Source organism: Coptis chinensis, chromosome 9 (assembly GCF_015680905.1).
Source record: "Coptis chinensis isolate HL-2020 chromosome 9, ASM1568090v1, whole genome shotgun sequence".
NCBI classification, from domain to species: Eukaryota; Viridiplantae; Streptophyta; class Magnoliopsida; order Ranunculales; family Ranunculaceae; genus Coptis; species Coptis chinensis.
In genome coordinates, this window is record NC_141464.1 from 17,723,604 (window position 1) to 17,867,782 (window position 144,179).

Here is a 144,179-nt window from a genome sequence, read left to right on the forward strand (position 1 = left end):
TCTGTCTCTGGCAAAGTGTTCGTACTGAGGTATCTTTGTTCGTACCACCTACTTGTAAGGAGTCGCTCGCAGATCGGTCTTGGAGGTCGATGCGTTGAGGTCGCTTATGCTTCGTCTGCAATGTTCGTACCACCTACTTGTAAGGAGTCGCTCGCAGATCGGTCTTGGAGGTCGATGCGTTGAGGTCGCTTATGCTTCGTCTGCAATGTTCCTTAGTGGGGATATTGCTCCCCTACAAATACTTGGCGAGGTCGACCAAGTATTTGTCGAGGTCGACAAAGCTTCACACATGAAATTTTCTCCAGTAATAGTTAGAATGCTATTTGCAGAACTAGATTTTAGGATACTGCATAGACACTCTGTTAAGCACAACAAAATATTGCAACGAACAAAAGCAGCACGTAAGGCATGTATGGTTGCGAGTTGCATGTAACGGAAACCAAAAACTAAGTATAGTGAGACTTTATGGCAACGGTTTCGGTCAAGCTTCATTGTAAGTATTAATATCAATGATGCCATGAGAAATAATTACAAATTGAAATGGTTCAAATCTTAACGCACAAAAGTGATACTTGTAAATGACAATCTTCTATTAAGCAAAGCATAGGCCACTGAAGGCACTGATCATGCATGTGCATGAGATCCAAGTTTTGAAAGATCGACATGATTAAGTCGATAGATCGACCCATAAAAATAAATAGAATTTTAACTATGCCGAGGTTTTCATTACCAGATCGGGCATATTGTTTATTGTTCATGGTCATCTCTAGCACAACGCATAGAGAGGACTAACTTGGCATCTTCAACTGTCTATATCAAATGCCAAATGGTATTGGATGCAAGTATGTAATTACTGAAGATACAAATAAATGATTGTATGATATTGGTTCCTCTAGAACGTTAGAGCATCATCAACGCATTGCAAAATCTTATTTCTAATGTGACAGATGGAAATGAATTTGGCAATTTTGACTCCCAACCCGCTGCCAAAACACGATTTGGATTATAACAATTGTCAAATTCCAAACCAAAATATTGAGAAAAATATAAATGAGTCGCACGGGACAAGTTGTCCCGTCCAAGAGTGGGACGGGACAAGTTTTGCGGTCCAGCATTTTTATCTTTTTTTTTAATAAAAAATTATAAAGGCTCAATTTTGTACTGTTGGGCCTGAACATATATATTTAGGTTCGTTGGCCTTGTGGCCTATATATATTGTTTCACTACTTCACTTATTTTTCACCAATTCACTCAGCTTTCTCTCATCTTTCACTCATCTTTCTCTAATCTTTCTCTCGCCAATTCACAAAATATGGAGAGTCATTGATAAGTGCCTAAAATTATATATTTTATATATAGTTTTATAAGCACTTTATAATATTATTTATGCTTAATTACGTATTTTTAACGTAAAACCATACATTTGCTTTATTCCATGACATTATGCACATTTTTTGGTCATAAAGGGATTATTTGCATATATGTGCATGTCTTTGGAAAAGTCCAATACAAAATATGTTTTATTAATTTGGTTTAATATCTTTTGTAGGAAATAAAAATGTTGGTCAAAGCCCAATCAAAGCCTGAGCCCATAAGCCAAAGTAGATCATTTAGAGAATCAATAAGTGAGAGCTCATGGAATAAATTGTGCTATAAAAAAATGGAAGGAAATGTTAGAGTATTGATAATTATGGAAGGAAATCAAGAAAGGATAATTGCAACTACCACCATATATTTTTACCATTTTCACCACATTAAATATCTCAATTCCCATTAATTACTTATTCCCTAGATTTCATTATATCAAATCATTCCATAATACCTTATATCCTAGCCACCATATATTCTCACATATCCTCACCATATTCTTGCCAATTACTCCATTCCTAATTCAAAACCATATCATTCCATTTTATCCTTTATTTTATTTTCAATTTATATTTCCTTCTTTCCTCATGCCTTGATAATATCTCTTCCGTATTCCATTTCCTAAATTCTTTTATCTTATATTTTCTTCCTATATCCCAAAGATTATTTCTATTTTGTGTGAAGATATTATATGCACAAAGATCTTGTTGGTGGAAGCTATAAATAGAGAAAAGAATTGGCATTGAGGGGACACCCATTCTACACCCATTATATCTCCATTCCAGTAGAAATTTTGCTTTGTAGTTTTAGTTCATTCAATTAGTGAGAGAGAGATATTAGAGTGTGTACGTACTATTTTTCCGACGAGCAATAAAGTGATTTCAAAGTTGAATAAAATGGTGGTATTCTTTTACTCTTTTGATTACTCTGTTAGCATAATATGGTAAAATCTTTACCTTAATGGGTGGAAGATGAATCCCATATCATGAAGATATAGATTTAGTTTTATATTTCGAAGTTTTAATTTCACATATCTTGTTGTTTTAATTATGTCCAATGATATTCTTCCAAAATAACGTAGAGAAAAATAGTCATGGATTCTATCACCATTCGGGGTATTTTCCATTGTTTGTTCTTATCTAAGTCTATTTTAAAGTTTGGTTTTGATGTTTAATTATTTATCGTGGATGGTTTATGCTCCTCTATTATATGTGGTGATTTTCCATATTTAGATAAATAAACATAAATGCTTGAAGAAATGGAGGATTCATTTATTGAGATATTCTTTTAAATGTAGCTAAGCGTCCACAAAATGCTTACACTTGAAAAATCATCCATTAAATTTACAACTAGCGTTGGAGTTTATTTGATGAAATTTATAAAATAAAGGGGAATAAATATTTGGAAATACTGAAATAATCTATTCTTTAAAAATAGGGGTGAAGTCATTCACCATTAGGATTTCTCATTAATTGAATTCATGAAAACCGGCAAAAATTTAGTTTAATTAGTTGATAAAATAGAAGCAAATTTTCATTCTTAGATTAAATTAGTTTGATAAAATCAAAAATCCAAAAATTGTTTTAAATATCACGTACTTAGTTATTGATTCATTAATTCTCTTCGCTCTAATTTCTCCATTTCAAGGTGTGGTTCGACTCTAACTTGTCACTAGCTATTCTTTTTTAATTGTTACAGGTTTGAAAATTATATTTATTGATTTGCAGGTTCTAAACGACAAGAATTTGTGCAATTCAGTCATCCTCGTCCAAGATGTAATTTGGAATTCATCCCTGCTGATGATGAATTATTATGTCGAGCACATATGGTTGCACTTGAAGGAATGTAGCGTAATATTGCGTTGTCAAATTATGGACCTAGGCGAGTTATTTGGGATAGAACTTGTGAAATATTCAGACATAACGACAATCGTGGAGGTAAAACCAATAAAGTCTTATTGGAACGATTTGAGAGGATTTGCAAAAATTGTAAGAAATATCTTACCTTGCAGCGTGCACTTAGGATTGTTGGTGCTTTCAATAGCGATGAAGATGGAAAAACTGCGGTGAAATGTATGTTTCTAGAAATCAAAGGGGTTGAATTTGTTCATGAACATTGTTTGAATATTCTTGGACATGTACTTGAGTGGTATTAGATTATGTTTTAGCGTACTAATTTATTTAAGTTTTATGTTGTAATCTGTTTTTATCGTTTACGTGTATGTTTTTTTTTTAAATAAAATTGTATTTTGTTTTAATGAAAGTATATTTTCTTGAAAAAATGTGTTTGTTTATAAGTTAAAATTAAAAACAAATCAACTCAACTAGAAATGAAAAACATTACAACTTAATTTGAAATAAAAACACAAAACATCTTATAAAATTCTACGGAATTAAAAACACAAAACAATTAAAGACAATACACTACGGAATTAAACAACGTACAATATTACATATCCTACACTTAAATTCTAAAAGGTACGACTTGTTTCTCCACCACACATTGAAGGATTGCATTGATCGCACAAGCCACACCTAGGGCAGAAATTTATTGCTTCCTTGCAAAAATGACATCACGGTATGTCAACTTTTTGAATGATAGATGTTGATATTTGAGGGACAATCATCAACATCACACTTTAGAAGTTTGTCTTCCAATGTTCCATCATCATTGCTAGCTATGACCACTATCATCATGCCGTTGCATTCAGATTTTGGGCATTTGATGTTAATGTATGGACATGAAGTAACGTAATGACCAACTTTCTTACACCACTGACAAATCTTATGTGTAGAAATGTGGACAATATTTGATCCGCCCATATTGGTAGTTGAAGTTGAGATAGAAATTAAAGTTGAGAAAGATTAGAGAATGAAAATGAGAAGCTGAAGTGAGGAATGAAAATGACTTTGAATATATAGGCAAAGGCCCAACGGATAGAAATATATCCGTTGGGAATAAATGCCAACGGATATAAATTGAACCCTCTTGGGAATAATGCCAACGGATATAAATTGATCCCCCCTTGGAAATAATGCCAACGGATATAAATTTATCCCCCCTTGGGAATAATGCCAATGTATAACGTATAAATTTGATCCCTTTGTTTTAGTGTATTTTTCCTTTATTATGCAATGAAGTTTTGGCTTGGAGGCCCATGGGCTTATTAATCACGTTCACATGGGCTTGATTGTTCACCTAAGAATTTCTTTGTCTACATAACAAAAAACATGTATAGATTCTAAACTTGCTGTAATAATTAAAACAATGTAATAATTGACACAATATATAGATTCACTAGCCCCCAAATGTCTTGACTTTAAATTAACGCAATGTAATAATAATTAATTTAATGCATAAAAAAATTGGACATAGCCTCCTTTGTTTAATTAACATAATTCATATACCTAAACTTGTTAAGATTCTCAAAAACCTGTTCAAACCCTAAAAAACAACAACAACCAACAACAACAGCAATGACATCAATAAATTATTACAAAATAGTGCAATATAACACTATGGAGCATTGCCCTGACTGCTCTAGCCACCCCTCCATTTTAAGCCCTCTCTTAGGAGCCTTTGTTTTCTTTGCATGATATCGGTATCTACTCTCCAAAACATCAACACAATGCAATTAAAATCTAAAATTTGGTATATAAAAAAAAAATTTGAAAATGTAAAACATATAATAAATTTACCAAAGCTGCCAATTCGTTTGTCATCTCAGCCATCCTATGCTCAACGTTTGCTCTTTCCATTCGTTCTTCGTCTAAATAGCCATAATACTGTTGAGTGTGCTCAATTAAACTAGCTCGAAGCCCTTGGTTGACTTGCATTTCATCTGATAAGTGAGCACACACTGTTTCCTGCATTGTGTCAATATTGTATCTAAGTTAAATATACATAGTGTGTTTAAATTAACATAATGAAATATAAATATACCTCATTAAACTGTTGTAAGTCAGGTACAAGCATCGAACGGCTCCAAGTGAAATGTGCTCTCCATTCCCTAAGAACTAACAACACGACATGACAATGGGTCGTATGGATCATTAGGTGGGGGTGTATGATAACCATGATAGACTCGAGATGTTCTTGTGGAACTTGCAGGTTTTGGGAATTCGACGTCTCGTCTAAAACTCTGACTAGTTGCGACATCCATGTTTGCGTCTTTATAAAGTGGACCCGCAGATAGACTTCCCTTATAAAATTTCCGCCAATAAGTGTCATAATCAAGAGTGGAGTTCACATCAACATAATCAGTAAAACTTGGCCACACACTCTCAACACGATACCGTTCAATCAAATTCCCTGGTACATCCATAACACGCATATTTGTGGGTGGGGGAGCAGGAATATATCTATATCCAATGGTCTGCATAATCACCCTATCTCCAAGGAACCAAGCACATATATCAGGGGCTTGCAATATGAATATTTTTAACGACATTAGAGTACTATGCTGATAGATATGCATATTCTCAAATTGAGAACCTTGCCACGGACTCCAAACAATAGATTTCACACTTTTCGTCTCTATTTGGATCCTAGCAGCTGGAAGATCATTATGGACCTCATCCCTTAATCTAGCATGACCGAATGCAGCCCATCCCCTCGTGGCGAGGCCATAAGTCCTTATCCCAATCACTTTTCAAGATAAGGTTTAAACACGCCAAATACTCATACCACCAAGATCTTGAAATAATAAAATGAAAGTGTATCTAATTTAAATTATATAATATTTAACTAACAAAATAAAATCTTATATCTTAAAAGTTAAATCCTATATTGAATTACCTGTAGTATCCAAGTAATCCAAGTAATTCTGTTGTATTGCTTCCCCATTTCATTTGTTTGTACAAACAAATCAAGCCCTGTATATAGATGTACCATGAAACCACCTCCCCAGTCAAAATCATCCAAGTTATCAAGGTCGACTAAAGACGCTAACCAACCAGCCCAAATCCCAGATTTTCCTGCTATAAAACCCACTTGGCCCAAAAATATAACAAAAAAATCCTGATAAACTCATCCTCCTCCGCAGAGTTTGAGTCCAAGTATAGGGCGTAAACTTTATGTTCTAAAAAATATTCATAATCTAATCGGTGCATGAATATTTCTCTGATGGGCAGGTTCAAAATGTATCTACCATCCATATTCCCTGGAACAAGTTAGTCTACCTTCAAAATCAAACAATGAAGGCAGTAGAGTCTTCAAACTTTCAAAATCATCTTCGATACTTTAATCAAACAAAATTGGCTTCTTCTCGCCCACACTTAAACCCGTCAGCATTGTAAAGTCAAGTGGTGTGATACCAATCTCACCACATGGAAGGTGAAAAGTGTGTGTGGTGTGCCACCATCGTTCTGCCAATGCAAATATCAATGGACGATCAGTCTGAATGCTCGTACACGATATCAGTGAACCAAAAGGTGTTCCCAAAATTTGAGCTCTTACGTGCGCCATATCGTCCCCTCTTTCCACTAGGTGACTCCAGAAGTCTTTAATGCTCGGCATTGCGCATCTCCACTTCGTCGAACTCATTTTCTACACGTTGAGGCATTTAATCAAACAGTTAGTATACGATAAATTCTAAACACGATTTTAAATAAAAATCAATCGAACAACGTTCATAAACTCATACTTTATCCATCAGTGTTATATAAGCACGAAACATGCTTGTTTGGATCAGGAGCCAAGATCAGATGATTAACAATACTCAATCTCTGTGGAAAATTAAAATTATTTTCCGATACGAGTTCACTCTCGTTTTCCCGAGGATTTGAACTCCCCGACTCACGTAGAATACTCTTCTTACATCCAGCTCGACGACGTTAATCCATTGCAAAAAACATAAAGAAATTTGGTCGAAAACGAATATTGATTTGGTGATTGAAGGGAGGGGGCTTAAGTTTATCTTGCCTGTTTGTATGGGAAATGGTTACTTGAAGCTTGCATACGTGCGTTTTAAAAAAAAATTGTTTCAACTGGGACAAGACAACTTTTTCCGTTTAAAATAAATTTAATTTGGAACGGGACAACTATTCCCGTCCGAAATAAAAACCCCAAATTTTGTCCAAATATGTTGGTACTTGACTCGTTTTTAGGAATTTTGATTGACTAAAAACGCTGAAGTGTCACAAAAAAATATAGCAGCATGTTGATGATACTCTTATGCACTGATATAAGTCATTCAAGTCATAACTCTAAGGCATTAAGCGAAGAGAGTATACCGTTTTAGAATTTTGGTGATTCAATTCTCTTTAAGCCTTGACAGAGCACAATCATCATTTGAGCCTAGAGCCAAGGGAGGTCGCTTGCACTGTGGACTTATTTGCTAAACAAGCAGTGACTATACGTAGTGATTTTTTTTTATTATTTTATTATTTTATTTTATTATTATTTTTTAATTTTTTTTTAGCATATATAGATTAACTGTAGGATTTTTTCGATATCTCATGCATGATTCCTACGATATATACAATTACGTTATACCACATGCATAAAATAGCGCAGCGGAAACAGAAGATCGTACCTTGGTCACAGCTTTCAATTTGAAGTTCCAAGCTTTGATCTACATGAGAAGATGTTCTTGGCACACTCAAGATCTTCTTCTTCTTTACTTTGCTGGAGTCAAGTTCCAACCACGAACGGGAAGCAACCTTTTTTCACGAACCAAGAACCAAGAACTGACAATGGCTAGGGAGGATACCACCTATGGAATCTCCACAAATTACCGGGCTTCTACTTTAGAAAATGTTGGAGACTGCCATTAAAGGAGAGAGAGCTTTTCTTGTTGTTCGATGATTAATATGTGAGAGGTGGGGTCTATTTATAGAGGTTCCCCACCTCCTCAATATTAGATAGGATAGAGTCCTATACTCATCTAATATCGAGATAGGATAGAGTCATATACTCATCTAATATCGATAGGATAGAGTCCTATACTCATCTAGTATCCGGAGGGATAGAGTCCTATACTCATCTAATATCGATAGGATAGAGTCCTATACTCGGTTTATCCTTATCTTGGTGAAGCGTCTATCCAACCTTATTTCCAACATCTCCCACTTTCGCCCACAAACGGCGAAAAAAGTTTCTAAGAGAAGCATTTAAGTAGAATGCTTAGCCATTTGTGTGTCTCACACGCAAATGGTTCGTGTGACCTAGCACACGTTTCATGATATCCGTGAAGTAGCAAGTCGCGAATGAAAAGCCGCGACCGCGTTGATCTATCATGAAAGTGATCTTAAAGAAGATGAATCCAAAACCTAATATCCGGAGAGTGTGTGTATACCCCAAGATCTATTTGTTTCATCATCGTGACAAATAGCACTCATCCCTATGAGTCCACACCATAAAGTCAAAAAACGTATCACATGATTCACAATTATCATCAATTGTCCCGCGGGTAGAATCCCCAATGATTGTGTGATAAACCTTCAGTTTTTACCCTTTGCACGCCAGTCATTGTCGTCCGAGTTCTACCAACTTCCCAATACATCCAAATGACCTTTTTTAGTAAAAGCTTGTGGGAGCAAACCAAAGTTACGAGTAGTCCTCTTATTTTCTTGACAAGGTCAAAAGTTCAAGGAGGGTACCATTCGATATGTTTTAAACAAAAATATATCAATAGAGCTCACATAGCAAGAATTTTAGGGATATTTCTTTTCTTGCTCTCGGTGGTCAACTATACACATGTTGTGTGAAAACATGTCATGGCAAGAGTATCTAATTTGTTTACTCAACAATAGATATCTGTATGTCCACTCATACCATGCAAGTGTTGTCATCCCTAATGACAATTCCAAGGATACTATGCTCCCACTTGGCAACAACCGTTTGTAGGTTTAGGCGAATCTTCCCTATGAAGCCCCTGTTTCTTCTTATCCAATTATAAGAAGGGGGTGACTCGGCACTAGGTCCACCCTTCCTATAAGGTTTAGTGACTTGTCAAGCTAAACTCCCATCTGTTTTAAAATGGAAGTGACTGTTCATGTGAGTGAACCAAATAACCCTACCGACATACATATGAGATGATAAACGATTATAATGAGAATGCAATCGATCCGGAAAGAATGCACTTTTATTCATTAAACCATCAAAGTGTTCTTAACATAATCACATCCTCTTTAACCCAAGCGTTTTTTACATGTGCAAGAAAGAGTTCCTTTGGAATAGGTTTGGTCAGTGGATCCGCAACCATCATCCGATCGGTGGATATATGTTGTAGAACCACTTTCTTCTTTATCATTTTGTCGTGCGTGAGTGGTATTTTAACTCTATATGCTTGGTTCTTCCATGGTACTTTGGATCTTTAGCATATGCAAGAGCAGCCATCTTTGTCGATCCGGATGTGAACCGGTTCAAGACTCTTGAGAACACCGACAAGTGTTTGATGAATCGTCGAGCCACCACTGACCTCACATGTAGCAGAGCAACATGCAATATATATACTTCCATAGTTGAAAGTGCTATGGAAGTTTGCTTTTCTTTGCTCCAGGGATATAGCACCTCCATTCATTATGTAGGTATATCCCGAAGTTGACTTCCTCTCATCAAGGTCTCCAGCCCGGTCGGCATCGAGTACCCAATCGACTTAAGATCTTTCCCTTGGTAGACAAGTGAGTAGTCCACGGTGCCTTTTAGATACCACATTATCTTCTTGACCTTCTTCCATTAATGCGACCCCGTGGATTTGTTTGGAACCTTGATACTAACCCAACTGCATAGCGGATGTCCGGCCTTGTACACATTGCATACATAAGGCTTTTCATTTGGCTTGAGTATGGTACATTTTTCATAGCCCGAGTTTGATGGGATTCTTGGGAGACATTTTAGAACTCAAAAACTCTTCTAGACTTCTTGGGAGATCCACTTGCTTACAATCACCATGTTGAATCTTTCCAAAACCTTCTTGATATATGTCTCCCCGAGACAAAGATAACAAGCGTTTGGGCGATCACGAAGTTATTTTAACTCCTAAGACATAACTAGCTTCACCCATGTCCTTCATTTCGAAGTTTAATGACAACCACTCCTTAGTGGAATTTATCAATACCTTATTGTTACCTACTAACAAAATGTCATCCACATATAGAGATAGAATCACAAAACCATTTTTAGATGTCTTGACATATACGCAATGGTCCTCATTTACCATTTCGAATTTGTCTTGAAGCATTGCTTCATGGAATCTCAGATTCCACCGTCTATATAGGCCTGTTTTTAAACCATATATGGATCTGCTTCGGTTTTACACACTTTGTGTTCCCTGACCCTTGATTGAAAACCAAATGGGTTGATCCATATAGATTTCCTCTTGTAATTCTCCATTGAGAAAAGGTTTTGACATCCATCCGGTAAAGCTCTAAATCTAAATGGGCAACCATTGACAAGAGGAGACGATGGAGGCAAATCTCACTAATGGTGAGAAGGTGTACTCATAGTCTATTCCTTCTTTTTGGGTGTAACCTTTTTGCAACAAGCCTAGCTTTGAATTTGTCTATGTTCCCTTCCGCGTTTTTCTTGATCTTGAGAACCCACTTGTTCCCAATAGATCTCCCCGCTTTGGAGGTAGATCAACTAAGTCCCATACTTTGTTTTTCTTCATCGACTCCAATTCTTCCTTCATAGCTTCCATCCACTTACTTGTATTGGACCCGAAAATAGCCTCCTTGAACGCGTTTTAGGTTCATCGATATTTCTGTAAGTGCATTGGTCATATTTATCTCCCCTTCAATCTCAAACCGACGCGTTTGGGGATATGGCCTCTAACACTCTTACGAGGTTGGGATTGATCAATCATTTGACCAATGCCATTGTTACTAGAATCGGGGTTGATGAAAGTTTCATCTTCGCCTTGTTCATCGCCAGCTATAAGGTTATCAACTTCAGAAAGTTGTATATCCTATCAACCTCACCCCTCATTGGGTATTGATCCTCTAAGAATCGGCGTTACGTGCTTCTATTTACGGACATGCCCTCGAGTATCCTCCCCCAGGAAGACATACCCTTAGAAGTCTCAATTGTATCTTATAAAGATACACTTCTTTCCGGAGCACTCAACTTTCCAAATTCTCGATTTTGAGAAGTGACAAAGGCAAAGACACCCCCATGGTCTAAGGTAGTTTAGAACGGGTTGTCTACCGATCCATAGTTCATAGGGTGTTTTGTCAACAGTTTTTGAAGGAACTAGGTTAAGTATGTGCTAGCCGCTTAACAATGCATCACCCCAAAATGAGATAGGCAAGTTAGCCCGAGCCATCATAGATCTAACCATGTCCAGCAGGTTCTATTCCTTTTCTCGAGGGCACCATTCTCATTCACGGGGGTATAAGGAATAGTTAGTCGTCTAGCTATACCCTTATTTTCACAGTTCCTTAAACTCATCGAAAAGATATTCACGCCCTCATGTCGGGTTAAGGCCTTTATTGTCCCTATCAAGTTGATTCTCAACTAGGTTCTTGTACTTTTAAAACAGTCCAAAGGCGCCCGATTTGTGAGACATCAAGTACATGGTCCCATAACGTGTATAGTCATCCGTGAAGGTAATGAAATACAAAGCCCCATGCCTTGTCATTACATTCATTGGTCCACAAATGTCCGAGTGAATAAGTTGTAAAGGATAAGTTGCCGCTTTGGGCTTTCCCAAAAGGTTTCTTGGTGGCTTTTCCAAAGAAGACAACTTTCCGCAGTTTCCATTTTAACGAAGTTAAGTTACCTAACAACCCTCCCCTTGCTAAGCGGTCTATCCTCGTTTGTGTCCAATATGTCCTAGTCTAGCATGCCACAATTGGCAACCAACCATTTTAGACATAAAACTTCAAACTGTTATTTAATGTCATAAAAAGAATTCATTAAATAAGCATGACCTATCAAACTGTTATTTAAAGATATCTCAAAAGCGAGTTAAGGAAAAATTAAACACATAGGATTCTTGAAGTAATTTCAAAACTGATAAAAGATTTCTCCTAATTGAGGGGTACAAAGAGTACTTCTTCAATAAGGATGGATCTCCCACTCGCAAAATCCAACCTACAAGTGCACATTGCCTCAAAACATCAGCTACACTTTGGTTTCCCATGTGGACTCTCCGAAAGTTCCTTGTGGAAGTTTCCGAAATCTTCAAACGGGGACCTATCCCGCTTATGTGATGCAACCGTTTGAATCTACAATCCAATATTGTGATGAATCGGACGGCATGACAAGATTTATCACATTGATGATTTCTAAAGTAAAACTCACCTCGGAGAAGGACATGCCCCAGCATAGTGTCCCATCCGATGACAACGGAAGCATTCAATACTAGTCATGTCTATCGACTTCCCTAGGTTTCTTTTGTCGTGGGTTAGGCTTGGCCTTTTCCTTGCCTTTCCCTTTTCCACTTTTCTTGTTCCAAGGAGCCTTCCTCTTTTGGAGTTGACAACATTTGCTTCAGGTTTGAACAACGGGGCTTTTCATTGAGAAGCCTTTGTTCCTCAAGCTCACATTTCCTTTGCACCTGTGCAAAGTTTGTGATCTTGTCGTCATCGTCAAGATAAGAGGCGAAATTGTTCCCAAGTTTTAGGTAAAGACCTAATGACAGCTTGAATTTGTTGTTCATTTGACAGGACCTTTCCTCGCTTGGGCTAACTTCGGCAACCATGTTTCTCATCACCGCAATGTTGTGTCATAGAGGTATGGGGCGACTTGATAAATTTGTCAAAACTCATTTGTAGCCTCCTCACCTGTGCAAGAGTCGTTACCCCAAGGTCCCTTTTATCGCTTCCCATAGCTCTTTAGCCGATCCAAGGCCATCATACCGCATCATGAAGTCATTCCTCATGGTGCCAAGTATGGCAATTCGGGCAACATTATCTTTGCTTGTATACTCATTGTACTTTTTTAAGTACAAGAGTATAAGCAACTTGTGTTAATCCTTTAGCGGTAGTTTCGCTCTTGTCTCGGTTATTACATCAATGACCTTCCTATCGCGAATTAGCCTAACTTTCCTAGACCAAAGTTCGTAATTTTATCGTTTAACAAGTCCTTTTCGGTAGCATCGTAAACGGGGATTTTCCATCGGGTGCCATTCTATCAAGTTTGAATTCCAAAAATAAGATACTACTTAATAAGAATCATCTCTTAAATTAAATCTAAGTAATCCACATTTTCACATATGAGATGATCATGATAATCTACTAGCATGATTCTAGCCATTAAATAAAATCAATGCATTTGACTATCAATAACATAGAATATGCAAAAATCTACTACTTAAATTTCCATTTCATAAAATTGTTTCTACAAAAATAGTTTCCTATCTTTCAAAAACAATGTAGGACTAAACAGAGCTAGTCAACCATGAACATAGAAGCGTCACGGGTGCCCGGGAGTCATCCTCATCCTCCACAAATACTATCGACCATTTGAAAATTACTAGCCACTTCCTTGTTTCCCGTGAGGTGGGAAAATAAACCCCGATGACACATCATATGGATTTGGTTCCTTAGCATCGTCCCATAATCGATGTAGGAGAGATTTAAGTGGTCGAGCCTCATTCCTATCCTGAATAGGACCGGGGGCTCTTTGGTGTATATTTTGGTGATGGTGGCTCTGTCTCTATCTTATCGATTTCAAGACAAGACTCTTGAAAGTTCTCTATATTGCTTAGCGATCATGCGTTTCTTGGAAATCGTCTCCCAAGATTTGGTTCGGTTTTCCTACAAGTTTGGTCTATGTGACTTAGGCATTGTGCCTTAGTTTTCATATGACCGTTGATAGAAAACAAACAATTTTATATACATGCAATAGTAAAAATCCGTTCAAATAATTCTCGCATGGTAAAAATAAACATCCTAATGTCAATTTTTAATTGTGGAAAAATACATGTGGAAAAAAAAATCCTAAAATTTATAGAGAAATAATCTCGGAAATAAATTTCCATGTAAAAATTTCTAAGAAAAAAATTTCCTAGAAAAAAAATTTTCCACTAATTATTTCCCATAAATAATTTATTTTGCAAAAAATTAAGCAATCTCTAATTAATTTTAAACAACCTAATTATTTAAAAATTAATTAAAAGATTTTGAAAAAACGCAGATTTTTCAAAAAATTGTAGATCACAAGATCAAAACCCTTGAAACAAAAGCATGCAAACCATGGAAAACCGGCTCGATGCCAATGTAGGATTTTATCGATATCTCATGCATGATTCCTACGATATATACAATTACGTTATACCACATGCATAAAATAAGCAGCCGAAATGAAGATCGTACCTTGGTCACAACTTTCAATTTGAAGTTCCAAGCTTTGATCTACGGAGAAGATGTTCTTAGCACACTCAAGATCTTCTTCTTTTTTTTCTTTGGAGTCAAGTTCCAACCACTTAACGGAAGCAACCTTTTTCACGAACCAAGAACCAAGAACCCGACAATGGCTAGGGGAGGATACCACCTATGGAATCTCCACAAATTACCGCTTCTACTTTAGAAAATGTTGGAGGTGCCATTAAAGGAGAGAGAGCTTTTCTTGTTGTTCGGATGATTAATATGTGAGAGGTGGGGGTCTATTTATAGAGGTTCCCACCTCCTCAATATTGGATAGGATAGAGTCCTATACTCATCTAATATCGAGATAGGATAGAGTCATATACTCATCTAATATCGATAGGATAGTCCTATACTCATCTAATATCAGATAGGATAGAGTCATATACTCATCTAATATCAGATAGGATAGAGTCCTATACTCAGTGGTTTATCCTTATCTTGGTGAGCGTCTATCCAACCTTATTTCCAACAATAACCCATGTGATCATTTGGATAATGGGTCAGTTACGCAAATATATAGTATATCATACATGTTAGATAATGGGAAAACTTTATCTTTCATATGATAGCTAGCTGCTAACTCCATGAGTGAGCTTTTGTTTGATGACTGATCCTCATCGATCTCTTCGGAGCGACTATCACCACATTTCGTAGGCTTGGAAGTTAAAATATTGATTGAAAGAACTAAAAATTTAGTAGTTGAATAGTTGAATTTCCAAGAAATTCGACCCACGGACGGCGACAATGTAAATGTTCTAATTGGGCGAACCTTACGTGTATAGGAAATTTGGGGAGAATGATGTTGTGATTGAGTTCGAAGGATCGAATCGCCTACGATATCGGTTCTCGAATTTAACCGAATCAAGTCGAACGCAGTTCATTATTTGGATTCTATGATTGAATGATCGATGGCAAACGGAGAAGATGGAGAGTGGAGAAGAAGCATTGAATCCTCCCCCTTTGGTAGAGAGTGGAGAGTAAATATATAGAATTATCTCTCCCTTTGGTGCTCCATTGGTTAATGACATTTAGTATTGCATTGATAATTATTATTGCTCTATGCATGCATTCATGTTTATTTTGTAACCATTTGGTAACTCATGACTCTTGAGATGAACAATTGCAATGATCCAATAAATTAGTCTCAAGATATGATTAATTGCAATGACACGTATCGCAAATATATTGATGGCAATATATGTCCCTCACAACCTTGTCAAGAGTGTTTAAATTTTAAAAAGTTGGTAAGAGAACTTGGTGGGCAAGTGAAGACCCAAAAGAAATTAGTATGAGAAAACTATATCTCTATATATGCTTGGAGATGTTAGGACGAAATAACACCCAATAATGATGTGGCTGTGAGTGAGATGCCACAATCAATTAGCAACTTCTAGAATTTTAAAAAGAGATGACAGAGTGTATCAGTACCCTGGTTGTTTAAGACTTTAGTAAAGCATTTGAATACGTTACTGTATGTGATCAAATCTTTTATGCTATGGTCTGTACTCTGTACCATACATATTATTACTCCAACGACAAACTTTGAGCGTTGAGGAAGACAACCGACTTCAACAATAATGAATAGATCGGTGATGTGGTGTGCACACCAAAACATTAACCGAAAAAACAGTGACAAGTCTGAGGAAAGTAGGAAACCGACACCACGATGGTGACAAATTTAATTTAACCGCCAAAACTGTTGAAATTTTACTGGCAACGGCAGAGCACAACAGTTACTACTGTTAGAATGTAGTGAAAGTGTGAAACAACAGCTCAGAAAACATTACACGCTGGAAACGCAACGGTATAAGTTGAAGAGCACAACTTCGGTGCTGTAGAAAAAGATGGTGAAGAACAACCAATGAATATATATTAAATTTAAAATTCAGTAGAATGAAAGAACTCGTGGCTCTGATACTATGTCAAGATTTGCAAAGAAGCAAACTTGATATATAGATTACAATTTCATTAAATAATGTTCTAGCTATATTCCCATGATTCTGGAATATCTTCCTAATCTACAAATTAAGAAAAAAAACATACATTTACAAGGACAAAAAGGAATATTTGCTGTATTTTATTCAATCCATTTTATTGATGGTACAAAATCCCTACTGCATCAGATTCCTCATTACAAAACTATGCAATCGTATCCAGAGGTGATGATGGAAGGAATTGTGTTAAATACTTAAATAGTAACCTTTGTTTTTACGTAATATTTCCAAGGAAAACCTTCGGTAGTGTCTGTAATGGTAACTAGTAAGAAACGAGTTACTCTGACATATAGAAAAATGAGTATACACTGATGTTCATTTCCACAATTGAGTTAGAAATTATGTTGATCAATCTTACTCGGAATTGAACTAGGTATCTGACAGTAGCAGTCGAAAATCTCTGAAAAGGATGCGTTTCCATTTTATCTGGAAAAGAACCATGTACACTTTTAATAGGTCTCATTGGAGTTAAGAATTAGTTGGACATTGTAAAAGCATTAATTGTTCAGTGGGTGGTGTAAATTTTGGGTGTTTTGACTTTTGACAAAGAAGAAAGAACATAAAATTAAAACAGCTTCCAAAAAGATGCAACCAACAAGTGTGTATAGAGAAAGAGGCCCTTGGTGGACTTTGCCAAGAGCTTTTCATGTTCTTCATGGAAATTTAATTTTATTGATTTAACATAATGGCAGATATATAGATAGTGCTTTTCTTGGAGCTGCAAATGTATATGTATAGAGAGAGAGAAGAAAAAAGTGCCATGTGGTGAGTTCAGAGGTTTGCACATGGCTTCCCTCATTTCCAAGCGTTGAAGTTTCGAAGTAATACAGTAAAGACCAGGTTTCGGTTGTTTCAAGAGAATCAGTTGCAGAGCAAAACCAACCTGATTGGTGTTAACAGTAAATAAATAACAATACCTACCCGGTCTTTTAGGAGCAAAGGGAACCGCGAAGAGCTAGAGAAACACTGAAACAGCTCCGTAGTTTCATTCAGTGCAAATTCATTCATTTTTAAACCAATCCTTCTTTTACAGTTTTACTATTCTGGCCTAAACCTGCCATCTCTTTTTTGCAAGCCAGCCAGCCTGGCACTAAACTTATAAATTCAGCTTTAAATGACTTTCCACACTCTCTTCTTCATGTACACCAATATTTCTCTCTGAAAGTTTGTAGGTTTTTTATTTTCCATCTTTTAAAATAGGGGATTATAATAGATATCAGGTGCCCACTAAGTTTTTCTATCCTTCTTGTTTTTAGTTTTAGTTTTTTCAACTTTAATCCCCATCACTCCTTTTTGAGTTTCTCTTGAGATAGATGGTATATAAGTTATAGCTGAATCTGAAGCCGGCCTAGTCTCATTAGCTCTCCCATTAACTTTGTTTTCTCCTCAAACCCCATCCAACTTCCCAGCCAGGCCAGTTCATTTTATGTACGCTACACTGAAGATTATATTACTATCTTTCTTGCACTTGTCTCCGAGCTCTGTTGCTAGGTGAAACTAGATCGATCTATTAAGGGTGTTAAAGACTTAAAGCATGAAAAAAACAGCTATATGTCAAATGTGTTCTACTTTCTTCAGTCTTGGTACACACTACTGGGTACATGGTACAGTTGTTGCTCTTTTTCTAATCTTTGCTGTCTCCTTCACTTGTTTGCTCACTTCAATCCTCCTTTGTTTTCTTGCTATCTTTGCGGCATTCACTAAGCTAAAACCAGGAGTAAAATGTGAGAATATTAGTTCTAGCCTGAATACTTCAGTAGTGGAAGAGCTTGGTGAGCAGCAAAAACCAAAGGAGAAGGAAGTTACAGCAGATAAGTTATCTCAACAAGATGATGCTAGTAAGATTCATGACTATATCAGTAGATCCATTGATTTATCCTCAGAAAATGAAAGCATAGATCTTTCATCAACAAGTGAAGATTCTGATGGTTATTGGCAATCCGGAAGCAATATGGGTGGACTTCTTACTTGCTCTGATGATTCTATATCCGATGATGATAGTCTTATTGAAATTGCGCTCCCAGAGGGGCACTATATATGTCCAAAAGATGAAACCAAGTTTAAGTGGCAGCCAAGTTTCCCAGAATCAATTTTCCAGCAAGAAGGTCTTACGGAGCTCTTGGCAGAGTTAAATGAGATGAATGAAGAAGATAACTTGTTTGAGATTGACATTTCAATGGGCTCCATAAAATGTTCAAGGTTAGAGATTAAAGCATAAATTTATGTTCCTACTGGTCGACTGTTGTTTACTGTTTATGTTGTTTTTTGTCCCAATAGAGGATCTTGTTACAATAGTAAGCAAGGGTTAGGGCTCAACACAGTACATATGTGGTTTTAGCTTCTTTAAATAATTTTTTGGGTTAACTAGTATTACCCCCTACTAGATAAGCCAATTAGGATTTCCCTCAACTAGATGGAGAAATTAAGGAGGAAGACCCTAATTTCCCCATCTAGTTGGGGTAAATCCTAATTGACTCATCTAGTAGGGAGTAATACTAAAAGATCCTGATTTTTTTAGTGTTCCAGTGCTGTGAAGTTTCTTCTTTTTCAATGACCATACTCTCTTCACTTCTTAGGATTCCAAAGCATTTTTTCCGTGGCCTACTTTCAAAATATTTAACAAAGTATAAAGGCAAATACACCATACTCCTCTCCTTCGATTGTATAATACAACTAGCAGGACAAGGTATTAAAGTTAAGCTTTGCGAAAGATTATCTAAAGCAACTTCTCAATTCTCATCATCATTCTGGAACTTTTTTTTTTTTTAGGGTTAACTAAAAGATCCTTTTTTTTATACTGTCATTTCAAGTTCAATTCCTTGTATTAGTTTACTACTGATATAGGGTAAGGAGATCACTTTTTTCCTTTTCCTAGCAAACAAACACAAGAAAACCAATGACAAATTGGACAGAATATTAGAATGCGCACATCCAACAGCGTATGTGGCGCAGTGGTTGGTAAGCTAGCTAGCATTTATCCCCATCGAAATAGCCGAATTGATTTTTTTTTGCAATGATGGCCATGGATTCCTGGGCGAGTTGAACCCGCCTACGTCCAAACCCATCGAAAATAAATTATACAAAGGATTTTGAGGTCATGTGCGCCACAAATTGCGCAAGCCCCTTCTGATTAACAAATTGTATATTTTTTTCTTCAATACAAGTTAACCTATCAGGCAGTCTCTCACCTGTATATCAGTAACATTGATGCTTCCACAACAATGTATTCTTACCCTAAGGATCATCTAATAGAAATACCAGAATCCTAATGTCCATTTGCAGACGAATACATTACAAGGTGGGGCGTGGGGCCAAAATCCAACAAATTACAAAGTAAAGCTAAATAGTTTGTTGTCTAATTTGATTTGATGGCTACAAACATGATTAATCATACTCACTTGACTGATCACCATTTCAGTACTAATACAACAACGCCAGGGAGGAGCCTCGTCACCCTCTAAGATCATACTTTTACGCTGGGCCGGCCCTGAGATTATGGGGCGTAGGCCAACTCTTAAATCGGGGCTAGTAAAACCCAAAAAAGTCTAGAAGAAAATCATTATGCAGATTTAATTTAGACCAATAATTAATTTTATGGCTCTTCTACCGTCAGAACGCGGTGCTCCCATGCTGATAACCTTAAATTTTCATAGCTCTAGGCCAATTTCGATTCCCTCTGGGCCTAGTATGTATTGTAGGTCATCTTAGGGATTTTACATTGGTTAATTATGTGGGGGCCTTAGGCGGCTACCAATGCTGCCTACCCTCCGGCCCTGCTTTTAAGCATGGAGTCATACAGGGGGGCTAGGGTTGTAGCCCTCCAACTTTTGCATCGAAAAAAAAAATTATAGTTATAATTGTGTATAATTCACCCAAAAAAATGTTAGTAGTGTGTTAGCAACAGCCCCCCTCATGAGTGGCAATTTTGGATCCGCCCTAGAGTCAGACAATCGAAACCTAGATTGTCTTATCTGGGAAGCTTATGTTGGAGTTATCCCTCACATGAGGAGAAAAGGAGTTCTGTTTATGTACAGAAGCCCGAGCGCCTACCTTACCGGGAGAATAGGCTTGCCTTGCGGCGCCACCGCTCCATGCCTTGGTCCTCCTCCAAGTACTCTCGACCCGACCGGTGCTTCGACTTGGCCTTGCCCAAGGCACGACCCGCGCTCATGCCTATTTTCGGAGAATTCTATTTTTTTGTGGACCGCAAGTTTGCAAAATAAAGGTTGGGGTTTTTGGCAAAACCTAACACATCTTGAGACACCTAAAATACACGGCCTCTAGAGGAAACCCAATCTTGAAAGCAATCAAGATTGAGAGATAACCTTTACAGATATACAACCCTGTAAATAGAGAGGAGTGATCTAGTAAGGTGAGAGACTGCAAGGAGTGATTGTAATATTTCTTCCCACTTTATAAAATGACAAGCTCTTGTCGAAGTAGGCACCATTGGCCAAACTACGGTATATCTTTGTATTGTGGTTTGCTTTTACTGTTTTACATTATTATATGTTGTTAATAGTTGTTTAGCGAATTGGGCATGATAGTTTGGTTGTAGGGAATATTTAGATTGTTGATTGGAGTTGTTATTGTTCAAATACAAGTTATCTGTGTAGTGGGGAATCGATTGGGATTGGTGTTTAAACCCCAAGAAGTGGTATCAGAGCTTTGGTTAGATTCGCCTAGGGTGTTATCCAAATCTTGGTCGGAAGGTGTTTGACAAAATTTCTGAGAGAAGATTTGAGTTTAAATAACTTGTAGAGATGGACAATTCCATGAACACTCGCAAGACGAGTCTGAATAGGAAGAACTACACTATTTGGAAAGCCAAGATGGAAGACTTGCTTTATTGCAAGGACTTGGCACAACCCATTGAGAATAGAGGAGAAAGACCGAAATTGGTTGCTGCGGCTGAGTGGAGCAAGCTTGACAGAAAAACAATTTGGTACATTCGACAGTGGATTGACGACAGTGTCTTTCACCATGTATCCCAAGAGACTACAGCTTTTAACTTTTTGAAGAAACTCGAAGACTTCTATGAGAGGAAGTCGGGCGGAAACAAACTGCTGGTCGTTAAGAAGTTTGTCAACACGAAGTACCAAGAAGGTTCTTCAATGTCTGAGCATCTTAACGAAGTACAAAATACCATCAATCAGATGCATTTGATGAAGATTAATTTGGGAGACGAAGTTGAAGCTTTGTTCCTATTAGGCTCTCTACCCGAAAGTTGTGAGACATTAGCAGTTTCTCTACACGGAGCAGCCAAGGATGGAATCGTTTCCATGGAGATGGCTACTACGTCTATGTTGAATGAAGAGACTAGAAGGCAGCTCCTCTCACTCAGAGATCCTTGTCACAGAGAAACAAGGGAGAGGTAGAAACAGAAAACCATCTCGTTTTAGAGGTGATGACAGAAGTAAATCTAGGGGTGAAGATAGAACTCCTAAGGCAGAGAGGCAATGTTACTATTGTGCCACCAAGGGTCACTTCAGATATGAATCTGAGAACAATCAAGAGAGGGATGAGAAGAATAACCGTGGTACATGAAGACATGGTGCGGAGAGGAACGGAAACACAGCAGAGATACTACCACACTAGTCGGCGACCTACCTAGTGGGAATCATGTCGGTGGGTATGTCTTTGCCTTAGTACCTTAGGCGGAGGATCTGAGTGGGTGATAGATACAGGAGCATCCTATCACGTCACACCGCACAGGGGATTCTTCACTACCTATAGCTGTGGTGAATATGATGAAGTGAGGATGTGTAACAGTGGCGTCTCGAAGATTATAGGCATTGGAGATGTTCATGTAGAAACCAATGTCGGCTACACTTTGACACTCAAGGATGTAAGACATGTCCTTGACATTCGGCTAAGCCTAATTTCGGCTAGGAAGTTAGATGACGATGGCTTTGTAAACTCGTTTGGTAACGGGGTATGGAAACTGAGCAGAGGTTCCATTGTAGCAGCTAGAGGAAAGAAAACTTGCTTTCTTTACAAAACACAGGCCAGTTTGTGTAAAGCAGAAGTGAATGCGGCAGAAGAAGAAGCTTCCTCCAAACTGTGGCACAAGAGACTGTGTCATATGAGCGAAAAAGGGATGAAAGTTCTTGCTAAGCAAAAGGCCTTGCCAGACATCAAAGGTACACATTTAAATAGATATACTCACTGTTTGGTAGGAAAGCAACACATGGTGTCTTTTTAAAGATTCCCATCTCACAGAAAGGACAATGTCCTTGAACTAGTTCCACAAACTTATGTGGTCCTATAAAAGTAAAGTCCCATGGGGGAACTTTATACTTCGTGGCCTTCATTGATGATGCGTCAAGAAAGGTATGGACATATAGTCTGCAGACCAATGATGAAGTACTTGGCGTGTTTGAGAAATTCCATAGCATGGTGGAAAAAGAGACAGGAAAGTTGTTGAAGTGTATTCACTCAGATAATGGAGGTGATTACAATGGGCCGTTTGAAGGGTATTGCTAGAGTCATGGGATTCGTCATGAGCAGACCGTTCCCAAGACACCGCAACAGAATGGAATAGCAGAGAGAATTAACGGTACCATTATAGAGAGGATGAGATGCATGATGTTTCACTCTAAGCTACCTAGAACCTACTAGGTAGAAGCAATGCGTACAGCCGTGCATGTGATCAACCTATCGCCGTCAAAGCCTCTGAATAGTGACTATTCAGAGAGAGTATGGTCAGGCAGAGATGTTAATTATGGATACTTGAGGGTATTTGGGTGTAGGGCATTTGTGCATATTCCAAAGGATGAGAGATCCAAACTTGATGACAAAACCAAACAATGCATTTTTCTGGGTTATGGAGATGAAAAGTTTGGTTACAAACTCTATGATCCGATTAACAAGAAGGTAATCCGAAGTCGAGATATTGTGTTATTAGAAGACCAAACATAGCAGACTTTGAGGAGGGTGATAAGCTACAGGCTTTCACCAATGATCTTGTTGATTCAGAACCAGAAGTTCCTACCGTGGAACGGGCAGAAGGCATTGAGAATGCAGAGAACCTTGAATTTGAAGCTCATGATGAGAATCCTATTGCTCATGATGGGATAGAACCTATTAGTATTGAAAATGCAGATAAAGTGCATGAACCACCACTAGAGCAAGCAAAAGTGTATCCTCCTGAGGCACCAGCAGATGGGGCAAGAAAGTCAGATAGAGAGAGACTAGCTTCAACTAGGTATCCACCACATACGTACGTTCTACTATCAGATGGTGGAGAACCGATGTACTATCAAGAGGCTCTTGAAGGTACAAACAAAGAGAAGTGGCTGAAGGCCATGCATGATGAGATAGATTCTTTGCATAAGAATCATACTTATGAGTTAGTTGAGAAACCGACAAGAAGAAAAGTTTTCAAGAATAAGTAGATTTACAAAGTCAAGCATAAGGAGAACAATTCACACCCAAGGCACAAAGCTCGCCTTGTTGTGAAGAAATTCGGTCAAAGGAAAGGGATTGACTTTATGAGATTTTCTCTCCTGTAGTAAAGATAACTTCTATCCGGGTGGTATTGGGTATGACCGCAAGTATGAACCTAGAGGTTGAGCAGCTAGATGTTAAGACAACTTTTCTTCATGGAGACCTTGAAGAAGATGTCTACATGGACCAGCCAGAGGGGTTTGAGGTCAAAAGCAAGGAGCACCTAATATGCAAGCTGATAAAGAGTTTGTATGGGTTGAAACAAGCACCGAGACAGTGGTACATAAAGTTTGATTCTTTTATGGTGAAGTAAGGATACAATAAGTCTGCTTCCGATCATTATGTGTTAGTTCAGAGATTTTGAGACAGGGATTGCATAGTGCTTTTGCTGTATGTGGATGATATTTTGATAGTTTGCCCAAACATCAACAAGATATTCATGCTGAAGAGAGACTTGAGTAAGTCCTTTGAGATGAAGGATTTGGGTCAAACAAAACAGATATTTGGGATGCGGATCACTCGTGATAGAAAGAGTGGAAAGTTGTGGCTTTCTCAAGAAAGCTACATTGAAAAGGTGTTGAAGAGATTCAACATGGATTAAGCGAAGCCAGTCAGTTGTCCGCTTGGTGGCCAATTCCGCATGACCAAAGAGATGTCTCCAAAAGGTAAGCATGAGCAGAGTCAGATGGAAAAGATTCCTTATGCATCCACAGTGGGCAGCTTGATGTATACAATAGTGTGTACAAGACCGGATATTGCTTTCGCCGTTGGTGTTGTAAGGCGATTTATGTCAAATCCGGGGAAGGAACATTGGGAAGGTGTTTAGTGGATATTGAGATATCTCAAGGGCACTTCCAAATCGTGTTTGTGTTTTGGTGGAAGTAAGCTCTTACTTGAAGGCTACACTGATGTAGACATGGCAGGTGATGTTGACTCGATAAAGTCCACCTCCGGTTATCTGATTACTTTTGCAGGGGGAGAAGTTTTTGGCAATCTAAGTTGCAAAAGTGTGTTGCCCTCTCCACTATAGAAGTCGAGTATATTGCAGCCACTGAGTGTTGCAAAGAGATGCTATGGATGAAGAGGTTTTTCGACGAACTAGGGCTAAAGCAGAAACAGTTTGTAATTCTATATGATAGTTAGAGTGCCATCCATTTGAGCAAGAATCCGAGTTTTCATTCTAGATCCAAGCACATACATGTGCATTTGTGCATTATCATTGGATTAGAGAAGTACTCGAAGACAAGCATTTGTGTATCAAGAAGATCCATACCGATAAGAACGGGTCGGATATGATGACCAAAGTCTTACTGAAAGGTAAGTTTGATATTTGCTGTGCTACTGCCGGGATGGTAGCAGACTCCTCTTGTTGATTTAGAAATTGCATAGAGGTATCCCCCCTCACTGTTCGGGAGGGAGAGATTGTTAGAGTTATCCCTCACATGAGGAGAAAAGGAGTTCTATTTGCGTCTGCGAAGAAGGCGACCACGCTTCGAATAATAGGCTTTAAAGCGCGACCTGCCCATGCCTTAATCGACCTCCAAGATTCTCGGTAGCGACTTGGCCTTGCCCAAGGCACGACCCGCACTCATGCCTATTTTCGGAGAATTCAATTTTTTTGTGGACCGCGAGTTTGCAATAAAGGTTGGGATTTTTGGCAAAATCTAATACATGCTGAGACACGAAAATACACAACACACAGAGAGAAAACCCAATCTTGAAAGCAATCAAGATTGAGAGATAACCTTTACAGAGATATAATCCTGTAAAGAGAGAAGAGTGATCTAGTAAGGTGAGAGAGTGCAAGGAATGATTGTAATCTTCCTTCCCACTTTATAAAAGGACAAGTTCTTGTAGAAGTAGACACCATTGGTCAAACCACGATATATCTTTGTGTTGTGGTCTGCTTTTACTGCTTTACATTATTATCTGTTGTTAATAGTCGTTTAGCGAGTTGGGCATGTTAGTTTGGTTGTAGGAAATATTTAGATTGTTGATTGGAGTTGTTATTGTTCAAATAAAAATTATCTGTGTAGTGAAGAATCGATTGGTATTAGTGTTTAAACCCCAACAGCTTATACAACCTCATACAAATCCTGAAAGAGAACTTCTTTGTGGTTGCCGTCACCAGAGGAAGGAGACACCACTTTCCTGCTCATCTTAACTATTTGCATATATATCGTACCGCACTCCCATAGAAATCTGAACCAATAGTGTATACGCGTGGGGACCGTTCAATCAAACACAACATAAGATTATGATTTCCATGAAACTTTATTTATGACCTTTGAGAAGCTGGAAAGTGATATAGTAAAGCAGTAAGGAAAGATGTGGGTTTAAAATTGACAATTGGCAAGTGAACATCTATCACAACAACGTGATCCTAAATTTTATCTATTTTCACCTCGAAGCAATCTGAACCTAGTAGCTCCCTCTGTCCCTCACCTCTCTTTTAAAAATAACATAAAATCTAAATATGAAATAGCACGAAAGAAGACCTTTGTTTATCAGCATTTGTGAAAGTATGTGACTTACCGGTTCAAATTTCAAAAGCAATAGGAACAGCACGAACACAAAGTCCTGCCCTCATTTTCCAAGGCAACATTATATTATGTTAATGATGTATGTACCTTACATGTTTTAGGGGCTAGGGAAGAAAAACATTCTCCAACACAAAATCATGGTCCCCCCATCCATGAACCTGTTTTGAGAAGCAAAAACACTCCTAGGTAACAATCCCTGGGTCATGATCCCATGTATTCACTCAAGACAAGAACGAAAATAGCTGAGCACTTTTGCTATTTTGAATTGTTTTCAAGGAGTACTATGTAGTCAATATCTACAGCAAGATTGAAACCAGTTATGGATTCATGTGGCACGACTTTACTAGTGCAACTAGCAGACAAGTGGCGATCATCCTCACAAGTTCGATTTACAATCTTAATCCTTAACATTTGTAATTTTACACTACACTTGTAATGAACTAATGATCCTCTTTTCTCTTCTTTCTTTTTCCTTTTTCACTTCTCTTAAAAACAAAAGGTATCATTTTCATTCTAATAATAGTCTATTGATCCACTAGAAATGCAAAATAAATCTTTCTCTACTCAAAATGCATTAGATTTCTTTTCTTCCGGAGATCAGCGGCAATTATTTTGTATGATCGTTATTTTTCTAGATAATTTGGCTACCATCCCTAATTCCAGTTTTTGCTCCTGTGCAACCGACCCCATAATATCTAGTCCCTAGATACTTCTAGTGTTTCGCAAAGGAATGAAGGTTATTAATTCCTTAACCCCTTAATGGCTGTATGACTGAGGATGGTAAAGAGTTACCAAAAAAAAATGAGGATGGTAAAGAAACACTTGCTAGAGCATATCTCATGTTCACTTTCCCACAATTATAGAGTGAGAAAAACAAAATTCCAACACACACTAATATTAACTCGAATTTTAGCAGCTGACAAAATACCTTTAACTCTTACGTATAAGCCTAATTTGACAGTAACATCAAGCTAGATTTGTCCACAAGTCCTTGCATTATATATATATATAAGGAGATCTACAAAAATTACAAACAAATCGATGTAAGCACAACATCAGGATTTATCAGTAATCTTGACTCGGCTTCAGATGTAAAGTACTTGGCTACATCAGCACAGCAAGTGAATTTATCAGCTACCTCTTCAGGGGATCTCAATGGAAAATTCCTGCTCGAAAGTCATTACAAGTTTTACCCTATCTAAGCTGTCGAAAATCAGCTGTTTCAGTAACCCGTTAAAAGTTGAAGTGAAAATCGCAAGTGAATAAAGATTCTAGTTTACACGAGTTTTTTCAGATTTTATTTCTGATATTTCTTTGCCTTTGAGGCTAAGTCCAATGGTTTGGTGCGCCATCCCGCCAAACCACAATAGCATAGTGTATACAGTTAGCGGCTTAGCGTTTCCCAATCCAATGGTTTTTTTTTTTTGGACTTTTCAACCGCCATTCCTACAGGTGGAAAAAAAAAAATTTTTTTTTTTAGGACTCTCAACCGCCAGTGCCAATGGCGGGTAGGATTTTTTTTTTTTTTTAAAAAAAAAAAAATTAAGACTCTCAACCGCCAGTGCCTATGGCGGGTAGGATTTTTTTTTTTTTTTGAGACTCTCCAACCGCCATTCTCACAGGCGTGTTGGGAAAAAAAAATTAAAAAAAGATTTTTTTTTTTTTTTTTTTCTCTCTAGCCGCCATTCCCAAAGGCGTGTGGTTTAGATTTCTTTTACCCGCCATTTTGAGTGGCGTGTAGACTTGACGCTATCCCGTTAAAACTGACGCTATATATAAGTAAATTTATACCGATAGCGTTGGCGGGTTAGCGTTTTGACGCACCATTGGATCAAAATTTCCGTGATATTTGGTGTTTTGCCGCACCATTGGACTTAGCCTGAGGGGGGTCCAATTTTGTAAAAAAAACTTGCAGCATCAGTGACTGGACAGGATCTATACTGTTCACATAGGCTTTATCTGAGAACAAAATAACCAATTGAATACCATATTTCCATCAATACGATCAAAATACCCTATAACTCGTTCCTTTCGCATATTGGAGCTGTTACTCATTTTCCTTCCCAACCTTCTGATCGCAGCCACATCTTCAGTAAGCATTTGTGGCCATTTAGAATTCCCCACCTGTAAATGGCTCGAGATAGTATTTCTCATGATTTGCACGTTGCATCGAGCGGAAAGGTAGTGGAACAACATTTGGAGGAGGCCAAATATAAATAAGTAAATAAAAACAATATTATTGTGAAGGATATATTACGATTACATATATCTATCCTTCACAATTATCATCTTAATTTCAAATTGCATGAGAAAATGACATAATTTTAATATGTCCCAAATTCTCAATCTTGTTGCCCTTGTCTGTTATTTCAAATTACAAATACCAAAACCCGAAAACTTTTCATTCACAAGTAGTACATAGATATTTTTGGTAAGCACTATAGGGTCAAACATGAATTTCAAAGTTGGGTGACCTTAGTTTTTCAGAAAAAAAAATATAAATTGTTGGGGTTTATACCAATACCAATCGATTCCCCACTACACAAATAACTTGTACTAGGATCAATAACAATTCCAGACAACAATCTCAATATTCCCTACAACCAAACTAACATGCACAACTCGCTAAACAACAAATAATAATGTAAAGCAGAAAAAACATACCACAATACAAAAATATACTGTGGTTCGGCCAATGTTGTTTACTTCTACAAGAGCTAATCTTTTTATAAAGTGGGAAGAAAGATTACAATCACTCTTTTCAGTCTCTCACCTTACTAGATCACTCATCTCTTTTTACATAGTTGTTTATCTGTAAATGTTATCTCTCAATCTTGATTGCTTTCAAGATTGGCTTTCTTCTCTGTGTGCTGTGTATTTTCGTGTCTCAGCATGTGTTAGGTTTTACCAAAAACCCAAACCTTATATTGCAAACTCGCGGTTTCGCAAAAATAGAAATCCTGACGAAAATAGACAAGGCCAAGTCGAGCGCGCGCCATGGGCAAGGCCAAGTCGAGCGCGCGACGCCCTTAAAACACTAGAGGTCGTCGAGGCATAATGGCGCTCGCCGCTGAGCAAAGATAGATAGCGTCTTGCGCGCGGGCTTCTCCATGCATCTTTGAACTCCTTTTCTCATTATGTGAGGGATAACTCCAACAATCTCCCCTCTCGAGCGGTGAGAGGGATACCTCCATGCAATTTCCAAATCAACGGAGGAGTCTCTACCATTCCTACGCATTATCACAAAGAAATATCAAACTTATCTTTCGGTAAGACTTTGGTCATCATATCCCAGGCCGTTCTTGTCGGTATAGATCTTTTCGATACACAAATGCTTGTCTTCGAAGTACTTCTCTCATCGATAATAACAGCATGTATGTGCTTGGATCTAGAATGAAAATTCGGATTCTTGCTCAAATGGATGGCGCTCTGACTGTCACATAGAACTACAAACTGTGTCTACTTTAGTCCTAGTTTGTCGAAGAACCTCTTCATCCATAACATCTCTTTGCAACACTTTCGATTGGCTGCAATATACTTTCGGCCGAAGTGGAGAGGGCAACACACTTTTGCAACTTAGATTGTCAAGAAACTGCTCCCCCTACAAAAGTAACCAGATAACCGGAGGTAGACTTCATCGAATCAACATCACCTGCTATATCTGTATCAGTGTAGCTTTCAAGTAAGGGCTTACTGCCACCAAAACACAAACACGATTTGGAAGTGCCCTTGAGATATCTCAATATCCACTTAACACCTTCCCAATGCTCCTTCCCCGGATTTGATAGAAATCGGCTTACAACACCAATGGCGAAAGCAATATCCGGTCTTGTACATACCATTGCATACATCAAGATGCCCACTGCGGATGCATAAGGAATCTTTTCCATTTGACTCTGCCCATGCTCACTCTTTGGACACATCTCTTTGATTATGCAAAACTGGCCACCAAGCGGACAACTGACTGGCTTCGCTTTATCCATGTTGAATCTCTTCAACACTTTCTCAATATAGCTTTCTTGAGAAAGCCACAACTTCCCACTCTTTCCATCACGAGTGATCCGCATCCCAAGTATTTGCTTTGCTTGACCCAAATTCTTCATTTTAAAGGACTTACTCAAGTCTCTCTTCTGTTTGGATATCTTATTAATGTTTAGGCCAACTATCAACATATCATCCACATACAGCAAGAGCACTATAAAATCCCCATCTGAAAATTTCTGAACAAACACATAATGATCGAAAGTAGACTTCTTGTATTCTTGCTTCGCCATAAAGGAATCAAACTTTATGTACCACTGTCTCGGTGCCTGCTTCAACCCATATAAGCTTTTTATCAGCTTGCATACTAGGTGCTCCTTGCCTTTGACCTCAAACCCCTCTGGCTGGTCCATGTAGACATCTTCTTTAAGGTCTCCATGAAGAAAAGCTGTCTTAACATCTAGATGCTCAACCTCTAGGTTCATACTTGTGGTCATACCCAATACCACCCGAATAGAAGTCATCTTCACTACAGGAGAGAAAATCTCATCAAAGTCAATACCTTTCCTTTGACCAAATCTCTTCACTACAAGGCGAGCTTTATGCTTTGGGTGTGGATTGTTCTCCTCATGCTTGACTTTATAAATCCACTTATTCTTGAGAATTTTTCTTCCTTTTGGTTTCTCAACTAACTCATAAGTGTGATTCTTATGCAAAGAATCCATCTCATCATGCATGACCTTCAACCACTTCTCTTTGTCTGTACCTTCAAATAACTCCTGATAGTATATAGGTTCTCCACCATCTGATAGTAGAATGTACGTATGTGGAGGATACCTAGTTGAAATTTGTCTTTCTTTGTCGGACTTACTTGCCTCATTTGCTGGTGCCTTAGAATGATGCACTTCTGCTTGCTCAGGTGGTGGTTCATGCACTTCATCTGCATATTCTATAACAATAGGTTCTATCCCATCATGAGCAATATGATTCTCATCTTGAGCTTCAAACTCATGGTTCTCTGCATTCTCAATGCCTTCTGGACGTTCCACAGTAGGAACTTCTGGTTCTGAATCAACAAGATCATTAGTGAAAGCATATAGCTTCTCACCCTCCTCAAAGTCTGCTATAGTTTGGTCTTCCAAGAACATAACATCTCGACTTCGGATTAACTTCTTGTTAATCGGATCATAGAGTTTGTAGCCAAACTTCTCATCCCCATAACCCAGAAAAATGCATTGCTTGGCTTTGTCATCAAGCTTAAATCTCTCATCTTTCGGAATATGCACAAATGCCCTGCACCCAAATACCCTCAAGTATCCATAATCAACATCTCTGCATGACCATACTCTCTCTGGATAGTCACTATTCAGAGGCTTTGACGGCAATAGGTTGATCACATGCACGGCTATACGCATTGCTTCTACCTAGTAGGTTCTAGGTAGCTTAAAGTGAGACATCATACATCTCATCCTCTCTACAATGGTACGGTTCATTCTCTCTGCTATTCCATTCTGTTGCGGTGTCTTGGAAACGATTTTCTCATGACGAATCCCAGGACTCTGGCAATACTCTTCAAACGGCCCAATGTACTCACCTCCATTATCTGAGCAAATACACTTCAACAACTTCCCTGTCTCTCTTTCCACCATGCTATGAAATTTCTCAAACACGCCAAGTACTTCATCCTTGGTCTTCAGACTGTATGCCCGTACCTTTCTTGACGCATCATCAATGAAGGTCACGAAGTATAAAGCTCCCCCGTAGGACCTCACTTTTATAAGACCACATAAGTCTATGTGCACTAGTTCAAGGACATTTGTCCTTTCTGTGAGACGAGAATCTTTGGAAACACACCCTGTGTTACTTTCCTACCAAACAGTGAGTACATCTATTTAAATATGTACCTTTGATGTCTGGCAAGGCCTTTTGCTTAGCAAGAACTTCCATCCTTTTTTTGCCCATATGACACAGTCTCTCTTTGTGCCACGCGGTTAGGAGGAAGCTTCTTTGTCCGCGTTCACTACGTTTTACACAAACTAGCCTGTGTTTTGTAAAAAGAGCAAATTTTCTTCCTTCTAGCTACTACAATGGAACCTCTGCTTAGTTTCCATACCCCGTTACTAAACGAGTTTACAAAGCCATCGTCATCTAACTTCCCAAAATTTAAATTAGGCTTATTAATGTCGAAACATGTCTTACATCCTTGAGTGTCAAGGTGTAGCCGACATTGGTTTCTAAATGAACATCACCAATGCTTATAATCTTCGAGACGCCATTATTACCCATTTTCACTTCACCATATTCACCACAGCTATATGTAGTGAAGAATTCCCTGTGCGGTGTGATGTGATAGGATGCTCCTGTATCTATCACCCACTATGTATCCTGGCATGAGGTACTAAGACAAAGACACACCACATCGACCACAATTCCCACTAGATCGCCGACTAGTCGCGGTAAGATCTCTGCGCATTGCTTTTCGTTCCTCGCACCATGTCTTCATGTACCGCAGTTATTCTTCTCATCCCTCTTCGATTGTTCGCGACTCATACCGAAGTGGCCCTTGGTGGCACAATAGTAACATTGCCTCTCTGCCTTAGGAGTTATAGCTTCACTCCTAGATTTACTTCTGTCATCACCTTTAGAACGAGATGGTTTTCTGCTTCTACCTCTCCCCTGTTTATCTGTGACAAGGATCTCTGAGTGAGAGGAGCTGTTTTTTAAACTCCTTCTAGTCTCCTTATTCAACAAAGATGTGGTAGCCATCTCCATGGAAACGATTCCATCTTTGGGCGCTCCGTGTAGAGAAACTGCTAATGTCTTCCAACTTTCTGGTAGAGAGCCTAATAGAAACAAAGCCTCAACTTCGTCTCCCAAATTAATCTTCATCAAATGCATCTGATTGATAGTATTCTATACTTCGTTAAGATGCTTAGACATTGAAGAACCTTCTTGGTACTTCGTGTTGACAAACTTCTTAACGAGCAGTACTTTGTTTCCGCCCGACTTTCTCTCATAGAGGTCTTCGAGTTTCTTCCACAAGTCAAAAGCTGTAGTCTCTTGGGATACATGGTGAAAGACACTATCGAATGTACCAAATTGTTTTTTTGTCAATGTTGCTCCACTCAGCCGCAGCAACCGATTCCGGTCTTTCTCCTCCATTCTCAATGGATTGTGTTAAGTCCTTGCAATAAAATAAGTCTTCCATCTTGGCTTTCCAAATGGTGTAGTTCTTCCTATTCAGACTCGTCATGCGAGTGTTCACGGAATGGTCCATCTCTACAAATTATTTAAACTCAAATCTTCTCTTAGGAGTTTTGTCAAACACCTTCCGACCAAGATTGATAATACCCTAAGCTAATCTAACCAAGGTTCTAATACCACTTGTTGGGGTTTATACCAATATCAATCGATTCCCCACTACACAGATAACTTGTACTAGGATCAATAACAACTCCAGACAACAATCTCAATATTTCCTACAACCAAACTAACATGCCCAACTCGCTAAACAACTATTAACAACAGATAATAATGTAAAGCAGAAAAAACATACCACAACACAAAGACATACCGTGGTTCGGCCAATGGTGCCTACTTCCACAAGAGCTAGTCCTTTTATAAAGTGGGAAAAAAGATTACAATCACTCCTTTCAGTCTCTCACCTTACTAGATCACTCCTCTCTCTTTACAGGGTAGTTTATCTGTAAAGATTATCTCTCAATCTTGATTGCTTTCAAGATTGAGTTTCCTCTCTATGTGTTGTGTATTTTCGTGTCTCAGCCTGTGTTAGATTTTGCCAAAAACCCAAACTTTATATTGCAAACTCGCGGTTTCGCAAAAATAGAAATCCTGATAAAAATAGGCATGGGCGCGGGGCGCGCCTTGGGCAAGACCAAGTCGAGTGCGCGGTGCCCTTAAAACACTGGAGGTCATCCAAGGCATGGGCGCGGGTCGCGCCTTGAGCAAAACTGATAGGAGCGCGTGCACGCTCAGACTTCTCCATGCAGGCTTAACTCTTTTTTCTCCTCATGTGAGGGATAACTCCAACATAAACATTATGCGGAGAGAGTAAATGTTGTTTCAATTGTAACTTTTTCTATGCCATAAAAAGGGTCTACCTAACAGGAAATCTAAATAACTAACAAACTCAGTGGAGATGGACTCCAAGATCTGCCACAACCACCTTCCAATTGGCCGCATAATTAAGCATGAGTATGTAAGATTGCACAAGGTGTGACTTCCGTTTAATGACCAAAATGGCATGAATAAAACTCACCATACCTTAAAAGTACATCTTGAATGAACATCTCTAGAATAAGGAGTTGGACACTTGGATGGAAATTTGAAGCCCAACTCTGCCTCCATCAGTTTTTGGTGTTAAATAAGAATTACTTTGCTGAACCATAGCACCTGGTCAACATATTGATGACTTCAGGGTAAGTTCCGGAATAGATTTCTTCAATAGAAATGCATTAGTAGGTAGGGGAGTTGATTCCTCTCTACTTTGGGAAGCAACACCTACCTCTGATGTTCGAGTACACATGTAAGCTCTTGCAATATCTTGGTGAAGCGTCAACTAGATCTAGTGACTACAAAATCAGGAAAACAAAATAATCATAAGAAAAATAACAAGAACAAATGCTTCTAAGTATCAGGTTTGACATGTATAAACAGACAGGGCAAGTGGACATGCAGAAGAAGCGCTAGGTATGGAACATTGTACCATGAGTGAGGCCTTACTTACAGTTGATTGAGGAAAGAGTTTTGGAATTTCTCCTGCTTTTTTAGCATCATCAGGTCTATTTTTCTGGCTCAATGAAGCATCAATAGCTTCTGCGCCTCAGGTAGTATCCAGATTTCTAAGCACACAGTCATCGGCATCAGACTGAACAACAATCCTTGACTTTAATATCTCAGTCAAGCGCTTAAGGTTATCTCTGCATAAAATCTTAAGAACATCATAGTCAACAGAAGTGTTCAATAAAAAAGAGAAGAAACGCATAATGACGCAGTACTACTTGCCCAGAGAGAGTTTTGCCTTTCAACATCTGCTCGATCTCAAAAATCCCAGTAGCATCAGTTGGCCTGTGTAATGTGTTTCCAGCACGCACATCAGCATCCAAAGCAACTTCTCCACTTTCCGTTAACCTTGTTATCCGAGTCTGCAGGAGCAAGATTTCCATAAAGAAAACACTAGAAGGATGGAACTGTAAAACTCATATCACAACTGTAAGGGAAGAAAACAAAAATAAACTGTGGACCACTAATTCATTCACCTAATCTTCAGCAGAGGTCATAACTAGAAGCAAATAGAATTATCAGTGAATCAAATTTAAAATACAAACAAAACTTGACTAAAAAGAAGAAGAAAAAGAGGCACAATTCTAATCATTTAGATCTCAAGATGGAAAATTACCAGTTGCTTTATTATGTATGAGACAGATTAAATAAAATTCTAGAAACAAGGTGGAAAGTAAAAGTGGGTTTGGCGACTACTCACAACAAGAGCAATCACTAACATGCACTTTCAGTTTCAGTTCTCACTCTCACATCCAAGATTCCTAAACTAATAAGACCAGGACCATCATCAAATTCTGCTCCAATTTGGTTCTGGTTAAATTGGTAATCAGTGACACCTTTACCAAGGTTCTTAAGACGATTCTAAGCATATATCTTTGTCCAGTACTCAGGAGACCCAACTCGTACACAAATCCATAGTCCAGAGCTATAAACCAGATCACGGTACAGGCTACTGAAAGTCATGCGCTAAAAGACCAAGATCTAATCAATTATCATGGGTCAATATTATAGGCTTAACCACTCAACACCTTGGGCATATCTCATCTTGGAGCACTGAGGTCATACTCAACATATCATCGACACATAGCCCTCAACTACTCACTTTAGGAAGTTAATGAGAAGCTTACAAGAAGCCCGTTGAGCTCACCTTCTTTTATCAATAATATAGTTCCTCACCGACTAGTGTCCGATTTCCAATTTGAATGCAAATAGTTAGTTGGGAGCTTGTATTTGGGTCGTCATAGGGCCGCATCTTTATTAAAGGAGTTTTTTAGAACGGGCTTTAGAACTAGTGAGATGTCAGGTCCTCCAGTGTATAACTGGTTGCACCATGAAAGTGAGATTCTCTCTCACATTTGTATAGTCTTTACATCCTTTTATCCAAAAATAAAAATAACATGACAAACGACACTTACGCACCTAACAGATAAAAGATAGATTTACTCATAATAAACATGAACAGAGCCTTACATCACAATTAGAAGTTAATGAGAAGCTTATAAGAAGCCCGTTAAGCTCACCTTTATTTATTAACAATATAGTTCCTCACTGACTAGCGACCGATTTCCGATTTGACTGCAAATAGTTAGTTGGGAGTTTGTATTTGTGTCTTTATGGGCCGTATCTCAATTAAAGGAGTTTTTTAGAATGGGCTTTAGGACTAGTGAGGTGTTGGTCCTCCAGAGTATAACTGGTTGCACCAGGTAAGTGAGATTCTCTCTCACATTTGTATCGTCTTTACATCCTCCAATTAACAAATTTTACTAATCCAAAAAAAAAAACACATGACAAGCAATACCTACATAATAAAGATAGATTTACTCATAAGAAACATGAACAGAGCCTTACATCACAATTCTCCAGTCCTTCGTCGCTAGCATCTTGCTTCACTTCTACAAGAAATGCGATATTGTAGGCATAAGTGGGCAGGGAAGGAAAATAATATGGAAACCTAAGAGGTTAAACAGAGATTAACTGATTCATTCAGGCCAGAAAGAGTCAACTTCAAAATATGAAATAAAAATGGCATAAAAACAAAAATTACAAAATCTTTATCGTATACATAAAACGCTTACAATGCATAATCAACTTAACATTACATATGAATTGCTGAATATTTTGGAACTTAAATTTGAAAATCTTTTGTTTCCTATGAGCTAAATACAACAACAAGATAGACTGGAAGTTGATCTTTCGGAAAGTCAATCTGCATGAGTTAGAGCTCCATGGGGTTTGCATTTCATTCAGACCCATGTGATCATTAGTAAATGCATCTTAACATCAAAGGGAATACAGAAACCAACTCCACATTGCCTTAGCAACAACAAGTCGACAAACAGATGATGGATGTATTCTTCAGCTTTGGTACACACTAGATTTTTGGACCCGTTCAACGAACGGGGACCGTTTTTATAAATTTTATTATTATGTATTAAAAATATTATTTCCAAAGTATATTGAACTCATACAGTAAATTTATTGATCAAAAATATTATTTCCAAAGTATATTGAAACTCATACAGTAAATTTATTGACCATAGACTAAAAGACTGTTTTTTTTTATTCAATGGGAACGGAGTCCGTTAAATAAAATCAATTTTTGCATGAAGATACTAAAAGTGATATTAATTTATTTTTACTTTTACAATTTTTTTGAAATTTACCTCTTCATATTTTTTTGAAGTCTAATTTTTTGTATATTTTTTAAAAAAATCTATTAAACAAATAGTTTTTTTTTTTTTTTTTTTTTTTTTTTTTTTTTTTTTTTTCAATATTTTCTTTTCTTTTCTTTGCAGTTTATTTTTGTGAAGCCCAACTTCTACTTATACAACTAACTAAAGCCCATAGTTCATTTAAAGGCCAAATTTGATAAAATGCCCTACCTTTTGGATTTTCCATGGGAAGTAACGTCACTAATGTCCAACTCAAATAAAGCCTATTGAATTTTCATTTTGAAGTAAGTCCACTTCAAACAAAGCCCATACTGCATACTTACAAAATTAGTTCAAGTAATATCTCAGCCCAAAGTCCTTTGATTTACAAACTTAGCCCATATTGCATACTTACAAAATTTAGGTATTTGTTTTCAACCCAAGGAAATGTCTCCAAATATCACAATGTAATTATAGAGTAAGATCTTGTCAAAATATGAAGTAATCTTGGTGAGTTTTAATGTCCATTGATTCACAATATGCATATTATGTTTATTCAAGAACCCTTATATGAAGTAATCATGTTTGAATATAATGCCCGTTGATTCACAATATGCATATTATATTTATTCAAGAACCTTACTCGCACCAAAACAAAGGCTCTACTGATAACTATATAAATAACAAAAAAGACAAACACCATAATCATAGTTACCACTAAAATTTGTTAGCTAAGCCGAAGTATAAAGTTTGTTATTGTTTGGAAAGAATAACCTCAAAGTAAAATATTGGTTATTGCTTCGATAGAATAAACTCAAACACATCTAAGCATTATTGTTAATAGTCAGGATTACCATGAGGCATGAGCTAATTATGCAAGAGAAAAATGAATCGAAGGTAAGAAATAATAAAGTAATAAACAATAAAATAGCATACTAAGTAGTTGAAATATTATATATGAGATTTAAGTAATAATAACAAAAGGGATTAAAAATTGTTACTTATAACATCATTTTCAATATATTCATACATTTGTTAATTTGTTTTTCCAAATGATAGTACTTCTAGATGAACTTATGATGGGGACTTATAGCTAATGAAACTTGCCAAGCCACGTCGACCAATTTAAATCATAGTCGACTTAGATGGCATAGTTTCCACCCCATTCTATGATCATGGATCCATGGCCTGTTATGCAAAACCCTCAATCAAGCATCTATATTTCTACCAATTATGAATGTCTTTCATCAACCCCTCACTATTCAAAAAGTGTGCTCCATAGGTTGATCCTTGATCTAGAGGCATATATGGTAGCACCATATATATTTGGGAAGGGATTCTCTTCCAAAAATATTATTATACACAACCTGGAGAATTTATCATGTAACCTGCAAGAAAGGAATAAAATTGTGAATCCTCATACATGGAAGGGAGAATATTGGTTGTAATCACTAATCAGAATTTTGTGTATAGCTAACATTTCAGTGCTTCATTCTCAAATAAGAATACACATAACCAAAATATAGGCGCATTTTAATAGTTCCCAAGGGGTTAAATCACCTTCTCTAGGATATATGAACAATATGTTACATAGTATGTTACAATTGCTTTATATTTTTTTTTTCCAAAAAGAGATCTTGTATCAAGTGTTCCTCCAAACAAAAAGATGTGTATTGCTATTTTTCATCATACATTAGTTATAATGCTTGTTGCAACATTAACCTAATGTTTTCCCTCCTTTCTTTCTCTCGATGTTTTGGAAAAGCTCATAAGTGGTTCGTGGTTCAATAGGGCAAAAGAGACCTATCAGCAGATTCTACTCATTAAGACCCATAGTTTGTGTTAAAAAAAGGGTTGTTGAAATTTTTAAAAACTCAACTCACACAGTCTATTGTATATAACCATTGGCATGTTTTAATTCCAATCGACCATGTAGAGTTTATAGAGATGTTAATATAATCAAATGTTAGTATCTTGCTTTAAACTAATTACATAATACTTAATTATATCTGAAAACTTAATAATGTAAAGTCATATTATACTGAACCACATATTAGAAGTGCAAGGGAACAATATGCTCGATCTCCTTGGTGATACGATACATAAATCTTTCACTCTACATCCTATGATGCATTTGCCTTTGGTGCAAACATCTTTTCTTATCAATTAAACCCTGTCAATACTGATAATCAATCAATGGAGCTTATAATGCCAAATTGACAGTTTAAATTAACATTCTAACACGCAAAGCAAAACCAAAATAGATGTAGAAAACATATCAGCTATCATAGCAATGGTATGTATATATACCTCGAGCAGAAGAAAATATTTTAGCTAAACCCAAGCACTCCAAATACACTACCGGCTGATTCTTAAATTGAAATCCAAATGAAGAGAGCATTGTGTCGATCTATACCTTCCTAAACTTTTATGGGTAGAGCTACATAACTCGGAGGCTTCCAAACAGTGTGTCCATGGAACTATTGGGCACCATAGCCTTCTTTTTGTTCAATGCACAAAGGGTACCATTCTAAGTTCCTTTCCTTTTTGAACCCATTCAACGAACGGGGACCCTTTTTATATAATTTTTTTCATTTTATTATTATGTATAAAAAATCTTGCTACCAAACTATATTGAAACTCATACAGTAAATTAATTGATCAAAGTTCCTAGTGCCAATAATTTGTTATGGCTATTAAACAAAGTTACAAACATAGAACGTTGAGCAAAATCCATTAAAAAGTAAAACTTTGCGTTGTTGCTAGTCATTAGTGTGAAAGTGTGAAACAGTTTGCTGCGGTGTCTTTCACCCTCTGCCATGCTAACTCAAGCAAGCTCTCAATCTCTAGAGAAGCTGCAGCCTGCAGAAAATAACGCAAACAATCTTCCCAAGCTAGACCATAATAGTAACAAAACCAAGGAGAGAAGGAACAACATTATGAATATAGAATGGGCACTCAGCCAGAGTCCCTTGATCATACACACCCAATCGATCGGCATTGTGATTCCTGAAAATAAGTTTGACATACCTGACTTTCAGAGATTCCGGGAGATGCAAAAACCACTGTGAAGCTTTACATAGCAACAAAGTTAAAGAGGTACAATCATGGCCCTCTTCAAAGGGAAGAAATTTGCCAATCCCAAGAACGAAGTATCTATTGGCATATAATTTAAACAGGATTAGTTCACATAAAATAATTGGTATGATCTTCTAATTATCGATCAGTTGACATTATGCACAATTGGAAGAGGTGGGATCTTGGCTATTTGTTCCAATGGTTTATTAGCACATAAACTAATAATCTACTTAACTTTTAATTTTTGGATTAAGGAAGTAGTATTCATTAGTCTAGTGCACACACTTTCTCTCTCTTACGTAATATCTTGTCTCTCTCCTACTTTCTTCTGCTACTCTATCTTTCTCGTATTTTGCTCTCCCATTACTCTTCCAATTTGCTACTTTTTTTTTTTTTCTAAGCTAGTAAATATGTCAACCAAAATCTAAACTCCAATTGTGAAGAAGACAAACAATATTTACTAACATGTAAAAAATTAATTGATGACATTGTTCTACTTTTAAGGCTGTTTTGTTTCTTTTAGAACAAAGCATATTATTAGTTTATAATTGATGAGAGAAATATCTTTTTTATATGGTCTTAGCTGATTATCCAATTCGTCTTCGTATGTGGTAAGCAAGTTTGCATCTCAAGTTTTTAGGTTGAGGGTTTCAATTCTCAAATATACAATAATTCACATAAATCTGGGATCGTTACACTTTCTTCTTTTTTTTTGTGTAGCTTGTCCTAGTCCTTAGTGTTACTTTGGTTTCCATTCTTTTGATTATCAAATGTCAAGTCCTTCCCATCCTTCTTTTCCCTTTTCTTAAGGATTTTTTGTCATACACAAAGAAACCTCTATATTGTGAACTTATATATGTATGGATCCTATATGAGTTGAAGTCCTAAAAATTCTCCATTTTGATGATACTCAAACAACAAAAGCCACCACAAACATCATCATTAACTTCACCTCAATACTTGTACGAACCACATTCTAATTATATGCATTAATACACTTACACTAACGATGTGAAGTAACTTTTTGAAATGCAAACTATGAAAGTATGGGACAAATAAATATAGATGAGAAAGCTGATAATAGATTCAATAACCATAAGATACATAGGTAAAAGTTATAGATTTTACAGTTATTTACGTACTTGAATCATTGGTCCTTCTGCCATGTCCAAAGTCGTTGACCTGCATGATCTTGTACAATATGGTTTTGTCCAACTCATCTTCTCCATTCAGGGCAGAGAAGTCGTGTCAGCAGGTGCAGAACAATCATCTACATCTAACTGGAAGAAAGCAACTAACTTTGTGAAGTCTTCAAATATTCATAAACTACTGAACAACAATATAAGAATATAAGATTTATCAATGTAGATCAGTGATTACTACTCTGCATAACAAAATATAATAATGTTATACGTCTAAATACTGACACTCACTACGCAACATAAATTGATTTGCGTCCCATCTTCTCAAGCAACTTTACAATTGAGATTACTTGGTTACCGGTCTTAATAACTATGACATCCGTCAATTCTTAAATTCCAAATTGCAAAGCCAAACAAAGTCGAGCATGGACACAAAATTGTACTGTGAATTACCAAACTCTATGTTGTATTATTAGTAAATAATAGAAAAAAAAAATATGCATAGATGGGTAACAAACTATACACAAAATCAAACATTGGTATATAAACTTTTTTTTTTAGCAAATTTGGGTAACGAAGTGTACCACGTTTTGCAACGTTGGGTTCTGCTTCACTTCCGTCCAATTTTTTCACACGTGTCAAGTTTTTTTTTTTTTTTTTCTCTAATTATGTGTCACTTATTTTCCTATGTGGCTATCTAGTGGCAATTTGACACGTATGAAAAAACTTGACATGTGTGAAAAAACTTGACGGAAGTGAAACAGAACCCAACGTTGCAAAACATGGTACACTTCGTTACCCAAATTTGCTAAAAAAAAAGTTTATACACCAATGTTTGATTTCTTGTATAGTTTGTTACCCATCTATGCATTTTTTTTTATAAATAATAGGGCAAAGATTCAAATGAAGGGAAAAACTTAATATATATACAATTGTTAATTCATCATCGCTCTAAAGAGTTGAACATTGTCAAAGATTTGCAGCACATTGATTATAACTATTAGGGCGATCAAAACAGACCCAGTTAGGCATATTATGTTTGACCTGGAGGGAAAAAAAACAAAAAAAAAACATACCAGTTATACATTTAATACCATATTGAATGAACTATTAGCTAGTGAATGCGTGATCTTCAACAAAATTTTGAATGAGCTTTGGTTCTCCTGGATCACATTAGATTCAAAAGTCTCAAACATGCAATTTCTATAACACTATGATTCAATGCTAAATACATATCATAAGGAAACATTCTTTCCTTCTGTACACCTATATCAAAAAAAGTTAAATACGTGGTTCGAACTGGAGGCATCTTGCGTGTAAAGCAAGCATGATGACCACTACACTACAACAACTTCATCACATCTAATAAATTTTGTGTGGTAATATAGTACATAAATTATATATAAGGTGCAACCTCTAGAGTAAGTTATCCTAGTTCCATAATATAACAATGTTCCAAGTTATACATAGGTATCTAATGATAGTTCTTTGAAAGTGTGAATCTTAGATAGGAACCATAATTTTTAGCGGCCCTGATTTGTTTTTCTTGGGTGACCCTAGTGTATATGTATAACTTAGGAAAATGTGCAAATTTATTCTAAATCTTACGTGAAGAAAAACCTTTGAGTGGAGAGTTGTTATGGATTCATTCCCTTTGTGTTAGAGGTAGAGAGGCCAAGCACTAACCTGCAAAGCTCTTTGGTGCATTAGTGCTAAAATCCAAATCCATAATGAGCAAGAGCCAGTCCTATTATACACAATGCAACAATGACAATATATAGTTAGACAAACCCAATACATATACCAGTGTCATATCGAAAACAAAAGAGCAAGTAGAGAAAAAACACTTATTTTTTCATTACAAAAATTTGATAACAAATTATATAGATGTTATCTTTTGAGAAAGAAGCTTCTAAGAGTCCTAAGCATCTATAGAATTGTAAACAATTAGGTAGTGTCCAACACACTGAAGTAGATCCCTAACGAACTAAAAAACGTATTTGTTGCCTATGATAGCTTATATGTAAACCAAGTTGTTTGAGAGGTTATTTTGGGATAGATTCTTCAATGAAGGAAGCATATACTTTCTTTGTGTGAAAAATGAACAATATAATTTCTTTCTTCAATTTGTTCAATAAGAATTAGGGGGTGTTATACATTTACATCTATGAATAAAAAGAAGAGGTTTAAAGGTTGATCCTTATAAACCCTAGCCATCATTTCTTCCGGCAAGTTTTATCAAAAAGGAAAAACAAATGCTTCGATATAAATTTATCTTTCTATTAGGCTCCCAAACTTGGTCTTAATGTGTCAATGTCTAAATGCATGCTTAACTAACCTTTCAGCTCAAGAACCTTATACTAATGTTCTTTTCTTGTCCATCCTAAAACGTGTCAATGAACTTGAGCTGAGATCTTCGTACTGCCTTTCCAAGGGCAACATTTGAGTTAACTACCCAATACTGCATTTTAGTATTTCTTTATCTCTGTGCCTTGTTAATGAATTTGTGTTGTTGCTCACAACTGTCTTACCCACATGACAAATAGAACTCCAGTTAATGTTGAATATGAATCATAGACTATTTTAAATATTCTTTCCAGTTTAGTAATTATTTAAATTTGTACTAATAATCAAAAAAATTATGTTTTGTAATTCATTGAGAAAATGACAGCATATGGATATAAACTTTCACCTCATAATGTGTTTGTAGTACTTGTAGGATTCCAAATTCAATGATTTCAAAAAATTTGAAGACCACCATCCAAAATTTTGACAAATTACTAAAGAGATGGTAAACACTTTCGTGTATCTTTTGATCAGTTGTATAAAAGCAACAGTCTTCTCTCTTGAACTAATTACCTGTTATGATCTCGCGCATTTTCTCTCTTCTCACCATATGCCTCTATTTTCTTAACAGATAAATATTAGAGACTCCTAAAAAATATGGTGAGTTTGTAAATTAGAGAAACCTCTCCCCATTTGTTACTTTCTCCTTCATTTTAATCCAAATTATTAACACCTCCCCAAATTATGCATTTTGGTTTTTTCTATAATCTATATTAAACCTCCCCAAATTATGCATTTTGATTTTTTCTATAATCTATATAAATCCTCTTTCTTATTGGTATAGGATATTTGATCTATTGTACCTGCATTTGTATTAGGATATGGCACTTGGTTATTGTTTGGAAAGTGTGAGAAGTGGTGCGTCGATGGCAAAATGAACAAATACCCATTGTGATTAACTAAATTAAATGGTGCACACAATTTTAGTTTCAAAAGATATGCATACCTCTGAATATTCTTAATATTTTTCTCAGAAATGGGCTTGACAGCTATTGTAGTTTTCCTGATTTCAATTTTTGTGCACTTAAAGTAATAAAAATAAGGCGAGTTAGCAGGATAAACAACAAAGTGACTACTCTAAAAAGTTTAAAGAGAGATCAACTACTATATACCTACAACTACACTAAAAGGTTACTTGAACAATGCTTTCAGACTCAGAATCTTATCAAGAATGTAGCACCTAATTGTTTCACACAATCATTATCTTTTCAATTTGGCATCTACATTTGGCATCGAAGGTAAGCCTGAGGGCATTATAACTTGTAAGTTCGCATGTAAAATATATCCACTGGTTTCCTAAATCCTGCTAAATAAAAATTCGGATTTTCTACTAATATCTCAGAATTACCTAACATTTTTTCATTGAGTATTGCACCACTTGACATCTTGTCCACAGCTCTAACAGTAGTAGAATATTTTTTTTTACATGAACAAAAATACTATCTATGGTCACCAAACCCAGTTGAAAGAGTTGGAAGTCTTCAGAAATAGTTTCACTGCTTGTCGAGCATCCCCTTCGAAAGTAACAACTTCCATTCTACTTTGCCTGGCTACATTGACTGTTAGTCTCATTTTTTCCAATGAATTAAGTTGTGAGTAGAGACATTATGCAACTTGTAGTAGCTCTAACAGTAATATATCTTTAAGTTCCCTATCCGCTGAATAGAAGAGCTTTGCTTGTACGTTAGCACCTACAAAATTTGTGGGCATGCCTGTTTCTAAAGAGATTAGTAACTCGATAGAGTGCAAATGGGGTTTGAACCCCAGACCTCTGGTATTATCACCTAAAGGTTTTACCAACTAATCTAGGCTGACACTTACAACTGAAAAATGGGATACCATAAGTGAAAAGAACAATTGTAAACAAATGTAAAGCAGGAAATAAAAGACAATAATAAAAAAAGTAAACACCCTTATTAGATTTTACCAAGTGATACTATCAAACTTGAAAACTGGTTTGAAAGGGTCACCATGGTTTGAAAGAAAATTTTAAAAAATTAGGGGAAAAAAAAACAAAAGCTTACATCCTTAGAAAAAATTTAGTACTGTGTGTTGTGTCCATGCCATTACTATTACTCCAATGTTTCCAACGTGCATTTCTAATTAATCAATGTCCTTACCATGCATACTATGATAACTTAAGTTGTCAAGGCACCTACACTAACTTACAATCCCCTTGCAACTTATGTTGTTAAGGTACCTTCTAATAAATGAAAAACCAAACCAAGGCAACTTTCACAATAAGCATATTATCCAAAATAAGAACAAAATCTGTACAAAGCAAAAATCCATCCATCTACTAATAAATAAGGTATCTGTTTACGTGTTGTAAATCAATGCCCTGATGAAGAAGTAATACCTGCTACATGTGGTTTAAGGTTCATGCCAAACGTGGCAAGCTGCCGCCAATCAAATATCTCCTTGAGTCCCTTTACTACCACCACCCCCCGCGACATTAACAATTGAAATGATACTCCTAGGTCGAGAAATTGAACTTAATATAATAGGATCAAATTAAAATCTATCCACGTTAATGATAATCAATGGGAAGGAAAAATGTCGCTACCCCAATTAACAAAATCTCAAACCTCTACAAAGAAGTTTAAACTCCAAAACCCAAATACGAGTATTACCTTAATGCTAATTAGCAAAGCAGTCTCCTAGCTTCATGTCATTGGTTCTGCAATAAATATTGGGATGGGAGGATAAAAAATGTTCATGGAGGTCTTGGGAAATGGCGGGTATGAGGGACAAAGTTTGGGTTTCCCAATTCCATTTTTCAGTGCATTATTTAAATAGTAGACCTGAAAAGACTCATAAGAAGTGTTTAAGATGTTCTACTTTTTTAATGGGAGTTATAAGAGATCTGAAATGGTTTTTTGGTGTGTTTCACTTCTTTAAAGTTCAAAGTGGGGAATAGAAGGTTTAGAAGATGAATGCCTAACTTTTCGGTTACAATTATGAAAATTCATGAATGTATTATGAGATTTTATTATTCGACTTAATTGTGATCCCAATCCTTTGAATGTTATTGGAGAAAACAACAGTAATATCACTTTGAACGTACTCGGTTAAATTAATTTGTTCATGAAATATGACTACTCTTAGTTTATTACTATCAGTCCAATGAAATGATTTTCAAACTTAAATAGACATCAATGCCGTCAAAGATGGTTGCCACAGTACAAAACTTCCTATAAACAAAGAACCTTCCATTAGTACAATAATAGAATTACAAAGATGAAATGAAGTTCACTATGAAAGTTTCCCAAAATTTGATAGCACTCACGCGTACATACACAAACAAAATGATAAACAAAAGTAAAGACGAATACAAAATTTTTTTACAGCCACCATCATATCCTAATCACCAAGATTGCAATAACAGACGATGAAGATGTTATAAGAGGTCCAATATAATTGTGTGCAGAGGCACCAAATTATTTGAACTTAAGGACATCAGTTGAAATGTTGTAGCTATGAACACCGCTTTCTCTTAATTACTTTCTAAAGTGCAACTCCTAGACATTTAGCCATTGAGTCTTCCTTTATTGAGAACAATAACTTGAATTTATAAGTTGGTAGCATGCTTAGTTGTCTGCAACAAAAATTGCTTCAATCCACGAATTTTAGACACAACAGATGTTCAATCTTTGTTTGTAGGTCTTTCACCCAGGCTTAATGAACCATGGCAAGTATGAAGAACCGACTGCTACAACCGAATCTGATTCTACCCATAGCCTATCGAAGCCTTTATCCCCAAAGCAACTTCAACGACACTCTATTACTACCAACAATAGAGAATTGGGAATCACACTAGAGAACTTGTAGAATAACACATGATGAACTATGTCTGTATACCAAAGCCAGCTAACCCAAGTTTACTTTAAGCTAGGCTATCAATATTAACACATCTTTAATTTGATTGTTCAATCACTTTTATGCCAATCCTTTTCTGGGCACTACTATTTTTTTCTCTAAAAAATAGCCATCATATTAGTAGGATAGAAATAGGCAACATATTCAAATTTTATTTTCTTTGCAACCAATCCTAAATTCAAGTCCTTCATACCCTCTAATGGTATCATGTATGTCAGAGAGTTAGCTCAATAAGAATTCTTTATGTACAACAGACAAAGGCTTGGTCAGAATTATCAAGGCCGCCTCACTATGTAAGCTTTCAATTTGAAAGGAGCATTGAATTACATTGTTAAGGTATCATGAAGTATTTCTTGCGGTATCAAAACAATATATGAAGGTCTTTCATTGTCAGCCAACCTATATCATGAGGGCAAACTAAAGTGACCAATAACTTAAAAAAGACTACAAACCATTTGTTGGAGTGGACGTACTTCTACTAATTAACTCCCTATATCTGGCTCCCCACTCTCATTAAATAACACTCAACACATGAATCTGTGAAGGGATAATAAAACTGAAATGCACCTAATTGAAAGAAGGGTCCCCGTGACATATCTTTTCCCGCAACCACAAAATTAACAATACATGTTCCAGTAAGCATAAGAAATTTGCAAAGCCCTCAAAATTCAAGTAAAAGAATAATGTCCCAATCAACTCATAGGAAAGAAATTAAAAATTAAAATGGAAACAACCGGCAATGATTCAATTCACCCTTGTCCCCACTCAAAATTCTTGCTAATTCACAAATATGTGATGCAAACAATGAGTATCATTTCCGATGGAAGAATATAATTAGATAATCTATATTAGATGATTTCAAAACAGGAAAAAAGATCGAGTTTGGGATTCAAGACCTTTTCAAGGATAGTTTCATAAATACCTTTTTCAAGGGATCGGATTAGCTTCTCCCCATCGGGGAATAATAATAACTCGCAAAAACAATCCCTATAAAGTCGGAAGAATCAATGTTAAGTTAAGAAAAACAAACAGAATTTTAGGGCTACAAAAAAGAGAAGATAAATTTTCCAAAAGACAATTGATATTACTAAGTCGTTGCACACTCTTAGATACTTACCAGCAAAGAACTTTATGTATTAAGACTGAAAGGTCAAAGAGAACACGGGAGACTCACTTTTAAGAACTTAATCGCAAACAATGATGAATCCAACTATAATAATGAAATTAAAAAGAAATTAAAACTTACAGTGCATCGCGTGAATGCAAATGAAATAAAATGGAACAAATGCAAAGTACAATTATTGATTGTAATATAATCTTACAATAACTTCGAGAATAACTTATTTGGACATTGGTCATTGAATCAACTTTAGAATTTGCATACGTAAAAGCCCAAAACACAATTTCAAGCGAATTGGCAACCTGAAAACCAAAGTAAAAACTGACTTTTTAATCTTTGAGGAAGAGAATTTGCATGTGTAGTGTATTATTAGCACTAAGTACAGGGAAAGAGAGTCTATACTTGGGTCTCTGACCTTAAGATAGGAGCAACTTGACCAACCACGATGTTTGATACCCTCCACCTCCTGTCACGCACATACTCTTTCCCTCTCCATCATTATCTATTAATGGCACCAATCATTCAACTCACCTTTATGTTCTGTAGGGATATTCTCCAAAGCTTCTAATCTAGGTTCTTATAGTCATCAAGATTGTTTCCTTGTAAGTAAATTACAAAACTCAAAATCTCATTGAAAATTTAGAAAGAATGATTTGCAAGAAAAAAAAAAAATACCAAAGAACAATATCCTTGTCCCGCAATAAGGATCCAAGTGTTTTTTTTATCATAATTGTGATAAAAGGGTGTATATTTTCATAACGATTAAAAAGAAAACATAACACATATGCATGGTCTATTACATTGTCTAGCTAGTGAATTTGCCACTGACTTTCCTTCATCATAAGGCATGATATGCATTGTCTATTACATTGTCTATGTACCAAGTTCTATTTATTTTTTAACCATTTAAGAAAACAAAATGCATTCGATCAGCGGGTAAAAGAAAATTGACTCTCAAAATGAAATCTTATCAAAACTCACCAATGACCTAATTGAGACGCAATCAGGTATGTACGTGAGTTAATCTATGAACCCTTTTCAACTTTACAAACAAATCATGATGAACAAAGATGAGTCCAAGTAAGGAACAAACATTAGCACTTCACGTCCATGACACACTCATTTTGCTAGTATAGATACACATGTTAACAAATTATAGTGGTCAACATGAACTAACCCTCTTGTCTATATATTTGTGTAAATGGACTCTAGTCGTTTATTTTCAGTTCTATCCACTTTATGTACTTGCGTAAAGGGATTGAAGTAAGACAGAAAATGCCAATTATGAAAATAATAATTAATTTGACATTACAACATATCTATCTCTTTAGTCAAGACCGATACATACCATGCATAGTTCCAACTTAGAGAACTCAGCTATGATAAAATCACTATTGCTTAATGATTAGCACTCACACCACAAATGAAAGCTATAAAGTTTAAGTATCTATGGTGCAACCACATTATTATGATTATAGTAACTATAACATAAAAATTGTACCAGATTAGAGTGAAGTGCATAGGAGCACTGCTTGCAAACCTATATACAAACAACTACCATAGCAAGAGTTGCAAACCTGCATATATTAATAGTTGTTTCATATAAAAATTACAAATGAGTAAATGCTGACGAAAAAGAAGATGAGAAACCAAACTGATAGTGAGACAAAAGAAAAATTGCCCTTACCTGTGATGACTGTGATGTCAGTGCTTTGTCTCGTATGTCTTTGATTGATTTTGCTATTACTTTGAATCCTGATTTATTTGACAGATCAATAGGAGTTTTTTATAAATTAAATCCTGGAGGATCAATTAGAAAACAGACCATTTAATTTGAATCTAACTTATACTAAACCCATCCTAAGAACGGAAATCCCAATTATGCTAAATCGTTTTTTATATAACGTTTTTTTTAACTGGTTCAAATTTTGTTGACAACATCTTGTATAGATGAAAAAAATACTTGAAAATAGTCTGTCATGAACAAATTAAGAAAATATGTATAATCACGCAACAAATTAGCTGAAAGTATGGACAAAAATGAAAGTAGTACCATATTAGGTGTATGTACGTGAGTTAAACAACATATATGTTCATGCAACCTCACTACTCTGACCTCAATTCCTATTTTATTGACTACCTTAAACATTGCAGCACCTCCAAGAGAGCTGACGTAAAAATGCAAAGGTGGAAGATATATATTGTTTAATTTCAAGTATAGTCAATCTCTCACAATCTAGCTTATAACAACCGATTTTCTCCAATATCCTACAGCCTGAAAAACTCGAGCTGACGGTGAGCATGTCTTTGGTTTTACCCGAACCGTGAGCTGTAGATCGAAGAGAAAATGTTTTAGCACTCCGGTGGTGCATTGGATGTTCGTTGTACAATGTTACTCGCTCACCGAGGAAGACATGCATTTCTTATCCGATAATATTGCCGGAGACCCAAAATAGATACTTGGGCACTTGGCAATCAAGAACTTTTTCCCCGGTTTCAACCGTCGTGGTAATGCGATTGATTCCTCCCACTTTTTCCATTCGGCAGATCTATATATAATGAAGATTGCTATGAGTTTTGACTGGCTTTGACGCTGTGGGTCAATGATGGATATATAACATATCTATGATAGGTATTGCGAGACACTACATTACCTTCAACCCTCTAAGAACCATCATTGTCGCGTAAAATATCACATGGACAATTTCCAACACGAAGATGAAAATGTGTAGCTGATGCAAAGGTTTCTTCAGCGATAGCAATTGAACAGATCCCCGAAGATTAATGTAGTACCTTCTTTGCACGATTACTGACCAAGACCCGAATATAAAAGTCATTTGCTCATTCCATAAGGTGTAGCTTTTTTAGTATATGTTAAAAAATATATAGTAAATTTCGAGAGAAAGGAACAACAACAAATCTTTTTATGTTCTTTGAACATGAAGAAGTGCTTGATTACAACTAATACATGTATTTTAGTAAAGATGATATTACATACTTTTCCGAGGTGATGAAGCAAGCGTTCGCACCAAAAAGAAATGAAAACTCCAAAGAACTATCCATGTAGGAGTGTATACCAAAGATTGTGCATCTTCTGCCATTTGAAATCGATGATGTAAGCCGCCAAGGGTTGGAAATGCTACCGTGAGATGATAAAAGGGCCGGAACTTGACTTGAGCTTTTCCATAATCTAAAACTTGAAGCAAATAGTGCAAATCTTGAAACTAAGAAACATAACTCCCTTCGGATATTTACCCGGATGAACGCCAAATTCTCTTCTGTACCAATTCCTTTTCTTTTTTATATTATTTTTCAACAAAAACAGCAAAAGTTGGACACGCCTGGAAGCTCTATTGCCATAATCCTCTTTCTTCTCATCCTCACTTGGGTGGTTTGCTAGATCATCTTCTTGTACTTGATGATTCTGTTGTTCCACATCATATTGCAATTCTACATCTATGACAGTGTTGTCTTCAATGTCAAGTATAGTAGTTTCCAAGGGTTCACCTTGTTCAAGGGTACCGAGCGATTGAAAAGAAAGGGCTTTGTGGGTTTTTTATTTTTTTCAAAGTTTCTGTATTTGGCGTTGGATTTGTTGGTTTAGGTTTTTTTGGTTATTTTGTTTTGTTTTTTTTTCATTATTATTTGTTTATAAAATTAGAATTTGAAGAGGTCATAATAATATAAAAATATATTAGGGAGATTTAAACAAATTTGGGGAGGTATCACTAATTATTATTACATCCGATTTTGTAGGAGCCAATCATATTGCTCGGGGTACAAAATAGAGCGATATGGTGAGGAGAGAGAATGTGCGCGAGCTTTTATATATATATATATATATATACTAGCGGGCACTACTAAGAACCAAACCTTTGTGCCCCATGTAAGAGCACAATGTGCCCCATGTAAGAGCCAAACCAGAAGACCAAACCTTTGTGGGCACTACTAAGAACCACTTGCTTTAAAAGCTCGAAGTTGTAGAGGGAGGCTTCGACATTCTAAACAAAGCGATTAACTGAGCGGACTAGTTAACACTCCCACAAGAGGACAAGAGGAACGCAAGTCACGCATACGAGTATACGACACCCCAAAAAAACCGCGAAAAAGTTAATAACTGATCTTTCATACCTCTTATTCTTAATAACTGCTGGTTTAATTGGCGCTGGATTAGTTAGGGATGACCCCTTATTTTCAAAAAAAAATAGGAATAACCCCAGTTGCAGGATCTAACGGCTGTGCTTCTTCGCTTTTAAAAAGAACATCATCTCGTAGTTTGGTCTTGCAACTGGAGGGGAGTATCCCTAATATTGTTTGGAAACGGGGGGCCATCCCTAATTGCAACTAGTAATAGGGGGCTATAGCAGCAAGAGTAGGGTCAGCTAACAAAACACCTGCTCTAAGTAACCCATTACAGTTTATGAAAAACCCTAAATTTCATTCCTTTTTTTTTATGAAACCCTACAAGTTCTGGGGATTTGTTGATCAGTCAGTATTGTGTTTGAAAGTTTGGCTCGTGCATTTTGAAATCTTTGTTGTTGTGAGTAATTTTTCATCATCTCAGAATTTTACTTTTGTGATATTTTTTCTGAACCCCTCAAAAACGGGTTCTTCTTCTTCTGTTATCTTGGCCAAACCTCTATTTTTTGCTATTTTCTCCACACTGATCTGACCTCTTGAATATTTTGTTTCTCTCATAGTCGGGGAAAATTTATTGAATGTATATTTGAGTGGACTATCTCAAATGTATTACTATGGGTGACAGTAGAGGTATTACTTCAACTACTACTAGCGGTGTTGCGGTTAATACCAATCCTCCTCAACCCCTGATATTGGTAAATAAATTACTTCTGTATAATTGGATGGTAATAATTAATTGGCATGGTCTCAAGTTGGTAGTGTTTTTCGTCGTGCTAATATGAAACTCAAGTATTTAACAAATGATCAACCTAATGAATCTGCTCCCGATGCTGAAACTTTGTGGAGTAAGATGTCTATGGTGATCACTTGGTTGTGGCATAGTTTGGAACCATCTGTTGATTCCACGGTTTAGTTTCTTGATACTGCAAAGATGATATGGTAAGCCCTTGAGAAGATGTATTCTCAGACTTCTAATGTTTCTCAGGTTTATTGAATTTTTCTTCGTGACAAACCGTTCACTGAGCAACATCATGTCAGAGGATTGGGAGAAAGTCTTTGGCAACTTCTTCCATATGCAGTTTGCTGGACGTTATTATGGAGCACACGAAATGAAATGATCTTCGAGGACAAGAATCTAATGGTGAACCATGTGATTGCACAAAATAAAAGGAACGATTTGGGGATGGTTATGCTTGAACTCAGGAAAGATATGAACTGAGGAAAGAGCATAATTTCAATAGATATGCAGGTGGGATGAGTTGATTAAAGCTCAATGGCGAATGACAACAAATCTTTCAAACAGGTATATGGTTGATATAGGGACCAATGTCGACAGTTGGTATAGGACTATACTTTTAGATTGAGAGAGACCAAACTTCTAGTTAGTCTTAGATGGACTTGAGTAGCAATATGATTATGACTTTGAGCTTTTGGTGCTTATTGAGGACATCCCTCAATCTGCAATCTGCAGAGACTTTCACCCCAAGCTATAAAGAGGTTGTGCTCACCCATATGATAGTCCGGTTCTTCCCATGCTTTGCATGGCCCAACTGATAACGTGGTGATGGGAGCTGAGTGCATGGCCTCGGGGTTAGCCTAACCATTTGTAGCCTATCTTTCTTGTACTCTAAATATGTATTGCACATGTATGATTGTGAGTGCATATTAATGAAACATTTTTACTTTCATCAAAATAGTGTTCTTAGCAACCAAAATAGTGTTCTTAGCAACCTTTGGGAAGAGTTATTGATTTATCAGTTTATTGAGAGGATTTTCAGAATACCCCTATTTCTATTTAGACTAAATTCTGATTATGTTCTGTTTAAAGATAAGAATTCATCTATAGCCGCTACTAATGCTTATTCTTTCCTTCAGCGAGCGTTTATTGCATATGCACCTTTTGTTCTCGAAGAAGCTTATGTTGCTTTTGCTTCCCAGCGATCCTGGTGGATTTGTTACAAGTGGTCGCGAACGTGGTGGAAAAGGGTGTCATGGAGCTCGTACAGATTGAGTGTGATTATTGTAGAAATTTGGTCATACAGAGCCATATTTTTATAAGAAGAATGGTTATCCTCCTTTTGTTCATCAAGATTCTAAATAACCAACTTCTAGAAATTCTTATTCTGTTTCTACTACTCTACTCTAGATGTACTCAATCAGATTTTGCTTAATCTCAATAACATGACTCCTAGTAGTTCTTCTATGGCAACGATTGCTTCAGGTAATAAGACGTGTAGCATCACAGTCTCCAACTTGGGTTATTGATTCGTGTTAAGGGTAAGGTTATTTGGCAGTTGATTGTTATTGGTCTATCACCATTGTATTACTTTGGGTGACGATAGGGATCCTGCTAGTATCAACCCTCAAGTTTTATAACGGTAAATAAATTACTCATTAAAATTGGATAGAAACTATGGGCGGAATTGTCGGGGGAAAAACTGAAGCAAAACAGATATACTCACTCTTAAAAATCTACCTTCTGAATATCACAACCCATAAAATGACACACACAATTGAATGATAATAATAGTAATGAGATGGTTTGTTTGGATGTTTGAGACTGAACCACTTTTTAATTCGGTGGCTGCCTACATACCCCAGAAGAATCAAGTCCCTGAATGTCTACGGAGTATAGAGCTTTCAATGTAGTTCTGTTGCTGAAAACTTTTCAATATGTAACCACCCGAAAACCTAGGAAATCTCTGGATATTGATTCTTATCCCTAGTTTTCAGGTGCATTGAATAGAGTCAAAACCTTCAAATTCTGTGGGATCCGGCTGGGCCTTGTTTTCAGCTGATTATGGGCTTATAGTGAGGCTTGGCCCACATGCCATGTTGTGCCCTAGCTACGAACCCAAGCTAAGCCTACAGATTTGAAAGGTCTAGTCTGGGTGCTATGTCCAGAGAACATGCCCAGCTGGTCCATAGAGATGATGTGTTTCTTGAAAGCATTCGTTCTCGGCTACTTAACCCGGGCTAAAGCTTGCGATATATAAAAGCGACGAAAGTGCCATGTCCAGAAAACATGCCCAGCTGGTCCATAGAGATGATGTGTTGCCGAGCATACCATCGAGTTGGAAGTCTCACTGCCCACAATTGGTCCAACGAAGCCCCAGAATAGGAGGATCAAATAATTCCATACAAACCATTTATGAGGGTCCAAACAGGAACCAAGATTTTATGGAAGGAGAGTTGCCATGGAAAAAATAGAAATTTTGGGAACTAATCAATGTCTACGTAAAATTATGTAAGTATCTATTTGAGTTCATCCTTAGCTAGCCTTGATAGACAAAAGAGTTACCGCTTTTATTATATTACCCAAAATCTTGACAAGCATATTAGCATCACACTAGTGAAGTTTTGACTTGTGTGGTTTCTTATTGAATTCATCTATTATTGCATAACTTTAACAAAATCCCATTCAATGTAGACAACCATACAGTATGCAACCATGCAGTATGCAAGAAACTTATCCCCCATCTTATTATGTAAGAAGTCGTGTTTTGACCAATTTCATAACTGAAAATATTTGTTCTGTAGTTGTCGTGGAAATAAGAAGTGTCAAAACAAAACAAGACGAATCAATCTATTAATCAAATAATAGACATAACTCGGAGATGGTTGACATTTTTTGAAAAACATAATGATGAAGCACATCAATTTTATAATGTTGCATTCACATTCGCATTCACAACATTATAAACTTGATGGGCTTAATCATCATCTTTTTCAGAAAATGTCTATTATCCCGAGTTATGTCAAGGACTAACTGAAACAAGAATGTCAAAAATCTATAATTTCATTGATAGATTGATTCGTCTTGTCTTGACACTTTCTGTTTTCACGACAACTACAAAACGAGTATTTTCAGCAATGAAATTGGTCAAAACACGATTTCATACAAGATGGGGATGAGTTTCTTGTAGATTGCATGTTGTCTACATTGAACGGGATTTTGATAAAGAATTTGATTTGGATGCTATAACAGATGATTTCGATAAGAAGTCACGCAAGTCAAAACTTCACTAGTGTGACGCTAATATGTTAAGTAATTCTTGCACAATTTTTGTTATGTTGTCGAGATTTTGGGTAATATAATAAAAACGATAACTCTTTTGTTTATCAAGGCTAACTAATATCAACTCAAATAGATACTTACATAATTTTACGTAGACATTGGTTGGTTCCCTAAAAATATATTAATATAAAATTAGGCTGAAAAATTAATATAAGCCACAAGCTTGTGTAAGCGATATCCTACGGCAAAGCTTAACCAAGACGACAAAATCTCACTAGCAATAACCAAAACCCAATCATATACACAAGAAATATAAGAGTGTAAGTACATATAATACAACTTAGCGTAAATTAGGGTTAATCCCAACCGAATTGACAATAGCGTAGGTAATAACAATGCAATAAAGCCACTCAATCCAGCCACAGGTATTCAAATTATTATCTATACCTAACTATGTATTTTGAGGGGTACCACTGTACCACCCTTACTGGGCCTCACTTGTCGTAAAACTCTCTCCAATGAGGTACTTTCCTATGGCCTCACAAGTGGTATTACTCCTTCCCGAATATTACATACCTTTCCGGGATACCACCTTTCAAGGACCTCACTTGTGGTAACAACCCCTCCAATGAGTTACCGCCCTATGGCTATATAAGTGGTATTACTCCCTCAGCGTTTGAGAGGTACGGGCAAGGCGCACAGATACAAAATCCCTCCAATAAGGTGCGGTCGATAAGGCACTACATTTGGGAAAACTCCCGCCTAAGAGGTACTGCCTCCATAGACACAATGTGGCAAAGCTCCCTCCAACTAACCATACTAAAATTTAAGGATATAATAGCTATCATACAATCTCATATCATCACGACAAGGCGAACAAAATACACTCTTAAACCAACTTCTATAGAGTTCCCACAGCACCCAAGAACACACCAACAATACCAAACAATCCAAGGTACAACACTTTGCAGAGATCCATACTTTAAAATGAATTTATAAGCAAATTGGCGACAACCCTGTACTAGGAGATGGTTATCTTTCTTAGGTATTTTTTCAAGTATAAAATAGGCATACCAAACAACCTCCCAAGTAACCAGATAACCACAAGGTAGCTAATTGACTAATCAACTAATATATAAAAGATATAGACATCAACAGAAAAGGATGACGAGATAAATTAAACTTTCTTTACAAGCATAATATGAAGATTAAGTAAACAACAATACATAGTCGGATACTTAGACCATGGATTTCAAATTTTCAATCACTTCTTAGTTCTTACAACTAAGGGATTAAGGTGCCGATTTTCTTTTAAGAACTAGTTTACTGTAACAGTGGGTATATAATTAGCTAGAAATTTCAACCTCAAGAAACACAAGGATGATTGCCAAATACCCTAAAATCAGCTCTTACAATATGAGAAACGAAACTAAACACTTTCTTTGGATACTCCTGTCAAAATTCATCTAGCTAAGTTAAGAATTGAGAGTAGGAAAATAACTTACCCTAGATAGTATAATGGAGATGGAAAGCCAAAACAGTGAGAATCCTGCTCCAAATTCCAACCCCCAGGACTTATTTTATTTAGTTGTTGAAGAAGAAGAAGAGCGCTCGAGAGTTTTGGGAATATCTTAGTCTACATACTATATATGAGTCAGGTGGGTCTTCCTACATGGGTCATGGGTTATGGGGCACCCAGCTATCAAAACCATAATAAAATGACACCAAATAATAATAACCCGTTATATGAATTCCGCCTTATATGAACTCCACCACAAAAAGTGGATTTATAAGATGAATTGAGGCCTAGTTTTTGGTGAAAATAGTCTTCTCATAATGGAGAATCTCCCTACAAAAAATCAGCCCAAACGAAAATGTTTAACCTTGTCAAAAGTTGTTTTGAAATTTGAAAAATCTGGACCGTTGGATAATTTTATAACATTGTAAGCTAATTTTGATACATCTAGACATCTTTAAATATGCTGATTTCTTCTAAGGATGATCTATATTGTGGGGAGAACATCTCCAAAAATCAGCTTCTAATTCATTGTTTTTCATGGTGGAGTTTTTTTGGAGTTCGTATAAGTGGGAGTTCATATAACGGGCAAATACATTCAATCCACATATATCCAATAATGTAATTACTGGGTTTTACAATCATGTCAGAACAAGAAGGGAAGCAACAAAACTTGGCTACATCTAAGGTAAGGTGTACCTTGGAAATCATTCCCCTGTGCTCAATGCCAACGATTTAATTTCCCAAGAGTAATACTCTAGGCCACCTCTCCCTTGCAGTGGACTCATCCCAACCTACCTGCATTAATTATTTCAAGTGAAGCTTACGAAAATATGATTCTGACTTTTCCAGGTAAAGAAGCTAACAAACAAGATATCCATATTTTGTAATGATTAACGGTGAAGCCATTTTTTGTTAAAAGGAACCTTCACCGAGCGCCAATGTGAATTTGGCCAACGAGAAGGATCTAATTCACTTATGCACGTAGTCATCCCATGTATATGGACAGAAGAATTATTTTATAATTACTAGAAAGAATTAAGAATGGAAACTCAGTGCCCAGGTAAAACCTAATCACTGGAACTGTCATGTTATGGGCTTGCGATATTCGAAGTATGACAAAAGCAGTAAACAAATTATTATTCTTTCTCCTTTATGTGGAACAAGGAAGAAATTGCATTGAAGACAATCCAAGTTTGGGTAAGGTATTCAATGCATATGTGTATATTGGAGCACAAGGTGGGACTTTGGAAGCAACCACTCAGATCGACTCTCATACTAAGGGGATTTATTCACATAACATGAACTGCTGTGAAACACATACCAATTTGGCACATACATGAGCAGTTCAGGGCCCCGTAGAGCTCATTACAAGTTCCCATCTATTGCCAACTGATACAAGAAACGGCCACAGTTTGATAAACTAAACATCTTTTACCCTATTTGCAGAAATTTTATTATGAGCTTTTTAAACAAAGTGAATATCAAAAAGTTAAATCAACATTAAGGCATATATGAAAGTGCAACAAAATTGTATTAGGCATTACTAGAGGGGAAGGCATGAACATTTAGGTACAAGAAACTTAATGGAAAAAGAACTCCATTGTGCCAAATGAAGATGTTCTCGTGTAAACCATTTTTAGTTTAAAATGTTGTTCCTGGACAAAATTAATTTGTTTACCTCCAGCTTCCAATGTGACTTGAAATTGAAGGGAAAATCATTAACTTTTTGCTATTACTTTGAGAAACTCACTTGTCATTAAGATTAGTATCACCACAGGATAACGAATAACAAGAAACTTTTGTGCCCTAAACTTCTTTGCAACATTCTTCACCAGAAATAACAAGAAAAATAACATTCCACGGTATTAAATCCTAAAATACACAGAAACACAGTACCACCCTAAAAAGAAATAGCACGTACCTTTTTTATGAGATGTCTTCTCCAAAACTGTATGAAAATTCGTTGTTAGTCTTGTATGCCCAAGGCAGCGAAAACCTCTTCCTCCTGATGTTGTTCTTCTCCATATCAATGCGTCATACCCAGACTACATTGCAACAAGAAATTCTGAACTCCATTATAATTCAGTTGACTTAGAAATAAATAGTAAAACTAATGACTTAATGAGCTCTAGAAGTGTAGCCTAGTTGGTTTCGTCATGAACGTCGTTTCAGCATCCAAATGTTTCAACATCTTAAAATAAATTAAATCTGGTTTACCTAATATGCACCTTTTCCAATATGGTTGAAGTTGGCAGACACAAACATAAATGATCCATCTAGACTGTTCCAATTAATTTAGCGGAATACTAACATTGTAAAGATTGGGAACATTATTAAACATTCTCCATAATTTGACCGTAAAATAAAAAGGCCTAATCTAGATAGAGATGACACGAGATGCGAAAAATTATCGTAATTAGCATCGTTTTTGGTACTACAATCCACAGGATCACAAAACATATATGGCACTTGACCATTTAGCACTAGACATAATTAGCAACAATAACACATTGATAGAAATGAAAGAACTAACTAACTAGTTACTAATCTCCCATAAAAAAAACTTGCCAAATAACCTTTCAGAAATCGTCATCAATAAACAAATAAAACCAAAACCCAAGAGTTCACAACATAGCAAACAAAATAATAACACATATAAATGACTGTTCTTCTCCATATACACTCATCCATATCAACGAATTACCATATACTACAAGAAATTAATGCATGTTTGCACAATCGATTGATTTTTGCCATATCAACATTACCAAAAGAAGAATATAACCAAAAGAAGAAGAAGACTGGATTGCAAGAAAGAAAAAAAGAGAACCAGAGAAGATCAAGTGAAGAAACATGGAGATTGGAGAGTTTTTTTTTTTTCTCATATTGTAAAAACTTTTTGTTACGGTGGTTTCCCGTTTTACCTTCCTAATATGTGGCTGAAAATCGTGCGCACCACTAACTGTGGTACAACCTGTCCACCAGAGAAGGACTAAATTTTATAGCTCAGAAATAACAATAAAGATTCCATTATATTCGCTTACAATATCAGGAAAAACTATTTTATACTACATATTGATTCGTATGACCATTTAAGATTAGTCTACATTATTGATTCCAAGCTCTGATTTTCATAAGAGGTTGACTTCTATCAAGAGTGACAACTAAACGGGTTCGGTCTTAAAATGATCTAGATCACGTAGTAAGATTATACACATGGTGTCTACTTTGTTAGTTGAAGTGTGCTCTAAATGAAAAGTGCAGCAGGCTTAAATTATTTGGAAACTTGAAAAGGAAAATAGTTTCTACATACTGACCTTTTGTCCTGCCATATCCGGATGGTGTATCTTTCATAGCTTCCTTTAAGCTTCATTGATTGCTTTCGGATTTGAATCAACTGAAACTCTAAGCAACTCATAGTAATTCTCTGGTTTAACACTCTGTGTAGTGCTTCCAAAACACCTGAATACCTGAGTACTATAAAATTCTTCCTCCATCTTATAACAGGAAACAGAAAAGGCAGATAAGGCAATAGTGAGACCATCTAGTAAAACATCAATTGAGTTGATAATAGTCAGACTGACCTGAGCATATTACTCCTGTGGATATTTTTTTGCAGATCAGGAAAGAGACAAGAACTTTTATCAACCTGCAGATATTTTCAAACTGAACAGATAAAACCTGTTTTCATTTTCCTCCTTTTTATCTTTCTTTTGGGTGACAGAGCATTGAGAGTCCTTGATAAGATGAGAAGTCTTCAGATTGCATGTGATAGTTGTTAACCTTCTGTAAGACACAACTAGTTTGCACAGCGTCCTACTTTATGAGACTTCAAGCCTGCAACTTATATGTAGAGGCCAAATTTCTACTGTTTGATCCGTACGGAACTTAACTTAACCTCTAACAACAAAGGGAGCGGCGGAATTGATCCGTAGGTATTTAATCGACTCAATACTCTTTGGAAGGCTAAACAGGAAAACTAGTTTAAGAAATACAATAAGGGAGAAAAACTCTTTGATCTTTCTCTACTATATCTTCATCTTCTTATATATTCCTAGACAAGGTGAACCATGTACAGTTCAAAACATAACTGTTTGGATGGAAAATATTATCTATTCCTTACTTGTATACCACTATTACATATAGAGGACCGGCTCTCTCCCAGGGCTTCCACCTCTCTGTTATTTAAGAATTTCTACGTCCCATTCCACCTCATGCTCTTCCTGCAACTCAACATTCCAACTCATGATCCACCTCATGTATTTATGTCATGCCAACTCATACTTATCATGCCACTTCAGGCTACAAGAAATCAGCATGTGTCAACTATTTATCAAGTGTCTTAACTAGTAAACCCAATTGGTACTCTAATCCAAAAAAGAGTTTCTATACTAGTTCTCTACAACTACATGATCTAAAACCATAATCAAACCACTTTCGTTGAATTCTATATCATGTTAATCTGAAAAAATCAAGAATTTAAAAGAATTCAACAAGAATATGAGATTAATTCTTTCTCTTTTGACGAGTATTACATTCCTTACATAATCATAACCATTTAAAGTACAATCAACAAGAACAAAAAGCATCATATAAGTAATTAGCATAACAGAATTACACAATCAAAAGCAGCCATAGATACTAACAAAAACCAGAAATCTTCACACATCAAAATCAGAATTACGAGCTAGATGCCAGTCAAAATTTGGATGAACAAAAACCAAGCAATGCATGTGCCAGTGGAGGCTGATGTACCTGCTTATAAGCGAGCTTCCATGAGAATCTTCAGATTTTTACCAGCCTAGTTGTCATAAATAAGTGACCAGCTGCGGAAGAATATATTGTTCAAGCGAGCATATTCATTGTTCATCACGCAAAATAGTTTTAGCTGGTAGCGAATACAAGAGTAAAGAAGTGTTCTTTGGACTCGTATACCGCAGAACCTGACACTCAAGTTTGTGTTCTTCTGACTTGCAACACCAACAAAAGTTCATCCTGATAAACAGCCTTCGGTCGTTTTGTTTTGTCCATAACCAAGATATCTTCAGTTACCCTTTTATCTTCTGCTTCCTTTACAGGGGAGGAACACCAGTGTCTTTGGTGCTCAAATCAGAGGTACAGTCTACCTTACTATCAAAAGACTTCACATTTGGATTTAAGCAATTCTCAACAAATGCTTTCGTCGCATCTATTTTCACGTAATGAGGTGAAGTTATGTGTACAACATCATTGTTTGCAGGATCAGAACCCTTGATTCCTCAGCTTAGTCATCTTCAGCTTCTCACCATGGACAATATCCATAATCCCTTTGGAATCTATATGAGGACTATGTAAACTGTTATTTAGATATTGAATCACGAGGTAGTTTACCAACATAAGGGCATCTCCAATGTCGCCTGGGTCCATTTGAAAGAGTTTTTTTTTTTTTTTATAATACCCCATTGGACTCTCTCTAATGGGGGATTAGCCTAATATCTTTAGATTAATTAAACCAGTATACTGCTAAGCAGTGGGGGTGAGCGGAGTGGGAGAGGAAGATGGAGGAGTGGAGATGGAGAAGGAGGAGTGGAGATGGAGAGTGTCTGGAGAGGGAGAGGAAAAGGGAGAGTGAGAGAGACAAAGAGAAAAAACAGAAGCGATGAGATGAGGACTGACAGCCAGAAACCAACTTGGTTGGTTTTTTTGTCCATAACCCCCCCCAAAAAATAAAAATGTAAAGACAAGAATTGAATATTAAAGAAGTAAAGATTTTTATTAATAGGTTATAATGGAGGCTACAAAACTAAACTAATTAATTAACCTTAAACTAAGCTAAAGACGAAGGAGAACCATAAATTAAAACAAAACTATACTAATGAGGGAGTTGCCGAGTTTGGTTTAGCCTTAACCCTAAACTAAACTAAAGAGGGAGAGAACCCTAAATTAAAACTAAACTATACTAATAAAGGAGTAGCACAGTTTTGTTTAGCCTTAACCCTCTTTATCTAGGAAAGAGTTAATGTTACATTTGGATGGCCTAAAATGGTGGGCTTTGGGCCTCTAATGTGAGCCTAAAGAGACTACAAATGTTGGAAATTATTTAAGTACCCTTTTCATATACTTTTACAGCTTTGATTGGGACAAGGCCTAGTCCATTGGAAATCTTATTCCGAGCCGGTCATTTTGACATAAAGTAGGCCCAATTTTGAGGCCCGAGTCCAAATCTACGCCAATTTGAAGTTCTGTTGACTTTTATATTCTTTTTCTACCCTAATTGTCTTTGACTTCCCATCTTTGATTGGGCTTGAAAAAGTTTTTTCTTCTTGATTCTTGGGCTTTAAACATAGAACTCTTCTAGTAATCATCTTGACTCGTTTTCTACGCAAAATGACAACTTTAAGCACATAACAGCTTTAAGACTTGAAATACACAAAAACACGTAAATAATACAAACTTTTCTTTATTATAAACATAATTGGCCTAAATGTAATACTATTAAGGGGTTTAAACTACACTTTTGGGTGCTTATCACACCACCCCCAAACAGTATTTTGTTTGTCCTCAAGCAAAGATGAGAAATAAAAACAGATAAGGAGCAAAAAATGTGGTCCTAACTATTCTTGTTTCACAGAGTGCGATTGTATTGACCATATGCAATAAGGTCTTCTACCACTAAGAATTCCCTAGTGGACGAGTTATAGCATCGTGAGAGTTTTTCAAAGAAGATACTCACAAACTTCATTTATATTACAACGACTAAGAAATAAAAGTAATTATCCCCTAATTTTATCTCAGATATCTATACATCTCACTAGCATTTAAACAAGGATCATCAATCTAACTCCTAAATTAATACATGCATAATAATCAAATCATCTTAAGATAAACAACTATACAATGAACTATGCTATTAAATGCAATGGCAGGTCCGTTTCTGAAACTTTTGGGTAGCGTGCCTAAGTAGGTTCTCACAAGGAATGTGTCAAGACACATAATACTCTGATTTTTCCACTCAAGTTTGCTAACTCTAGTGTGCATTAGGCACACATTTCCTCACAATCTCAATGACAATCCAAGGAAGCCGAGGTTGATTAAACATATCTACCACTTATTATCACACCAACCTATTCCTAAGATCTAGATGTCTTTATTAGGTGATACGGGGCGTACGTGTTGGTTAAAGAAGGAAGGAAATTGATATTCAAAAAGACAAGTCTGAGATAATAGGGTCTTCAAAATATATAACTAGAGAAAACCTTGTTCTTACTTTGCTTCTATACTTTGTTTCAATCCTTTGCCCTTTTGTTTTGGCTTTTGACTCATTTGATTATGTTTTTTTGGAGTTTTAAATTTTTATTTTATTTTTTATTTTTATTTTCTTTTCTTTGGATGGTAACTTTCTTTTATTTTCTTTTTCTTTTTATTTTTATTTTTCTTTTGAAGCAACTAACTAATTTTTGTTTACTAAGGTTTTTCTCTTCTCTTTTCTTCACTTATCTTATTTCTCAGACTTATCTAGATAGGTAGGTTGATTTTGTTTTTATTTTGTTTTATTAGGTAAATGATTTGTGGTTTGTGAAAAGGCTAATAAAAAGGCTCAGTGGGGTGACGAGCGGAAAATATATTTAGGTCAGAATTTCTGGCTATATCGATCCAAAGAGGGCCTAAATTCTCGCTGATGATATGGTATGGTGATCAAGAAATCAAGTAGATGTGTGATTTCTCTACTTGGAATTTACTTCTCACTTGTGTCATCACTTATATATTTCACTCTTATGATGCTTTTAGGCTAGATGCTCATAGGATATGTATTAAGTACTCTAACCTAGGTCTCAGAAAAACACTACTAAGTACAATTTAAGATGCTCATGTAATATGTTCATGAAAAAAATGCAATGACTATTATCTATATATTAATCTAAGTTTCAAAAATTAAATTATAATTCAAGTACTAGGTGAGATTTCTAGAGTAATATCATCATGGAGAAGGGAACAATACTATTATCACTAAGTGCTTATTATAAACTATTTTTATGATTTTATACTTTTTATACGACAAATAATACATAATATACAACCTAATATATGCTTAATCATTTACAACGTGTTTCTATTCCACCCCTAAACAGAATCATGCTTTGTCCCCAAAATATGGAATGAAAATAAAGGAAAGAGAGTACCATAAAAACGTGCTTGTAAATGGGAGCACCTGAAAAAGAAGGTTAATCTATACTAATATAAAGAAATAAAAATATACGCAACTTCTATATGAGTTCCTCCCATTATGGGGATAACATGAAATAATAAATAGTGCTTGGGACATAAATGGACTTTAACATAAATAAAATAATAATATATGTTAACAAATCAAACATGCGCATATCATGGCTTCTATAAGATTAGCTTCTGATATTCCGCGAAATAGTGGGATTTCACGAATTTAAGGTACCTAATTACATTATGCATCCCATTTAAATCAACAAGGCCCATGGATTCTATATTTCGATATTTATATATGCAATTTTAATACGTGAACGTACAATGTGCTTAAAATTAAATATACCACCCCTAAACAATTTGGGAAAAGGGGGTTCATGAAATAATTCAAAAGCATATTTAAATTACTTAACTAACTACCCTAGACTCTATTGGAGTAAACATGATAGGCAAAGGGTGGCAAAAAGTTTTAAAATGAAAGACCAAAATACGCCACCCCCAAACAAAATTTGAAAACCTTTTTAAAGTTTGAAAATTTTTGTGGCCTATACTCCATTAAGGGGGGATGTTACAAAAAATTATATGAGTTGTTTAAAGTCAGATTCCCTAGACTTAATGTAGGGGTCATTTTAAGTCAAATTCCCTAAGACTGTGCACACCCCCAAACAAGCAAGAAACTGAGGTGGCACAAGATGGCTGATGTGTGGTCAACTATAAACTAATAATCGAAAGAGTTGGGGGTCTAGTCATAAAAACATGATACTAATTGCACCCCCAAACAGAATGAAATGGTATAATTGGAAGTAATCATGTAGAAGAATGAATGAAAACTTATGCAACCTATCAAAGAACATATGCAAACCATCATGTTGTAGCTATTTTAAAGAGTTAGAATAACCCAAAAGATGAACTAGTGATACTTTAGGCGAGAAAGGAATGAAGTATGTATCCTGATGTCTTTCATGAGGCTCAGATGATGAAAAATAAGACAAACTAGGTTTCTTACTACACTCAGTCAAAACTTGGCTTTCAAGTACATGAATGGTGTACTCATGGGATTGTATGTTAGGCAAAAACTTTTCATCTTGAGGGTTGAAAAAATTATAGAGGATCTCTGAGGCAAAAGGGTCAAGTGCAAATTTGAGGTTCCTTTGAAATGGTGTAGGAATGGATGGCTTAGTTATGGTAGATGGTTGGAATTCAGGAGGTGGTAACTCAGGTGGATGGTGGTTTAGTAGGTTGAGCATTGACATCATAAAATAGGTTGAGAAATTCTTCCTCTATCATAGTTTCATCAAGTTCTCTCTTTTCTATTTCTTTGTTCTCTTCATCTAGTACTTCAAAAGTGTCCTCAATAATATCATTCAAATTTATTGAGTGGTCATCCAAAACAAGTCCTAAAGAGTCATCTTCAAGAATTTCCTCATCTAGGTAGGGTGTGGAGTCAATACAATGGTTAATGGGAGGGTCATGGGAAGGTAATAGTTCATGAAATTCAGGGTATAGTAGGTCTCAACTAGGTCGAATGGTTTGGTTATGGGAATAGGTTATTCTACTTGTGTGTCGACTCTGGCAAGGTTGAAAGTTCTGTGTTAGGTGAGGGAATCATGGAAATCATATGGGCTAGATTCTGAAGCATAGATTGGGTGATGGCATTTTGTTCCCTACATGTTTGTTCTAAGTCAGTCTTTTGTTCCCTAAATGTTTGTTCTGAGTCAGTTACTAGTTGGGAAATTCAGACTGGGAAGGGTGGCGAACTAGATGGGTGATTGATTTCTGGTATGGTTGAAAGGTCTAGTGAAGGTGAGGTTAGCATCAATCTTGTCATTTCTAGGTTCTGAAGTATTATTTTGTTTTGGGCCATTATTTCCTCAAATGTTTTTAGCAGAGGGGAAGCTTGGTTGTGTGGTTCTGGTTGGTATGGTTTTTGATAGTCATAGTTATTGGCGATAATGGATACAATATGAGTCCCTCTTGGGATATGGCGTTTGAATGACTCTAGTGGATCTCGTACTGTGATGAGTTAGGTTGAGGTTGTATGGCTGGTTGATTGTTTGTGGTGGAACTCCATAAACAGTTTGGATGATTAGAAAACTCTTGATTGTATGGGTTACTATTAAAGTTTGAAAATTGAGGCTCATAATTATAATTATATCCTATAGTAGGCCCAAACTCTTGGTATGATGGGCACTGATAAGCCCAATGGTAAAGGACTACCACAGCATAAACATGGTGAAGGGTTTGCATAATAACCACATAATTGTTGGTCTACATATTGATAAGCCATATTGGTTTAAAGATATATTCTATGTTAATTAATATACAAAAAACTCTAACTATAAATTTCTAGATAGGCGATTATTTCTGCGTCTACAAGAAACTAATATGGCAGGTTTATGCATACTAGATCTTAATCTCATGCAAGTTTTAAGTCTAATAGGCAATTCCTAATGAGCATGCAAAAATTAGCCTGATTATTACTACATATAGAATCTTCTGACAGTAGATTCGAGGATGTATAGAGGTGTTACCTGGAGCGTCTTTGCTATGCGTATAAATAGCGCCTTCAACAACCTTGCTGCATGTCTACTAAAAACTTTTCAAGCCAACGGACAAGCCACTTAAAATTGAGGGAGGTTGTCTGTGCCTGCACATTCCTCAATTATATAACCCAAATTCTTTGAGTTTTCTAGACACTGTAAAGTATGATTTTTTTTTTATGCATTTACTGGAGTGGTAGGGTATATGAGCACTATAATGTACTCATGACATAATATTACAGTTATTATAAAAAAATAAATATATTCTACTTCAAATAGGGCACAGGCACGCTGAAAAATAGGCTAAATTGGGCGCGGGCTGCGCTTTGGTACTTTTTTTTTAGTAAATTTAAAAGAGTGCGGGGCACACTTAAGAATAGGGTAAATTGGGCGCGGGTCGTGCTAAGGGTGTAATGCGCGGGGCACACTATGTAAGGGTAAACTGAGGGCGCGGGTGCGCTCTCAAGTAAATAACGAAGTGTGAATTTTTTAGGGTCAGGTCACGGGAGTGCAAGGAGTTGGTTACGCAACTCGTATACACTTAGGCAATAACAAATTTTTTTTGAAAAAACGTGAACAGTGAAAATCACTCCCTCTAATAGGGGGATTAGCCTAATATCATTGAATTAATTAAATTAAGACAATAATGTAAAGACAAGAATTGAATATTAAAGAACGAAAGCTTTTTATTGATAGGTTCTAATGGAGGCTACAAAACAAAACTAATTAATTAATCATAAACTAAACTAAAGAGGGAGAGAGATAGAGAACCCTAAATTAAAACTAAACTATACTAATAAGGGAGTAGTCTAGTTTTGTTTAGCCTTAACCCTCTTTACATAAGAGAGGGTTAGGGTTACATTTTCGTGCATGGCCCAAAAAAGGAGACTTTGGGCCTCTAATGTGAGCCCAAAGTCCATTAGGTTAAGTCTAAAGAGGCCACAACTGTTGGAAATTATTTCAGTGCTCATTTCGTCCACGTTTACAACTCTGATTGGAGCAAGTTTAGGTCTATTGGAAAGTTTATTCTGAGCCGGTCGTTTTGATATAAAGTAGGCCTAATTTCAAGGTCCGAGTCCAAAGATACGTCCATTTGAACTTCTATTAACTTTTTTGTTCTTTTTCTACCCGAATTGACTTTGACTGGGCTTGAAAAGAATTTTTCTTCTTGATTCTTGGGCTTTAAACATAGAACTCTTCTAGCAATCATCTTGACTCGTTTTCCACGCAAAATGACAATTTTAAGCACATAAACAGTTTAAAGACCTGAAATACACAAAAATACGTAAACAATGCTAACTCTTATAAAAATAATTGGCCTAAATATAATACTATTAGGTACTTATCACTTTCACGTCGTGCGGTTACTGTTGAAGAATTAAGATTTTCCATAGCACCATGTGTCTCTCGCTCTGTGGTCCTAACTGCAGCTGTAAGGACCTGTGATTGTCGTCGGATTCCAGACAAAACGACTTGACTTCCACTTCCAACAGTTGTTATTATGATGACATCATGCGTTGCTGTTTGTGGCCGGTCTGCTTCTTCAGCTTCCAAGTCTGCGCGAGAAACTTCATTGTTTGCTCGTTGGTGGTTGAGGGTTGCATTCTGTTCTTGAATGCGCAAAGGACATCTTAATAAGTCATGTCCCATAACCATGCAAACCTCGCAAAACATGCTTGGAAGTCGTTGGTATGTCAAGCGAACGAACTGTTCGACTCCTACTCTATTTGTTACGTTAACACCATTTGGAATGATTGCGGTAGGTGTAAACCTAGCTCGGATGCGGAACCCTTCACTTGTAGTGGGTAGTTGTTGATCGGGAGAATGGTGACTACCCAAACAATGTCATGTAGGATGTGTAGTATTTGATCTCGATGATTACGCATGTAAGGCATGTTGGTAAATGTAAATCATATGTCAAAATAGTCAAACTGAACCTACTTCGATGGGTAGTCATGCTGGAAAGGAATCAGCAGTAGAAGTTGGCCAAAAATAGCCCATGGTACCTCCAGCAAGATCCTATCATAGTCCACTTTCCTTATGAGATTGAAGAGGAATATTTCCTCAGTGATTTTGACAATAACTAGTGTGTTGAAAAGCCTCCAGCGATTCCTCACCGCATTGATGATTTCAGTCAGTGTTTTTCCTGTGGGTACCAACGTACGTCCAAGTAGTGTATACCGCCAGTGAGCTTCATCATCCTGATTTTCTTCCTCTGTAAACCTCATAGTTGGGGTTTTGGATATTGAGAAACGTTTTCCAAAACTCTCAATGACTTGCTCAGTCATGGTCTGCATCGAAAGTATGATATCTACAACATGATTAGAATGTGTTTTTTTTGGGGTGGCTCGACGATGTGATAGTTTGGAATGGGGAACGGTGTATAAGACTTAAACAAATGGTAGTAAAGGTAGAGATTGGACAATAGCTGAATATAAAATACTAATAGGAGTTGGTTCGGTGGTTCAGAGTATATTGTTTTTGTTGGACTGTTCTTAATTGAAACTGTGACTCTTGTTGTGGGCTTTGGATGCTGATTTAATGTTGTGTACTTTGTTTCTTTGATATGCTTCCTTTGTTGTTCACTTGTTGATTCACCTCACTTATTCCCTATGCGGTGTGCCTCTATTGTTCAAACCTCCAAAGTATTCTCATTAATCATATCACATGGCAATGCCATAATGGGGGACATAAAATTCTTACATTCTCTCCACTTGCCCACACGACAGGTTTTCAAAAATAATTTAATTAATACATAATATTCTTTGAAAACGACTCTTCATGGGCTTGACATAAAACAAACATGCGATCACAAATTTTAAAATTGCATCCAAACCAACTATTATCATTAATTTGTCCATCATAATATCACTATTAAACAAATTATTAATGTGAGTCATTGTGGTATTTTGTCGATAATACGTGTGTGTGACGCCTTTCCTTCTATGCACCACATCACTAGTAACTTGCTTAATATGCTCTTTAAGTAAGAAGTTAGGCAAAAATTTCATTGCGTATTAGTGTCCAACAATAATATTCTATTTCATTCATAATAAGTATGTACTCTTACTAATGAAACAAAAATGACAGAAACATGATAATTGAGCTCTTTAGGTGTCCAATGAAATAAACATAAAATATCAATCCAATTAACTAGCACAACGTCATGGGTTATATAAAATATTCATATTGTTGATGTTTCATAATAATGTTTGATAGAAACCGAATGGTTAATGGATCAATTATCATAAGTTGGTGCTAATATCATCTACAGACACTCAATGTTTCTGCAATCCATAAGTTTTCTCCAAATCCAGTCTTGCACCTGAATACTGGGTATCATTCTTGGAGAAGATAGGGTGCAACATAAGTTCTTAGCAACTTGGTAATAATGTAAATAACTAATCCAAACTCTAAGATAATATATGCACACAATAAATCATAAATTATGGCCCCTCAAAGCAACCATAAACTCAGCAGTACCAAGATAATTTGTCTAATTTGAGTTTGAACATTCAATCACGATTATGTGATAAATAATCACAAATGTGAGTAGATAGTCACCTATTCATATAAAGTACATTAATAGATGAACAAATTAATATAGATATTCTATAAAGATGTTTACTAAGGTATGCTTTCTGAGCCAACTCCATAATTGCCTCTTTAATATTCTTAGTTTTGTGTAATAAACCAAAATCACAATTGCTTAGCGTAAAAGTCATAAACATGTGAGATTGAAATTATAAGCTAACTTCCACTGACCTTCAAGTATATACACTGCTTAACAGTGTTTTCCATGCAACCGAAGGAAACAATGATATCATTAATTAAACTTAATTTATCATTGTGGGAAGTTTGTTTAAGTTCATACTATGACTCTTACGTTTGCAACACTTATATACAATTTCATGAAAAAAATATGGTTTTACATATATTTGGTGTAACTCTAAATTAAAATGAGCCACCTAGCCATGATGATTATATATAGAGTCCTTTTAGAATACAAATAGAAACTCATAAAATAATTAACACTTTCCTTTAAGATGAAATCTTTATAGCAAGCCCAAGTTTATGTCTTTCAATATTGCTTATACTGTAGAGCTTATTTTTAAAAAAGTAATTTACAGGTAACTTTCTTGTATTCTTTAGGCAATTTGATAAGATCTGGCCTAGATGTCATTCTATTCCATAGATTTCAACTTTACTTTATAGTGTTAAGCTATTTAGTAGAATCAATACTTACTATGGTCTGTTAAATGAAACCAAGTCTTTATGGTCCCAATTACTTAGATTCTTACAGATATTTCCACAAACTTATTTGGAATTGCATTTTTTTATTATTATTATTTGAGGTGGCGTAATGCAATTCCAATTCTTGTGGTTATTCTACTATAAGTTCATTAATTTGTGACTTTTAATTATGGAGTGTATGTGATCAGTCAGTTGGTGTTCATTATTGTCAAATTAATCAGCAACATGATGAACAACAACTTTCTTAGAAGTTAAAGGTAGGGACAAACACCCAAACTTATATATATACCACATTTCTTGATTGTGTCATAATATTTTTAATTTACACATTTTGTGGTATTTTACTCCCACTGATTTCATCAATCTTAGATAATCTGACATTATTGGTTTCAACTATTTTTGTAATATATATATAGTTAGATAAGTAAATTATACCATTTGGATTTTCAAGATAACAAACTTATTAAGTAACCAATAACTTGATTGAAAATATAGTTTTCTTTGATATAGATTATAAAACTCTAACTCTGCTAAGCATCCTTAACTTGCAGGTGCCTTAATTAGTATGTTTCCTCGAAAGAAGTTCTCTAGAACTGCCTTTATAGAAATTTTGTACATACATAGCGGCTTTTAGAGTTTCAGTCCACAACGATATGGGTATAAATAATTTACTTAACATTCTCATAACTATGTCTATAAAGTACGATCACGTCTTTCTAGAAACTTTACAAATATGCCAGGACATGTAGTTTAGCTTTAGTAATATTCACCACTTCGATTAGCCATGATATCTTCACTTTATATCTAGTTGCTTCTCAAACTTAGGAATGTACATTAAAGAGATTCATTATGCAATAAATAAACATAATCATAATGTGTAGTGAATTGTACAGTTACCTGTAAGCATGTTGAGATGTATCTCATCACGAAATATGAAGTGGTAGAATAGATACAAATGTCGAAACTTATATATTGTCGTTCTTTAGGGATGTTTGAATCTTTTTCACTAATATAATTCACACACATTTACCTAAAAGATAAATAAACTTAGATCCAAAAGAATCATATACTCTACTAATATATCAATAATTTATGCCACAATGAAAAGACATGTCACTAATTTAACTACATTTAGTTTCAACTTTAAGATGCATGATCTTTGAGGTTCCATTCAAATGGTTATGGAATTCTTGTTAGTATAAGTCATAAGATTCAATAATGAATAATGGTGAATAGCCTCATGTATTCCATTACCATATCAAAATGATCATCCATGCCTTAGCATCTTAATAAGATTGAACACATATAATAACACTTAAGTAGATACCTCAAGTATTAGAAGAATATGGTTTGATATGAAAATAAAAAGATCGAAAAATGCTGACTTTTTATTTCAAATCATAACATCCCGTTATGACAGTCTTTTTGAAGACCCTTCAATTTCTTAAAAAAGTACTTCATGTCTTATTCTTCTTAAAAACCTAAATAACGTGAATAGGCCTTTTTAGCTTGGACAATCTACTCCTTATATCCTGGTCCTTAAAACATAAGATGAATTATCCTTACAGTTTAAGCTAGCGGCCTTGCCTCTTCATAAATGACCAATTTGGTCAACCTAATTAATGACATTCCATTACCATTCATAGTACTAAAATGACTTTTGGAACAGTCAAAATAAGAAGGCAAGAAATTCAAAATATGTAAGGACTCTTTACATTCACAACTAAATTTTGGTTTAACCCATTATACACATTGTCAGCTAAAACCCTAAAAGTTTCGTAGATATATCATATCAGAAACTCTTAACACATTTTAGATTTTTACAAACTTTATGCAATATGAATAGGGACTAAGAAAAATAATGTTCACTACATAAACGCTTTGATATACAACACGTAAATCTTAAAATGTAGTGATGAACAAAGGTATATCATTATAACATTGCCTTTGGGCTAATGATGCAACACACAAAACGTTCACTCACATATTAATATTATTATAATATGGCTAAATAATATTGTATATCAAAATTGGATAAGTCTTGTTACATTTGGGTATCTAGTTTAGTTCCAATTAAGAATACAAATAGATTACCCTATCTCAATTTCCTAACCAATGAAATGATTATCAACCTTTGGGCCAATAAAACATTCCTCATGATTAGAAAATTACAATATAATGTCATTAACGATAATACAAATGATACTTCTAACTTCTTAATATTGGGGTCACTTTGGTGACTACCAAACGATAATATTCGCAAATATCAACTCGTGAAATGACAACAATCACCATGATGATCCTAATGGATCGTTATTTGTTACTATAAATAGCATCAATTTAATGTCAATAGCAATAATACAATAAGGTATTCACAATATCATAATATTAGGCCACTTTGGCAGTTCCAAAGTTAATTTGCGAGTATGAAATCACGGAATGACATTGACCAAAAATCATAATCATAGTGAAATACAAATATGCAGCGGAATAAGAAACGTACTATCATAATATATGAATTAGAAACAAGTTCAAATTATTTGCACTATGCAATCATCATTAGAGCGAGAATAATAGACATTATCAGTGGTAACATGATAGAAAATTTTATTCTATCACAAGCATGTTATTGAACACAATGAACAAGTAACGTATGCAAGCTTAGTAAGTCAATAAACCCAAAATTGATAAACCATATAGATCATATTTATATGTTCAACAACCTAATGAATAACTTAGAATATCTAAAATAAATTTTAAGTTTGTCATCATCCATATTATGCTATTCACAATTTCTTTAGGTTTTAGGAAACTTTGGTGACTGCGAAAATGGTACAATTGTGTATACCATGTCCTTAATAGATATTAACATTATAGTGGGTAACAACAATTACATCATAAATATTCTCTGATACCAAATGTAAACTAGTTATTTAGCTCTTGAATCACGAGTATTTTACCAATATAATATATATATTAAAATACATACCTCAATCCATAGCTTTATGCCTGCGAATGGAGGAAAGATGTTTCTCTCTCTAAACCTTCTATATTCTTTACTAGGTATAACCCATGCCGTACGACACGGTTTGTTATTCGGATTTGGTAATTTGAATCACTAACATTTAACTCACTATTGATGATAGTCATTTTATGTTTTTGATATAAACTGCTTCCGTTTCTTTGAGAGCTTGGAAAGTGGCAAATGAAGGAGTAGAGAGGCGAGTAGAGATTGATACTACAATCATAGCGCGCTAATACAAAAACACACACAAACACACACACACACACACACACACACACACACACACACACAGTTGGTACACAAACACACACACACATTGAACACAAACAAAATAACACAAAAATTTTAAAAAAAAAAAAACAAAAAAGAAGAACAATACACAGTCTAGGTCGCTGGTATGTAAGCCTTGGGGTTTTCCCATTTTTTTAGCTTTAAAACTGTGATGTGAGCCAATGTTGAATCTGACTACAAAATAACAACCCCATACACCCGAATTTGCCTTGAGTGGGATTGTTGGAGGAAGCCAATACAAAATTATAATATAAACGAAGTTAGACGAAAAATTTGTGGTCATTAGCAATTCTTTTGTAAAGACACAATTCATAAATCAAGAAACATTCTTACTGAGTTGTACTCTACAAAGGAATTTAAAAGGGACTAAGGGCGTAACTAATTCAGGGAAAGAAAGGTCACCCACAATCAGAAAAAGAGAGAAGAAAGCAGCAATATAATCTCATATGCTACTTTTTATGATGTAAATAACTTGAAGAAGATTTTTAATATCATAGACCATCTCATAGTACAAAATATCCCGATATATCGTGATATTTGGGGATATCTATCCAGATTTCAAAGAAAGATATATAAATATCACGATATGTACAGAGATATATACGATTGCAAATATCGGTGATATTTGCGATATTTGGAGATATTTTGTGATATTTTATGTATATAACAATTTTATTTAATATTTACCATTAAATTTCAAATAAATATAAATAATGTATCATGATATATCAAGAAATATCCACAATATCCACGATATTTATCGATATTTTGGATATATTCACGATATTTGCATGTAGAACAATGTTAGATATCCCCAAAGAGAGGGATATATCCACGATACATATCCAGAAATTGAATATCGATAAATACCCATATCCTGATATTTTGTACTATGGACCATCTAACTACCTATAAAACATGATGCAGTTTAGTTATGATGTGACTAGTATGATAATTCTTAAACATTTGAAACAATAGTCTATGAAAACAGGAAGTTCCTTTGCTATGCTTGGTAGAAGTGGACAACATCTATGAAAAACGAAAAACTAAAAGAAACAAAACGCGTGTCACTTATATCAACTCCATTCACAATATGTGTTTTGAGTGGCAATTAAACATATAGATACCTTGAGCTCGACGACAACATAATCTGCTCCAAGCTGTATTGCTAAACAAAGTGCATCCAGTCATGAAGTTTTGTCACATTCATAATGACCACCATCCCACTTTGGCCTGGAAAAAACACATCAAATATTAGCTCTTAGCCAATAGTAGACTAAACTGTATATGAATGAAGAGGTCATTATATGTTAAGCATTGGAAAAAACTGCTATTGAGCTTCTTGATATAGTGGAGGTGGAAGCACTTTGTGAAAATTATAGAGTCCACCAAGTAGGTCCATAGTATTAACCTCTAGTCCAATTATCATTTTGGCATCATCTGCATTCTGCAATTTTCCTCACTTATAGTACAAACACAAACAGGGCTTATATCACTAAATTTTTCATTTTCTTTTTAATAGTGTAATGTATTCATGATAGTTCAACACGAAGCCTAAAATATGATCTGTTCATCCAATTTTGGTAACAAAAACGCACACACACATTGAGCTGGTACAAAAGTAACACAACAAAATCTATCAAAACTCAAAAAGAACAAAAAAGAAGAACAATACACAGTCTAGGTCGCTGGTATGTAAGCCTAGAGTTTTATCCTGTTTTTGAGCTGTAAACCTGTGATGTGAGCCAATGTTGAATCTGACAACAGTATAACAGCCCGATACACTCGAATTTTTGCTGGAGGAAGCCAATACAAAATTATAATTTATAAGAAGTTAGACGAAAAAATTGTGTTCATAGAATTTCTTTTGTAAAGACACAATTAAGAGCTCCTCCAGTATAAATGAATGCAACATCTGGTCGGCAAGTGAAATTAGTCATCACTACCCAGCACACAAACACACAAACATTATGCACGCAAAAAAAAAGAAAAAGAAAAAAGAAACAGTCTTCCATAAAAAATAAAGTTGTTAACATTCCTAGCATGCATAATGTTTACACAGGGAAACCAAAATCAGCTAGAGCGTGTTAACATTCCTAGCATGGGGAGATAATAGGCATGGCGTAAACAGAAACTCCACCAGGTAGAATTTACTGGCCACCATATGAAAACCTCAACGCCGTTACACTCGTATCTGTGGTATTTGTGATTTGGAGGAGACATATATAAAAGAATGCTCTTGCCAAGCCAATTGGATATCTTGAAGCCATGTCAAGATGATGATAAGCAAAATTTTTTATCCAATGCGATAATACAAAAATCAGTATGCCGTTTTTTTTGTGTATAAAAGAGCAGGTGTGAATGGAACAATACTTTATCCACTACCGATCACATTATATGGCATGGCTGAATATGATCAATTTGAATGTGATAATGTCCATCATGCTAAGTATATTAGGGCTCATGAAATGTAGTTGTCTAATTTGAACTTCTACAAAATCTAATAACAATATATATATAAATAGCAAAATCTATAAAATATATTCACCCAATAAGTTCCAGCTGGTTAAGAAATTTTGTTTTTAACTGCAATAGTGAACAATCAGCATCAAGCATATCACAGACATGATAATTCAAGATATGTATAGTGAAAATGATGTTTTGCTAGACATTGAATGTAGTAGAAGTGGCCTAAATACTTTGCAGTATGCTCGCCATCTAACCCTAGTCAACAACAAACTTTTATAGTTAAAGACTAATAGAACTCTGTTTGTTGCATTGAAATGCAGATATAGATCCACCTATTAAACACATTATCCACAAATGGACCAAAAGGTCACATTCAAATGATTTTATGTCCAATATGCATTTTTCGTTTTATCTCTTAATCCAAATCATGTAGTAGTAGGCAACATAAATAATAAAAGGAGGAAATCCTAAAAGCAAAGAATCATACATATTATTAAGCATCTTAAAATGGGTTGACATATATAATTAGAGGATAACAAACACCAAATCGTACGAAAATCAAGGCTTAGCAAACTACATAAGGTCATTCTCTAATCAGCATATATTGTGCATGTTAATCCAATAAACTTGAACAAAAGTCAAATTCCAATATGCTAGTACGAAAGCAAATAGTGTATTAATGCAATGCACCACATATTGGACACTAATGATAGGAAACAAATTGCAATGATTCAAAACTTGTTCTCTATTGGAGTTTAAAAAGGTGTTAAGGGGGATGCAATGATACTACTGGCAGGAAAAAATTTGCAATGATCCTAAACTTTTACTATATTGGAGTTTAAAAAGGTGATAAGGGATTTTTCTTACTTTAGCTACAAATTATCGAATCGTAGTGAGTACCTTCCAAGTAATAGTTGTGATACCCGCCAAGAGAGCAGAAAATATCCGCATTCATCAGATCTGACCACTTCGGGTGACTTTGCAACAACCAAAAATACGAAATACTAAAAAATTCAATTTATCGTGTCAAATATGCCGAGGCCATTAGACTCAAACATGTTGCATGCTGCAATTGGATTCAAAAGAAAACATATAGTCATTGGATTTTGTCCCTCATGGCTGCGTTACCATATTAAAGGACTCAATATCAACACTATCGTACACTTAAATCATAATGAGTACTTTATAATGTCTCAAAGGCGAAGTAATTAAGGAAGGTAATCTCTTCTGCAAGAAAAGTTGTTTTAATCTACTTGTGTTTGTTTACTTTTGGGCGAGTTTATTCTAGCTAGCGTTATCAATAATATGATATTGTTGTTTAAGAAGGGCGCTCATGATACCAAATAAAGCTAATGAAAGCGCGTTTCATAGTCCTAAAGCCGTATTAGCTGAAGTACAGCACTGCTTAGGCGTTCTCGATGGAGCCTGAACACAGGCATTACATTTTTGTTTTCAAAGATATCTCCATAGTCTTCTAACTTACTTACTTTATTATGCATGTCAACATGACGTAGCCTATAAGTTAGTATCACTTTGCATTCCAACACACAAAGAAGAGAAAATAAGAACATGGTCAATAGGCTTAAACCATGACATCATAGGAATAGGCCGACTCCTTCTATACCATCCACGTAATTGGGCACTTTTGATAGCGATCATGACACAATAGTTAGACTGCTTTTGCAATCTTTTTGCCAAATTTGTCTAGGCAATCCTACTTTCAAATGAACTTTTTGGGTTATGAGAGAGACCCAAGTGGAGGTTCTACTAAGGTTCTACTTATTGAGCAGGGGTTGCTCAAAAAGTTCAACAACTATCGTAAAAGATTTATTCTATCTTTATACACGTCAATCAAGTAATATCAGTGAATATTGAATAAACCTAGGATATGAGTTTGTGAAAATTTGTCTCACCATTTGGAGTATCACCTAAATTCCTTTTGTGATCACCATCAAACATAACTGGGATTCTGGTAAAATATAAGTTTTCTTTATATTAGCTTGTTCTTAATCCCATGGAAAATTAACCCATTAAACCTGAAATCCAAAATAGTACAGTATTAGCCAATGTTCAGCACTGGAAATCATAGACAAACTAACTAATCTAACCAATCAATTTAGAATCCAATGTGCACTATTATAATCCAGATGTTTGGATCACTAAACACACATAAACAAAGTAAAAATAAATTACTCAAAATAGATGAACAAGTAGTGGCATAGGGGTTTTGAAAATGTTTGAATTGTCCTCTAATCAGCAATCTAAAAATCCTAAACCCAAACAATAATATAATACTGGAGTAAATCGTAATTCATAATGTGTTACCTTAGCTTTCTTCGGTATCTTGATGATTGTCTTCATCTTTATTAAAAATTTGTAATTGAAATCACAACAAATGGATAAATTATACTACTTGTTCTCCAAAGAGGTTAAAAAATGTCAAGAACTGTGGTTGACATCCTCATCTTCAGATGGGTCATATTGACTATCATATTCCTCTTCACTTTCAGCATTCTTGTTCTTTTTAATTGTGAGACGCTCTTTCAGAACTTTATTTTCTTCAATCAGCTGCTGATAACTTGCTTGCATAGCTTGATGTTCTTCAAGTAGTTTGTCAAATGCGAAATATATTCGTCGGTAGCGCACATAGTACTTTTTTTTGTCCTTATAGTTGAAGTCTTCTATTTCGTAGCCATGGGCTTCTTGTAAAAAAGCAATTGCTTTCTTTGCAGCATCCTATTCCTAAGAATATCTTCTGCTTTTTTATTCTGGAAATTTGAATTTCTACCCATGCCTCATTTAAATTTTCGTGTAGGGTGTATCCGTAGGAACTGTTGTGCATGTTGAAATGCTTGAGCATGTGGTGGAGTAAGGTTTTGAAAGAAATGGTGTAAATTGACAAAACTGATTCCATGACCTACATATTAGTCAAAATTGTTAGTTGTGCTATAGAATTGAAAAATACTACGAATGGGCAACAACGCAAGATAAACAATATGCATATTCATAACCATAAGGAGAATAAATTAAAGTTGTTATCGTATAATTAAAGAAGACAGAGGAAAAGGGTCAGGTTCACACTGTTTTGAAGAAGTATAGTGGTATATGCTAAAACACAGAGTACAACAATTTATTTTCATACCATTGCATGGAATGCAAAACATGGTACAATTTATACTTTTGTGCGAAACAGTGACTTTCTTTGCACCACTTTGAGCATAGACAACCCAGTACAATTACATCCAGCCTGTAGTACAGCTTGGCTATTGTAGGGTTCTAATATGAATTTTATATTGCAATACAATTATAATTTAAAAGCATAAACTGCTATTTGGAATTATAAAATGATGTTTGGGTGATGAACTTAAATGCATTGAAGATAGTATGATGTAAAGAAATGTAAAAGGAACAAAAGAATTAAAAAGAAAGAATATAGCAAAACAAAAAATAGTACGCAAAAAGAAAGTTACAGGCACATAGATAGGTTCAAGTACTGCAAGCATAATTAATTTCTTGTTAATGAAACTAAAGCAGTATGCAGATGATAGGGTGTACCAAATCAAAGATATGGTTTAAACCTTTGTGGGATTTAGAAACGAAATAGTAGGAAAATTGAATATGCCAAAAAAAGAAAAACAATCAGAATGGATGGGGAAGGAATTTCAACATAGAAATGAAGATAGAAATCCAGTAGATTGTATTCAACACAAAAAAAGAGATTCACAAAGTAGCAGCCACGAATTCACAAGCTTAAAATTAAGTGCCATACCTGACTTGCCATTTTGAGAGAGAGGGAGACAGTAATAATTGTAAAACACACCACTGAAGCAAAAAAACTCCCGTTGTTGTTGTTTGTTTTTTTTAATTGGAAACGGGTACATGAATTCCAAAAATATATACAATAAACCAATTGAGTTTTTCTATTACAGAACCATAAGTTTTATTTTACATAAACAATAATAAGGGAAGGGAAATAAAGGAAAAAGTCAAAGTTTAGCAAAGAGAGAGAAGAGTGAATAAACCATGACTCACCTCTTAAAAAAACTTTAGGTCGTCTTGAAGTTTAGGAGATAGTAACCAAATTGGTGCCAAACATGCAGTTATCTGGGGGATGTCTACACCAAGTAGCTTTGTTCAAAGTGTTGAGGAGAAAGGTTGCCGACTCGGGGGTTTTATACTGGTAGAGTTGAGAGAACAAATCGGGAACGTTACTTAATCCTTTACTTTGTAACCGACTACTTTTATGCTTATGAATTTATTGGGCAGAAAATTCGGACAAAGAGGAAGGCTTGAAAAATGGAGTTATTATTAGTATTTTATAGAGAATGGAATTAATTTAGTCTACTATTATGTTTATGGCGATGGTTATTGAGTAACGGTTCGGAAAGGGTGTTTAAGGGAGAGGAAGAAAGGGCAACGCGTTAAGCCCACATCGAAGCCCAATAGGAGAAATTTAGATTTTTTTTTTTATAATGGTCAATACATAAAAATGGCAATCAACATACATTAACATATGTAACAGTGAATAAATATATTTCGTTTAAACCTTTATTAAGCACTTTGTAAGCTGTCAAATTTCAAAGGTCAATTAATCAATGCTCTCCATGTACTGTGAATTGTTAGGAAAACCACACAAACATTCTGGTTCTGTCGAGACATTATTTCCATTGTTATTTCTAATCTTTACAGTGAGCTTTAGATGTGTTTTGTTATTGTAGTCGTACATTGTTAAGGCTGCATGATTACCCGAGGAGCCCCTGGCAGGTGTTGCTTCGCGCTTAGCAAGAATTTTTTTGCTAGATTCACCATGTACTTTGCAAAGATTATCCATTCTAAAAACACAGCATTATATGTCAATTAGAGGAAATAATGCATTATTTAACTAAGTATATTTGTTTTAAAGAAATAACAAACCTTTGAGTGGAAGGAGTTGATTGGGAATAACATTGTACAGACGATTTCTTAGTATTTATAAAGGAGGTGCTTGGTAATGTGATCGTTTAATGCTAAAAATACCAAGCTTATGTATATGTATAGTTTCTATATATTCATAATAAAATTATTTGCTGACCCCATTTGTATCAATTACCAAGTTTATGAATGTAAAGAAAAGTAATGTATATAGTAAGTTACCTAGATTTGAAGAATTTGTTAGGTAAGTATTTTTTTCTTTAGATTATTTGTTTACGGGAGTGAATGCTGTATGTCCATATTTTCCGTTGGTAATTCTACCATCTATGCGAGGAAAAGAAATAAAATGTATATGGTAAGTTATTATGCTCAAATATAGAATGGACTACTTGTACACGAAGCAGATCCTAATATCTCTATTAGTAGATTCTGTTACCTTATTTTTTATTATATGACCAAATGAATACATGCTATTTGGATTTTGTTACCTTATTTTTTATTATATGACCAGGATGACCAAATCAGCTGACTTCTTGAAAGGGGTAAAAAATTATAAATGGAAATGGTATTTTTTAAACTACGCATAAGGCGCAGAGCATAGAAGCAGCAAAACAGTGAACTGCATAGACTTCATTTCAAAGTGAATCACATTAATATGATGCAACCTAATTGAATGTCATATTTAGCTACTCGCCGTGTACGATGTATTTAGCAAATCTTAGGTTGAATTGGTATGGTAGCATAGGAGTAGCATTGGTTGCTTCTGCTGCCACCTATATTGAGCCTACCGATACTGGCCTGTACCACTTGACAATTAGGATCCTGGTTAGAAAGCTAAGAAAAAAGAAATTCACAAATGAAAAAAATGGGAAAAAAAAAAACAATAGTACGACATATTCTGTGTGTGGAAGTTAAAGAAATCATTCAACATGAGGAAGTCGTGTTCTTCATACTTTTTAGAAATCATGACCTCACACTCTCTCGTAAAAGGAAAAAAAAAAACAATTCTCCAATCGTGCCATATTTTATTTGCATTTAACATTTCCTCCCCAATAGAACTAACACCCTAATCCAAGTGCTTAGCTAATAAGACAAAAAATAGAAGGATGGCAAATAAATGCATGCCGCTTAATACCCATAATACTAAGATCATGTTCAAAAGTTGATCTGACTCACCTGTCCAGGAGTGATGAATGTGCCACAATACAGTCATCTATTATAAACATTTGTTTTAATAAAGTAGTAGTGCCATTATTAAGTTGCTGATAATGCCTAAGCGCTCTTATAAACCCACGTAATACATCACAATGACTAAGAATCCAAGATGTACAGTACAATCTAAAGGAGGGTATAGTTATGTATTTCTAATAATAGGCAATGTAAGAAAGGTTAAGACATAAGCCGACGTATCTTTATCGACACTACAAAGGCACTTCAGGGTATACAATGTTGGTGGTGCAATTGGATGAATCCGGGGGGTAGTAGGATAGGAATTCTTTTTGAAGACGTGAACCTAGACAGTGCAACATAGAGATGGCCATGACTGAATGCTGGGGTCTCTAAGTTGATGCCAACATACTTGACTGACTATCCTTGAGACTTGTTGATTGTCATTGCAAAGGCCAGTCTCACGGGAAATTGCCGTCTCGACATTTGAAATGGCATTTTAGTTATTGATGTCATTAGGGATATCCTCAGAATAAATACAATATTTCCAGCCTTGGCTCCAGTTATGATCATTGCTTCCAGTACTCTACTTTCGCAGCGTAATACAATCAGATGGGTTCCATTGCAAAACCCATCTCTTGGGGCAATATTCCTAAGCAACATTATAGGGCATCCTGTTTTCAGCTAGAGATTAAACGGCGGCAAGCTTGAGGGATCTAGGGAATTTAAAAACTCGCTAGGGTATGTGGATCCGTTGTTTTGAAGGCTTGTAACATCATCAACAACTTTATCTGCAGCTAAGTAAGAAATCTCTTGCCCGGGGAACAAATTCAGAGCAGCTCCGTTAACGACACTGACATCGTCATTTCGAGCAGCTAGGATGGTTCTTTCAGTCAAGTAAATTGGTGTTGCCGTACCATTCACATTCAAATCTGGATAAACTGACGAAATAAGATCCCCTATGTCAGCACAGTTTCGTATCCCTCCTGGCAACTCAACAGTATCTAAAGGATTCGTGCCAACCTAAAAAAAATTAAGAGAAATTTGAGTCAGTACGCTGCTTTTTTAATCTTTAATTTTTATGATGTTTTTTATTTGTAAAGTACCTTGATCAAGTAATCTGTGAAGCTGGCATTATTAGGCTCTAACATCTCCAACCTCATGTTATGAACCAAGTGCAAGACTTGTACGTGTATCCATAGCTGGGATCTTCTCACTGATGCTCCGACGAATTGCTCTTTGATGCCTTTTGGTACAATTGGCAACGTTTGCCTGAAATCTCCACCTAGAACCACAGTAATTCCTTTGAAAGGCTTTGAATTTTCTTGGATATCCTTTAGTGTTCTTTCAACGGCTTCGACACAGTGTCTGTGTTGCATGGGGACTTCATCCCAAATTATTAAGCTAACTTCCTTGAAAAGATCAGCATGTATGGAGTTTTTTGAAAACCCGTAGAGGGTGTTGTCCATAATATCCAGGGGGAGGCAAAAAGTCGAGTGTGCGATCCTGCCACTAGACAGCAGTAGTGATGCTATGCCCAATGATGCAACATTGATGACAATATGGCCTTAACTACGACAAGTAGTAGCAATTGTGTTGTAGACAAATGTTCTTCCTGTCCCCGTTGCACCATTTAGGAAGAAAGTCTTTCCCATATTGTTTTGCACTGAATCTATTATCTCGGTGTGGGCATGAAGTTGTTCAGCATTCAGGCGTTCCACATTTGCATTTGCCTCTTGTTCAAGACCTTCGTACTGTAATTCCCTCTGCTCCCAAATAAGTCTGTTCCCACCTAGCTGGTCCCAATCTTGTTTTGGTTTTGCATGTCTAAGAAATTAGATAAAGTCTTACCTGCTTTGAAAAGCAACTTGTTAATTAGGAACAAACCATAATTAGCTATTTCCTCTGCAGTCGGACTCTGGCTGTTGAACTTGGTACGTATCATGTGAGCCAGATCATCGCAAATATGCATAGAAAATTCATTCCATAGTGTTGTAGGACTGGTTGGGGAACATTCCAAAAGGATTACACTAAACAATCTGCGCAGTTGGTAGCCGGTCTACATCACCGACGCCTCCTGTAGACATTCTCTCCACTCGTCGTCGGATTCGAGAAGGCCACGTGCAACACATCCTGCTTTGAACATGTCATGCTCAAAGCTGTCAACCGTACGAAGATCTTTAAATGATGTTGGTCCTCTAACAGCACTCAGAAGCAAGCGAAGGTAGAAGCGCTCTCCGGCATTTGGATTTGCAAAGTACATTCTCCCAATAGCATAACCGTGGTCCCTGAGTTTCCAAATCTATATATCTCTTTTCCAGACATAATATTGTGGGAACTCCTCGTAAGTATATCTACGGGCACCCGGATTTCCGACACAACATTTGAAGAAAGCCGTTAGAGTTGATCTCTGATTTCTTGCTCTTGCGAGAACTGTAGCTCTTGACTCCTTTGAATTGTAAACAACTTGATGCATCCCTTCCAAATGAACTACCAGCCTTTCAACGTGTGGTAACTCTTTGTGCAGAGGGAACTCGAGATGAGGCCATACAGCTTCGGGTGGCCCGACATACCGTGCATCAATGTACTGTTTGATCTCGTCATTAGTACCAACAATAACCATAGTTGCCCTATCATGCCCTTTATAAATGTATTTGTGAATGTATTTAACTACACGAACTGATGCACAGACTTCAACATTTATATGGCAGTTGAACTTCTCTGATAAGTGAGGGTTGTAGGGGACGACATCTCGGTTATCAACTTTGTAGTCCCGCACCTCGTATTCGTTCCCAGTATTGCGTCGTCGGTAAACTGGATATCCAACTTGATCCATTGTAGTTTCATCTGTAAAAGCGTGCAGGTAATGTTTTGTACATCAACCATTCTCCATGCAGGGGGCCTTTGGGTTTTTAGGTCCACATGGCCTGTATACCATACATCTCTTCACTGTCTCAAAAAGATTAGGTTCCGAGATAGGGTTTGGGAACTCCGTGGAAACAATCTTATCGACTTGATTGGTGTTACGGATCTTATCGGGTTGCTTGAGGAAGATGAGTGCGTGCATGTGTGGCAGTCCTCGTTTTTGGAACTCGATAGTGTAGACGGATGCCGCTTGTTTGCCAAACACGCCGTTTTTTTTTATCTCTTCCATTGTTGCTTTCCTTTTCAATTAGAATACACGGGCAACCACCTCAGGTCTGTCAGACGCAGTTTGGTGTGGCTTGAGAGCTTTTATGATTTCTGGCCAATTCGAATTTGCTGTTGCTGTTAGGAATACCTCAGGGTGTTTGTTGTATCGTGTAATGGCCATTGAGTCTTGGTAGATCTCATATATATGTCTCGGGCTATCGGTGTGAGATGATGGGAGAATGTAACGCTGGCCAACTTGATCAAGAGCCAGGCCGTCTACTGCAATGTCCGTCAAACTATTGTACACTTCCACACGAATGTTATCTTGATTCAGGCAAATATAGCACAGGCGATTATGCTCAGTTGCGGCCCAAGCATCAACTATCCATTGTTGGTAGAGGGAGCCTCCCCTGAGTATGGAAGAGTATTCAGTTGGACGGTCAAATAAACGATATGAATAATACTGTGCTTGCGTGCGTTAGTCTGGCATCACTTGGGCAATTGATCTTGACATCCCATTGTCGCAAATCCGGTGCCCAACCAAGGTCTCCTCTAGGGAAAAGAAGTACATAATGAAGAGGTGTATAAGCAGGATGGTATTCATTTATCCTCTCTAGTCCACCTTCTTTGTAGTGAATAACGATGTCTTGTAACATATCATACTTTGTCTCATCACCGGGTAATACCACAATGATTTCAGAAGTGGTCGGGAGATTATATCGGCGGTGATCCGTTCCTGGAGTGTATTGTAAGAAGGCTGGTATATTGTTGTCCACCGATGCACTTGAACTAAAGACCTCATTTGCATTTTTGAAAAACTTTGACCACACGTTTGCCTGTACTAAAACACCTTGTACAATACTTAGCACCTCCCTGAGTAAATGCTTATTGCGCTGTTGTCGATAATCCAAAGCCGCGGCAGCATCATAAACGTATAACTGGGTGTATTTTGGGTCGACATGTTCATCAGGTAAAAGTGTTCCAATCTTATGGAAGAGCTCTCCGTGTATAGTGAACGACTTTGGTCCATATCCTTTCAAGATTCGGTCGTTTGCTTTAACGCCAAGGTTGATGAATGCATTGCAAGCATTATATCCCCGAATGTTCTTCCGAAAATCACGTGCAAGCCATTCGTTACCTTCGAAGAGTGATTCAAGCAGAGGAGGTAGTGGATCAAGTGAGGGCAGTTTGATTTTTCCTTGGAGACAGCATGATCCGAATAAAGGTTTTTTTTTAGTTGAACTGGAGAGTTGCTCTACGCTCCAATGTAAAGCGAAGCAAGACTGACATTGAACATCTAGTTCCCCAAGGTAATGACGCTCGACCGAGATAAAAGGTATCGTTTCGGTTGGATTTTCAAGTTCGTCAATGTCATAGTATTCTTCGTCGGAATATTCAGATGCTTCTTCAGAAATTTCCTCGGGCCTAATAGCGCCCTGAGCGGGAACATCCTGCTCAGTACTGTTTGGAGGCGTATTATTTGTGGAGTTAATTTCAGTGGGGAAAAAACAATTAGTATTCAATTAGTTTAGTAATTTATAATTGTTCAATATAGAAATATTAATTGTTCAATATAGAAATATTTAAGTTTGGACATAGTACTTACATGTTGCTCCTCAAGGAAGATGACCCAAGATGACAACCGGGGCTGAAATTACGTGTTAGTAGTGGGACGTGCTCATGCTGAGTTGCGACAGAAGAACATCCAGCAGGTTGTGAGTTGATGTACGGCTGAAGTGAAAGAGTGTCAGCAATTACAATATTATTTCCTTTATCTGCTCGTTGGGTGGCTGTAGTGAAACTCGTTGCATTGATAGAATGTACTGCTGTTTCCACTGTTAGGCCGTGAGTTAGGGAAGGAGGATATATGCGATCCTTTTGGGTGGCTGAAACTCTTAGGGCTTCCTCCCGCTGTCTACGTGCACGTTGAGCTATTGAACGTTGAGAGGGTCCTAACTGAAAGAGCGAACGCATGTTCATGGTGGACATTGAGTGCACTGCTTGACTGACAGTTGATTGGCTATTTGATTCATTGCGTACTGTAGGCTCATGAGATAATCGGTGTTGTGTTGATGAGTCTCCCATAGTTACATCAGAATCCATTGTGTGGGACAGTGCACGCTGTTGGTGTAGTGGAGCAATGCCAGAAACAACTATCCGTAGGGCCTTAGACATATTCATTCAAGTTAAAAGTATGAGTATAGATTAGAAAACCAATAACATGGGAATAAGTAAGAAAGCCAGTACATGATTTTTTTTTAAGGACATCTAACCTCAAGTTGGGCTGCTCGTTAGTTCTGTATGAACTCTTGTACCGTTTCATTGTGTATGTATGATGATGCTTGGGTGTCCATGGTTTCTATAAATAGTTTGATAAGATTAGGGTAATAGGTCAATAAGTACACAAAATATTAATGTTGCGCAGATACAATGTGATGGTAAGCTTCATGAAAATCAAAATTATGAGACAACATCGCAAACTAATAGTTTAAAGTACAGAAATAATTGGAACCAACATTGGATTACCGAATGCTTAAAAAGACCATAATCGCTTCTGACGATAGAAATGAACTAACCTTGATTTTATTGAGCTTGCATTAAGGTTGATTCCGCTGGAACATAATAGAGGAGGTAATGATAAGCATCCAACACCTGATGCAATGAAAGTAAGGGTTCAAGTTAGCTTTGGAAATGGAGGTAAAATGGAAAATTAAAAAGTGATTAAGTAGTTGAAGGTTGTCCATGGTTTCTATAAACAGTCTCATAAGATTGGGGTAATAGGTAAATAAGTACACAAAATATTAATGGTGGCGCAGATACAATGTGATGATAAGCTTCATGAAAATCAAAATTATGAGACAACATCGCAAACTAACAGTTTAAAGTACATTAATAATTGGAACCAGCATTGGATTACCGAATGCGTAAAAAGACTATAATCGATTCTGACGATAGAAATGAACTAACCTTGATTTTATTGAGCTTGCATTAAGGTATGATTCCGCCGAAACGTAATAGAGAAAGAGGTAATGGTAAGCATCCAACACCTGATGCAATGAAAGTAAGGGTTCAAGTTAGCTTTGGAAATGGAGGTAGAATGGAAAATTAAAAAGTGATTAAGTAGTTGAAGGGGTCGTACCTGGTGAAAACATGGGCGAATCTGGATAGCAACTGTGTAATTATATTATGGCAAAAAGCAAAGAAGTTCAGTTTCAAGAGAACACTTAATTGTAATAAGGATAATGTCCGTTACAGCATCATGTCATGCCTTATGTGATTTATAGGTTAGAGATTATAACGGAAAGGTAAGTTTCACTCAACGCTTTTATATATGTCACGCCTTAACTTATGCTCTGCATTCATACAATTAAAATCAGTTCCCAGCTTGATGATATTCCTATGACTTGGAGTTCTTTGGAGTTCCTATGACCTACCTCATCCCTATCACTTTCTTTAATGGAGTCTCTATTTCCTCCCAGAACTCCAAAGCCTCAATTGCATCATCTATTCTACTGCCTGAATCCCCTTTTTTTAAGGAAATTAACACATTTTCCCATTGCAGCAGACGACACCTACCTTAAAGAAATGACTTCATACAAACCAACAAACCGTAGGCAACTAAAATGAAATGGGATGACCGGATATGTTAGGAGGTTGAAGAAGGTAATCTTTATTAGGGAAAGTATACTTTTCAGGAATTAGTTTCTCTTATAGCGAGAGAATTCTTTGACACTTCTCCAGAAATGAGTGTCCAAATCAACTTTGATGAATGAGAAATTGCCAAAGAGTGGCGGGAAGCATTCCTACTATCATAATTTGCATAGCCAAGGAATTTTGAATTCAAATAAATACGAAGGGGTCGTTCAACTTGTATGACCATGGGGTACGAAAAAAAAAATTGGTGTATGATCATGGGCACTGTTAAGTGCAAAATCAAATTTGCATAGATTAGATGGGACTGATCCACCTTAACGGAAAAATAGCCTTCTCCCCAAGTAATCAAACTTTTTGTGTGTGTTCAGGAGTTGCCGCGCAAAAGTGGTACTGAAAACACACGGGCTTACCAAAAAACCGAGAGCAGGTAGGTAGGTGGGTGAATAAAAATAAGTGTAACAACAGCTATTGTGCGGCTAATGTGAATATTGTTTGGAAACAATCATCTGCAATTGCAATGAAACACACTTGATCACGACACCAAATATTTTTCTTGAATAAGGGGAAATATAATAAATATAAAAAAAATTTATTGATGAGCAATCAGGGGAAGAACAAAAAAGTAGCAAACATTGAAGAAGATACACCGCCTATCAAAGCTAAGTACACTCTTGTAAGGTAATCTAATTGAATGCCTTTTATAGTTGCTTTGCCGTGCATCTTGCAATGGAGTAGCCCTTGTTGTTGGTTGCGGCCACGCTGTAGTGGTATTCCCTTACGCTCGCCCAAGACTTTCCCGCAATTTTGGCCAAGACCACCAAATATCGCAGTTTTGGCCATGACTTTCCTTTATGTACATCAATCCATTCTCTTGCAAGACTTTTTTGCTGGTGGGTCCTCACTGCTGTTTTCTTGGGCAGAGGCTTCTTTACAGCTGGCTTCAGCTGGTTTTTCCAATATTGAACCCTGGTCACCCTAAATTGGGGCAAAATTAGTTTAGCAAGGTTGTAGAGATGTAATCCTTTAATCAGCAAATTTAGCAAATTTAGTCAGGAAATTTAGTACCTTATTTAATACTTCATTAGCTATTGTGTTACCAATGTCCTCTGGGAAAATCTTTTCTATTGTGAATGATTCATACTTGTCCTTGTCAGTATAGTCAGTGACTCTAACTTGGAAAACATACGCCCTTTCTTCAAGTCGCTGTAGTTCTTTCCGAAGTTGAAGCGGGCCATTTTCCTATACGGTGAAATACATAAGGTATAATACAACAAAAGATTTGTTAGATAAAAAAAAAAAGATGCACAATCCAGTAATAGCATGCCTTTGAAATATGGACCAATTCATTAACTGGCTTCTGAATCAAGTGTTCGGCGTTTTTATCAAAAGCAACAAATGTGGTGTCCCCCGATGAATCATTAACTGTCATTCGTAGCATATACCTGCATCATTATTTTTTTTTTTCAGGACAAAAGAAATAGATCATGGATGAGAGTGTGGATAACACGATGGGAAAAACGGGAATGAATTAATGAAGGAAAAAAAAAAACACTTTTTGCACACCTATCGACCACGCCAACACTACAATGTGTGCATACGGTTCTAGTGACAGTTTTCTTACAACTAACGCACGAAGTGTAGAACCACTTGCTATCAGGGACGTAGCTTATGGTGGCCTTGCAAGTGTACATTGTTCCCTAAACAAACGCAATAAAATAAGGATGGTGGTGGTTCAAATGAACATAACAATCAAGAACAAGGCAACACAGTTTAATCAACTAGAAAATAAATAATGAAGTGTGTGTGTGTGTGTGTGTGGGGGAGCATATACCTTACATGATAGATCCCTTCCTATTTCCTTCAATTTACCTATGTCAACCCTCCTATCAATGAGAAGGTCTTGCTCAGAAAGCCCGCCAGATTGACTATGGTCTTCCAATTCAACAACTATTTTCGTTGTATCAAATATGAGAAACAAATGTAACTCATCAGATATTACGAAAAAATCATAGGCCAAAAGCAACTCATAAGTAAACCATGCTTTAAACGTATTGTGATGAGCAGTGGACTGCATTGAGCATTATTCCACCCTTAAGGATGGGACGTAGTTAGCAGGACAAATATTTAAAAAAAAAAAAAAGAGCATTCCCTAGGGCTCAATTAAATGGCAAGGAAAAAGAAAAGCAAACAAACAATAATGGTTTCACTATCACACAAACATGGCTGAGAGAGGGAGCTCGTTTAGACTTGAGAGATAAATATAACTTTAAATGGGCCTATTGGTCCTTATTTTAAGGCCCAAAGTATAGCCCAAACGACAGTAGCGTGATTCACATGTGGGACTAAGTATCACGTGTTTGTTTCGTGTCCAAAACGTGTTTTTTGTTAGCTGTCACGTGCTTATCCCGTGTGTCGTAAGTTTCATGCTATTGTAGATGTTACGCAACCAATGATAGTTATAAATAAGGGACCCCCTGCATCCAGTTGGAGAAATCTCATAACTCAGAATTCTAGGTCGGTAAATATAGCAAAATAGTAAATATAGGAATTTTCATGGGAATGTTCTTCTACAAAGTAAACTTGCCAATCAAAATAGTAAATATAGCAAAAGGAAGGATGGGCACCAAGTAGAAGGGTGAAAGGGAACATAGCCTTGTGTGATTCTGGAGAACTGGCAGCTTACTTCTTGTTTGGTACTCTAGTTTCTGGAATGTCCCAAACATCCAAGCTAGAAGGACACTCTACGAATCCAAGCACCAAGTTTAAGCAGCTATTAAAGCAAAGGAGGCTTTCCAGAGAAGATATCAATTGAACTTTTAAGGGGTAGTTAAAGCTGAGGAGTTTGGGCTGGATGCGGCTGAGATGGTAGTGACTCACACTATGCAAGAGATAGAAGAAATTGGTCTGATCCAAAGATTGAGGGGAAGCTTACAATGAGGGGAAGAGCCAACTGCCTTGTGGTAACTTACCTTTGGCGGGGGTATATGGATCCAAAGTTGTACATGCATTTCTGTTCAGTTTCTAATTTACTGGTCCATCTCTTTACTTATCTATATAAGTTGGCTAAGGTAAATGCTAGGTACAAACAAAAGGAACGTTACATTACATGGATGAGATACGCAATTTCTTTACCTCTGTTTAAAGTCCTTCATATCCTGGATATCCATGTTTATATAAATCTTGGTGCCACTAAGAGTTGACAGCCCAAGCTTGCCTATAACACAAAATTATTCAATTCAATTTTTCAGACAGTCATTTTAAATAACAACACAGGTAGGTAAACAAAACGAAATAAATAACAAAAATGCCAAAGCAAAATCACCTCGGTAGTAGCCTGCCTTTAGTCACGTCGCAATGATCACTACGTTGGGTTGTTTCATCGTGTCTTCAGGAATTATTTATGTCATACCTTCCCACAAAGTAATTGGCATCTCCAGCCCACTGAAAAACAGAAAAACCATCACCAGAGGCTAACATAATACAGGCAGAGCGAACAAATAAAGCCGACGGGGAAAAAAAAATGGGATAATTACCTTTTATTCATGATAATGACTTCTTTTAAAAGTTTCCCAGCAGCTTTTCTAGCTTTGCCAACCTTTGTCAATACACCAATCACGTCTGTGAAAAAAGTTAGCTGGCGTGCTTTAGTGGGAATATTGTCAAATTTGATGAACTTGAACATGTGCTTTGAGATGTCGTTGGTTTCTTCAGTTGCGATCTTGACCAATGTCCCCTCTTTGAAATGGATCTTGTAAGCATGCTCGACGGGGCAGTAGTCCTTCGCAAACACAACGTCAAACTTTTCCAAGGTGTAGATGCTGCCTTCCTGGATGAAGTCTTCCTTGACAACGCTATCGAAATACTGGAAATCCTTTTCGAACAAAACGACATGGATTTGATAACCCTGACCGCAAGATGAAAATTAATCAAGGTGCAATCTCCCCATTACAACATGTAACCAGCATGAATAACAAAACGGATATACTAATATATTGAACATCACACTGAATACTCTATTCGACAACAACCCAAATTCTGCACAAATCATATAAATGTCAAGCACGCCTAAACCAAGGGCGACAACCTCCCATGTTAGTGCAATCGATGACGGCATAGAAAGGAATCAAATAAAATAAAAAAAATGGAAAAAAAAGAGGAAAAAAAAATGGAACGAATGATTCTAATGGACACGGATAAAATTAAAAAAATCATAGCGATTCAACGGGGTAGGATTGATATGGAAAAATAAACACCAAAGGCCGGTACATAATAAGAACAATCAGCTGTAATAATAGGCAGCATTCAAATAGTTACAATGAGAAGAAAAAAAAAGCAAACTTAGGAAAATGTATATACAACATGCTTATTAAAGGACATATCATTTAACATTTGGAAAAAGCATACCGTGTCAATTATGGAGGATATGATATAGTGGTCTTTGGACTATTACATCATAACTTACAATATCCTACTGGGTGATAAACATAAAATTGAATAGTCTACCTACGAAATGAACGATGAAACTCAAAACGTAAGTAAACTAAAACTAATCTTATGATGCTTATATTTATCAAAGATTTCTCTACTCTCAATCCTATGAGATATAGTGGAGTAGGAAGTTCGTTCCACTCCTAGTGCTCTAGCATGAAATGTTTTCTAATCTAATTAGTCGGTCTTAAGTCTAATGAGAGTTTTACGAGGGGAAATTATACTACGATGCAATATGAAATTGATTATTTTAATTTAAACTACGAATGCTATGGAAATATGATTGTTTTTGAATCTAGATAAAGGATTAGAGGGGAATTGAATCCACCTCGAATCCAACTTAATAACCTAGCATAGATTGTTGTATCTCGATTCTTACGTTCTTACGGCAAGAATTTCGAGTTCTAATCCCTAGTGTTCGTGGCATTTCTACCAAATATTAACTAGCATGTGAGGTCGTCCACCTATTCTCATGGCGAAACACGACCTTCTAGAGTGGAATAGAATCTACAAACAATTCTACACTAACAACTAAGTTTTCATCAAGGCTTCATCAACCCCTCTAATGGAGGTTTTAGCCTTGATTCATCAAACTAACATTTCCCATTGAATCTAAACTAAACATAATGTAAAGAATTGAAATTTACTTAATCAAACTATAATGACATCTAATTTAATGACTAAAATGAAATAAGAACAAGAATTGAAATTAGATCTAGAAATGGAAATGACAAAAATCGAAATTGATAAAAATACTACTTTATTGATCTAATCAAATGAAGAACAAGATTCAAAGGTTTAATCTAATACAATGAATTGAAACTAATTAAACTAAGTTCTAAAACTAATTAATGGAGGCTAACTAATCTAGGTCTAACTATCTACCATTAACAAAGAGTGAAGCTTTGGTTTTTATACTCTCAGATCCAAAAATCATGCATGGGCTTGGAGCCATGTTTTGGGCCAGAGAATCAGGCCCAAAACCCAATTCTTTCAGTCCGAAAAGGCCTCTTCAGCTGCAGTTCGCTTCAACAGACCTTTCATCCACTTCTACTCCTCTGATTAGGTTAAGGCTTAGACCATTGGAAAGCTCTTTCCGAGCCGGTCGTTTTGACATAAGGTAGGCCCAATTCCGAGGTCTGAGTCCAAATATATGGTCTTCGGAAGTTCTGTTGACTTTGTGCATCAAGCTTACGCTGCGCGTGGATTTTGACTTTTCAGCTTTGACCGGGCTTTAGAAAGGCTTTGTCTTCTTGAATCTTGGCCTTTAATCACGGAACTCCTTAGTAACCGACCTCTGCTCCTTTATCTCGCTAAAGTGGCACATTTCTGCACATAATGGACTTTGAAGCCTGAAATGCATAAAAACACGTAATCAGTGTTAACTCTTAATTATTACTTACATAATTGGTCTAAAAGTATGACTGTTACAGGGTTAAAACTACAGTTTTGGGCTCTTATCAAACCACCCCCAAACAGCATTTTGCTTGTCCTCAAGCAAAGATGAGAAATTAGAATAAGTGACCAAAAATGGAGTTCTATCTACTACTCGTTTAAGCTAAGTCGCGATTGCATTGACCATATGCAACAAGGCCTTAAACCACTAGGAATTCCCTAGTGGACGAGTTATAGCCTCGAGAGAGTTTTCCAGTGAAGGTACTCACAAACTTCATCTATACTACAACGACTAAGAAAATAAAACTATTGTTTCCTTATTCATGCTCTAAATTAACTATACCTTTCACTAGCAATGCATATAGAGTAATCAAGTCTAAACCTAAGCTAATATATGCATAATAATCAATCATCTACAATAAACATATATACAATGAGTAATACTATGAAATGCAATAGCAGTCCGTTTCTAAAACTTCAGAATAAGCGTCGCCTTTAAGTAGGTTCTCACAATAATAGTCAAGATACAACACTCTGATTTTTCCACTCAAGTTTAAGCTACTCTAGTCTTGTGGGGGCACACTTTACCTTACAATCTCAATGACACACAAGGAAGCCAGAGTCGATCAAACACATCTGCCACTTACTATCACACTAACCTATTCCTAATTGAGCTAGAGGTCTTTATTAGGTGTTGCGGGGATTAGGAGATGGTTTAAGAAGGAAGGAAATGGATATTCAAAAGGGACAAGTCTGAGGTAATAGAGTCTTCATATTATGTAAGTAGAGAAAACCTTGTTATTTACTTTTGCTTCTACACTTTGTTTCCATCTTTAGCCATTTTTTTTTTCTTTGGCTTTTGACTCCTTTTATTCTATTTTTTTGGAGTTTTTATTTTATTTTATTTCTATTTCTATTTTTCTTTTCTTTGGATGGAAACTTCTTTTCTTTATTTTTTTGAAGCAATTAACTAACTTTTGTTTACACAGGTTTTTCTCTTCTTCTTTATTCCTTATTCTATTCTCAGACTTATCTAAATTGGGTAGGTTGAATTTTTTTATTTTGTTTTATTTTGTAACAGGGTAAAGGATTTGTGGTTTATGGAAGGGCTAATGAAAGGCTCGATTAATTTACTAGCGGAAAAATATACTTAGGTCAGAATTTCTAGCTATATCGATCCAAAAAGGCCTAAATTCTCTCTTAGGACATGGTATAGTGGTCAAGCAAGTGGATGTGTGATTTCTCTATTCGGAATATACTTCTCCCTTGTGTCATTTCTCAAATATTTCACTCATATAAGGCTTTAGGCTATATTCTCACAGGATTTGTAGAATAAGTACTCTAGCCTAGATTTGAAACTTATCTTGCCAAACAATCATAGATACTCATGTAATATATTTATAGATAGATGCAAAGATTATTACCTATATATTAACCTAAGTTTCTAAAAACTATTCTAATGCAAAAGCTACGTGAGACTTCTAGATTATTAAGAGCATAGAGAAAGAAACAATACCAATATTCCTAAGTGTATAGCATAAACTTTTTATTTTTATTTTTATTTATTTTTTTAAGACAAATAATACGTAATATACAACCTAATATGTGCTTAACATTTACATCGTGTTTCTATACCACCCCCAAACAATTTGGGAGAAGGGGGTTCATGAAACAATTCAATAGCACAATTAAATTATGTAACTAACTAATTTTTATAATTTTTAACATTTTATAAATAAAAGTGCATAATTTACATCCTAAAAGTGTCTAATTTTTGCAAATGTTTCTATTCCACCCCCAAACAATCGAACGCTTTGTCCTCAAAGTGTAAAGAGATAAGGAAAGAATTTACCATAGAAACGTGGCAAAAATTGGCGTTACTGTAAATGAAATATTGTAAAGATGATATGATAATATGAAGCACAATTAAATTGTTACGTGCTAACTAACACAAACTCTACCGGAAACAAACATGACAGGGCTTAGGGTGGCAACAAGATTTGAAATGAATACCAAAATCATGCCCCCCAAACAAAAAATTGGAAAACTCTTTTAAGTTTGAAAATTTTGTTTGGCCTATACTCCGAAAGTTTGGTATTGTACGAAAAACTGGGTCTTTTAAAGTCGATTCCCTAGACTTATCTAAACATATGTATGAATATGCAGTTTATCATATATCAACAACCTAAAATAGTTGTGGATCGCTCCATAAATAACTATCACAGAAAACATATCCAAACACAATCAAGCACCAAGATTTCCTACGACCTAGTGGAATGAAAGCCAAGTAGGATAGACCTATAACATAACTGAGCATGCACCTTATGTTTCATCTTTGAACGAGAGGGTGTCCTAGTGAATAAGTGTGGAAAAGTGAATGGTTGTGGAAAATATAGTGGATTGAGATAAGTTTTAGAGGGAAAGCATGGAAAAAATAAGGATGTGGGTTTAGCATAAAACTCATTCATGGTGTAGTTAGGGACTGTCTCAAGTCTTAAAATGAAGGTGTCAAGTGGTTTATCCTTGGGAAGTATTTGTTTACTAGGTGGATTTAAAAATTCATGAAGCACAAGAGAAACTAAAGGATCGAGTGCAAACTCGAGGTTCCTTTGAAAAGGTGGAGGGTGGGGAATATCGGTGAGGGAAGGTGAATGATTCTCAGCTAGAGCTCTCAAGTCCATATCATCAGAAATCTTGATATATGCAAGACATTCCTCAATAGGTGGGTCAAAAGGATCACTGGGATAGAGATTGAAAAATTCATCTTCCGTCATAGCATCAAGGGATGAATGGTTTGTTGGCAAGGGGACTCGCAAAGTGGTAAAGAAGCGGTGCAAAAGAGTTGCAGAATTCTTCTTCGATTTCGCCTCTACTACCGTGAGTCATTGCTAAAGTCGAATTTCCGGCGGAAAGGAATTTGTTAATCTGTTTCTCCGAAACATGTTTTTGAAGTAATCTTGAGCTAAGCTCTCGATCATGCTAACCTCTCCATTTGTAGATGAATCGATATCTGTGTCCTCATTTTGAAAACATTTACCTCAACAGTAAAGATAGCCAAAGGACAAGGACATCGAACCATCGCGGCGGTTTATGAGCCGTTGGCGATAGCCAAGAAGGGACGCCTAAAATGATTGGTACAGAGTCGTTAGTGACTTCGTAGGTCGAGGATAACGAAAGTCGGCCGGTAGTAAAAATTTTTGGACTTTAACCAAAGACGTTTTCAACCACACCCTTAGGATACTTAATAGACCGATTAGCTAATTGTAATGTCATTTTAGTAGGTTGCATCTCCTCTAGACCTATTTGTTTATACAAATAAAACAGAGTAAGTTAACACTAGCCCCCGTGTCTAGTAAATGGTCGCGTCGTGTGAGAATCTCCTAAGGTGCATTATGCGATGGGGGATCTACCGTGGTCCTTGTACTTAACAATTCCATTATTTTCGGATAAAGTTGGGAACCTGCTCAGTTATAAAGGCGTTTTAGGTATGTTGGTCTTACGCCTAGTAGTGCACAACTCCTTAAGAAACTTAAGCGTGGTTAGGTAGCTTTTTATAGCTTCGAGAAAAGGAAGGTTTATCGTTAGATTTTTGAAAACGTTCCTAATCTCCTCAAAGTTAGTATCCCCGGTTAGCATGGCTAATTTCGAGGGAACGGTGGTTTAAGCTCTATATTTAGCTTATGGCTCTACTTGATGTGTAACCTTGGCTTTCTGTTTCTTAGGTTGTGGTTTAACTGGTACCTCTACAGTGGTAGGTTCTTCAGTTTCTATTTCGGTATCTAGTTCGATATCCGGTGTAGGGAGTACTGATGGGGTAACTATAAGCATAGTTACTTTGTTATCAACGACTCTTCCAGAACGGAGAGTGGTGATGGCATTTAGCTCACCTACGGTTGTAGTTTCCGTACTAGTATTACCGTTTACTTCAAAGGCTGTGTTTGCTGTTCTAGGGTTGGGTATTGCTTGGCCTGGAAACACGCCTTTTGGTTGGGCTTTCTCTTGGGCTAACAGTTGGTTTAAATTATTAACGGATTGTAGAATGTGTTGGTTAGATTGAGCCATGGTTTGGAAAAGTTGTTGGCTTACTTGTATGAAGGTGTCAAGACGATCCGGTTGTGTGGGTGTAGTAGTCACGGGTGTGGACCGAACTATCTCGCGTTGATTATTTATGGGTGGATTGTGATAGTTATTATTTACCGGAACGATACCTCTATTAGCATTATAATTATTATAACTATATTGACCTTGTGCTTGACCTTGTCGAGGTTACGCTTGGTTGTTATAATTATTATAATTACCCTGACCCTGTCCTTGTTGTGGTGGAGCTTGGTTATAACTGTGCGTTGGCCTAACATATTGATTATTGTACCCTGTAGGTGTGACTTGTTGGTTATTTCTCCAACCAAAGTTGGGATTTTGTCTCCAAGGGGCGTTAGGTTCACTATTAATGGAACAAGAATGTTCATAGGCTATAGGACAGTGGGAGTCAGGATGCTCATGACTCCAACAGAAACTACATGGATTTGAATTTACATTCATGACGGGGATAGGCTTTTGTTGAATAGAAATAGCCTCTACCTTTTTAGTTAGAGATTCGATTAAATTTTTAAGTTCGATTGGGTTTCATCTCAAACATACCGCTACCTTAATCTGTTGAAGAAGAACTAGCGAGCGGGGATATCATCACTCCCCTTTGAATTGTTATTAAGTTTAGTTTGTTCTTCTAAAATTTGTAAGCCTCCGGGGCTCCTTTTACTTAGGAAACTACCCCCATTCATTATGTCAAGGACTTCTTTATGGTGATGTTGAAGTCCTTTGAAAAGGCACGACTAACGTGTCTTTTGCTAGATTATGGTGTGGACAATCTATAAGCGGATCGGTGAAACGATTCCAAGCCTCAAAAATGATTCATGAGGATTCTCGCCGAAAGAAGTGAATCTTGGAAAGCATTTCATCCGTCTTTAGGGGTGGGTAAAAATGTTCCATAAACAAATGAACAAGTTTGGCCCATGAGTCCACGATTAATTAGGCGCTTTGGGCGATTAACCAAGACGCCCTTTATCAGCCTAAGGTGAAAGGGAATACCCTCAATTTAATTTGTTCCGCACCAACCGTAGGATGGTGGAATGTTGTAAGGACTTGTTCAATCCTACGCATGTGCTGATAAGGTTTTTCATGGTCTAAACCATGAAAAACGGGTAACAAATTAAATATATTTGGGGGGATGCGGAAATCCCCAATCGGTCCTGCTAGAACAATGCAAGATTTAGGGCTATCGCTCAAGGCTTTATAAAAGTCAGAGAGAGGAGTCTCTCTTTCTTCAGCCATAATATCAGGTGGTGTGTGTGAAATAGTAGCTAGAGGTGTAGTGGGTGGGAAACTAGATAGACTTGTTTGTTGACATTGCCGTGTAATTACGTTAGTTGTTTTTCTTCGACCAGACCTTAATCTCATGCAAGACTAAGTCGAACTTAACTAAACATGTAACACTCCAAACAATTCTGATATACTAGTAGAAACCTCTAACTGGAGATGCAAGGTGTGGAAGAAAGGAATACCTGATTGCGTCCTTGCTTCGCTTTATGAATAGCGTCTTGTTTACGCCGTGTTCGTGTAAATAACAAGTTAAAACACTGAAAAACTTGAAAAATCGAAATTCAAACAAACCCGCGAAAATCCGGAAAAAATTTTGCTTAGTAGCGCTGGCGCTGCGCAGAGAGCGCGGTCGCGCTCCTTGTCTAGTAACTTAGCTGCGGTCGCTTCGTGGTCCAAGAACTATAGGGCTGGTCGCTCAAGGAAGCGCCGCCATGTTCCTATAGATAGCGCAGCGCTCCTTATAAGCGGGTCGCAGCTTCAGTGTATATTTTTGCGGAACTTTTTCAACGATGAAATGGACAACCACAGTATGAATCAAACAAGGGTGGGTGGGTTTAATGGGACTTAAAAATGACTAATTCTACTATGAAAACAATGCTAAAGTGCAACTAAGATGGCAGCGGCGCCATTTGATAAATGATAAAATTGAATAGTCTACCTACGAAATGAACGATGAAACTCAAAACGTAAGTAAACTAAAACTAATCTTATGATGCTTATATTTATCAAAGATTTCTCTACTCTCAATCCTATGAGATATAGTGGAGTAGGAAGTTCGTTCCACTCCTAGTGCTCTAGCATGGAATGTTTTCTAATCTAATTAGTCGGTCTTAAGTCTAATGAGAGTTTTACGAGGGGGAATTATACTACGATGCAATATGAAATTGATTATTTTAATTTAAACTACGAATGCTATGGAAATATGATTGTTTTTGAATCTAGATAAAGGATTAGAGGGGAATTGAATCCACCTCGAATCCAACTTAATAACCTAGCATAGATTGTTGTATCTCGATTCTTACGTTCTTCTACGCGGCAAGAATTTCGAGTTCTAATCCTTAGTGTTAAGTGGCATTTCTACCAAATACTAACTAGCATGTGAGGTCGTCCACCCATTCTCATGGCGAAACACGACCTTCTAGAGTGGAATAGAATCTACAAACAATTCTACACTAACAACTAAGTTTTCATCAAGGCTTCATCAACCCCTCTAATGGAGGTTTTAGCCTTGATTCATCAAACTAACATTTCCCATTGAATCTAAACTAAATATAATGTAAAGAATTGAAATTTACTTAATCAAACAATAATGACATCTAATTTAATGACTAAAATGAAATAAGAACAAGAATTGAAATTAGATCTAGAAATGGAAATGACAAAAATCGAAATTGATAAAAATACTACTTTATTGATCTAATCAAATGAAGAACAAGATTCAAAGGTTTAATCTAATACAATGAATTGAAACTAATTAAACTAAGTTCTAAAACTAATTAATGGAGGCTAACTAATCTAGGTCTAACTATCTACCATTAACAAAGAGTGAAGCTTTGGTTTTTATACTCTCAGATCCAAAAATCGTGCATGGGCTTGGAGCCATGTTTTGGGCTAGAGAATCAGGCCCAAAACCCAATTCTTTTAGTCCAAAAAGGCCTCTTCAGCTGCAGTTCGCTTCAACAGACTTTTCATCCACTTCTGATTCTCTGATTGGGTCAAGGCTTAGACCATTGGAAAGCTCTTTCCGAGCCGGTCGTTTTGACATAAGGTAGGCCCAATTCCGAGGTTTGAGTCCAAAGATATGGTCTTTGGAAGTTCTGTTGACTTTGTGCACTATTTCTGCCTGCGTGGACTTTGACTTTTCAGCTTTGACCGGGCTTTAGAAAGGCTTTGTCTTCTTGAATCTTGGCCTTTAATCACGGAACTCCTTAGTAACCGACCTTTGCTCCTTTATCTCGCTAAAGTGGCACATTTCTGCACATAATGGACTTTGAAGCCTGAAATGCATAAAAACACGTAATCAGTGTTAACTCTTAATTATTACTCACATAATTGGTCTAAAAGTATGACTGTTACAGGGTTAAAACTACAGTTTTGGGCTCTTATCATTGGGTCTATATGACAAAACTATACAGGGATTTTATTTGATAAAACATTTTGTACAACGACTCGTGTAGGTTAACAATTTTTTTTTCAACCCAAATCTAACGGATAATCATTACCTTAGAATCGAGCATTACAAATTCAATGCTAATAGCGCAATTCTTCTTTGAATTAATGGGCTTCCATAGCCAGGTGACTCGAACCCTAATCTTCCATCGATCTGTTCGAGTGTGAAGTTTGTCGAGATCGGTGAATTGCTGATTCAACATTTTCTCCAGAAGCTATCATTTGGAAAATTAAATATGTTAAACCGGGAAAATGGTAAATGTGTCAAAATGCCTTAAAATCAATAGGAAAAAGACCCATCTCGGTTTCATAAATGATTAGCATAACGCAGAATAAAAACTCGTAACTATTTGGCAAATTGACCAAGCATAAATGAAATACATACATTGTAAACCTGGTCAAGAGTCACAACGTAAATTTAAAACATTAATTAAGCACAAGAGTCACAAAGTGAAAAAATGGAAAACCATGATAATGTTGGTTTTAATGCGCTTGACTCCGCAATGGGGTTTCAATAACCACCATACACTTGTCGACCCTCAAACAAAATCTCAAACTACCTTGACGTAACAACTTGATTTCTAAACAAATTGCAATTTACAACTCAATATCATTTGAAAGCACAGGAAATGTATATGTAGTTTAAATATTACACGATGAAGCTAGGAAGCAATGCCTTTTTGTGATAGTCACAATCCTATATTCATGGGAAAAATAAGAAAAAGACATGGTCTGTAACCTACATCCAGGACCAAAACACTATAATGAACCAAGGTGCAATAAAACCTAACAACAATTCGAGAAACTGAGTAAGCATAAGGCACCCAACTACAATGAATAAACCTGCACATTTGTTGACTGGACTTTTACTCTAATAGGTCGATCATGAAATGAAAAGACAGAGGAGGATGCAATTTCTAGAAAAAGTGTATTAGTAAAAGAGTATAAGTACAAAAAATTATATGATGAGGGAGTACAGTAACACAGTCACTCTAAAGGGGAGCTTGTACTAAATCTGTTGCGCTACGTCAAATAACATAACAGTTGGAAGTCGTAGCATAGCATGCTTTGTGGCCTTTTCACAACTTCTATGTAAAAGCTCGTGAAACAAAGCTCGTCCTATAAGGAACCAAGCTAAAGTAGAACGAACAAACAGAGAACGTGAATTGGGAAATGAACAGTTAGAAAAGATGGAAAACTGTGCTACTTCAACCAGGTATGTTAACATGTTGATGTCGAAGTATACACTACTCCACTTTCAACAAAGTTCCTACTTTACTTGCTAGTGGTAGAATCATGAACAGTAAGAGAGTCATCGATTATATAGATTTTTTTTAAACATAAATTAGAGATACCAATTTAATTCTCGGTTAAATATAAACTGATAGCTTTTTATGTGTTTCTTTAGCAACATGTTCTCAGAATGGCATTTGCTTTATAAGTAGTTATGTCTTAAAACATGCTCAGTACGTGTTGGATCAATTTAGTTTTAAGACCATGCTCCAGGACTATTTCCTAATTCACTCTCGTGCAAATTCAAAGAAACACTAAAAAGACCTTAATGGCTGAGACGCACAGAAAGATCAGGGCAGCAGGTGTGACACCAATATTCCAATATCACTAAGTGTGTATACGTAGGGGTATACATATTAGATCAAGGCAGCAGGTGCAAAACATGCTTACTTAACAATTTAATATTAGATAGCAGCAGCGCTTAACATATCTCATAAACACCTTAACCCAAACTGAGCCACACATAAACTCTTAAACTGTCAAAATGTTTTGATATATATTTAATTACCTCAATTAGAATTCAGAACTTAGCAACTACCCACATTAAAAAAGTTTAGGTTGCCACATTCAAACAACAAACCACGACTTTTTTTACTAAAGTGTAGAATATTTTTGGTAACGTAGTGAAGAAAACAAATAACTCATGCAAAATGTCCAATGACCAATCTCGAATCCCAAATCCCCAAGATTGGAAAGATATTAATACTGTGACGCTAAGATTAGAAGAGGAAAACATTTTAGATATAAAAAAAAAATGGTGAAATTTAGTGCTAGCTGCTTCTCAAGACTCGAGACAGGGCTAAATTAATCAAGTAGTGAATTCTTTTACTGAACCAATTGAATTACCCAAGACCAGCCAACCAGCTGATCGAAACAGAGTAATTGTGGTAAGCTTAAACATTCTAAAAAATAGGTCACCATTTTTCGCAGAAAGCAAGTAAACCCAAGTGCGAAATTGAAGTCGCCGTTAACGAAAACACAGAAGCAGTTCGAGTTAATTTGAAGTACTGGTTTTTCCAACGTTCAAATCCTCAAATGATGTATCCTCTGAACTGTACACTATACACCCTTTACAAACTGTATAATAAAGACGCCAGCATCTGATTTTTGTATTACTTTTACTTCTTTCTTTTTCTGATGGTTGCATTTTGGTTCTTCAGTTTTATTTTGACTCCTTGTGGTACAACTCAAAAATATATGAAACTACCATGAAAACCTCAACATATCGCAGCACTAAACATACATCAAGATATGAAAACTACCATGAAAACCTCAATGTGTGTTAGCATTTACAAATGGTATTGTTTACATTATAGCTATCGGCAGCAGCGCTTAACATATCTCACAAACACCTTAACCCAAACTGAGCCACGCATAAACTCCTAAACTATCAAAATGTTTTGCTACATATTTAATTACCTCAATTGGAATTCAGAACATATGGCCAATCAACATAAAATGTCGTAAATTGCACACGCATCATATTACTATGGCTACACTGCATATTACCGAAGGCCACAGTAAGGTTTACCAATATTCCTCTACAACTAAACGGCTAAACTAAACACTGAATGCATATAAAGCTTCTGAGTGGAGTGAGAAATCCCGACTGAGAATGTTATGTACTGAAGTAAAGAAATATAGCACGCAATCGTAAATTACGTAAGGTTCTGAAATGGAAAACTAATTGAAGGGAAAACAAACTTAATCATGTAAAGAACCTGTTGGAATCCTGACAGTAAGAGTTTGGTAAGCTGAGGCCGAAAATCTAGAGCGAGAAACAAATAGAGAACATGACTTGTTAAATGAACAATTAGAAAAGATGGATGGTGATGTAAAGAAATAGATATTAGTAATAGAAAAGCACCTCTTTGAACAATGCTGAATCTGGAGCAAGAGTTTAGCGAATTGTGAGAGAGAGAGAGAGCGATCCAAGTTTTATACTGAGAGTAGAGGAGCAACGTAAGGGAAAAATCATTGTTGTTTTAATGTTTGCTCTAATAGCAGTCAATATTGGTTATTTGGGAAGGCCAAATGAGAGAGAGGAGTTACAATATCTGTTAAATTAGTCGTTGAGGATAGTCATTTTTATGAGGATGTGAAATTAGTCATTGTGAAATTAACTCACGTTTTTTTGAGAGCTTGAAAGGTGGGAACGCTAGACTATACTGTTACTGGAAGATGAAGTTGGATCGTTTTTCTACAATTTAATTTATCGTGCTTTGGAGTGTAGGGTGGTTGAAGCCCAAGCCCATTCAAATTAGATTCGGAAGTCATTGTTTAAAATGTATTTGAGAAAGAAAACTCCTTTTTAAATGCAATAAATAGGAAACAACCAAATAGGAAAGAAGAGAAATTTGATTTATGCCCATTATTTTTTTATTAATTGAAAAATTGATTATATTAGGAATCCAATGTAAAACCAACCAATGCATGCATTGAATTTGTATTAAAAGAATTCTCTCATCTAGGGATACACAAATCCCCATGCACACCTAACTCAGATCCCCACGCGATCCCGACCTCTCTTTGTCATGCCATTGTGTTTTATTATAATAGATGTGTTGAAACTTAAAAAAACTCTTTGTACACACTTGTGGGGTAGTGTGTATTTATAGAGTAGGGAGAGAGAGAGAGAGGACAATTTCCCATTTTAACCATGATTTCTAATTACCCATAATAATTAGATTATTTATTAATAGGAACGTTTCTAATTGCATGCCAATATATTCTAGATGGACTGGATGCATATTAATAATAAACCCATATTTTAGTAAAATGTAAAGCCTAAGTATTGTTAATTACTTGACCCATATCACATGCCATATAATGTGGGACATAAAATTCTTACAAACTAAATGACAACTGATGGATCGTGCATCAATTGTCAACCTGAGTCTCTTTGTCCACTTGAATCTTAGTTGCTTTGCCAGACATCAATTTATGTCCTATAGTTCCCGCCACGCAGTACCCATGAAGTGTAATAAGATTCATTTATGACGGAGCTCATTGCTTGAAAACCTCAAGTGAAAATCCACCACTAATCATACCAGGTGTTGCAAACAAAACAAAAGGACCATTAACATTCAACATGGACCACTCAAAACTGCAAACATGCTTTGAAAACAGCGGGACACAGGAGGTTGAAATAAGAGAGACTGAGAGAGAGAAAAGAACTAGTTGACCTACTAGACTACTTTGGGCTTGGCCCGTTATCTTTTTCAGGGAAGTGGAGAAAGTGAATGGGACCTTGTAGTTTTGATGGGACTTATGGATGATTGGAAGGCTTGTAAAAATTGGTTCACTCCTAATGAAAAAGCCAATCTCCTTTACTGATCATTTTGACATAGCTTCACTTTAGGTATACTAGTATACTGCATTGCAGTGGGGGCGTGAGTGGAGAATAGAGAGATACATGGATATTGGTGAGAAAGGAGAGAGATCAGAGAGAGGGAGAGATGGGTTTTGTGGGAAGTTTGAGAGAAGAAGATAATCAAGTGAGGGGGGAGCGGTTGGCGTGAATGGGGGAGTAGTGGGCGGAGGAGAGGTCGGCTGGGGAAAGGTTGAGAGAGAGAGAGAGAGAGAGAGAGAGAGAGAGAGAGAGAGAGAGAGAGAGAGAGAGAGAGAGAGAGAGAGAGAGAGAGTACATACAGACAAAAGACAAACAACATTTTGCCCAACTTTCCAAACCCAACTTAAAAATGTTCTCTATCGCCAGGGGCAGATCTAGGATTTTAGATAAGGGGGGGGGGGGGTGCCATGGAGTTAACCTTTAAAGATTTTTTTAGGAACCAATAATCAATGTCTACAGAAAATTATCTAAATATCTATTTGAGTTCATAATTAGCTAGCATTGATAAACAAAAGAATTATCGCTTTTATTACCTTACCCAAAATGGATAAAATAGTGTTTTCACTATAGACCTAGACAAATATAACAAAGAAATGTACAAGAATAACATAGCACATTAGCATCACACTAGTGAAGTTTTGACATGCGTGGATTCTTATCAAATACATCTATTATTGCATCCAAATCAACTTCTTTAGCAAATTCCCGTTCAATGTAAATAGTCATGCAATCTGCAAGAAATTCATCCCCCATCTTGTTACGAAGTCGTGTTTTGAGCAATTTCATAGCTGAGAATGCTCGTTCTATAGTTGCCATGGAAACAGGAAGTGTTAAGACAAGACGAATCAATCTATCAATCAAATAATAGATCTCGATCTTTCTTGTTTCAACTAGTCTTTGACATAATTCGGAGATGGTAGACAACTTCTGAAAAAGAGGATGCTTAAGCACATCAAGTTTGTAATGTTGCAGTTGTCTTCTCAAATGATGTATCTCTTGTTTCATGAAGTCTCCACAATAAAACTTTTCTGCGAGTTTGCAAATGTCATCAATGTTGAAGGACTTAAAAGCATCTTTCGGATCCAAAGCGAAACCAAGATAAAGGAGCTCTATTGTTTGTTCTGGAAATCTGTTATTTAATTCCACCAACTGGTAATCAATTCCAGCATTAAATAACTCAACGCGGTAGTGATGCTCAACTGTAATGTAATCTTTCTGCTGGCAAGAACAACCTGTACCCGCCATGTGTCGAGCACCCATATCAGGCATATTAATGTCATGTTTTTTGTAAAACAAAATCACATCACTAAGGAAAGCGTCCCAAGAAGATCCTCTTAATTCTTGAAGAAGTGCTTTCGTACTGGAGACTAAGCTGATAGCATTTAAAATGTCTTGGGACTTTTCTTGCAGGGCTTTACACAAGACATTAGTAATTCCCATAGTCTTATGCAATAAATGAAAAAGAAAGACAAACTCAAAACTTTTCATTGCAAGAATAGCATCTTTAGCTTCCTCACGCATAGAGTTGCTTGACCCGTTCTTCATGACGCTTTTAAGAACTATACAAATTGAATCAAACATCTCTTTCAGGCTACAAACCGAAGCAAAATGAGAACTCTATCTAGTATCACCTACTCGTTTCAAAGTAGAAACTTGATTAGCTCCTTTTCCAGTAACAAGTTCACCACTAGCTACCAGCATATCAATTTCATTTTTCCGAGTATCTTCCAACTCCTGTTTACGCTTGGGCGCAACATGAAGATTAACAATAGAAGCCAACTTGGAAAAAAACAACCAAACATCAGAAACATCTTTAGAAGCCGCAACTAGAGCAAGTTGTAGACGATGTGCAAAGCAATGCACATAATATGCATATGGACACTCCTTCAGAAACCAATGCCTGTAATCCATTCCATTGACCACGATATTGCTAGCACCATCATAACCTTGACCTCTCATATTTATAATATGCAAATTATGGCGAGCAAGGATATTGCATATAGCTTCTTTCAAAGTTAAAGCGCAAGTGTCTTTAACACCAACAATACTAAGAAAATACTCTCTAACAAAACCATCTCTATCAACAAATCTTAGGACAATCGCCATTTGCTCCTTGTTTGAATTATCTTGTGCTTCATCAACAAGGACACAAAATTTTGCATCACCAATTTCCTCACGAATTCTCTCTCTCACTTTATCGGCATAGATATACAAAAGTGTCTTTTGAATTGAATGTGAGGTATATGTGGCATTTCTCAGAGCATCTTTTAATAATTCTGCAGCCTTGTCATTTAACATCGTTGCAAATCCCAACACTCCCTTGAAATTTCCACCATTTTTTGACTTTTTGGACTCGTCATGGCCTCTAAAAGAAATCCCTTGTAGTGCAAGAAATTGAATACACTGAAGAATAACTTTGACTAGCAAACGGTTCTTAACAACCTCTTCTTTAGATAATGTATTTAACATATTATCTATATGTCGAGAAGGATTCATGAAATTTTCACAAGCTATCATCGACGACCTATGAGGTGAGCATGGACCTCCTTCATGTTGCAAAAAGGAACACTTCTTTCCATTATTCATCTTATTCCAACATTTAAAACCTTCAACAATGAATGCAGGACGCTTTGGCGGATTTGTTTCAAATATAAAACATGGAAAACAATAAGCGCTATCCGTATGGAGTGAGTACTCTAGCCAAGGAAAGAGTGTGAACCAAGAGGAGTTGAACTGGCGAGTTTGCTTTCCGAATATGGTGGATGGATACTCTTTCTCACTGAGTTCAAGTAACCAACGCCCCTTTCTAAGAAAAGCTCGTCGAACATTATCTTGTTGATTAACCGGGTAATTATATATTGAGATCGTTTACCCGATCACGTTCAAATAAAGATGTGGAGTCAACTTCTTCAACACTAACTCTTTGGGCTTGAGGAGAAGGTTCAACTTGCTCAATTTCAACAACTTGAACTTGTGAACGAGGTTGACCATCTCTATCAAGTCTTGAAATATCAAGACTAGATGTAGAAGTTACATCATATCCCGGGGTGGCATCTTTGGGTTTAAAGAAGGAAAACATGGTTTTCATTTTCTTACAAGCTTGATGTTCAGACATTCTTACAATCTTACCTAAGATAAATCATAATAATTTCGTAATCAATAGATTGCTCTATATTAAAAAACAAAAAAATATATCACAATAATAACTACAATAATATTCAACTAATTAAATAAGACCAAAAATTAAATGACAATCTAATATTCCAACATAAACTACAAATTAACAATGCAATAAAGTAGAGAACACATTAGTATTTGAAAATTGGAAAACAAAATCGAAATAAAAAATATAGGCATAATGCAAAACAATTTACCTTAGTTAATGAATAGGGAATAAAATGATAAATGGATCTTGCGAATTGGAACTACTGAATTGTGGAAGAAGACAATAATAGAGAATTTTTCTTTTTGTGAACAAGGGAGCAAAAAGTGCTTTTGTTTTGACCTCTCAGTTTTTTTTGAGGGAATCGTGAATTTTAAGAAACCTGCTTGGCTGGCAGTGGGCTACTTTGTATTTTGTTTTACTTTTCGGTTTGATTTGTTTGTACTTTCGGTTGGGACTTGGGACTTCATTTTTGTTTTAGGTTTTAAACTCTTGCCTCTTTGTTCATACTAATTTTTTTTTTTTTTTGGGGGTCGAGTCTCCTCAGCCCACCTATAGATCCATACGCTATTGCTCACTTTATAATAGATTTTGGATTTTCTTAACATTATTCATGTGGTTTATCAATTTTATTTTTCCGATGCCTTTTTTGGCAATTGGGTTCTAGTGCATTCACACTGCATATATTAGGGGGTTTCTACTTTCTGTTGGAATTATTTATAAAGAGTAGCAAACTAAAAACTAACAAAAACAACAAAAAAGTGGGTACTTTACAATGCTAAAAACAAAGATTATATATTTGCATTCTATTCCAATGATGAGTTTTTTTTATTGCATGTCAAATCTTGATTAGTTACAAAACAAAATCTGTTGATGAGTTGTCATTCTATTAGCTGTCTTGATTGTTGACTAGTCAATTGAGTTGCAATGATTTACATGACTAATAGCCTCCTTCAAGCTGAAGGGAGAAGCTCGAATTGAAAGCTTGGATAGTAAAAACTCAAACCTCTGTACTGTTGAAATAAAGCTAATTTGTATTTAGCAATTTCTAGAAGTGTTATAGTCGGTGGTATGTTTCTAGAGTGATAGTCGGTCATTAGATTACTTGTTGGTAAAGGAGTTAACTATTATGGGTTTAGTTACTAAGTTTGTGAGATAAGATCTAGAATAGTCCATATGAAACTATAAATATAGCACAAGTCTGGACGTGTAAATTGTCACAATCAATATCAATTCAATACAATTCAATTACCAATATCTGTTACTCTATTGTTTAAGCTCATATTCATATTGTTCTACACTAGGAGCTCTCCACAACTCCAATGGGGGTGTGCATCTCCACGCTCCAATGATCCATTCATCGTTCATATATCAATCTTAATTTATTAGCTTCCACTTGCGCACTCTAACATGTACATGGTTTTGCTTTGACCATATTGGCTTTTGTAAGACGATCAAATGTGTAGTTGGACTATGATAAGAAGATACCATCTGAGTTTCTTTGAGCTTTGAGTCCCAAGAAGTAATGTATTGTACCTAAATTTTTCATAGCAAATCTGGAATTCATCTTTCGAATAATCTTAGAATACTGTGTAGGTGGATTCCCAGTGATGAGAATGTCCTCTACATACACCAGCACATAAGTAATTGACACGAGACATATTTATTTACAAAAAGAGAATGATCAGCTTTAGATGTCACAAAGCCAAAAAACACTAAAGCTTGAAATAATTCTTCATACCATGCTCTAGGAGCTTGCTTCATTCCATAGATAGAGTAATTTGTAGACATGTGTAGGCTTTTGTGAATGAATAGAACCCTGAGGTTGTGTCATATACACTCTCTTTGAGATGTCCATGCAAGAATGCATTGGAAACATCTAATTGTTTGACATCCCAGTTGAAATTAACTGCAAGTGACAATATTAGTTTGATTGTTGTAGGTTTGGCAACTGGACTAAATTCTGGTAATCTAATAATAAATGGGCAATGCTAGTTTTAGAAGAGGTGTGGAAAACAATACATGTGGTGGAGTTTGTTGGTGAGATTGTATTATAGATTGAGAAGCTATATATTGGTAGTACTTGGATGCATTGGATCCTGTCCAATGTATTAGAGCCCCTGATCACATTCATGTATGAGCAGAGAAATTGCAGTTACTATAACTGAATCCCAAACAGTTAACTTGAACTGTTGTGTTCTTCCAAATGAATGTAAGGAACATATACACATGTCATACATTGAAGTGGTGTGTACATCCAAAAGGTATCCATGAAGAGGAACGTCTATTCATTCAACATTGAAACTCTATAAAGAGAGCCTATGTAATAAGGAAATGAGTCATGTTCTCATTATCTCTCTCCCTCTCCCTCCAATATTCAGTTTCGAATGCAAGTTTCATTAGAGTGCTTTGAGAATTCTTCGGTATTACTAACCGTAGTATTCTATGGTTTGTTGTATCTTGGAGGTAATTTGCCTAGACTCGATAGCAAACTCTTGTAGTGGGGGCAAACAACACCTTAAGGATAATGTTATTTGCGCGCTTCAAACCATCGTCGAATTTCTAATCATTCTCCCTGTTCTTATATAATTCTCTGTTGCTATTGTCATTACAATCTTAAGGTGTTATTTCAATGGGGAATAAATCAGACATGACTACTTTCAAAGTTATGAACCAAGACTTTGTTAAGTTGGACAAATTCGACGAAACTAACTTCAACCGTTGGAAGGACAAGATTATGTTCTTGCTTACTGTCCTGAATATTTCCTATGTGCTGGATCCAAAATTGAAGCCATTTCCAGAACCAAGCAAAGCAGATACCGTGAAGATTATTGCAGATCGAAAGAAACGTGAGGAAGATGAACAGGTTTGCCAAGGACACATTTTGAATACACTTTCAGATCGTTTATATGATCTGTACGCTTCTATGCAATCTCCAGTGGAAATATTCAAGGCTTTGGAATACAAGTACAAGACAGAAAAATCGGGTACGGATAAATTTCTTATATTCAAGTATTTCGAGTTTTCTATGAACGATAACTTGTCTGTTCTTGACCAAGTTCATGAGTTGCAAATTCATGTCACAAAGCTTCGAGAACTTAAAATAGTTCTTCCTGAATCGTTCCAAGTTGGGGCTATTATTGCAAAATTGCCTCGAGGTTGGAATGATGTAAGGAATAGACTTTTGCACAAGGCAGAAGACTTCTCTTTGGAGGAAATACAAAAGTACTTACGAATTGAAGAGGAGACTTGCCTTCCCGATAATAAAATGTGGCCTAATGATTCCTCCAAAGTGAATAATGTTGAGAGGAGCAAATATATGAAGCACTTCAAAGTAAAGAAAGGTAAGTTCAAGAAAAGTTTCTCCAACAATGCTCGTGGAAAGTATAACCATGGGAATTGCTACCATTGCGGAAAGAAGGGCCACTATGCTCGTGACTGCATTCACAAGAACTCTGATGATGGTAATGATGACAAGTTCACCAATGCAAATGGCGCAAACATGGTGGAAGAAAAGTCTACAGAACTTGTTGCAATGGTTTCTGATATGCACGTTGGCGTGATAACTGAACTGAACATGGCAGCAACAACTAAGTCTTTTGATTGGTGGCTTGATTCCGGGGCTACCATACATGTTTGCAATGATAAATAAGCATTCTACAAGAATTATGAAACAACCATGGATGGACAAGAAGTTCTTATGGGAAACTATAATTGTGCCAAGGTTTTGGGAAAAGGAAGTGTTGAACTTCAGTTCACTTTTAGAAAGAAGTTGACATTAATGAATGCCCTTCATGTACCGAAAATCAGAAAAAACCTTGTATCAGCAAATTTACTATGTAAAAGTGGCATAAAGGTAGTGTTAGAATATGATAAGTTGATTCTAACAAAGAATGTGGCCTTTGTTAGGAAAGGTTACTCTTGTGACGGGATGTTTAAACTCAGTATTAATTGAATGATATCTTTTGTTTACATTGTCGAGTCTTTCTCTATTTGGCATGGTCGTTTGGCACACATGGTCTGATATCTTGCAATGATATTAAGTTTGATAAATGTGAGACATGCATATAAGCCAAAATGACTAAGAAACTTTTTCCAAAGGCTGATAGAAACACATAATTGTTAGAGTTAGTCCATTTTGACATATATGAGTTTAATGACACTCTAACAAGAGGAGGGAAAAGATATTTCATCACCTTCATCGATGATTGTTCGAGATATACACATGTGTATCTGCTAAGAAATAAAGATGAAGCCTTTGACACCTTTAAGCGTTACAAGGCTGAAGTTGAGAATAAAAAAGAAAGGAAAATTAAAATCCTTCGAAGTGATAAAGGTGGTGAATACTTTCCTATGGAATTTGATATGTATTGTGAAGAGCATGGAAGTATCCATCAAAGATCTGTGCCATACACACCACAACAAAATGGTTTGGCTGAAAGAAAAAATAGGACACTCACGGATATGATTAATTCTATGATCATAGATGCAAATTGCCAAAGAATTTGTGGGGTGAAGCTCTCCTTGCTTCTTGTCATGTACATAATCGAATTCAGTCTAGAAAGACACATGTTTCTCCATATGAAACATGGAAGGGCAGAAAGCTAAATCTGGGATACCTTAGTGTGGGGCTGTTTGGTGTTCTATAGGGTACATGATCCTAAAAGAACAAAGTTAGCTAGGTCCTAGAGGGATCAAGAGTATATTTGTAGGATATGCAGAAAATTCCAAAGCTTATAGGCTGTTGGATATCGATTCTAATGTCATAGTAGAATCAAGAGATGTTGAATTTATTGAAAATAAATTCTACAATGATTCTAGTTCTGCAATGAAACCTACTCAAGCACCACAAACTGAATTGGATCCTAGCTTATCTCTTAACAAGAAGAGAAAAGAATCGGAAGTTCCTATGGAGCGTAGGAGAAGCCAACGAGCGAGGAAAGAGAAGGCTTTACATTTGGATTTTATTTCATCTCAAGCAATGATGTCTCTAGTGGAAGGAGATAGAAATAATGTTCTCAACAAAATATTCATTTTGCTTAATGTAGAAGATGATCCTAAGACATTCAGTGAAGCAATGGCTTCAAGAGATGCTTCTTTCTAGAAAGAGGCCATCAATGATGAGATGGGCTCAATTTTGGCAAACCAAACTTGGGTTCTAGTGGATTTTCCACAAGGATCTAAACCAATAAACTCTAAGTGGGTGCTTAGGAGAAAATATAGTACAGAAGGGTCTATTCAAAGTTTCAAGGCTAGGTTAGTAGCCAAAGGTTTCAAACAGAAACAAGAAATAGACTACTTCGATACATATGCACCAGTGACAAAAATTTCATCTATTCGAGTATTGATTGCTTTGGCATCAATATATCATTTGTATGTACACCAAATGGATGTCAAAACTGCATTTTTGAATGGTGAACTAAATGAAGAAGTGTACATGGAACAACCAGAGGGATTTGTTCTATAAGGAAATGAAAAGAAAGTCTGTAAATTAGTTAAGTCACTTTACAGTTTGAAACAAGCGCCAAAACAATGGCATGAGAAGTTTGATTATGTTATCTTATCTCATGGTTTCAAATATAATAGTGTTGACAAGTGAATCTACTCTAAGTTTACAAAAGATTATGGAGTGATCATTTGTCTTTACGTTGATGACTTACTAATTTTCGGAACAAATATGAAAGGTGTATCTGAAACAAAGAAGTATCTAACTTCAAAGTTTAAGATGAAAGATCTTAATGAAGTAGATACTATCTTAGGGATTAAGGTGAGGAAAAATAGTGGGGGTTATGCGTTATGTCAATCTCATTATATTGAGAAGGTGCTTCTTAAGTTCAATCATTTGCAAATAAAAGAAGCAAGTCCCCCCTACGATTCTAGTGTAAAGGTGTTTGAAAATTCTGGCAGATCAGTTGCACAGCTTGAGTACGCAAGTACAATAGGTAGTTTGATGTACGCCATGCATTGTACTAGGCCAGATATAGCATTTGCACTATGTAAAATGTCATTGGAAAGCTATCGACAGGATACTTGGATATCTTAAAAAGACCATTGGCTTGGGTCTGTTCTATTTTGATTTTCCAATTGTACTAGAAGGGTATTCAGATGCTAGTTGGATTACTAGCGCGAGTGATAATAAGTTAACATCTGGATGGATATTTACTATCGCAGGAGGAGCTGTCTCTTGGGCTTCGAAGAAACAGACGTGCATAACTCACTCGACTACGGAGTTTGAATTTGTAGCATTGGCAGCAGTAGGCAAAGAAGCGGAATGGTTAAGAAATCTGTTATTGGATATAGAGTTGTGGCCACAACCAATGCCATCTATTTCTTTGCATTGTGATAGTGAAGCTACTTTGTTTAGAGCATACAGTAAAATATATAATGGAAAATCTAGACACATAAGCTTGAGACATGAATATGTCAAACAATTGATAATAGATGGTGTTATTAGCATAACATATGTTAGGTCAAGTAATAACTTGGCTGATCTTTTTACTAAAGGACTCTAGTGGAATGGGGTTGAAACTCTTTCTTCAAGATCACCAGTGATAGAAACCCAACTTTATACTAGAACCCACTAGTCTGAAGTTTAATGGGTAACAACAAGTCATTGATAAGTGATTGTCTTGGCACTGATATTTTTTTTATAAAGCCCCTTCTAGGATGCTCAGTGCGGATTGCTACTATTTGAGGTTAAGGTTTAAGCTTTTAATGAAGTTAATTAATTTGTTGGAAGTGTCTTAGGTAGCAAGGACACATTGTACAACTTCACCTACGTGAACATAAGAGGTGGTGCCGCTTCAAGCAAGAGTAGTATGAGTTTCACTCTTGTAAATGTTCATGAAACCAAGATAGAGCACAAGGCCTTAATAGTGCTAACACAAGTTAAAAGCATCTTGAAGAAACAAAGATAACTCATATGTGTAGTATTTCCAGTTCTAACATGTAGAAGACTTGGTTTAAGCTAAGGCCACCATTGTTTTCGTTGAAACTCTGAAATACTTTCACTAATTGATGGTTTAACTCGAAAGACACCATCTTGTATTCGTGAGGATATCCGAAGGTTGAGACTGCACATATATTACAATCTAGTGGGGGATTATTATTATGATTGTAATTGCTAGGGAAAGGCATTGGCCTATATCACAATCTAATGGGGGATTATTGGTGAGATTGTATTATAAATTAAGAAGCTATATATTGGTAGTACTTGGATGCATTGGATCCTGTCCAATGTATTAGAGCACCTGATCACATTCATGTATGAGCAAAGAAATTGCAGTTACTATAACTGAATCCTAAACAGTTAAATAGAATTGAATTGTTGTGTTCTTTCAAATGAATGTAAGGAACAGACACATGTCATACATTGAAGTGGTGTGTACATCCAAAAGTTATCCATGGAGAGGTGTGTCTGTTCATTCAACATTGAAACTCTATAAAGAGAGCCTATGTAATAAGGAAATGAGTCCTGTTCTCATTATCTCTCTCCTTCTCCCTCCAATATTCAGTTTCGAATGCAAGTTTCATTAGAGTGCTTTGAGAATTCTTCGGTATTGCTAACCGCAGTATTCTATGGTTTGTTGTATGTTGGAGGTAATTTGCCTAGACCCGATTGTAAGGGGGATTTCCCGTCATTAGATGGATGACACGTGCATGGCAAATAACCTATGACTATAGATATCTAGAATGAGACAAGAACCATCGGATAAGTTCTGTGGATAAGTGAACTCGTCCTTCGCACGGGTGTTTAGTGGACATGTGCTAGGCACGTGACTGACCGCCTCCAAACATAACAGTTCTCCAAGTCGTTAGGAACTGATATGGACAGTTCTTGAACAAAAGGAAACTGAAGAAGGCGATCTTTGATGATAAGGAAGGAATCGTAATGACATATCTTAAGAGTTACCTTTTAGATATAATCTTCCCATATACGATGGGACATTATGGTCAACAAGGAAACTTGCTTCTAGCAAGATATGGTCTAGATTCAGACTTCCATAAGAAGAAGATTCCTAATAGGAAGGCAGAGTCCAAAGATGGAAGGGAACTCACAAGCGGTGAGGCTCGCCCTAACCCTAGGACTCTCAAAGCTCTTCCTATATAAACCATAGGGATTCACTCTTAGGAACTATACAAAATAGGGTTTGATTCTCCTAAATAAACAAGGAGATACATAGGCAGCCGTCATATGGTTCAACACTGAACTCATAATCATCTCATCCCTTCTCTACTTAGTAAAAGCTTCTAGATCACAAGGCACAGAGGAAGATCAGGGGATACTCGAAAATTCCCCTACATCTTACGGCGCCGTCTGTGGGGATGAAAGCCGGTAAACATTCGTTCCAAACGACTGATTTAGTTTAAAAACTCATACCACTGTGATAGCAGGAGCAAAGAAAACAAAGGGTGACACTACCACACGCAGCGTCGTTGTGACAGAAGAAGAACACAAGATACCTGAAAGGGGGGAGAATGTTGGCCACCATGATGCAAACAATCCCCTCCAAAGACCTATGACCAGCACCGACGGACCAGCTGCTCCCGGTGCAAGCCCTAGGAATAATTCTCAAGAGGAGCGTCAAGATGGTGAAAATGTTATCCTCACCAACCCAGAGACTGTTCAGGCCAGTCAGGCAGTACAAGCTCTGGAACAGCAAAGAAGCAATCTTGAATGAGAAGTATAGCTGCTGAGGCATTTGTATCAATCCGACACAGGGAAGACACCACTAAACAATCTCGGTGATGATGACCTTCCAGAAGGTGGTCGTGCAAGGAACCCCAGGCGTGGGGGTCCAGTTCGACGCAAGACATCTGAGTTGGAATACAGTAACTCATATGAGGACTCAGATACAACATCAAAACCAGAGTCAACTGACCAAGATCATAATGTCGACCCTCGACACCGAAAAAGAGCTTAGACCAAGAAGCATTCCACCAAAGAAATATCATGGGACTCTGAAAAGAATGATTTGATTCGCCAGATGCATTGGATGACATGCAAGGGGAGAAAAATGCAAGACTGCCTTGTTCAATCCGCCATAATGGGGGCATGCAGATCTCCTTTTGCATCACGAATAATGAGAAAGCCTTACCTCCACGGTTACTGGCAACCGAAGTTTAGTGTCTTCAATGGCAAGTCAGATCCGGTGGATCACGTGTTCATATATCAAGCAACTATGGGACAATATGAAAGGTATGACCACGTTATGTGTCAAGAGTTCAAAGCTTCCCTGTCTAGATCTACGCTCCAGTGGTACCATAGGTTTACCTCAGCGGCAGATCAGGTCCTCAGAAAAAGTGTATAGGACCTTCATAGGCAGGTACTCGTGCAACAAACATCAACCAAAGTGGATTGACGTATTGTTCAACATCAAGAAAAAAGATGGAGAAGCATTGAGGTCCTACATGCAACGATTCATGGAAATTTCAATCCAGATAGAGTCTTGCGACGAACAGACTGCCATAATAGCTTTCAAACAAGAGTTGGATGAAAACAACGCCTTATTCGGATCCCTATCCAGGAAACCGCCCCGTGATTTGGAGGAACTCCTAGACAGGGTTGAGACTGATGCAGGATGGGAGGAGGATGTCCTGAATAGACTTCAGGAAGCAAAGAAGGCTAATTGGACAGTTTCGGTGGCCCCTCGAGAAGGGAACTCTTCCCTCAAAAACCCAAGAGAGACCGTCATTGAGGTCGCCAAAGGGCTGAATCCCCATCAAAGGGAAGAATGCCCAGAGGACAGTACCAGAATGTAGCCAGTAGTGCAGATGGAAAACCACAGAAGAAGCCACATATGGAAGGAGCTGAAGAAGCTCTTCCCTCAATGGACAGAAACTTTGCCCCTCTGAACAAAATGGCAGATGAGGTTCTGGACTCGATCAAGAATCAGAGTTACCTCAAATAGCCAGTTTCGCTTAAGCCAGGCTCTCTGGGTACCAGAGACCGAAGGACCTACTACAAGTTCCATAAGAGTATGTGAGCTTGCAGGACTCTGAAAAATGAACTACATGATCTGATTGAAAGGGGGTATTTGAAGCAGTTTGTGGCACACGAATAGGCGAACACAGTATAGGCTGAGGAGATCATCATGTCAGTTCAGAATCCCCCAGGTACTGGACCGCTCAATGGCCGACTCTAGATAAATATGATTTCAGAAAAGGCAAGCAAACGAAGTGGGCAAGTCACTGAAAAAGGCGCACAATATCAAATGCGCATCGCCAAGCAAATGCGGATCATGAACAGCGAGCTGACTGATAAAAGTAAAAACTATTATTTGTTTACTCCTACTTAACTAATTAAACTTAAACAAAAGTAAACACTATAGTAATTGCATTCTATATTACCAAAGTTATCTACGCTCTTGAATCAGGCAATAAATGGAGTAGAGAATTTGTTCCACTCCTAGTCCTTTAAACGTAAGTTTCCACTAGCTTAATCGATACTAACAAAACGGTTGAGAGTAATGAGTTGAATTATACTACTATGGAAATTGAACTTAAATAGATGTTTAACTTATAGTATGATAAATAAATATTGAAATGTGATAACAGAGAAGGGATTAGGGAGATTTGAATCCACTTGATGTATTCCTAATATGCTAATGTCGATTATTGCAGTCCTAATCAAATAAGATTAAGTGTTGATCCCTAATTACTCATGGCAATCTCTGCCAACTAATAATTAGCATGTGAGGAAGTCCAACCCATTCTCATGGCGAATCAACTATCCTTCTAGAGTGAAACTCTTAACAAGCAATAATTTTAACCAACATATCAAGTCTTCATCAAGCTTCATCAAACCCCTCTAATAAAGGTTTAGCTAGAGGTCATTAGACTATCATAAATAGAAAAATAAGACGAAGACATAATGAAGAACAATAATAAACTTTTATTAATCTATTGAATAATGAAGAACAATAATTAACTAAGGTTTAAACTAATAACTAAGTCTAAATCTTAACTATCTATCTCTAATTAATTATGTCTATTTAAGTCTAAGTATATCTAATTATATGCCTTAGTCCTCTTTATATAAGAGATGCTAGGTCTACATTTTCGTACATGAGCTTTGGAGCCATGTTTTGGGCCTTTGCATCAAGCCCAAAACTTAATTACATAAGTCCAAAAAGTGTTTCTCTGCTGGAAATTACTGCAACAGCCTTTTTGTCCACTTCTGCTCCTCCGATTGGGTCAACCCCTGGACCGTTACAAAGTTCTTTCCGAGCCGGTCGTTTTGACATATAATAGCTCAATTCTGAGGTCTGAGTCTAAAGATACAGCCTATGGAAGTTCTATTGACTTTTCTGCTCTATTTCTGCCTGCGTTGATTTTGACTTTTCAGCTTTGACCGGGCTTTAAAAAGGTTTTTTTTCCTTGAATCTTGGCCTTTAATCATAGAACTTCTGAGCAACCAACCTTTGCTCCTTTATCTCGCAAAAGTGACATGTTTCTTCACATATTTGATTCCAATGCCTGAAATATATAAATGCACGTAATCAGTACTAACTCATATTTATTATACACATAATTTGTCTAAATGTAGTGATATTAAGGGTTTAAAACTACAGTTTGGGCTCTTATCAAACTACCCCCAAACAGCATTTTGCTTGTCTTCAAGCAAATATGAGAAATTAAAATAAGTGACCAAAAAGGGAGTTCTAACTAATCTCTTTTCGCCGAGTGCGATTGCATTGACCATATGCAACAAGGTTTTAAACCACTAGGAACTCCCTAGTAGACGAGTTATAGCTTCGTGAGAGTTTTCCAGGGAAGGTACTCACAAACTTTATCTATACTACAACGACTAAGAAATAAAATTATTATTTCCTACTTTATTTTCAGATATCTATACATTTCACTAGCAATGAATACAGAATAATCAAGTCGAAATCTAAGCTAATACGTGCATAATAATCAATCATCTACGAATAAACATATATACAATGAACTATGCTATGAAATGCAATAACAGGTCCATTTCTGAAACTTTGGAATAGCGTCCTTAAGTAGATCCTCACATATATATCAAGAAAAAAACCACTTTGATTTTTCCACTCAAGTTTCGCTCATTCCAGTGCGCAATGGGCACACTTTACCTTACAATCTTAATGACACACAAGGAAGCCGAAGTCGATCAAACACATCTGCCACTTACTATCACACTAACCTATTCCTAATTGAGCTAGAGGTCTTTATTAGGTGTTGCAGGGATTATGAGCTAGTTTAAGAATGAAGGAAATGTATATTAAAAAAGAACCAGTCTGAGATAGTAGAGTCTTCATATTATATAACTAGAGAAAACCTTGTTCTTACTTTGTTTCTATACTTTGTTTCCATCCTTAGCTATTTTTTTTCCTTTTCCTTTTGGCTTTGGACTCCTTTGATTCTATTTTTGGAGGTTTAACTTTTGATTTTATTTTATTTTCTATTCTTTGGATGGAAACTTCTTTTTCTTATTTGAAGCAACTAACAAATTCTTGGTTTCACAGGTCTTTCTCTTTCCAATTCTTCATTTCATCTCTATTCACAGACTCATTCAAAAATGGGTAGGCTGATTTTTATTTTTATTTTGTTTTGTAAAAGGGTAAAGGATTTGTGGTTTATGAAAGGCTAAATAAATGCTCAGAGGGGCAACTAGAGGAAAATAACTTCATATAGGTTTGAATTTCTGGCTATATCGATCCAAAGAGGGCCTAAATTATTGCTTAGGATATGGTATAGTGATCAAGCAAGTGGATGTGTGATTTCTCTATTCGGAATTTACTTTTCCCTTGTGTCATTTATCAAATATTTCACTCATATAAGGCTTTAGGCTATATCCTCACTGAATTTGTAGAATAAGTAGTCTAGCCTAGATTTCAGAAACTTACTGTGAAACAATCATAGATACTCATGCAATATATTTATAGAAAGATGCAATGATTATTACCTACGTATTAACCTAAATTTCTAAAAACAATTATAATATAAGAGCTAATGTGAAATATCTAGACTAATATCATCATTGAGAAAGAAACACTACCAATATTCCTAAGTGTATAGCACAAAATTTTTATTTTTATTTATGAATTTTTGATTTTTTTTTACTAGAAAACAAGTGCATATTATACATATATTATCCTAATAGGTGCCTTAATTTACGTGTGTTTCTATGCCATCCCCAAACAAGAACATGCTTTGTCCTCAAAGTATTAAAATAAGAAAGTTAGAAAATACCATGGAAACACGTGAAAATTGAAGAACACCTGCAAAACAAATTTAAAACATACTAATATAAAAAAAAATGAAAACAGATGCAACTCTATATGAGTTCCACCCGTTATGGGGTTAACAAAAATTAAATTGCTTGGGACATAAGCATACACTAACAAAAATAAAAACATACTTACCTCATAACCCGTTTTTACTCGTCGTCCTCCTCCTCAATACAGAATTGAGGTTCCTTGGCATCCTGCCATGCCATGATAATTTGCTAGGCCTCACGCCATTTATCATCTACAATTGCCAACCGGTCAAGCACCACTTGGTCAGATGGGGTGTAAGGGGCAACCCAATTAGGTTGTAGCCTCCACCCCGGCCAAGTCATTGCATGAAATGAGCGAATAATGCAGTTGGTGGGTCTCACAATGTCAACCCCAACCGAATCCGTGAAACAACCATAAAATGCAGGAAAAAAATATAGCATGATACGACAAACTAAGAGATACTTATGCCTCATACTATGGGCTCGGGCTAAACTAGACACTAAGGTCTAGGGAAGGTCATAGAGCATATGTCCCTCAACTAGAGCAAGGAAAACGTCACAAATGGCATCATTCACAGAAGAAAAACGCCATTCCCCTAATATGTTTAGCATGATATAAAACATCACCGTGCCCACATTAAGGGATAAGCTACCAAGGGCTACGTTATATTACCCTTGGTCCTCTATACGGAAAATTCCTGCCTCGTAGGCCTCATGCAAAAACTCATAGGTGTAGACGTACATATAATCTACCCAATAGCCCCATGATGGAAAAAGACATTTCTAAATCCAAAATAGAAACAGACAAGAGGCATACTCCAAAACCAAACCAATAGCTTTTTGGCTGGAATTAAAATGGCACTCTCTTAGTTACGACTCCTTAATATTGCACCAAGCAACACTTTCTAATTCTAGCGCCACCAAAATAGCAACATTCTCACATAACTCAATCATAATCAAACTGACAATAAATTCAACAACAAAATATGTGGATATGATTATAGGCATTTCCAAATAAATAATTCCACCCCCAAACAAGTTGAAAGGGTGGAATTCACGATACAACACATAGCATATGCCGAAAACTAAAATAACTTCAAATTAAATTAAAATGAAATAACGATTACAGAATCCAAATATTAACTACTTAACTAACAATTCGGAAACAAAATCTATGAAAAATAAGAAAACTAATCTTAACATAACAAAAATACAACAAAAACTACTAGCCACGCGATGATGATGGGCCAGAGTCATCCGTCTTGCGCAGATGACGCTCATGCCTTACAGAGGTATCTGAAGAAGAACCCCCATCAGGTGGCAAGTGTCGAAGAACTTCGACTTGGAACTTCCTCTGTCCCTCTATAAATGTGTTCATGGATTCCTCATGCTCCTTATCTCGCTAGACTAGGGTCTCCATGTTAGCCTGGAGCTCCCGACTACTAGCACTGAGCTCTTCAAAATTCTGATGGATGTTAACCTGCCTAGTCCGTAAATCCTCACAAATGGTATTAAGAGAACGCATGCCACGATGAAGCAATGCCATGCATTCTATACAAGAAGTAGCCTTTTCCAAGGCATCGGCCTCAAAACATGTCGTGTCTTCCTCATCCTCCTCACTCGACTCAGTCTCAACACCCCTATCCTCAGGCAATCGCCACGTCTTCTGAATACATTCCTTATAGATTTGTGCATTTTCATGCAACTTCAACATAATCCGTTGAGTTTTCAGAATAACTCCAAAATGTAACATGATCTTAGTAATCAAAATAGGGAAGGGAGCAGTATTTTGTCCATCGCTTCTAAGCTCAACAATCAAAAAGTCAAGGATGCAAAACTCATACGTCTTCTCCTGAAGGACCCAAAGAACCTATAGACAAGACGAGTCGATGTCACTGACTTTCGAGGTGCCAATGATATTCGTACCAAGCCACTGAGTTACAGCCAGTTGGTTGGTTCTCAAAGATTACTGTCGAACACAATGCGATTTCACATTGTATTGTCCTTCCAATACAGTCTCTTTCATTAATGCCTTGATTCCACCCCACTACGATTCCTGCATTATGATTACGAGGTTGTGTCGTGCCACAATGCCCAGAATCCTATCCAACATAGATGTACACACTTCTCTCCTCGTACCATTCACCTTAACAAAAATTTCCTACCCTCAATCTCCCTCTTCTTATAGACATTCAACACCAAATCGGTGTGATAAAAATCATTCACCGAATACCACAACCCTTTCCACCTCCTACTAATCATCTTAGTATCATAAAAGGGTGAAAATTGGTACGAAGTGAAAACTTGTTCCGGAAGAATTTTTCGGTTTTGAGAAGCCATTGGGGTTTGGAATTCGAATTTGGGGTGAATGCTAGGTAGGGAAGAGGTTTAATTGATCTCTTTTTTAGAAATTGGAGTGGGACGCGGTGGTTTGTTGGGGTTTTTTTATTTTTATTTTTATTTTTTTATTTATTTATTTATTTATTTATTTATTTTATTTTAATTTTAATTTTTATGGTTCGATGCTATTCTTGGAGGTGGGGAGAATATGAAGAACACGAAGGGGCTTAAACGCGTGGGGTTTAACCTTTTGGGCCCAAGCCCAGAACAAATTTCGAAATACCTATTCCGTCCTATGCGGCGTGAAATTAAAACAAAAATATCCGATTCGGTAACGGTCCGATTTTTGTGAATGAGCTATGAAAATGATCATCAAAGAGAGTACAATTCAATGATCTAAAAAAAACTCAATTCTAACTGTGGTTGACATGTAAGAAAATGAAAAACTCCTCGGAGTGCATGCATGACATAAGTTATGTGTGCATAAGGACTCTAAATTCATAGATAGTGTAAACCCGAATCAAAATATGACTAAACAACATAAATAACAAGAATAGGAAGTTGAGTGAACAAGAATGAAAAGATCAACACCCCACCCCCAAACAAATTTTGAAAACATGGTTTAGAAAATTTGTTTAAACACGTGGGTCTTTTAAAGTCAGATTCCCGAGACTTGCTAGATTTTATATTTTTATGGTTTTAACATTTTCTAATTTTTATGAATATGTTTTAAAATAAGGGAAAACAATAAAGCAATCAAGACATAATTCACACCATAGAGAAACATGACTCAAAAATCGAGAAAACATGCAAGAGTGAAAAACTTGAATTATGTTAAACGTGGACTTAGGATCCGGTACTTACAACCACACACTCCAGAGGGAGGGCTCGGTTACCTGAATGGTGCACTAACCAAAATATGGAAATGAAAGGAAGTACACCAACAACAAAGGTCAGTCCTCATAGACAGGGTCCTGTAAAAGGACATCCTCCATATCTAGGGACATTAACTCGTGAAAATGTTTTAATTGTTGGCCATTAACTTTAAAGGTACTGTTCTCCTTGGGATTTAACAAGGTTATTGCCCCGTAAGGGGTGACTTCAGTGACCATAAAAGAACCAGACCAACGGGTTTTTAATTTTCCAGGGAAAATGTGAAAACGGGAGTTGTAAAGCAAGTCCTTTTGACCAACCACAAACTCCTTACGCAAAATTTGTTTATCATGAACACGTTTCATGTTAGCTTTATAATCTTTTGCAAGATCGCAAAAATTGCTATGGATTTCTTCTAGCTCATTTAATTACAATTTGCGTCTGACACCTACCTCATCATAATTGAAGTTAAGGCTTTTTATAGCCCACATAGCACGGTGCTCTAATTCAACGAGCAAGTGATAAGGTTTTCCAAACACAAGTCTAAAGGGAGACATACTTATAGGAGTTTTAAAAGTAGTCCGATATGCCCATAAGGCATTAATAAGATGTTTGGACCAATCTTTCCTATCAGGATTTACTGTTGTTTCTAATATTTTCTTTATTTTCCTATTAGAGACTTCCACCTGGCCACTAGTTTGTGGATGATAAGGAGTTGCCACCTTGTGGGTAACTCCATACTTATTAACTAAAGAAGTAACAACTCTGTTGCAAAAATGAGTTCTGATGATGACTTTAGGAATGCCAAACCGACAGAAAATGTATTCCTTAACAAAATACACAACTGTCTTATGGTCATTGTTACGGCAAGACATGACCTCTATCCATTTGGAAACGTAGTCCATGGCAACAAAAATATAAACAAAACCGTGGGAAATAGGAAAAGGACCCATGAAATCAATGCCCCAAACATAAAAAATTTCTACCACCAAAATGGGATTTAATGGCATCATATTATGTTTAGTAATACGCCCAAGTTGTTGGTAACGAACACATGTCTTGCAATAAACTTGGGCATCTTTAAACAGGGTAGGCCAATAAAAACCACATTAAAGAACTTTAGCATCTGTTTTCACACCATTGAAATGGCCACCACACTCTTTGTCATGGTAGAAAGATAAAATTTCATAATATTCCCATTAGGGAATACAACGACGAATAATCTGATCCACACAATACTTAAATAGGTAGGGCTCGTCCCAGTAGTATAGCTTAACTCTGGCTAAAAACTTCTTACGTTCATTTCTTGACCAAATATTAGGAATAATAGCGGAAGCTAAATAGTTCACAATGTCGGCATACCATGGTGCATAAAAAATAGCATAAAGATGCCTATCAGGAAAAGAATTAGGTATGGACTCTGAATCACTATCACTATCATTGGTAAGTCTAGATAAGTGATTTGCTACCACATTTTCTACCCCTTGTTTATCCTTAATTTCTAGGGTAAACTCTTGCAGGAGAAGAATCCATCGGATCAATCTCTGTTTAGCATCCTTCTTGGCAAGAAGGTACCTAAGAGCTGCATGGTCGGTGTAGACTAAGGTCTTAGAACCAACCAAATAAGGCAGAATTTATCTAAAGCATAAACCACAGCTAAAAATTCCTTTTTAGTAGTAATGTAATTGCGTTGAGCATCATTTAAAGTTTTACTAGCATAATAAATTATAGTCAACTTATTATCTAGTTTTTGTCCTAACACAGCACCAACAGCATAGTCGCTAGCGTCGCACATAAGCGCGAAAGGTTTAGACCAATCAGGAGGCTGCATAATCGGTGCAGATGTTAAAGCGGCTTTTAAAGTTGCAAAATTCTACTTGTAATCAAAATTGAAATGAAAGATGACATCCTTTAAAAACAGATTAGTTAAATGCCTAACTAGTTCCAAAAAATCCTTGATAAAACGCCTATAAAAACCTGCATGGCCTAAGAAGGTTCTAATGTCACAGACAGTCCGTGGTACAAGTAAAGACGTTATCTTATCCAATTTAGCCTTATCTACTTCTATGTCATCACTAGATACAATATGACCTAGCACTATCCCTTTCTTTACCATAAAATGACACTTCTCCCAATTTAAAACCAGATTTTTCTTCTCATATCGTGTCAACACCTGAGAAAAGTTAGACAAACACTCACTAAAAGAGTCTCCATAGATAGAAAAATCATCCATGAAAACTTCCATAAAGCGCTCCACCATGTCATTAAAAATATGAAGCATACACCGCAAGAAGGTACCAAGAGCATTACAGAGACCAAAAGAATCTGTTTATACGCATATGTTCCAAAAGGACATGTGAAGGTAGTCTTATCTTGGTCATTATGATTAATAATGATATGAAAATAGCCAGAATAGCCATCTAAAAAACAATAAAAAACATGACCAGCTAGACGTTCGAGCATCTGATCTATAAAGGGTAAAGGAAAGTGATCCTTTTGTGTCATGGTGTTTAAGCGTCTATAATCAATACAGATCTTCCATTTCATAGGAACATGCATGGAAACATATTCACCCGCAGCATTACGAATAATGGTTACCCTCGATTTCTTAGGGACTACGTGAATATGACTTACCCATTCACTATCTGAGATGGGATATATGACCTCCGCATTGAGTAATCGTAAGACTTCCTCCCTGACCACCTCTTTCATGGCAGGGTTCAAGTGACGCTGAGGTTGGCGTGAAGTCTTCGCATTATCCTCCAAATATATGCGATGCGTGCATACATCAGGGTCAATCCCTTTAATGTCATCTAGGGACCAACCGATCGCGAAAAGATATTCCCTAATCACCCTAATCAAGCGTGCCTCTTCATCAGTAGATAACTGAGAAGATATGATCACCGGATGACTACCATCCGGATCAAGCTGGATATATTTCAACTCAGTAGGAAAAGGTTTGAGCACATGGGTGGGAGGAATTATCAAACAAGATTCCGGAGGATCCTCGTCTTGAGTAGTGAAGACCTGTTTAGGTAAGAGGTCCTTAAACTTGGAAGGTAGAGCGTCAGAAAGATTTAAAACAGGGGTAGACTTGAAAAAGGCACTGGCTTCCTCTAAGTAGGAGTCATCGTCGAAGTCGGAACTAAAAAAGGAAAGGAATTGGTGCATCTGATTTTCTAGAAACGTATTATTGAAATAATCTTGAGCTAAGCTCTCGATCATGCTGACTTCCCCATCTATAGACGAATCGGGTAACTATTTCATCATCTTGAAAACATTTACCTCAACAGAAAGATTACCAAAAGACATGGACATTGAACTATCGCGGCAGTTTATGAGCGCGTTGGTAGTTGCCAAGAAAGGACGTTCTAAAATGATAGGAACAGAGTCGTTAGCGACTTCTGTGTTTAGGATAACGAAGTCGGCTGGGTAGTAAAAATCTTGAACCTTAACCAGCACGTTTTCAATAACACCCTTAGGATACTTAATAGACCGATCAACTAATTGCAACGTCATTTTAGTAGATTGCATCTCCTATAGACCTATTTGTTTATATAAATAATAAGGGAGTAAGTTAACACTCGCCCCCAAGTCTAATAGCGCAGTCGTCATATGGGTATCCCCCAAGGTGCATTGTACAGTAGGACGACCATGGTCCTTGTACTTAACGATTCCATTATATTCAGATAGAGTTAGGAACTATTCAATTAAAAAGGCGTCTTTTGGTATATTGGTCTTCCGCCTAGTAGTGCATAACTCTTTTAGAAACTTAGCATGTTGTGGTAACTTTTTAATAGCGTCAAGAAAAGGTAGGTTAATCGTTAGATTTTTAAAAACTTCCCTAATCTCATCAAAGTTAGTATCCTTGTGTAACATGGCTAGTCTCTGGGGAAACGGTGGGTTTTCTCTATATTTAGCGTATGGATCAATAGGAGTTTTGACCTTGGCCGTTTTCCTCTTGGGTTGAGGTTTAACTAGTACCTCTACAGGAGTAGGATCATCAGTTACTACTTCGGTATCTAGTAAAATATCAGATATAGGGACCACTGGTGGGGTAACAATAGGCATCATTATGGCATTATCTACCACTTTGCCAGAATGGAGAGTAGTGATGGCATTTAGCTCACTTACATTGATGTTATCAGTACTAAGATTACCGTTTACTTCAAAGGCTGTGTTTGGCATTTTATGATTTGGTACGACTTGACATGGAAACACACCTTTGAGTGGGGCTTTCTCTTGGGATAATGACCTTGCCTCTTTTTGTGTATGTAGATGGTGTATGGATGATATAGATGGATGATGTAGATGGATGATGGTCGTTGAACAAAATAGAAGCGTATCAAAACCTAATTATCCTTTAATAAGTAAAGGATGAGTAGGGTATCGTTCCACTTTTAAGTGTATGTTATGTGAAGGACAGGATTGAAAAGGGGGTTTAAGAGATTAAAAACTATGATTGTAGAGATTTTAGATTCTAATGCTAAACTAAACTAGATTAACTAAACTATTGAGAATTTATAAGAGAGAGAATTTAAGAGATTAGAATCCACCAATACTTTTGACCTATGATCTTCTGCTTCATGGTTGTTCTTACAAGTAGACTATAATTAGGCAATCGAGCGAGTGCCGATGCCCTCTTGGACGAAACATCGTTAACAATTAACTCTACTTAAGGTTGTTCCTATGTTTATGCTATTAATATCTTCTTTCCTTTTATGTAAGCTCGGGCAGCCATTCAATGTATTTCCAAGAGCAACATCAAGGAGTATTTCCTAATAGGGCGGCCATTTAATGAATCACCACCTAAGGCAAACACAAAGAATACTTCCCCTAGGCAGCCACTCCCTGAGCTACCCCTTCTAAGGCAACACAAAGAATACTTCCCTAACTCTAAAGAACTATACTACTAGAAGAAAAGTAAAGAACACTAACATGATATTAATATTGCAAAACATAAACCTTATTCTATACTTCCATCCCCTGGTGTGGGCAATGGAATTAATAACTAAAAACATAAAGAACTAACTTGATTGAAGAACACCATGAACCAGAAGAATCATTAAACCTTAAGCACCGACTTCATCTCCTCCCTTGAAGGAGATAATTAGCCTTCCATATAGAAGGAAGAACACGAAGAACGGGAAGAAGAAGAGTCGAAGAACATAAGACTAGAAATACTAATTTATTAAGACTCAGCTAGTTAAAACCGATCTTTTATTATTAATCTCTCTCTGCCTCAAGTTCTGGAGACAAGAATATAAGTGAATTGGCCCATTACATGAGGCACTTAGGTCATCTATTTATAGAGATTACAATGAGCTCTAGAAGCATTCCAAACCGCCATTTGTTTCCTAATACAAATATACTTCTTTCAGAGTCCAACTTCGTCTCCAAAACTGAGAAGGAATTGGCTATAGTGTCGTTTCATGCGTCTGGACACACGATCCATGCGTCTCAGACGCGGACAATGCGTCTGGACGCGTGATCCATGCGTCCTAGATGCGGAAGTCTATTTTGTCTCTTCTGCTCTATCCTTCTATCCTCTTTTGCTGGCTTTGGTCCAAGTAAGGAATTCTTTGGACTTGGGCTTCCAAATAGGCTTTAAAATAGGTCCAAGTCACATCTTTAATAACTTAAATTCCTTGGCCTTCTCCATGATTGTCCACGGGCTTCCCATGTGATCCTCAATGCTCCGAATTGCTCTGTTTTACCCCTTTTTCTCTAATATTCCACAAAACTCTCTCTTTCACTTGTAGAATCATAAAACATAACTTACAAACACTATTAGTCCACTAAGATGGCTAAACAAGAGGCATAATCGAAGGTTGAATTGCACTTTTTGAGCACTTATCACAACTCCCAACTAGCCTTTTGCTAAATGATAACTGTTGGGTTAAATGATTAAGGGATTGTAAAACCTATTGGTTAGATTGAGTCATGGATTAGAAAAGTTGTTGGCTAATCTGTATGGAGGCGTCGAGACAATCCGGTTTTGTAGGTGTAGTGGTCACAGGTTGTGTGACTTGAACTATCTCACATTGATTATTAACGGGTGGGTTGCGATAGTTATTAGTTACCGGAATGATACCTTTATTAGTATTATAATTATTATTATAATTACCTTGTCCGTGTCCTTGTCCTTGTCTCAGTGGAGCTTGATTGTAATTTGGCGCTGGCCTAACATTTTGATTATTAAACCCTGGAGGTGTAACGTGATGATTATTTTTCCAACCAAAGTTGGGATGTTGTCTCAAAGGCGCGTTAGGTTCGCTATTAATGGACTAAACATTATCCGGTTAAGCAGATGGTTGTTCATAGACTAGAGGACAATAAGAGTTGGGATGCTCAAGGCTGTAATAGAAATTATATGGAAGAGTGTTGACATTCATGACCGGAGTAGGTTGTTGTTGGACAAAAATGGCTTATACCTTTTTAGTGAGAGATTCGATTAAAGTTTTAAGCTCAGGATCATATTTAACCTCAAACACACTGGAAGCCTTAACTGTTGAAGAACAATTCTTTGGAGCGGGGATATCATTACCCCCGATTATTTTGACGTTTAGATTGATCTTCCAAAAACCTATAAGCCTCAGAGGCACCTTTACTAAGGAAACTACCCCTAGTCATTATGTCAAGAACCTCTTTATGTTGATGTAAAACCCTTTGAAAAAGGCACGAACAAGCGTGTCTTTCGCAAGGTTATGATGTGGACACTCAATGAGAAGATCAGTGAACCTATTCCAGGCCTCTGAAAAGGATTTATGAGGATTCCGGTGGAAGAAATGAATCTTTTAAAGCAATTCATTTGTCTTTAGCGGTGGGTAAAACTGTTCCATGAATAATTGAACAAGTTTGGCCCATGAGTCCACAGAGTTAGGTGCTTGGGCCGTTAACCAAGATGCCGCCTTATCGGCGAGGGTGAAAGGAAAACCCTCTATTTAATTTGCTTTGAACCAACAGTAGGATGATGAAATGTGGTAAGAACTTGTTCTATCCTACACATATGCTGATAAGGCTTCTTATGGTCTAACCCATGAAAAACTGGTAACAAATTAAATATATTAGGGGGGATTCGAAAATCCCCCACTGGGTTTGCAAGAATGATGCACGACTCAGGGCTATCGTTAAGGGCATTGTAAAAATCAGAGAGAGGAGTCTCTGTTTCGTCAGCCATTGGTGCAGGTGTAGTGTGTGGTATTCTAGATAGGCGTGTACGTTGACGTCTGTGATAAATAACAGAAGATGGTTTACTAGTGCCGAACCTTAGTCTCATACAAGGCTAAGGCCAATATAAAGCAAACTATGAACAAATAGTCAAACAACCTTGATATCCTAGAAAACAAAATCCTCTAACAGGAGAGGTGAGGAGTGGAAGAAGGAGTACCTGAATGCCTCCTTGCTACGCGTTTGAATAGTGTCTTGTATATGCGATCATAGTGTATTCACGAAGTTAGAAACAATGAATAACTTAAATGAAATGAGTTGGAAACAAACCTGTGAAAATCGGGCAAATTCAGAAGTGGGCGCAGGCGTGCTTGGAACTAGGCGTAGAAAGGTGCGTGCGCGCTCTTGCCTAAACCAATGTCCAGTGTTTTTAGGGCGCGCGCGCTCTCGAGATAGCCTACTATGGGTGCGGGCGTGCTCCGTGTAGATTTCTGAAAAAAAATATTTTCTGAGCCAAACAAACACAGTCAGAACCAAACAAGGGTGGGTGGGTTTTAATGGGATTTTGATAGGACGAAAATTCTAATGGAAATGAATTTAAACATAACTAAGATGGTAGTGGTGTGATAAATGTAAAAATATAGTTTTACCTACAAATAAGCAACGAGACTCAAACGTAAATAAAACTAAAACTATTTTGTGTGATAATTGATTATAAAAGTTTTCTACTCTCGATGCTATTGCACTAAGTCGAGTAGAGAATTCGTTCCACTTCTAGTTCTTTAGAATTTACATTTTCTAAGATTATTAGTCTGTCCAAAGTTAATGAGAGTAATGATGGGAATTGTACTATGATGTGAATTATACTAACAAAATATGATAATTCAAACTACGGAATTTCTAATTTGACTATATGATAAGAAATTAGAGGGGTAATATCCCGTAAAAACTAAACTAGATTACTCTATCCTTATTCTTACGATATCAATTATTTATTTCCTACTCTCACATATAGATTTATGCAATATATAGAGTACGGAATTGTTCCACTCCTAAACTACCAAGACATAAAGAAATCAATTAATCAACACAAGGGAACAATGGTGAAAGTAATATTTATAGAGGTGAATTTATACTATGAAACTAAATATATGAATTTAATTTATACTAATTTAACTAAGCAATTGAATATGAATTGAATAAAATATAGAGAAGAATATGGAGAAGAGATTAGGGGGATTTGATTTTACTTAAATAAATTCCTAATATGCTAGTATAGATTATTGCAATCATAACCAATTAAGATTAATTGCGATCCCTAATTATTCATGGCAATCTCTACCAACTAATAATTAACATATGAGAAAGTTCAACCCATTCTCATGGCGAATCAACTAACCTACTAGAGTGAACTCTTAGACTTAATATGGGGTCGTTTTAAGTCAGATTCCCTTAGACTGTGTACACCCCTAAACAAGCAAGAAACTGGGGTGACACAAAATAGATGATGCGTGGTCAACTATAAACTAATAGTTGAAAGAGTTGGGGGTCTAGCCATAAAAACATGATACTAAATGCACCTCCAAACAGAATGCAGTTGTATAATTGGAAGCAATCATGTAGAAGAATGAAAGAAAACTTATGCAACCCATCAAAGAACATATGCAAACCATCATGTTGTAGCTTCGTTAAAAAGTTGGAATGACCCAAAAGATGAATTAGCGATACTTTAGGTGAGAAAAGAATGAAGTATGGATCCTGATGTCTTTCATGAGGCTCAAATGAGGAAAAATAAGACAAACTAGGTGTCTCACTACACTCGGTCAAAGCTAGGTTCTCAACTACAAGAATGGTGTACTCATGGGATTGTGTGCTAGGCAAACACTCTTCACCGTGAGGGTTAAAAAAATTATAGAGGGTCTCTGAGGCAATTGGCTCAAGGGCAAAATCGAGGTTCCTTTGAAATAGTGGGTGAATGGATGGCTTAGTTGTGGTAGATGGTTGGATTATAGGAGGTGGTAACTCAGGTGGATGGTGGTTGGTTGGTGGTTCATCAGTTGGTGGATCCTCACACGCTGTTAAGAAATCATAGAAGTCTTCATCTAGCTTTGTTGAATCTATAAAGTTGTGGTTCGTGGCTTTATCTTTAAGAAATTCATCTATTTTTTCCATTGTTATTTCCTCAGCTGCCAAACTAAATTGAGATTCACATTGCGATAAAGAAGTTACTTCCTTTAATTCCTGTACATGACCTTGTTCATGCCTTATATTAGAATTGTTAATCTTTATTTCCTCACCCTTTTCCTCTAAAACACTATTTGTATCATCAATGGCATCATTTGAATGTGTCAAGGAATCATCCAACCGAGTGCGGTTAGCAAACACAAAGGCCTGGACATGCTCAACCGGAGGGTCCATATTAAGAGAATGCCAATAGTTATCAAATTCTTCCTCCGTCACATCTTTATAAATATCTTCTAATGTAACATCATTATATTCATCTTCAGATGGATCAGTGGGAGGTTCCTCGGAGGCATCTATCGAATTTGAGTGGTCATCCAAAACATGTCCTAAAGAGTCGTCTTCAAGAATATACTCATCCAGGTAGGGTGTGGAGTCAACATAATGGTTAATGGGAGGGTCATGGGAAGGTAATGATTTGTGAAATTTAGGGTAGGTCTTAACTAGGTCGAATGGTGTGGTTATGGGAATAGGTTGTTTTAGTTGTGTGTCGATCTCTGGCAAGGTTAAAAGTTCTTTGTTAGGCGAGGAGATCATGGAAATCATCTGGGCTATGTTCTGAAGCATAGTTAGGTTCTGAAGCATAGTTTGGGAAATTTGGTCTGGGAAGGGTGGCGAACTAGATGGGTGGGTGATTTCTGGCATGGTGGAAATGTCTTGTTGGTATGGTGTTTGATAGTCATAGTTATTGTCGTTTGAGTGACTCTGGTTGATCTCATATTGTGATGGGATAGGTTGAGGTTGAATAAATATGGGACATGAATGGGCAGTGTGGTATGGATCTGAACAAATTGTGTACGGAAAAGTGTTTGGATCGTTATACACACTCATTACGAAACTAGAATTATACGACACTGGTTGACTCCCTGTATAGTTTGGATGACTAGAAAACTCTTGATTGCATGGGTCACTATAAAAATTTGAAAATTGAGGTTCATAATTATTATTATATCCTATAGTAGGCTCAAACTTTTGATATGATGGGCAATGAGAAGCCCAATGATAAGGACTACCACAACATGAACATGGTGAAGGGTTTACATAATAATCATATGATTGTTGGTCTACATATTGATATGCCATATTGGTTTTACAAATATATTATAGGACAATTAATATGCAACCAAAACTCTAACTATAAATTTCTAGATAGGCATGTACGTTGATGTTTACGATAAACAAGCCTGATTATACTAGAATTGAAACTCCTCTGACAGAAAAGGCGAGGAGTGGAAGAAGGCGTACCTGAATGCCTCCTTGCTACGCGTATGAATAGCGTCTTGTATACGCAATCTCAGTGTATTGAAGAAGTTAGAAATACCGAATAACTTGAAGAAATGGAAGTTTGGACTGACCTGTGAAAATTAGGTCGCTCCAGAAGAGGGCGCGGGGTGCGCTTAGAATTTGCTTGTGAAGGGCGTAGGTCGCGCTCATTCCTGAGGCAATTTTCAGTGAGTTGAGCATGGGGGGCGCTCAGAATTTGCCTGTGAAGGGCGCGGGTCACGCTCAGGTGGAACTCGAGTTACAGTGTTTTGAACGCAAGTCACGGTCAAACTTTGCCTTGTATGGGTGTGGGTCGCGCTCTCCAAAAAATTTGAAATTTTTATAGTAGGTTTCTAAGACGTCCAGTAAGTAGCCTGTAAAATTTTAGAACAATCAGAGCTATGAAAGTTCTTCTACTGCCCTGCAAACATTGCGAAACAGTTTTCGAACACAATACAAACAACCGAATGGTTAACCAATCAAAACAGAGCCAAAAATCGCCAAAATTTTACTGGAGACTTCTGACTGATCATGCGTATTTTTGTAAAACTTTTAGAGAAATTGGATTTCTATAAATCCTCCTTATTGGCTATTGTTCCAAAAATTAAGTGATGCAAAACTGCAGAAACACACTGGAAACACTCCACTAGTTAGGAGGTCAAAACAAATAAAAAACTCGTCAAATCTTTACTGCAAACTCCTAACTTAGGATAGATACTCCTGTAAAAAGTTTAGGATTTTTGGAACTCCCTAAGTAACCTTACTCGTCTGTTTTTCAAGAACTTACGGTTTGAAAACTGAAATGCAGCACTGTAAAGATCGTATTTGTTCAGAAGGTAAACCAATTAGGAAAATTCTGAAAATATTCCAGTAAATCAATAACACCTTAGATATTATGATTGAAATTTTTTAGAATTTTCGAAAATTTATAAATACCTTTACCGCAGTATTTGTCATTGTGATTCCGCAATCTTAAGGGAGCGCGGGTGCGCTTTGTGAAAGGCAAAAGGGAGGGCGGATTTAAACAGTGAATTTCAAGCATGAACAGTAACAAAAATATGAGAAACAAGAAAGAAAAATTAAAAGGGTGGGTGGGTAGAGAATGGGGGATTGCCCCTTGGATTCAAGCAATTAAATTCTTGTCCTGAAAGAGTTTAAGATGGCAGCGGCGCCATTTGATAAACGTAAAAACTAAACTAGATTAGTCTAACCTTATTCTTACAGTATCAATTATTTATTTTCTACTCTCACATATAGATTTATGCAATATATGGAGTACGAAATCGTTCCACTCCTAAACTACCAAGACATAAAGAAATCAATTAATCAACACAAGAGAACAATGATGAGAGTAATATTTATAGAGGTGAATTTATAATATGAAAATAAATATATGAATTTAATTTATACTAATTTAACTAAGCAATTGAATATGAATTGAATAAAATATAGAGAATAATATGGAGAAGAGATTAGGGGAATTTGATTTCACTTAAATAAATTCGTAATATGCTAGTGTAGATTATTGCAACCATAACCAATTAAGATTAATTGTGATCCCTAATTATTCATGGCAATCTCTGCCAACTAATAATTAGCATGTGAGAAAGTTCAACCCATTCTCATGGCGAATCAACTAACCTACTAGAGTGAACTCTTAAATGCAATAATTCTAACTAACACATCAAGTCTTCATCCAAGCTTCATCAAACCCCTCTAATGGAGGTTTAGCTAGAATTCATTAGACTATCATTTCTAACACAAGAACAGTAAAAACAAGTCATTATTACATAACTAATTAAACTTTTTTAATCTAAATTAACAATAGTCTAAGATTCAAACAGGGATTACAATTGAAATTTAAACTAATTTAGAACTAAGATTATGAATACTAATTATCAATTTAAAACAACTAAATCAATGAATGAAAGATTGAATTCGAATTTAAATATTGAAATATAACTAAGTAATTTATTCTAAAATTCAAAACTTGTTCTCACAACTAATAAAATTGACAACTAACTAGATTAATCTATATAAACTAATTTAATCTATTAAAAGTAATTATATATTACGAAACTAAATTTTATGAACTAGAACTAGGTTTAGATCTAGATAGCTTAAGAGCTAAGACTTTGTCTCTTGATATAGAAGAGCTAGATCCCCAAATTCGTACATGGGCTGAGGAGTCATGTTTTGGGCCAAAAAATCGAACCCAAAATCCAATTTGTTGAATCCAAGACTTCCCATTCTAGTCGTGTTACTATAGTGCAAGTTTTCACCAACTAATACTACTCTGATTGACTCAATGTCCAGACCATTCGAAAGAGCTTTCTGAGCCGGTCATTTTGATATAAAATGGGCCCAAATCCGAGGTCTGAGTCCAAAGATATACCCTTTTGAAGTTTTGTTAACTTTTCTTCAACTTTCTAATCCAGTTTGACTTTCACTTAACAACTTTGACTTGGGCTTTTTAAGGGCTTTTTCTCCATGAAACTTGGTCTTTCTTTATAGAACTTTCATTGCAATTCCTTTAGCTCCTTTTACCGCCTAATTAGTAACGAATTTACATTTATTCAAGTCCAAAGCCTGAAATACTCAAAAGCACGTAATTAGTGATAAACCTATATTATTAATCACATAATTGGTCTAACAACAATATTGTTAAAGGGTTAAAACTATAGTTTTGGGCTCTTATCAGGGGGATTGATTCCACCTTAACTCGACTTAATTAACTAGCGAAGATTCGTCGTGATCCAAATTTCAATGCTTCTGCATAACAAAATGGTATTTCTAATCCCTAATTATTCATGACAATCTC

General features: G+C 36.4%; 2 protein-coding genes and 4 long non-coding RNA genes across 18 annotated transcripts; 1 reads left to right on the forward strand and 5 right to left on the reverse strand.

Moving 5' to 3' along the window:
- Positions 1-4,957: 4,957 nt before the first annotated feature.
- On the reverse strand, positions 4,958-7,131 carry LOC147475076 (uncharacterized). Its single transcript, XR_015209122.1, has 3 exons — positions 5,311-7,131; positions 5,067-5,234; positions 4,958-4,973 (listed from the first exon to the last, which is right to left on the reverse strand). It is a non-coding gene; the product is annotated as an uncharacterized LOC147475076 (long non-coding RNA).
- Positions 7,132-16,537: 9,406 nt separating this feature from the next.
- On the reverse strand, positions 16,538-36,788 carry LOC147475077 (uncharacterized). 8 transcript variants are annotated; one of them, XR_015207639.1, is made up of 6 exons: positions 36,155-36,788; positions 35,673-35,816; positions 35,399-35,602; positions 35,177-35,243; positions 34,936-35,064; positions 16,538-17,104 (listed from the first exon to the last, which is right to left on the reverse strand). It is a non-coding gene; the product is annotated as an uncharacterized LOC147475077 (long non-coding RNA). The 8 variants fall into 8 exon arrangements; XR_015207638.1 differs by lacking the exon at positions 16,538-17,104 and adding an exon at positions 28,609-28,794; XR_015207641.1 differs by lacking the exon at positions 16,538-17,104 and adding an exon at positions 28,609-28,794 and having other exon boundaries at positions 35,399-35,591; positions 35,677-35,816; positions 36,155-36,784.
- Positions 36,789-37,331: 543 nt separating this feature from the next.
- LOC147475078 (uncharacterized) lies at positions 37,332-65,041 on the reverse strand. Of its 5 annotated transcripts, none has more exons than XR_015208154.1 (6): positions 64,103-65,041; positions 62,932-63,570; positions 62,665-62,844; positions 61,269-61,392; positions 59,334-60,142; positions 37,332-37,346 (listed from the first exon to the last, which is right to left on the reverse strand). It is a non-coding gene; the product is annotated as an uncharacterized LOC147475078 (long non-coding RNA). The 5 variants fall into 5 exon arrangements; XR_015208153.1 differs by lacking the exon at positions 37,332-37,346 and adding an exon at positions 57,416-57,998; XR_015208156.1 differs by lacking the exon at positions 37,332-37,346 and having other exon boundaries at positions 59,548-60,142; positions 62,665-62,809.
- LOC147475079 (uncharacterized) lies at positions 53,040-55,925 on the forward strand. Of its 2 annotated transcripts, XR_015208158.1 has the most exons (3): positions 53,051-54,210; positions 54,371-55,113; positions 55,686-55,925. It is a non-coding gene; the product is annotated as an uncharacterized LOC147475079 (long non-coding RNA). The 2 variants fall into 2 exon arrangements; XR_015208157.1 differs by having other exon boundaries at positions 53,040-55,113.
- Positions 65,042-88,502: 23,461 nt separating the features above from the next.
- Positions 88,503-89,036, reverse strand: LOC147475080 (uncharacterized). The gene has a single exon (XM_086585257.1). It carries the CDS (start codon positions 89,034-89,036, stop codon positions 88,503-88,505), a length of 534 nt encoding a protein of 177 aa, XP_086441383.1.
- Positions 89,037-112,676: 23,640 nt separating this feature from the next.
- On the reverse strand, positions 112,677-113,645 carry LOC147475081 (uncharacterized). The gene has a single exon (XM_086585258.1). The coding sequence runs from the start codon at positions 113,643-113,645 to the stop codon at positions 112,677-112,679; it is 969 nt and encodes a 322-aa protein (XP_086441384.1).
- Positions 113,646-144,179: the final 30,534 nt, after the last annotated feature.

Excerpts from the sequence above, each read along its gene's own strand:
- LOC147475080 (XM_086585257.1), bottom strand. The coding sequence starts at position 89,036 with ATGGATCAAGTTGGATATCCAGTTTACCGACGACGCAATACTGGGAAC.
- LOC147475081 (XM_086585258.1), bottom strand. The coding sequence starts at position 113,645 with ATGAATAATGGAAAGAAGTGTTCCTTTTTGCAACATGAAGGAGGTCCA.